The sequence below is a fragment of the Silene latifolia genome, chromosome 9 (genome assembly GCF_048544455.1).
Source record: "Silene latifolia isolate original U9 population chromosome 9, ASM4854445v1, whole genome shotgun sequence".
Classification (NCBI taxonomy): Eukaryota; Viridiplantae; Streptophyta; class Magnoliopsida; order Caryophyllales; family Caryophyllaceae; genus Silene; species Silene latifolia.
This window is the reverse complement of record NC_133534.1, coordinates 170,707,400-170,851,578: the sequence shown is the minus strand read 5'-3', so window position 1 is coordinate 170,851,578 and position 144,179 is coordinate 170,707,400. Positions and strand designations below refer to the sequence as shown.

The 144,179-nt window shown below is 39.0% G+C and overlaps 1 protein-coding gene and 1 non-coding gene across 2 annotated transcripts; one reads left to right on the top strand and one right to left on the bottom strand.

Moving 5' to 3' along the window:
- Positions 1 to 48,988: 48,988 nt before the first annotated feature.
- On the bottom strand, positions 48,989 to 134,764 carry LOC141601884 (uncharacterized). Its single transcript, XM_074422194.1, has 4 exons — positions 134,433 to 134,764; positions 131,433 to 132,351; positions 50,495 to 50,725; positions 48,989 to 49,002 (listed from the first exon to the last, which is right to left on the bottom strand). Exons 2-4 carry the CDS (start codon positions 132,349 to 132,351, stop codon positions 48,989 to 48,991), a joined length of 1,164 nt encoding a protein of 387 aa, XP_074278295.1. The 5' UTR covers positions 134,433 to 134,764.
- On the top strand, positions 101,859 to 101,965 carry LOC141602766 (small nucleolar RNA R71). The gene has a single exon (XR_012524676.1). It is a non-coding gene; the product is annotated as a small nucleolar RNA R71 (small nucleolar RNA).
- Positions 134,765 to 144,179: the final 9,415 nt, after the last annotated feature.

Genomic DNA, 144,179 nt, shown 5'->3' with positions numbered 1-144,179 from the left:
CTCCCTATACCAAATTTGAACCGGAAATCCCCAATACCCCGAATATTAATGACTTGATGGCACTCATGAATAGAGTGGACCTCGGGGTACATGAAGGGAGGGTCGACAGCTACTTGGCCCTTTATCCCCAATACTATAACATGGCTCAACAAGGGTATGTTGACCCTAATGGCCCTTTGCCCACTTGGGCACAACCGGAACTCTTGTTCCCTAATCAAGGGAACCAAGCTTGGGGTCGCGGCGACGGAGGGCATTCTAGCCAAGGTGGAGGGTACTCGGGTCAAGGAGGAGAATTTGACCAAGGAGGGTATTGGGGTCAAGCAAGAGGGTATGATCAAGCTGGGAGCTCTCATCATTATGGTTATGATCAAGATGAAGATGACGAGTGAAAGAGGCCTACCTCACCACCTCCATTTGTATGATCCCAACTTTCCCTCTCTCTTTTGTATATACATTGCATTTACTGTAGTTTTCGCATGCATTTGTATTATATTCCATATCGCATTTGCATTAGTTAAGTTCATATAATATAGTTGCATTGTAATATGATTCATGTAGTTAGTTGCATATAGACTAGAATTCATGCATTGTTACTAATGACCAATCCTATTCTTTTCCACACTAGAATCTATAAATACTATTAAAAGGCATCCTACAAAATGCCAACTAGACAAAGCCACGTAGGATTGGAAAAAGCCACGTAGAATGGGAAAAAGCCACATAGACATTCACATTGTCACCTTGCTTAAGATTGACACACGCCTACCCAACCATTCTCCACACAGACATCTATATCTAAAAAATATTATTAAAATGCTACCCTAAAATGACCAATTAAGTCCACGTAGACAATCACACGTAGGATAAAAAAAGCCACGCAGACATTTGAAGCTCACGTCAGCCGCATAACCCAAATGCATGCCACACACACATTCATACCCAATTACCCCGTCTCTTATCATCACTGTTCCTACCGACAACGACAATCCGACGTGACATATTTTTAATGTGACATGGCGATTAATGTGACATGGATTATCGATTTATTATTACATGTCACTAATTTAATTCATTTATCTATAAATTAATTTAAATCACGTATTTATAATATTATTGAATATTATCACTATTCTTAAATTAATTTTTTATATTTAATATATTATTTTCCAAAATTTATGTAACCTTTACAAATTTACATCAAAATTTCATAATTTATAATTAATATTGACATTTTAATTGAAATTTTTGTAATAAAAAATGTAATAAATTTTATAATTTATAATTAAAATTGCATTTTAATTGAAATTTTTGTTATAAATCATGTTAATAAATTAATTAAAACTCTTCATATTACTTAACACCCACCATTTTTTTTAACATTTTTTCCTATTTAATTCATTTTGTTAATTAAACATGGTAATAGATTCCAAAAAAAAAATCTTCATAATATTTAACGTCCACCAAATTAATTAAAACTTTTTCCTGTTTAATTAATTTTTGTAATATCTAATTTAATTTGCCTATTGAGTTTCTCTCCAATTATTAGATCTATAAATATATTAAAAGGCTGACCTAAAAATGCCACGTAGACAATGCCACATGGGATGAAAAAAAGCAAAATACACAATAACAATGTGACTTAGCAAACTAATATGACATGGATTATCCAATTTATTATTATATTGCATTAATTTAAAATACTTATTTCCTTTAAAAATCCATCCATATTCCATTAGCTTTTAATTTAATTAACTAAAAAAGCTACAATAAAAAAATACGCATTAATCTATAAAATATTATTAAAAGGCTAGCCTAAAAATGCCACGTAGACAATGCCACATGGGATAAAAAAAGCCACGTATACAATAACAATTTGACTTGGCAAACTAATATAACATGGATTACCAATTTATTATTATATTGCATTAATTTAATTCACTTATTTCCTTTAAAAATCTATCCATATTCCATTAATTTTAAACTTAATTAACTAAAAAAAATACAATAAAAAAAACGTATTAACTATAAGTTAATAATTTCAAGATATTTCATATGGAGTAGTATTATATGTATTCGAAATAAAAAAATTGAATACATAAGAAATTAAGAACGAAGAAGAATAAATGAAGTTAAAAACAAACAAAAAAACTGTATTGTCACTAATTCACTATTGTTGTTACTATAAAAAAATATATATTATAACTTTGTTGTATATAGAAGATGTTTTACAAAACTAATTAATCGACAAATAAGTATTAAAGATTATATAAAATATTTTCTTAGGAAAATATAAAATATATGGAAAATAAAATATTTATTAATTTAAGTAATTTACAAACAAATTCTGTAAATAGTTAAATGAAATAAAACAATAATAATAGAATTTTAAAAGGGTAGTAATATCATGTATTTAGTTCATGAAATTATTTCACGTAAAGGATAACGTTTTGTAAAAAAAAAAAATTGCATTGTTTAGCAATATATTTAGTAAGTATAACTAAAATAATTATATTTATAATTTTGTGTTCTTGGTGAATTTAAATGAGACCTTCTCCATTCCACTTTAATTATTTAATTTATACCATATTATTAAATGGCTACTTAAAGAATTTAACTTATATTAATTACTTGATTATTTAACTAGAAATAATCTCTAAATATCACGTGTTACTTATAAATACTAACAAAATAAAAAATATTAATTACAAACACAAAAAAACAAATTAATACGAACTCTTTATTTTCCTCTTATAAATTTGTATCAATCTACCTATTCATTTAACTTTTATTTATTTTTATTTAATAGATTGTCTTTTTGTTTTTCCTCACAATTATTATACTTTGTATTTATTTTACCATAATTTTTTTTATCTTCCTCTTAGTTCACAAAACATTCTTCTTCTCTCAAATAAATTCTTGAAATTAATTACAAAAATTTCCTTATATAAATATTACAACAATCCTATTTTTCATTTTTATCTAAAAAGTTGGTAGGTAAAGTATGCATATATAGATAACCAAATGAATTATTTAACTTTGGCATTAATTTATTATTACATGGCATAAAATTAATTCGTTTATCTATAAATTAATTTAACTCACTTATCTATAATATTAAAAGATATTATCTATATTCTTAAATGATTTTTGTATATTAAATATATTGTTTTCCAAAAAATTATGTAACCCTTAGAAATTTACATCAAAATTTCATAACTTATAATTAATATTAACATTTTAATTGAAAATTTTCTGATAAAACATGTTAATAAAATTTATAATTTATAATTACATTTGAAATTTTAATTGAAATTTTTGTAATAAAACATGCTAATAAATTAATTAAAACTCTTCATATTATTTAACACTCACCATTTTTATTAACATTTTTCCTATTTAATTCATTTTTTTTAATTAAACATGGTAATAAATTGATTAAAAATCTTCATAATACTTAACACCTACCAAATTAATTAAATGTTTTTCCTATTTAATTAATTTTTATAATATAATATGTTAATAAATTGATTAAAACTCTTTATGTTACTTAACAGTTAACACCTATAATTTTCATTAATATTTTTTCCTATTTCACCTCTTGAGTTTCTCGGCGATCAATTATCTAATTAAATAATATCACAAAATAAATTAAAAATAAAATTAAAATATTGGAATTTATGGTTGTATGATGGCTATAAAACCTATAATAATTTCTATCTATAAAATCTTATTAAAAGGCTAACTTAAAAAATGTGACATAACAAGTTTAATTGTGACGTCAAACTTTTAATGTGACATGGTAACAAAAAGTGATATGGATTACCAATTTATGAAAATTAAAAAATATAAGGTAGAAAAATTTAAAAAATATAAGGTATAAACACAAAAAAGAAAGAAAAAAAAATTGTAAACCATTGATCTCCTATCATAATTTTTGTTATTTATTTAACCATTATTTCCTTTATTTAATGAAATAACCTTTTAACTTTCCTTTCATCATTACTATATATACTCCGTATTTATGTACCATGTTTTTTATTTTTCTTTCATTCATAAAATTTTAAGAGAATTTGTAATAGAATTTTTCATATATATAACTATTATATTCACCCTAATTTTCAATTTTATTCAAAAAAATAGCACCTAAAGTATACATAAAAAAGTAAAGTAATTGTTTCTTTTTTTATTTTTCTTATGTTTTGTATTAATTTGTTATTATTTTTTGTGTTTGTATTAATATTGCAGGAGAATGAATTTCCAACTTTATTCAAAAAATTGGTAGGTGAGGTATAACTAAAGAACTAAATTAATTATTTCGCTTTTTATTTTTATTATGTTTTGAATTAATTGGAATCTTATTAGTTATTTTTTTTGTTTATATTAATATTGCAGGAGAATGAATTTTTAACTTTATTCAAAAAATTGGTAGGTAAACTATACATAGAGAACTAAATTAATTGTTTCACTTTTTATTTTTATATATTTTGAATTAATTAGAATTTTATTAGTTAGTTTTTTTTGTGTGTTTGTATTAATATTATAGGAGGATGACATACTCACATATCAATAACAATGCACGAGGTTCGAAATAATGGCTATGGATCTTCTTTACAGATTTTTTTCTTGGTTTGGATGACTCTTTCATTTTTGTCGGTTTTTCTTTTTTCGACAATGGTGTATTTGAAATATCGAATGGTAGCAAAAATCTTTAATAAGTTGTTGACATGTTGTTACATTATTGTCCTTCACTCTTTCCTACACTTTAGTCTCCTTTGTAATACTTATATTCTATTTTTATTTTGTCAAACAGGTTACAAATCAAATTGCTTAGCCAAATTGTTTTAGTACGATGCACATATGTCAATTTGATCTTATCATAGTGTTATAATATGCATAAATAGTAATTAGTTATAAACCGATTCTTATTCTCCAATTCATTGTTCCAATTCCTATGCTTTCAAGCCTTTAAATCAATTTTTTTTTTGTTTTCCATCAAATATACTATTCTGTAAGTCACAATATTTATTGGATAAATATTTTTTTTTGAATGATTTGTTTATATTTTATTTTCTCATGAATTAGGAAAGGCTAATATTTCGTATGAAGTATAATAGTATTGTTTTGATTATAATTTTTGATGAATGGTCGAATATGAAGAAGCTATGTTTAGAATCATATATGCATAAATCTCTATTTATTGCGTGATTCCGAGAAATGTGTAATTAGTTTTGCTCATATTATACTACTACTAATAATTATTAGAGTTCACCTATAAAGTTTTGATCCTTAATTTACTCTCTTACTTTTTGTCTCAAATCTAATCTTATATATACTACGGAGTATATTATTATAACAAAAAATTTGATATTTTAAATATATGTAACATTTTCTTAGAATTATTCGGAATAGTTGTTAAAGTTGCTCACATAAAAGTTCACGACCGTTTCTTTGCAAGATAAACATAGGGTCAAGTACTTTAAAATGCACCAAAACGACAATAAAAACAATATATCCATTCAAGCAATAAAGAGGCAAGTTGCAATAATGTTTGTTGGTGAAGAAAACCATTCATATTCTATAATCTTTAAGTCGGTCAAAGCAATGGTCAAATAATAAAGAGACAATTGAAGAATCACTAATTAAAGAGGCAATTGAAGAACCATTAATTAAACAGGCAATTTAAGAATTATTAGCAACTCAAACGAGAAAATTGAGAGTCATTGATTTTCTTTCTATAAAATCTCATCAAAATACCAATTCATATTGTCTTATTTGATACCAGGTTGTCCAAACCAACATTACCCGTCCTTACAAAAGTCAGTTTTTTTTGTTCTCTCTGTAATTTAGAGTATTTTAATGGAATTTTGTGTCTCCTTTTTCCTTTTCTTTTTGTTATTGTATTTATATTTAATAGTCTTAATTGGAGGTGTCAATTCAATTAGTTAACTTGATAATTTAATTAATGATGTTATTGTAGGAGGTATGTATATGTTAATGCGATCCTAACATGGATGTGCTTTGAACTTCGCGTAATTATTTTGCGTACCCAATAAGAAATATTTTTACGAGACTAGCATAATTATCCATATTGTACGAGTTTTAGGATTTTGACAGGAGTGTTTATTTAAATTATATATCTATATGTGTACTTACTATAAGTGAAGTAATAATAAGCTTATATTTTTGTAGAGAAAGAAATGATAATGAATGAAAAGTAATAATCACGCTATATATTTCGAAGTTAGGAGTTTTTAACTGCTTATGGAGTAGAAAATAAATTTTAATGCAATTTGTTCATATATGGAAGGGTGACTTCTTTTAATGTTTTGTTTTATTGGTAGCAACTTGTACTCATATTTTTAAATCCTTTGAAAATAGGGGACGACAATGGAGCACAAATACATGTTCCAATACTTCTAAGGCATCAAGATTGTCCATAAGACCAGAAGTACCCGAAAATTCAATTTGACGGATTGTGTCCTCGCTTCAAAACAACCAAGCTATTCACATTTTGGTTTGAGTATTATCCCGAATCAAAAATTTGGAGTGTGTTAAACTTTTGTTTTAAAATACCGCTCCCTCAGTCGTGTTCATTTATTTACCTTTTTTAAAAATTATTTGTGAGTGGTTTTTTAATTAAAATTAAACAAATGATTGAGTGAGGGGACTACTCCATATAAGTTATTCACAAATTGAACACTTAAACACTGTCAATTATTAACGATCCCGTGATATTCACGGGCTCCAAAACTAGTTAGTGTTTAAATCGGTTTGGGGAGGTTTGATCATAGGTGACCATAGTTTACTAGAAATCATGCATCACATAATATAGTTTAGATTGCATTCATTTGTTATATATGTCATATAAAATTGCATTTAGTTAGAGCATGCATTCATTCATATCATATCATTGCATTTGCACTTTAATTTCAAAAAAATCAAAAATTCCAAAAACATGTATTTCCTTTTTATTCCTACTCCTACATGTACATTGAGGACAATGTCCAAAATAAAGTGGGGGATGGGAATTTATATTCCAAAATGATAAAAATTGAAAAATTTCAAAAAAATCACGAAAATATGTCTCTTAATTTCATAAAAAAAAAAAAAAAAAAAACCATAAAAATTGAAAAATTTGAAAAAATCAAAAACAAGTTCATTTCCTTTATAGTGTAGTCTTGTATATATTCTTGTATATATTGTGTTTGTTCATCCTTATTCACATTGATCGACTATGCCACATCCGAGACATGAGGATATTGAAGACCGCATGGTATGATCTTTCCAATCTCCTTTTTCCTCTTTATGTTAATCACTGTGTGGCTTTATTTTGATTGATGCGGTATAACAATGTGAACTTAGGACTTGCATTTATTTTATATGTCATATTAGTTGATAGAATCACTTGCATTAGGATGTTTATATTAGTTACATCATAGCATGTAGTTGCATTTAGATGAAATGTTTTGAAAAACGCCTAATTAGGAACTTTGACAAGAGCAACTAAGCCATTACAAATACTTGTTCAACTTAAGACTTTGCCTACTAGAATGGTTGTAAAACACCCTAGATGGTGTCATACTAGTGTCTTTTGACCCATGACCCAAAGCCTAGTCAAGGGTTTGCATGTGAGTCACCTATCCAACCCCGTGATGCGATGTGGACATGGTTAACTTGTCTAGGTGACCTTGATTGATCTTGTGGTAAGGCAACCCAAAAATATTTTCTATCAATAAGTTTGAAGTGCTCATTTCTAAAGTTTTGTCATGTGGAAGTAATTTAATGCCAAGGAAACCTCAAGTGTTATGAATTGTTGAATGTTGAGAAATTTAAATTGTTTTGATGGAGGCGTACCACTTCGATGTGCTTTGGAGCGGGATCCATTGAATTGGGCCCCCACACGGTTGTGAATTCGGCCGCCCAGAGACAGAGTGACTATCACCCCGAAAAGCTATTGTCTAGAGGTTAACCGGTTGCCTAATAAGCGATTGGCGAAAGCAAAGGACACTAGCCCGGAAGGGACAAACCCCATCTTAAATTTTTGAAATGTGAAAGTCAAATGAGGTCAATTTTTGAATACTAGTCATATCCACCCGTTGTGTATAACGATTTGAGCATTTCATTCCCAAAAAGCCTTTTTGTCAAGCCACTTTGTCGAGCTTGGGACGATCCATGACCTTTACTTTTGTAGAGAATTCGAGACTTGTCATGTCATATGCTACTAGCATCATAGGTGTTGGTGTATGGGGGAGTATAAGAAGTAGAGTGGAGATTAGTTGTTTGTTTAGTTGATTAGTTGAAGGTTGATTAGTTGGAGTTTAGTTTAAAGGAATTAGTTTGTGTATTGATTTGTTGTGAATTTGTTGGATACATCAAAATGGGAGGGGAGGACCTCTATTTATAGTGCTCCTCCTCCTTCTCCTACATTCTTGGAATTCTCTAGAATAGAGCATTCTAGAGTGACCTAGACTTAGTACGTCTCTAGAGTTTTCTATACATACAAGACATCTCTAGAAGGTTCTAGACTTCTCTACACTCATCTAGACCATTCATGATCCTTCTAGAGTATTCTAGACTATTCTAGTAACTTCGACATTATTCTAGAACATTCTAGAAGTTTCTATATTATTCTAGAATATTCCGGAACCTTCTAGAACACTCCAGAAAAGTCTCACACTTCAACACTCCTCCTTGAGACTTTTGGAGTGACGCCCAGCTTTGATCTTAGAAACTCGAACCTTGTTGTCGGTAGAGCCTTGGTTAAAATGTCAGCTAGTTGGAACTCGGATGGGCAATGGATAAGTTCCACTTCCTTTTCTTGCTCGGCATCTCGAAGTGCATAGAACCTCACTTTCATGTGCTTTGTCTTGCTGAAGCACACTGGATTCTTCGCGATGGCGATTGCTGACTTGTTATCCACCATAACCTTGGTTGCTCCTTTTTGTTTGTAGCCTAAGTCCTGAAGTATCTTCCTTAGCCATATTACTTGATTGACTGCGGCTGAAGCTGCAACGTACTCGGCTTTTTGTTGATCGAGCTACGATATCTTGCTTCTTTGAATTCCATGAGAATGTTCCTGAGCCGAAAGTAAAGGCATAGCCTGAAGTACTTTTCATGTCATCTACCGATCCTGCCCAGTCACTGTCGGAGTACGCTATTAATCTTGGATTGTCGCAAGGCTGGTAAAATACTCCAAACTCTAGAGTACCCTTTAGATATCGAAGTACTCTCTTCATTTGTACCCATGTGAACCTCACTTGGTTTGCTCATAAATCTTGATAATAAGCTTGTGGCAAACATAAGATCGAGTCTTGTAGTTTGTGAGGTAAAGTAAGCTTCCAACCAAGCTTCGGTATTGCTTGAGATCAACTTCTTTTGACCCATCATTTTTGGATAGCTTCCCATTCAAGACCAAAGGAGTAGAAACCGCTTACGTTCTCCATCTTGAACCTTTTGAGGATTTCGAGCATACTTAGTTTGAGAAATGAAGATTCCATCTTCTGCTTGATGGACTTCCATGCCGAGGAAGAAATTCATTAAGCCCAAATCCGTCATTTCAAACCTTTTCTTCATCTCCTCCTTAAATGTAAGGATCATTTGGGCATTGTTTCTTGTGACAAGGAGATCATCAACATAGAGAGAAACGATGAGAAGATCACCTTGTTTTTTTCTTTACGTATAGTGTATGCTCATTTTTACTCCTCGTGAATCCTTGCTCAAGGAAGTAAGAATCAATCTTCTTTGTACCACGCCCTTGGAGCTTGTTTGAGGCCATATAGAGCCTTTTTCAGCTTGCACACCTTTTCTTCATTTCCTTGTGTGACAAAGCCTGCAGGTTGCTCGATGTATATCTCCTCCTCGAGTTCTCCATTAAGGAAGGCAGATTTGACATCAAGTTGATAAATTTTCCATCTTTCTTGAGCAGCTAGAGCAATAAGAGTCCTTACCGTATCATGACGAGCAACTGGAGCAAATGTGTCTCCGTAGTCTATTCCAGCTTGTTGGGAGTACCCTTTCACGACCAATCTTGCTTTGTACTTATTGATTGAGCCATCTGGATTCAACTTTGTTTTGTAGACCCATTTCACTCCAATCACCTTTCGATCCTTGGGTTTGTCCACTAATTCCCAGGTGTTATTCTTCTTTATCATGTTTATTTCTGTCTCCATTGCGTCTTGCCACTCTTTGTATTTGGAAGCCTCATCATAGTCTCTTGGCTCCTCAAAAGCGAAGTAGCATCTCTCACATTCCTCTTCATTCAGATTAATAACGGGACATTCCGCATAAATTTCGGAGAGATCTTTCTTACCTCGAGGTCCTGTAGCATTCTCCGAATTGTCGTTAGAGGATGGAGAGTGTACATGCATTGGAGTTGATGGAGGTGTAGGAGGATCATTATTGTTGATCATATCATCATCACCTTCTGGATGTGGATGTTGGTGATCAGGAACTAGGATCACATTTCTTTCCACTTTCTTTTCTTCCCAATTCCATATTGCATCTTCATCAAAATCCACGTCTCGGCTTATCATGATCTTCTCCGTATTGAGATTGAAAATTCGGTAAGCCTTTGATTTTGAGTCATAGCCAAGAAATATACCTTTCTCTGCCTTATCATCAAGCTTGCTCCTTTTTTGGGGTGGGACGTGAGCATAGCAGATCGAACCAAACTCCTTTAAATGTTTAGCTGTTGGCTTTTTACCACTCCAAGCCTCTACTGGAGTTTTTCCTTTAACCGCCTTTGTTGGTAGTCTATTTAGTAGATAAACCGCTGTGTAGACAGCTTCTGCCCAAAATTTCTTTGGCATCCTCTTTTCGGCCAACATGCATCTGGCCATCTCCATCACTGTTCTATTCTTTCTTTCGGATACCCCGTTTTGTTGTGGTGTATATCCTGCAGTGAGTTGATGTTCTACACCTTCATCTTCACAAAACTGGTCAAATTGTGAAGAAGTATATTCTTTCCCGCGGTCGGATCTAATCATCTTCAATTTGCACCCGCTTTGATTTTCAGCGAGAGCTTTGAATTTTTGAAAGACTTGGAATACTTCTGATTTTTGTTTCATAAAATATACCCAAGTCATTCGAGTAAAATCATCAATAAACAGGATAAAGTACCTGTTTCCAAGATGAGATAAGGTTCTTTGAGGACCGCATACGTCTGTGTGAACAAGCTCTAGCTTTTTACTTGCCCTCCATGCTTGGCTCTTTGGAAATGGCAGGCGGTGTTGCTTTCCAAGTTGACAAGGCTCGCATAGTTCTTTAGTTGCTTGAATCATTGGAAAATCCCGCACAACATTCTGCTTGTGTAAGTCGGCTAGTGCACGTAAGTTGAAGTGTCCGTACCTTCTATGCCATATCCAGGTCTCCGCGGCGTGAGCTCGATATGATGACTCTAGGCCATACTTCCATTTCAAGGAGAAGCTTTTATTTTCCATGGCAACTTTAGCAATCTCCTTATTTCCGGGGTCATATATGGTGCAATGATTATTCGCAAAGACTAGTGAATAACCATTCTTGATCATTTGTGCCACACTTAGCAAATTTTCAGCAAGATCCGGGACAAGCAGCACATCTTTAATGTATTTTGTACCCCGCTTAGTTGGAACAATGATCGTACCTTTGCCCTTTGATGTCAGAACTTCGCCATTCCCCATTCGTACTGGAGTTTGGACAGAAGTATCCAACTCGCTAAAGATGCTTGAATCATTCGTCATGTGACTTGTACAACCACTGTCAATTAGCCACCTACTTTCTTTGCTTGAACTCTTTGCTTGGCCGGCATAGAAGAGGTGCTCATTATTAACGCTACTTGAATAATGAGCTTGGTCCTCGGACTCCATTTGTTTTTGTCTACAATCTTTTTTAATGTGCCCATACTTATTACAAAGGTGACACTGGGGCTTGCCTTTGAAATAGCAATTCTTTTCTGCATGATTATTCTTTCCACAAATGCCACAAGGAGAAAACTTTCCCTTTGATTGTGACACTTGTTTATTGCCACCATCGTCACTTTTCTTCTTCCACCCTCCGGACCGCTTTTCTTTATGTGATGACTTGAACGCATCCTCGGAAGAAGATTCTTCAGTCTTGAATTTTTGATCATAGGCGAGTAAGGATCCATGTAGCTCGGTTACTTTGAGCTTTGAAAGATCCCTTGATTCTTCAATAAGAGTGACAATCATGTCGAACTTTTTGGTTAAAGTCGCGAGAATTTTTTGCACGATTCTCGTGTCGGTAATATCTTCGCCATATATTTTCATTTGGTTAACTATCTCCGTTACTCTCGAAGTATAGGTTTGTATGTCTTCATTCTCCCTCATCTTCAAATTTTCGAAATATTTTCTTAGGGTATTGAGACGTATTGTTCTTATCCTTTCATCACCATGGAATTCCTTTTGGAGTAAATCCCATGCTTCTTTTGCGGTAGAAGCCCGCATTATTTTTGGAAAGATGGTCTCCGAAACAGCATTAAAGATGAAAGACAAGGCTTTGGCGTCCTTTATCTCATCCTCATTTATTTTCTTTAAGGATGCTTCGGTGGGTTGAACACCTTCTTGTTGCTTTTTGGGACCATTTTCCACAATCTCCCATAGTGCATTTGATTTTAAGAGAGCCTTCATTTTAATGCACCAATAGTCGTAATTTTCTCCTCCAAAAATTGGAAGGGTAGACGATAGAGTATTTGATGCGGAAGCCATAGTTTTATTTTGTTGCCCTAAGATCTTTAGAGCTCTTGATACCACTTGTTGGTGTATGGGGGAGTATAAGAAGTAGAGTAGAGATTAGTTGTTTGTTTAGTTGATTAGTTGAAGGTTGATTAGTTGGAGTTTAGTTTAAAGGAATTAGTTTGTGTATTGATTTGTTGTGAATTTGTTGGATACATCAAAATGGGAGGGGAGGACCTATATTTATAGTGCTCCTCCTCCTTCTCCTACATTCTTGGAATTCTCTAGAATAGAGCATTCTAGAGTGACCTAGACTTAGTACGTCTCTAGAGTTTTCTATACATACAAGACATCTCTAGAAGGTTCTAGACTTCTCTACACTCATCTAGACCATTCATGATCCTTCTAGAGTATTCTAGACTATTCTAGTAACTTCGACATTATTCTAGAACATTCTAAAAGTTTCTACATTATTCTAGAATATTCCGGAACCTTCTAGAACACTCCAGAAAAGTCTCACACTTCAACAATAGGGAACATCATTCCACCACCATCCGATCGCTCTTGACGAAAGCATTTGGAAATTGAGGACGAAAGTAGTCTAGTTTAACACCATTTGGAGGTGATTTAGTGCCATCCTCTTAGCCTTAGTAATTTGTTGAACTAGTATTTGTGAAGGATTACATGCTCTTAAATTTGTTCCTCTTTAGTGCCTCCGCCACTTGATGAGGAAGTGGCTATTCCTTTTTGTAGATGCATCCATTATGTGATTTTGTGTGCTTAATGTTTGGATGTGTCGTCATTTTGGCAAGACCCACCTTGCCTTGCAAGAAGGCATCCTACCTCATGGTTGTCTTGTTGTAAGTTGAAGGGGCGGAGTGAGACCCGCTAATTGTCTCATATCGGTTATATTAGTAGGTTAGTTTAAATAAAGGTCTAGTTTTTGTCACCTCTTTACTCGGGACGAGTAAAGGTTCGGTTTGGGGATATTTGATGTGAACATTATTTGCGCACATTTAGTCCCCTAATTGAGCCTATTTTGCATACTATTATAACATTCTTTGGCCATTTTATCTGTCAAAACCTTCCTATTTGCTTTTCTATCGCATTTCATATGTTTTCTAGAAAAGGAGATAATAAGGCGGTAATTCCCGTCTTTCGTGCATACTTGGAAGCTTATTGACGATATTTGATGGACTAGTATGAGGAGGAAGCAAGAACTAAAGACCAAGAATAACATGGAGGTAGAGGAAAGGGAAGAATGGAGGAGAAAACGAAAACTGCAGACCAACCCGTGCGGATTCTCTGGAATCCGGCCGTCTACAATGCACGGAACCCGTGCGTCTTCACCCCAATCCGCCCGTCTTCCTCTTCACCAATCCGCCCGTCTTCACATCAATCCGCTCGGATTCCAGCCCGGCACATTTTCGTCTTCTTCAAGCTTCAAAGAAAGAAGCCCTTCCTTCGAAAAATACCGGCTCCTCCCTGCTCAATCTAAAAAGTGTAATTACTAGTTTAACCCTTAGTTAACCCTAATGCATCCACCTAATTTCCACTATAAATACCCCATTTGTAATAAATCATCTCAAGAAGTTTGATTAGGGGATCTCTTGGCTAGAACAAACCTTTCCTTAGATTAGATTAGGAGTAGATTAGAATAGATTACTCTTGAATCTTTCCACAAAATTACACATTAATCTCTCCTTAATTATTGTTCAAATTTATTATTCAAGTTTATTATTGGGTAATTGAAGATTATTGGGTTTATTGGGAGACTGACAACCTTCCACCAATCATCAAGTTCTTCTATTATTCTTTGCTTTATTGTTTGGATCATCTTAAGTTGGTATAATTCCTTTACTCTTTACTCTTTATTGTTCATTCCTTCATTCCATTATCATGTTTATACTTGTTGTGATGATTGACACCATTAATGACATGTTTTCCATGATAATGAGTGAGTAGTTATTTAGCTAGGATTAATGGGTAATTAGGGGAAACCAAAATGGGATTGATTAATGCTTAATCTAATATGTTCACATGATTAAATTGCTTGCTTGGTGTGATGTCAACTTTATGCACATGTTATGTTTGATGAAATGCTAAGCCTATGAATCCTTGCATTTACAACCATCTCTTATCTACTCAACAAGACTTGTAAGACATAAATCAACTCGAGTCTTGTTAGACCATGCATAGAAGTTGATTAGGAGGAAAGTAAGTTGACTTGTAGGTGTTGTACAATCTAATCGATTCGGCTCCGGGACCCAACTCTTCCTATGAACCGTAAGACATAAACCAACTCGGTTCCTTTACAACATTAATTGCTTGCAACTTTGTAAACATGTTTGTATGATCAAAACCATGAACCCCCTATGATCCCATGACATCCTAGTACTTTTAGTCAATTGTTTACATTTCTTAGTTCATTGTTTGCTCTACTTTGTTACTTTCATTAGTTTAGAATACAACTACAAACCCCATCAATTGTGACACTAGCATAAATTGAGATAGATAGACTTAGAACCCAAAGCACACTGTCCCATGGATCGACCTTGACTTACCGCTAACTAGTTGTTTCTTGAGTATTATAAATGTGTTTTGATTGGGTGTACAACGACGCTAGGGATGGCAATGGGTAGGATCTGGATAGGATCCTATAAGATCCAGATCCGATCCATATTTATAGGATCTGAAATTCCCATATCCATATCCGGATCCGCAGGATCTGGATTGGATCAGGATATATTCATATCCTTTTGATAATAAAAGAAAAGTCCCTCTTAAAATATGAAAATATTATTTTTTGTATTTTACTACGACGTAACATACTATTTTCCTTTATTAAATACTAATAATAAAGCTAAAGTTCTAAAAACATAAAAATAAAGTCTTGTGAAATTACAATAGCACTAAAAAAGTATCTTTTTTTAACCAAAAAATGTTAATCAGAAAAATCATGGTTTGATTTATGAAAAAAAATAAAAGAACAAAGCATATAATTTTACTATTTGTTTAGCTGAACTTATTTTTTAAGAAAATGAAATAAAAATGGATCTAAGGGTAGGATCTGGATCTCGGCCATACGATCCATATCCATATCCTTATCCACTGGATCTTAAATATCGCAATCCATATCCGCTCCGTAGGATCTGGATCTCAGGATCTGGGCAGGATCTGGATTCTGTTGCCATCCCTAAACGACGCGCCTATATCAAGGGGCTCAGACTAAAGTTGACTGGAATCCTTTGATATGGAATAGACTCAATATTCCTAAACATTCGTTTATTGCTTGGATGTGTGTTAAACAGAGGCTGTTAACGAAGGATAGGCTGATGAACTTTGGGGTTATCATTGATGGACGATGTGATTTATGTAGTTCAGCTGATGAGACTCATGTACACCTGTTCTATCAGTGTCCTTTCAGTGTGAGATGCTGGTGCCTACTGCAACAATGGCTAGGTATCCAACTCCCTGGGCAAGATATTATTAGAGGTGTGTCAAATGGAGGTGCAAATCCTTATTGAAGAAGCAGATTTTATTTGTTACTGTGGTTGCTATTTTGTACCTAATTTGGCAAAGCAGGAACTTATGCAGGTTATAACATTGGGTGAGAACTCCTCCAGATGTAATCAAGGAGGTCCAAATGCTCATCAAACAGAGGTTGCAGTTCAGAAGATGGCCATCAAAATTTCAGTTGCTTGTTCAAGGATTATGATTGTAATAGTCTAAATGTTTATGTTGGGTTTGATTAGTCCTCAAAAACATTGAGCTGTAAGTTGGGTGTGCCCTATTATTATTAATATATTTCACATTCCACCAAAAAAAATAAATTAAAAATTACTCCGGGAAAATCCGGATCTTGCCATTCCGGGACCTCTTCCATTTGCACATCCTCCGCAGCCCGGGAGGATTCCGCATTATTTCTTCTCCTCTTAGAAGCACCTTGGGTAGGAGGTCTTCTTGATGCCATTTTTCTGAAATCTAAGACAAAAATTCATCTTAAGGCAAACCAAAATCCATCTAAATAGACATAATAGAACAAATTAGTTACCTAATTCATCCTATAAACATGAATAGAGCAATATACAATCAATGTCTAGTACAAATAAGCACAAAATCAATTTTCACCAATTTGAGTTAGGGTTTGATAAACATGATGAAATTGATTAGAATGGATGAAATTAAAGAGAAAAGGGAAGAAAACTTACTTGATGATGTTAAAGGATGAATGAATCTTGGAAAATGATGAAGGAATTGATGTTCCCTTGTGATTTTAGTGAAGAAAGTGAAGAAAAACAATGGAGAAAATAGGAATAGTAGTACCGTCGGGCAATGAAGGTAGTTGATAGAATGATTTTTTTGTTTACCCGTATAAACAAAATAGACGCCACAAAAAATGAGAACCACGTCCCCGATCGGGGCTGGCAACCCCGATCGGGATTGACCCTCTCTTGAATTCTTACGTTATGCCCCTATTTTCTTATAAATAGGGGCCTTAATCCGTCATTCGGGATATCCTTCCTTACGCATTTCATACACTATTTCACTCTCTTGCCTTAAGCAAAATTCTCTCTTAGTTTTCATCTTTAGTTTCAATATTGTTAAGCTTTTAGTTGATGTTAAACATTTGGTTCTAAGTTATTCAAGCATTTAGTTCTCCTTTATTCTTCTTTGCAATTCAAGTTCTAATTTCTTATTTCGGTAATTCTAATTCTTGTTTATCTAGTTTACATTTCCACTTAGTTATCACATAGTTTCATCATTAGTACTTTTATTATATCACATAGTTTAATCTTATATTTTATGTTTTATCATTTAGTTTATATCATTTCTATAATCATGTTTAGCATTTCATTCAGCATAGTTTATAGTTTACAATTCAATATGAGTAGCTAAATTCCCTTAGTCTAGGGGCTAGGGAAGACATGCAAAATAAAATATGTAAAATGATAAATTAGGTTGATACAATATTGTCTAATTGTTTCTATCACATGTTTGCGCCATAACGTTTAGTCTTTGGCAACGGCGCCAAAATTTGATAGGCTACCGCACACCTATGCAAAGATAATTACCCTAGACACAAATTAATGTAGTAGTAGGGGTCGAACACAAGGAGACGGGAATTGTGTTATGAAATGCTATAGAAAGATTTCTATCAAGGTCGATTACGTTTGGTTTAGTTTGTTGGTTGGTTTGATGATTAGTAAATATAAAGGTGTAAACTATATGATAAAAGGAGTCTAGGGGAGTCGGGTCACACATGCAAAGGTAAATATATGTTCATGTTAAACTCGGTAAAAATAACATTGTCAATTGTTTAGGCTTAGAGACACCCATCTTACGATATTAGTGTCAACCATAGACCGGGTCCTAGAGAAACTCTCGTTTATGACTAGGTCGTCCTACTACACATGCTTAGTCTAATCCGATTCCATGCCTCTCGACTTATGAACGAATTAACAAACTTAATCTACGATTATGGCCAATAACCAAAGATTAAACGTTGTGGCGCAAACATGTGATAGAAACAATTAGACAATATTGTATCAACCTAATTTATCATTTTACATATTTGATTTTTCATGTGTAACACCCCCATACTCCAAGCGCCTTACCAGGACCACTTAAGGTATGAGAATTCTACCATCTCGGTTACCCGAGGCAATGATAATCAAATGGACAATAACGAAACATACTTAAATAGTAACAAAGTTTAAGTGATACAAACCAAAACCAAAACTGTTAAAAGAAATACAAAGGTTCTCAAAACTGTCAACTACTAAGTAACTAAAGAGTGTTCGACACAGCGGAAGACTTCTAAAAAAACAGCAACGTGGTGACTCATCCCAGCTTACCCATGCGCATCGTCTCATACCTGCTCAATAACTGCTTACCATCCCTGAATGGATCACCACAGTTTTTAAAACAATTAACGGGGTCAGTACTGATTACACAAAACAACAGATGCATTGAAACAATGTTACAAATAACTCAACTCAACCAGCACAACTCAATCATCACAACTCCATCCCATCTCCACATGTCTGGCTACACACTGAAGTGTGTAGCCCTGCCAGAGTACCCATTGCAACAAGTACTCCTCGCCTCCAGTGGGGGACCGCAACCATTCCTACTTAAGCCTCGCTCATCTCCATCGAGCGATAAACCCATGTTCATTAATGTGCACATCCCTTCTGTGGCGGGTTCCACAGAAGGCGAATCAAGGGCGTGAAGCCACTCCTGCAAGTGACTCCACTCAGCAAGGGACGCACCCCGAAGATCACAGACAGTTATGCAACCAACAATACAATCAACAATCACAAAAACAATATCGATATGATAAACAATCAACAACAACAACAATCACCAACAATACTATTTAACCAATACTGAGAAGGGAAACCCTATCTGGAATGCAAACACTACAGAAGGTGTAGCAGCTAATCAGAATCTTTCCTCAACGAATCCTCCTCCTATAACATGCATACATTCAATTACCACCACAGCCATACAAATCACCCCAAAACCCCCAACAATACCCGATTAGAGTTTTAAAGAAACTAAACGAAACACAACATAAATTATATAAAAAACTTACCCTCGACACAACGATCACAACGGCGTAAAGAACGAGGCAATCCGACACTCCTAGCCTTGGGATTTGTTAACAATGCGAAGAACACGAACTACATAACTTCTCTTTTTCTCAAAAAGGTTTTTTGAAAGGTTAACAGTGATTAAGAATAGTGACGGCCACCCTTTTATATTCACTTCGCATCATTAACAAAACCCAGCTAATCAACCCGTAAAACACACTTACGCGATCAAGTCCCCAACTTACTCGATCGAGTACCCTACAGGCAATCTATTATTTTGCGCAGAAAACTACTTACTCGACAGAGTAAGCCCCACTCGATAGAGTACCCATAGACACATAGAACCGTAGTATTACAGTCTTCCCTCCTTAAAAAGAACTTCGTCCCCGACGTTCAACCCATACACAAAAACAAAACATACTACCTCCACTCGGACACAACAACATAACACAACAACATAACCAAAACTCAAAACAAAACTCCCAACCAACACCCAAACCGACTCAAAGCAACTACTAATTATACTAAAACCAACATAAGACATATAAAAACTCTATGCGACCATCTCTTACCCCCTAAAAGAAACATGGTTACGTCCCCGTAACCACACATACCTGATGAAAAAGAGGCGGATACCGCTCCCTCATAGCCTCCTCCACCTCCCAAGTAGCCTCCTCAACCTCATGGTTTGACCAAAGAACCTTAAGCAACACTGTTTCCCCATGTCTAGTTTTCCTAACCTTGCGATCAAGAATCTGTTTTGGCACCTCAAGGTAAGACAAGGACTCATCCAGCTCGATGTTCTCTACATCTAACACATGTGAAGGATCACTCACATACTTCCGCAGCTGAGATACATGAAACACATTATGCACCTTATCCAAAGCAGCTGGTAAAGCTAACCGGTAAGCAACCTCACCCACACGATCCAAAATCTCATATGGTCCGATAAACTTCTGGCTCAGCTTCCCTTTGTTCCCAAATCTCATGACCCCATGCATAGGAGACACTTTCAAAAGAACCTTGTCCCCAACCTGAAACTCTATGTCACGACGATGTAAATCGGCATAACTCTTTTGTCGATCCTGGGCCGCTCTCATCGTTTGTCTAATCAGCTTAACCTGTTCAACCATTTCCTGTACCATCTGTGGTCCCAAAACCACTGCCTCAGCTCTATCATCCCAGCAAATCGGACTCCTACATCTCCTCCCATATAAAGCCTCAAACGGTGCCATGCCTATACTCGTGTGATAACTGTTGTTATAAGAAAACTCAATCAAATCCAACCTCTCCTCCCAGCTACCACCAAAATCCATAACACAAGCTCGCAACATGTCTTCTAAAGTCTTGATGGTCCTCTATGTCTGGCCATCTGTCGCAGGATGAAATGCAGTACTCATCTTTAAAGTAGTCCCCATCATCTCCTGTAACTCTTTCCAAAACCGTGATATGAACCTCGCATCTCTATCGGACACTATATCTTTAGGCATCCCATACAAACGAACCACATGCTTCCTATAAGCCAAAGCTAACTGTATCTTGGTCCAAGTATCTTTCATCGGCATAAAGTGAGCTGACTTGGTCAATCGATCAACTATAACCCATATCATGTTATTACCCTATTGACTCCTCGGTAAACCCACTATAAAATCCATAGAAATGGACTCCCATTTCCAATCAGGTACCTCAAGAGACTGAATCTTACCTTGTGGGCGTCGCTGCTCCCCTTTAACTCTTTGGCATGTCAAACAACGAGCCACAAACTCAGCTGTTTCCTTCTTCATCCCAGGCCACCAGAAAGTCTTCTTCAAATGTTTATATAACTTATCACCGCCTGGATGTACCGAATATGGTGTGAAATAAGCCCCTGTCATGATTATCTTTTTCAACTCCTCATCACTAGGAACACACCATCTCCCATCAAATCTCACACTGCCATCTATATGAATAGAGAATCTAGACGCCGTCCCTTTCTCTACTCCAGCTCTCCACTCCTCAATCTTGGGATCCAAAGCCTGTTTCCTGCGAATATCATCATAAAGGTCTGGCTCTACTGTCAAATCTCCTCTAGCATCCCCTTTCTGTATCATATGTATCCCCATCTTTCCCACCGCCTCTCTCAACCTCATCAAAGACATAGTTGTGTATAGAGAATGAACACTCTTCCTACTCAAGGCATTTGCAACCACATTAGCTTTCCCTTCATGGTATATAATATCCATGTCATAATCCCCAATCAGCTCCATCCACCTCCTCTGTCTCATGTTCAACTCCTTTTGAGTGAAGATGTACTTGAGACTCTTGTGATCTAAAAACACCTTAAAGGTCGCCCCATAAAGGTATTGCCTCCAAATCTTGAGAGCAAACATAACTTCACCCAACTCCAGGTCATGTGTCGGATAGTTTTACTCATAAGGCTTCAATTGACTAGAAGCATAGGCAATTACTTTCCCGTTCTGCATCAACACACATCCCAACCCATTCTTTGAAGCATCTGTGTACACTTCAAAGTTCTCACTCCCTTCAGGTAATGCCAAGATTGGAGCTGCGGTCAAAGGCTCCTTTAATGTTTGGAACGCCGTTTCACAACTTTCATCCCAACGAAACTTGTTCTCTTTCCTCATCAAAGCTGTCATCAGTCTGGCTATCTTGGAAAAGTCTTTCATGAACCTTCGATAGTATCCTGCCAAACCAAAGAAACTCCTTATCTCTGCCACATTCTTTGGTGCTTCCCATCGAGTAACTGCCTCTATCTTTGCAGGATCCACAACAACACCCTTCTTTGAAATCACATGCACCAGAAAAGCAACCTCCTCTAACCAGAACTCACACTTAGACAACTTTGCATACAGCTGATTGTCTCGCAAAGTCTGCAACACTATCCGCAAATACTCCTCATGCTCCTCCTTAGTCTTAGAGTAGACTAACATATCATCGATAAATACCACAACAAACCGATCCAAAAAATGACTGAAGACCCGGTTCATCAAATCCATAAACACTGCTGGTGCATTAGACAACCCAAACGGCATCACAACATACTCATAGTGACCATACCTCGATATAAAAGCTGTCTTCGGTATGTCCTCTTCCCGAATCTTCACCTGATGGTAACCCGATCTCAAATCGATCTTAGAAAAGACCGCAGCACCGTTCAACGGATCAAACAAATCATCTATCTTGGCAAAGGATACTTGTTCTTCACTGTAACTCTGTTCAGCTCCCTATAATCGATGCTTAACCTCAAACTCTCATCTTTCTTTTTCACAAACAAGACCGGTGCTCCCCACGGTGACATAATAGGTCTAATGTATCCCTTCTCAATCAGATCATCCAGCTGTTTCTTCAGCTCCTCCAACTCCTTAGGACCCATGCGGTACAATGCCTTAAAGATTGGCCCCGTCCCCGGTTTCAACTCAACACTGAAATCTATCTCCCTCTTCGGTGGCAAACCCGGTATCTCATCTGGAAAGACATCTGGAAACTCTCCCACCACTGGTATCTGCTCAACTGTCGGACTCTCCATACTATGGTCTCTCACATGGCATAAGATCAACGGACACCCCTTCCTCAGATAAGACTTCAAGGTCACTGCTGCAATCAACTTGACTTTGGGTTTGACAACAAACCCACGATAAGACACACTAATCCCCTTAGGATCTCTCAAAGAAACACTCTTTTAATGACAATATATCTTAGCCTTATACTTATCCAACCAGTCCATACCAACTATCATCTCAAAACCCTCCAAAGGAAACTCTAACAAGTCCACTGGTAAGTCAACCAGCCCAACTATCATAGACACACCTCTATACAACCGCCCACAAGATACAGACTCACCCGACGGTATAAAAACTTCCTCTTTTACAGACTCATACTCACTCAAACCCAAAAGCCTAGCATGACTCGATGATACAAACGATTGCGACGCTCCCGAATCAAACAAAACAAAGGTAAAGACTCCATTAACAAGAAAAGTACCCGTGATAACGTGAGCATCATCCTCAGCTCCTTTCTTCTCCATCATAAACAGCTTACCACTGGTCTTCTGTCTACCTCCCTGGACAGTACTAGCTGAAGTAGACGGCTTAGCAGCCGACCCCTGGTTGTTGTTGTTCGTCATCGGTTTCTGATATGAATTACCGCCATTGCGGTTAGCCCCACCATTGTTGTTACTATGACCACCCCGGTTATTCCACGACCCAGCCGGCCTGTTACTAGCATAACTCTGAGATGGACCCTGAGAGAAACTCCCCTATGATGGTCTCTGGAAACCCCCACTCTTAGCACTAGTACAATCATGCCTCTTGTGGCCCATACCGCCACAGTTGAAGCAAGACAAACCCCAATTGCTGCCACCACCACCACTGCCACGCCCATAAGAAGCTCCACCACCGAACCCCGACCCCAAAGATTAAGCTCTCACCTGGTTATGGCCGCCCCTCTTATGACTAGACTGACCACCACCCTCACTCTCAGCCTTCCTCTTCTCAGAAGCTCTCTCTTGGCTCTCCTTAGCCATCTCAACTAACCTCTCAGCTCTCCCGGCACGCTCATACACCTCCTTAACATCAGTAAGGACCCGTACCGGCAACTTCTCCATGATCTTGGGTGTCAACCCCTTCTCAAATCTCAAGGCTAAGTTTTCTTGGTTCAGTCCCATGTCCTTTGCGTACCTAGATTTCTCGTTGAACTTATGGTAGTACTCCGCAACTGTCATGTCAGAAGTCATCTTAAAGTCGTCAAACTCCTCTCTCAGCTTGCTACGCACATGCTCCGGTACAAACTCTCGCCTCATAGCCCTCTTAAACTCATCCCATGGTATAGCAGGTAGCCCTTGTTTTACATATAAGTCCTTAGCACTCACCTTAACCTTATCCCACCACTCACCAGCTGCTTCCCTCAAGTAGAACGCAACTTGTTCCACTTGAAGTTCCTCTGGGCAATGAACCAAATTAAGTATGTTCTCCATCTCTCTATGCCAATTATCCAGCAGAATTGGCGCCCCAGTTCCTATGTACTCCTTAGGATTAAACCTCGCTATATGTATACTTATCTTGGAGTGATCTGGCCCCGCCTCTTTATCTTTCCCAACTTTCTTTAAAGCCTCTGTAAGAGCATCTTGGTGCTCCAACATCTTAACAATTTCATCTATACTCATGTTCTCTGCCCTAGCATACAACGCGGTTCTCTTTGGCGGCATCTTGAAACTATATAAGAAAAGGTAAACATGAACACATATCCCATATCTCAAAACACGAAAATGACATGTACAGCACCTACTCGATCGAGTGCCACAACCCACTCGATCACGTTGAGGCCACTCGATCGAGTTGCCCACTTACTCGATCGAGTGCCTCGACTCCAGAACCTGACCAGAAAGCACCCAAAAATGTACTCGATCGAGCCAACCTCCCACTCGATCGAGTTGACCCCACTCGATCGAGTGCCCTATCTTACTCGATCGAGTGCCCAAAAATAAGCTACTGCCCAGAAACGAAAAACTACCTACTCGATCCAGCTACACCCACTCGATCGAGTCACTCACCTACTCGATCGAGTCACTCACCACTCGATCGAGTGCCCCCCACTCGATCGAGTTATGCTTACTCGTATACTACCCGCATGTTTAACTTAACTCTCCCAACCATGTATACTTTTATGCAAAACGACAAACAAACGTATATATACGATATCTCCTTATATACACAAACAACAATAACTTCCTTTTCATGTTTCTAATAAGCCATGTTATAAATCAACTATCATGCAATTCATATATTCAATCAACGACATATATAATCATATCATGTGTAGATACCTCGTTTCTGCACCTCCCGCAAACCACCCGGTGATGATTGGGCCGCATGTTTGATACGCGGAACGATTTGTGACAGTTCGTAAGATTATCGTCAAGTGATTGCTCAAATATTAATGTCAACCTCTTAGTTGTCATCTACGTCCTGATACGGTCGTTTTGGCAGTAATTAGAGTACATTCGGAGTCCGGGTCAAAAACCGTCTCCATTTTCTGATAACTGTTAAATCCCGAGTCGGAATATTCTGGAATGTTCCGGATATTTCTATTCCATATTTCACAAATTATATCTTTTGGCAAATAATATCCCGTAATATTCATAGGATAATCGAATTATTTCCGTCCTACCATAACTCAAACGCGGAAATCTTTCTTGACGGGAGGAAACCTCACGGGAATAGACGCAGCAGTCTTTGCGCCTCTTCCAAGGGACGCGATGGCTCGCTGCGCCTTTTCCCAGGCCCTTCTTTGCATGTTTTACGTATCTTTTTCATATCTTTCCGAGATTCACTTCCAAAGAGTCTCCGAAACCCTACTCCTTCACGTGATTAGTATAAATAGGAGACTTCGCTCCTCATATTTCTCACGCGAGTGTCCGCCCTTCTCTTCTCCCTTTGCATTCTAGACTTTGTTCTTACTAATTTGCGCCTACGTGCTTGAACATTCGACCACGTAAGCTCGGATCTTTCCGGGTACTAGCCTCTCCGTTGCATGACCGACCAATTTGACCAACTCCACAATAATCAATCTAATTAATCAATTTGTTTCAATCGTTTTCCTCTTACGAGGGCACTCTCTTTGCATTCGCGTCGAGCATTCACTAGTCGATATCTTAGTTCATCTCGTTCCGTCAACATGTAAGTCTGAGGGTGTATAAATCTCTCTTTTATTTATTGTATTTTATTTATCGTATCACCAATGTAAGATTTATGTCGAAAACACCATTGAAACCGATTTCTAAAACCGTGCTTTAAAACTCTGTTTTTGCGGATTTCCAGCAGACAGACGTCGAGAAAAGACGCAGCAACTGCTGCGCCTCTTCGAAGGAGCGCAGTTCCTGCTACGCCTCTTTGTGAGGCTACCGCAGTTCCTGCTTCTTTTCTTCTTCCTCGTCCTCTATAATTCGCGTTCTTTTTATTTGTTATTTGTTCGTCTGTTAATTCCTTGATATAATCGTTACTAACATTCACATGTATATTGTATATTATAATTCATCATTCATTAATATGTTCTAATTATCACAAATCCGACTTAAATCCCAAATAATCCAATATTTGCGGGTTTTCGTCATTAAATTCAAACCCGGGTTTTAGAGGTTCAATTTGTTCATATTGAGTTTCTGGAATTCGTCTTTGATATAGTCTTCATCCGTTTATTCACATGTTCATCGCATATTCGTCATTAATCATCATGTTTAATCTAATAATTTGTTTAGTTAGTTTGTTTAATTCACTAATTAATCATTATTTCATGTAATTAATTCATCTTAACTCCGTCTCATCCATGTTTATCGCTTTTATGGCCATCATTCGTATGTAATTAACCTATTAATCACTTTCATCCGAGTACATAATTTAATCGATCCATAAAATTACCAATTAAACGTTAACGATTTGCAGTTCCGGCTTCACAGCCAGAACTCACCCTTGGAACAGACGCAGCAACTGCTGCGCCTCTTCCAGAGGGCGCAGTCCTGCTGCGCCTGTTCTAGGATGAGTTCTGTCCCTGAACTCCGTTTCTGCCTTGACCTAGTTTAATTAGTTTACGCATTAATCTACTAATATCCGTAATATCACGCTAATTCCTGTTCGTTAATTTATTTGATTCTTTGATTTTATCCTTTTATTCTTTTCCTCAAATTATCCGTTTTAAAGGTATTTTCGACATAAATCACCTATTCCAATGTAATTAATGTAATTTTCATTATTGTAATTTTCATAGTTATTGTATTTCTTTCATTGCTTGTATGCTTTCACATGTAAATGAGCATTAAATTCCAACTTCGACCCAATTGTATGCTAATTATGTGTCAACCGACTTAGTTAATCTTCACATGTTAGGATTAATCTATGGATGTTGCATTGCATGCATATAGCCGACGATATATCAAGTGCGAATAACTTCCCTAATCATTAGTAGAGGCCGCTATCGAGGCGGGCGGGATTAGGTGTTCGATCAAAAGAGCTTCCTAATACGTACCCTCACCCCTTACTCCAGATCTCCGTGAGCACCCGTGTTCATTGGCATCCACGAGAGTCATTCTAGACATAGAATGCTAAGGGTAACGATTGCTTAGTGTTCATGTCACTACTTTGTGTCTTGACATGACACGAGGTATTCGAACGGTTCCAATTTCCCATAAAAATTGGTGGCGACTCCATACAAAATGCAAACGCTTGTTTTCCGACCTTCACCAAGCGCCCCCGTTGGCGGCCCGCTGTCCACAGTTTGGCGACTCCGCTGGGGATAATACACTTACGTGTAGCTAGGGTGAAACTCGAACAAGGTTAGGGAATAGTTTGTACAAGACAATTGTCGGTTTTCATAACTCGGTCTTCCCAGACCGTTTTATTCGGCCTTCCTAGGCCCAACCCAACCCATTCGACCAATCGTCCAGTCTAAACGGTCCTAATTCTTATTTGGGCCTAAGGATGGATAGCGATTGACGTCATCCATACCATGATGCTTACTCTTGTTTGTATAAAGGGCCTTCACTACTTGAGGAAATGGACTAGGAATCGACCTTACTCTTGTTTGGCACGAGCCTCTCCACAGACTTCGGGTTTGATGGTTCGGTATGGCAACCTACCCTTTAAACCAAAACCCTTCTAAATGCACTTAGCATCCCGTTATAATGCCTGTATAAATATGTGTAAACCCTACGTGATCACCATTTCTAAACAAACCATGACGAATTTTCAAAAAAATCAAAATCCTTATTTTCAAACAAGAATTTCGAAATAGGACCTTTAATTAGCGCAAAATCCGGTCAAAACTCCGTCCGTTTGTCGCGTCAAAATTCGGGCCACAAGCCCATTTCAAAACCTCACTTCGAGTCCACTCCTACAACTACACTACAGTTGACTAGGACACACATTTTCAAAGACCTTGTCTTTCTTCAAAACTCACTCAACACAAGTGGCACACACCCACTTCACGAGTCAAAACTTTTCCTCTTTTAGCAAGTGTGATAGAATGGTCGATCGTGTATTGATTCGTCGCCGATCTCTTATCCAGTTTCCAAGATGCCCGGATCAAGTGATGAAACAAACCTCCAGCAAATTCAAGAGAGTAATGATCGAATCCTAGCCGCGCTAGCCCAAATGCAAATCACTCAAGAACAAACCTATGACCGCCTTGAACTTATCGAAGGCCGTATCTTTGATGTAGAGGGAAGGTTGCCTCCCCTTAAAGGTGAAGTACTACGATTTTCCGATGATGAGTCTAAAGATGAGAATCCTATCATAGGAACAACTGCAGCCGAGAAGAGACTCCAATACCTAGAGGAGCAATTGATGTACCTTAAGGGGGATGACATCTATAGGGAAAACAATCGCAAGTATGAAGCCGTCAATTCCAAATTGCCAACTAACTTTAGCATGACGGATATCCCTAAGTTTAAAGGACATGAGAACCCTTTGAACCACATCCGCGCCTTCAAGGATTACATGTCTATCAAAGGCATCAAACCCGAGATGTTCTTAAGGATCTTTCCTTCATCTCTTGACACCATTCCGAAGCAATGGTTCTACACTTTAGATCACAAAAAGGTCGCTACTTGGGAAGACGCCGCAATCGAGTTCTCGAAACAATACGCGGATAATGCCGAGATCCAAGTCAACATGCGTACTCTAGAGGTCCTTACCCAAAATGACAAAGAAGGATTCACCGACTTCCTAAGTAGGTGGAGGAAGACTAGTACCCAATTAGTTGAACGCCCGGATGAGGCCACTCTTGTGGAAAAGTTTGTGGATAATCTCAAGCCCATATATGCCAACCATTTGAGATATCAAAACATCAAGACTTTCAAAGACTTAACTGTACTAGGGACGCGAATTGAAGATGACATCCGTAAAGGACTCTTGTACAAAACGGTAGGTAGAGGATATCAAGGGTCCACAAGTCGTTCATACGGCTCTACTAGCAAGACCGATGAGGTTAACCTTCTCGAGCCATCCAAGAAAACTACCCCACCAAGGAAGTTCACAAACATTGGGGATACGTACTCCAACGCTCTAAAAAGGCTAATGAAGCAAGGTAAACTCCAACCCATTGGACCTACTCCCGAACCCGAAAAGAAGTCCAAATTCTGGGATGAAAACTCCTACTGTGAATACCATAGGGGCAAAGGGCACGACACGGAAAAATGCTATAAGTTGAAACACGTGCTTCAAGATATGATTGAAGATGGTCGACTTCCAATTCCACCAGGAGGTAAGCCCAACAACACTCAGAATCCTCTTGGAGTTCTAGTGATTACAAGTGATGAATCTACCTTAGATTGCTCACACCTCATTTCTCCCACTGAAAATGAAATTCATACAATTGAGAAAGAAAGGCTCTATTCTGCTATCTCCCCTACCATTTCCGACTTCATCACATGGGCAAGGAGTATAGATAGACAAGTGTGGGAGCTAGAAAACATGGTAACGGCCTTGCGCCATCCCAATGCAATACCTAAAGAACGCGTACCATTGATCCTCTCTCAAAATGCCACTAAGCAAGAAGTAGTCACCGTGGTCGATAAACTAGTCGATCAAATCATACGACTAGAAAGTGACATCAAGAGAATGAAGGAACTAGCTGCAGTCAATGGGGTTTGGGCCGATGATGATGAAGACGAATACCTCATTGAAAACTCCTTAGTCAAGGAAATAGTCCAAAATGGTGAAGACCAAGATGTGGATCACCTAACTCGTTCGGGTCGCCCATATCAAAACACTACTCAAAACGGTCCAACCAACGTCATCACACCAAATGACAACGAAGATGACCCCACTGATCATTTGCTCAAGCAATTACAGAAGACCAAGGCTGATCTTTCAGTCTGGCAACTAGTGGCAAGCTCATTTCCGCATCGCCAAGCTCTTCTGCAAGCTTTGGCCAAATTGAATGTAGCACATAACTCCACTCCTGAAGATGTAGTCAACTTGGTCTTCCAAGAATCACCGAGGCTAAGTAATCCTATTACTTTCTCAGATGAAGACTTGCCACCTTTTGGCGCTAGTCACAACCTTGCTCTATACATCACTGTCATTTGTCTAAAGAAGAAAGTGCCAATGACTTTGGTAGATGATGGCTCCGCGGTCAACGTCATACCCCTCAAAACGGCATACAAGCTAGGCATGAAAGAGTCGGATTGGACTCCCACCAATCAAGGTGTACGTGCATATGACGGTACACGACGAAAAGTGGTTGGACTTGCTAGCCTAACCATAGCCACGGGACCAATCGAACGAAAAGTTAACTTCCAAATAGTGGACATCGAAGCTTCATGCTTCCAAAGCGGTAACATCCACCCTTCATCAAAAGATCAAGATCCCACTAAATGGCAAAGTTGTGACGATCACTTCGTCACCCATCAAGGCAATAATCGAGAAGCAATCAAACAATCAAGTCCTTGCGGATCCCATATACGAACTTGGGGGCTTCCAAAGTGTGAATGTCATAGAAAGTGAGTTGGCACCCTTATACTATAATCCCTACTCCAACTTGGTGGTCAACCACATACTCAAATCTCAGGGATACTTCCCTGGAATGCCTTTAAACCCAATTCGGAAGAACACCTTCGCACCATACAAGGAAGGCAACTCGACAAGGATACCACTTGGACTAGGGTACAAACCCAAAAAAGAAGAAGTTCTCGAAATGCTCGCTCAAGTCCAAAATCGCAAGCACGTGGGAGTCCAAATGAGACCATATCTCCCCACTCTAAATGGGTACTTCGTTCAAGAAGGGAGTTCAGAACTCTTCCACGGATTTCCCGAACCTTGGCATTATCTTGAGAGGAAGTTAGCCGGAATCGAGATCTTTCACGATTGCTACTTCATTCCTTCCGAAACGGTTCATACCGTCAAAACCCGTCAAGCACCTTGCTTCGACGAACAAGCTGTTAGCCTATTGTTTGGAGAAGACCGATTCATTAGGGCCGCGCAGGATGAGATCATTACTATGATACTTCAGGACGATCGCTTCAACCCCACCGCGTTGATCACAGAAATCGACACAAAGCAGCAGAAAGGATGGAGAAAATCTATCAAATGGACCAACAACCAAGGAAGACTCTTCAAGCTCACTACTGGAGAAGGAGAGATGTTCAAAGGAGAACCACAAGACGACGAGTTCGAGTCGGAGTCGGAGTCGGAGTCGGAGTCAGAGTCGGAGTCTAGAGAAGTCATTAGAGAGTCTACTCCTGTTGTCATCCCCACTCCCTTCGTTTCTCCTAGCTTAGCCTCGAGTAGTCACGGTAGTTCGGGAAATGTCCCAACTACTGTTCCTTTGCCACCACTGACCATGGATCAGTTGGCTTCTTTGTTTCAACTTTACTCAAATCTTAATATGAATAAATCAGGTTCTGCTTACTCTCTGTGTTCTTTCGAGTGCAATTCTGTTTATGATGATGCGAGGATGACCAAGACCCGGACTTGACCGAAATACCTCCCTACGTAGCCAAAGAAATATTACAGGAAGGGGAAAGGGGACCAGTAATAGAAGATACCGAACCCATCAACGTAGGAACCGAATTAGAACCCAAAGAACTTAGGATAGGGACTACCTTGAGCTCTACCGAAAGGGCCGATTTCATAGACCTCCTAAATAAATTCAAAGACGTTTTCGCTTGGTCCTACAAAGACATGCCAGGGATCGACGGGGATATCGCCGAACATAGGATTCCGATTAAGCCAGGTTTCAAAACAGAAAACGAAGCTTCGACGAATGAGGACAGAATGGGCTCTAAAGATTAAGGAAGAAGTTGATAAACAATTCAAAGCCGGATTCATCAAAGTTTCCGAGTATTCTCGATTTGGGTAGCTAACATAGTACCCGTACCCAAAAAGGATGGGAGAATCCGTGTTTGTGTTGACTTTAGGGACTTAAACAAAGCGAGTCCAAAAGATGACTTTCCTCTACCTCACATTGACATATTGGTAGACAACAACACCGAGACCACGCATTACTATCCTTCATGGATGGATATGCGGGTTATAACCAAATCAAGATGGCCATGGAAGATATGCACAAGACCGCATTCGTCACCCAATGGGGAACATATTGCTATACAGTAATGCCATTCGGATTGATCAACGCCGGAGCTACATACCAACACACCGCAACTACACTCCTACATGACATGATGCACAAAGAAGTTGAGGTATATGTAGATGACATGATCGTCAAATCCAAGGAAAGAGAGGGACATATTGCGAACCTTCGCAAATTCTTCGCAAGGCTACGAAAGTACAACATGAGGCTCAATCCCCAGAAATGCACGTTTGGGGTAACATCTGGCAAACTCCTGGGATACGTCGTTAGTCAAAGAGGTATAGAAATAGATCCTTCTAAAATCAAAGCTCTGATCGAAATGCCACAACCTCAAACAGAAAAAGAAGTCAGAGGATTCCTGGGAAAGGTACAATATATAAGTCGATTCATATCGAAACTTACAATGATTTGCGAGCCTATCTTCAAGAAACTCAAGAAAACAGACCATACCATGTGGGATGATGATTGTCAAAAGGCGTTCGACCGAATCAAAGAGATATTGGCTAAACCACCAGTGCTCATGCCGCCACAACGAGATCAACCTCTTGGTTTATATCTCACAATAACTGAAACTGCCATGGGTGCTATGCTGGCTCAAACTGTAGGAAGTGAAGAAAGAGCTATTTACTATCTAAGTAAGAAGTTCTTGGAATATGAGTGCAAATACTCGCAACTCGAAAAGACATACCTCGCTCTTGTGTGGGCAACGAAGAAGCTACGTCACTACATGCTTAGCTACTCCGTCAAAATATATTCCAAAATGGATCCAGTCAAATACCTCTTCGAGAAACCCGTCCTCAACGGACGTCTTGCAAGGTGGACTCTGATGCTCTCAGAATTCGACCTCAAGTATGTGCCACTGAAAGTCATAAAAGGTCGCGCCATCGCCGAATTCTTCGCAGAAAATCCTATCAACGACGCACAAACCATAGATACTTGGTCATTTCCCGACGAGGATATACTTCAAACAGATGTAGACTCCTGGGACCTATACTTTGACGGAGCATCCAACTTAAGAGGATTCGGAATAGGAGTGTTGCTCATTTCTCCTGAAGGTGAGCATACACCGATTGCTGTCAAACTCGACTTCGAGGTGACAAACAACGCTACAGAGTATGAAGCTTGTCTTATTGGACTACAAGCGGCAGTAAGCTTAGGCATCAAAAACCTCCGAGTACATGGGGACTCATCACTGATCATCAACCAAGTTACAGGATCCTGGAAAATCCGAAGTGAAAGCCTCGCACCCTATCAGGCTAGGATAGACCAAGTGGCTCAATTCTTTGATCACGTAACCTACTTACACCTACCTCGAGAGGAAAATCAATTTGCAGACGCTCTTGCGAAACTTGCATCTTTGATAAATATGCCAGACCACATGATGGAAATGCCTTTGTGTATCGAACGACGGTCAGAACCGGCTTATGTCCACCAAATCACCGATGAAGAGGAAATCGCACAGGAACCCTGGTTCCAAGCAATCCTGAATTTCAAGCTTAATAGTACCTATCCACCGGATATGGACAAAAGGGGACAACGTGCTATACGCCTATTAGCTTCCCAATACATTCTGATGCAAGGAGAGTTATACAAAAGAACACCTCTTGGTGTAGTCCTACGTTGCCTTGATCATTCACAGGCACGAAAGGTGATGGAAGAAGTCCACGACGGAGAATGCGGTCCCCACATGAGTGGGCCTATGATGGCAAAGAAAATCACACGTTTAGGGTATTATTGGACCACAATGGAATCCGATTGCATCGAATACGTGAGACATTGCCACAATTGCCAAATCTTCGGGAATGTACAACATGTCCCTCCTTCGTTGCTATACACGATGACATCTCCTTGGCCATTTTCCGCATGGGGAATTGACATAATCGGAAAGATAACCCCAGTAGGAACAGGGAGGTCACTTTGTTTCATTCTAGTAGCAATTGACTACTTCACCAAATGGGTAGAAGCAGCTTCCTACACTGGTCTTACGGCCAAAAATGTGGCAAAATTCATACAAAACAACATCATCTGTCGATATGGTTGCCCACATGAGATCATTAGTGATAATGGGTCACACTTCCAAGCTGAAACCGAGCAATTGCTAGCCAAATATAAGATTAAGCATCACCACTCTTCGCCCTATAGACCACAGACTAACGGCGCAGTAGAGGCGGCAAACAAGAACGTTGTCACAATTCTCAAGAAAATGACTGACAACTACAGAGATTGGCCAAGCAAGATACCTTTTGCCCTATGGGGGTACCGTACATCAGTTAGGACGCCCACTGGGGCTACTCCTTTCTATTTGACCTACGGCATGGAGGCCGTACAACCAGTCGAACTAGAAATACCATCCTTGCGTATTCTACTCGAAAGCCAAATCCCTGAAGCCGATTGGAAGAGGGATAGATACGAAGAACTCATCCTCCTGGATGAACGTAGGCTACGCGCCTTACATAATGTCCAAACCTATCAAGCACGTATCAAACGAGCTTTCAACAAAAGGGTTAGGCCAAGAAACATCAAAGAAGGAGACCTAGTACTCAAATCGGTTAGAGCTCTTTTACCTGTCGACCCAAGGGGAAAATTCAAACCTAATTGGGCCGGACCATATCTAGTCAAATCCATACTCCCAGGGGGTGCGGTTAGAATCACAGACCTAGATGGGAATGAGTTTTCAAACCCCACAAACCTTGACCAACTGAAACGATACTATGCCTAGAATAGGGCAAAAACGCGCCTCGCGTAAACCCATGTGTCGCTCTTGTGGCACTAAATAAACGGCCCCTAGCCAAGCTGAAATAAGCTAAGTGTCACTATGCTCTTGCATTTTGACAAATTTGTCATCCTCATATCATCAAATAAACTAAATTCGCACCTTGAGAACAAGCAAAAGCTCATGCTTATTTTCTACGTTCATTACAAGCTCTTGCTTCGGACAATTATTCTTTTACATTTACTCGAACTACGCGCAAGGGTTTGATTTCGCTTTTTTTAAGTGAATACGTAGGCAATCCTTCACAGGATTCAACCCATTATACCTAAAATGTAAATAGAAGGACATTTGCGTTGCATTTGAAATTCGACAAGAATAATAAAAGAAAATCACAGCGGTTTCATAACCATTCAACCTTTTTTATTCCTTTCGCTTTCTAATAATAATAGTACGTTACATAATAAAAATAGAATAGGCTAGGATTCTAAAAATCCCTCCTTTTTTATGACAACAATAATAATAATAATCAAATAATAAATAGGGACTCGGGCTATTCCTCCATCTTCCCCTTGCCCTTGTCACTCTTGTCATACTTTCTGTCACGACCTCGAGCCGGGCGCTCTTGCACCACTTCAGACCTAATCACCAACGGTCTTTCTCGAGGCCTGACTCTGCCATTCTTGCTAACCACCATTTCCGCAACAGGAGTAGTCTTTGATTTCTTTGAAGGGTGAATGACCTGAAAACCGGCTTCTTCTTCTCCTTCTGTCAGATGCTTCTCCTTCTCTTTCTCGCCCTCGCGCACCTTGTAGTCAACAGGTTCGCGTTTCCTTAGTCTCTCGCGCTCTTCCGAAGTCGCAGCCTTTTTCCACCTCAGATAGGAATCCGACACCCACAAAGCATTGGCGGAGAAACACAAGAACCACATGTTCCTTTGGGCCCATTTGATAGCCCACTCTCTTCGGCTCTCTGTAGTAAGCGCCATAGCAGTCTGCGGGACGGTATCAAGCCTCGGGATCGTCTGCTTCAGCCCAACTTGCCTCATCAATCTTTCCGGAAAGATGCATACCATGAACTCCAGTCCCGGAATGCGCACGGACCTAGTGGGATCCAAAGAAGACACTCCAGTGACGGACTTGAGGTGCCACCACGGTACAACCCACCTAATCAGCGGGCCATCATCATTCTTCAGCTTGTTCTTCCAATAGTCACAGACCCGGGTGAAGTCCACCATGTACAACCGCGTCCTCATCGCAATCATACGGGAATGATAGGAAAGTGCATGAACTGGGGGCTCGAGCAGTCGGAGCCGTTCCATAAGCCAAACCTACCAAAAGCAGGTATTAGACACCAAACAACAAAAAAAAAACGAAAAGAAAAAGAAAAAAAAAAAAAAAAAAAAAAAAAAAAAAATGAAAAAAAAAGGGTGTCTTTACCTGTAGGATGACGGGACTCCCCGAAAATGGCAGATCACGGTTGGATTTCCTATTATCCAAGCCCAAAATAATCTCTCCTAAGCATAAGCAAGCTGGGCTCCTGCGCAGCTCCATTTGCTCAATAAGACCCAAAAGACGGGGATCACCTCTCAAATCTTCATCGACATGCCCTTGGAAGACATACACATGCAACAAACAAAAGCCAAATGCTCTCCTCCTAGCAACATGAGAGACTGTAGGGTCAACCCTGTTGATGAATCGATCAATAAAATCCAACATTTTCACGCCTTTCGGAGTAACTAGACGATCCACCTCAAGTCTGGTCAGTCCAAGCAAGTCTCTGAATTTGCTCTTATACCCTTGTGAAGTGGAAGGAATGGCAGGTAAATGTTCAGGATCCCATCCACCAATAGCAGCTATTTCTTCAGGAAATGGGCAAATGTCGCCTCCCGGGAACGCGAAAACATGATAATTCGGGTCCCAATAGTCAAGGCAAGCATCCAAGAACGGTTTTACTACCTTAATGAGTTTCAAGCTCAACAAAGACCCGAGGTTATAAGCACCCATGTCGTGCTTCTCCATATTCGAAAACTCGTCGGTCCATTCCTTCAGGCGGATCTCCAAAGTATTCATGATGACAATTTTCTCTTGAAGATTTATTTTGAGATTTTTATGTGAATAAGACGAGGAAGAGACGGAAGAATTGTATGAATTAACGCCTCGTCGACGCCTCTATTAATACTAATTGCTGTTTCCAAAAATCCGCCTGAACGGACAAGCTTGGGAACAGGCGCAGCACCTGCTGCGCCTCTTCAAAGGAACGCAGCTCATGCTGCGCCTCTTCCCCAGCCTCACTTCTGTGATTTCCGCGTTTGGATCTTTCCTAATTCTATAAACGAATAATTTCCTATTCCTACGGGATTTTACTTTGGTAAACACGAGCAGTTTACCATGTTTCAAGTTTCCTATTTTCGCGGGCACACATTTCGAGGCGACATCGACACCTTCGCCATTTCATGACACTCAAACTTTTTATTCTTAGGAAATAAATTTCATTTTTTTATTTAGGAAGTAAATTTCATTTTTCTTTTTGGGAAACAATTTCCTTTTGTTTTCATTTCAACATTTCACTTCTACACTTACAGATTTCTCTTTTTTCTTTTTTTTTAGGGGGTAACCCTCCCTACCGTCCGGTCATTTCCGACAAAATTTTTGCATTTTTGCATTTTTCGTGCTCTTTCGAGTCTCATTTTGCGCTGGTCAAAGGCCATATGTATAAAATGTATGTTTTGCGTGATTTCTATGTAAATTTCGGCAGCATGACGGCGTAAACCGTTGTCTACCAAACCTGTTCAAGAACTAACCTGCAGATACAAGCAACACAACCCAGCAACAAAGGCACTCAGGCCGTCGTATATACACCAAATGAAACAAACGTACAAGCAAACTGGGGGCTTGCGCCCCAAATAAAGTCCAAAGTCCAAGCAAACTGGGGGCTTGCGCCCCAAGCAAAGTCCAAAAATGTTCAAAATCAGATGTCCAAATGTACAAAACTACACAAAACTACTGCTGGGCACCCTCCAACTCAGCAACCCTCGCCGTAAGAGCAGCAATCTCGGCATCCCGAAACTCGAGCTCCTCGACAAGCGAGTGTCTCCTCCCGAGATCGGGTCAACTCTCGCTCCGACTCACGACCAGCCTATAAACAGAAATAAATTGGCTCATGTCAATCAATTCAAACAAAACTGAAAATCAAAAATCAAAAGAAATCAAACGAGGTTCATACCTGACGACCTCGACCACCGACGAGTGCCTCGATGGCGGTAGCTCGTAGCCGGTTGGCCACCCTCCATAGTGCCACGAACCGAGATGGCGCGACCTGCATTTCAAAAGAAATTCCCAGTAAGGTGAACAAGTTCAATCAAATGTGTTCTTACACGAAAGGTATATAAGCTGGAGGCTCACCCTCCGAATCGATCTTGCCCGATCGTCTAGGCCAGCATCCGTCACAGCTACGTCAAAGTCACGCAACTCGGAGATCGTCGTCCTCCCAGTCGCGTCAGTGTACTCAAGGGTCTCGGGGTACACTGGGGGCTCGATGCCCGCCGCCTCGACCTCCTTCAAGGACAAACAGCTCTCGTTAATCGACAATCTTTCGTCGTAATTCTCAAAATCAAATCAAGGAAAAGTAAAAGATACTCACCACTACCGGCCAGTACGCCAACCTCCCGTAAAGGAACACCGAGTAGTCCTCGCCAGGCAGAAGAAGGTCGTCGCCACTGGCGCCAGCCAAGTCCGCCTCCCTCTCAGCCTCAGTAGGCTCCCTGAACATCGTCCTCGGAGGATCGATGGGAACCGTCAACGCGTCCCGAGAGCACTGACGAGCCAAACGCTCACCCAAGTACCACACAGGACCCATCGACGTCCACAACAGCAGCCGACTCGGGCTCCTAGGTCGAAGGACCTCAGCGACAAAAGGAGGCGCTCCAGCGTACTCCGCCCAAGGTCTGGGCACCCCTTTGCGACAAGATAAGGCAAAGATCATTCCTATGATCAAGTGAAGGCAAAGGATAAGAAATATAAATGAATACGAGGGGGATACTCACGCTGCTCAGCTGAAGGGCGTTCACATCCCGCCGGTAGACATTGTGCGAAGAGCGCTTGCTCTTCGTCCGGCACATGACCCAATCCCTCACCACGGGATAGGCCTTCTCCAACGGCTCCGTCCTCTTGGGCGCGAGACTCGGGAAGTAAGAGTACACCCACGCCTGTAAAACAAGAATAATCAATGACGATCTTTCGTGATTCAATAAAGAAAGGAATTTACTTTGGTCTAAAGGAAGGTTCATACCTCCAACAGTAGTCCAGGTCCGACAGCGCCAGGAGAAGTCCCCTTCTCCATCAACTCCGGACGAACCATGGCCCTCATGAAGCGGATGAGGACCGCAAAACCAGATGATGACCCGGTCCCAGTGTCCTAGGGAACTCGGGTCGAAAGAAAGGGAAGAAGCTTCGTCGATAGCCTCTCGCCCTTGTCTTCGAGGTAAAACGAAGACAAGAACCACCAAAGCCACGACGAGCCCTCTCCTCACCATTTGACAAGGAGGAGGAGGAGTCTCCCTCCCATCGATCGTCACGGGCGCCGGGGTCTTCCCCGCAAAGTAGTCTCGAACGTAGGTACTGGGTACCAAACCCAAGATCGCAACAGACCTTCGGCGACAAGTTCCAGCCGATTAATCTCCTCGCCTCGGCCGAATCCGCCCTCATAGCGGTCTCCGCCACATCATCTCCTCGGTCCCACACACTGGACAGAAATCATGCGAGTAGTCCTCCGAGTGACTCCCACCTCACCAAAAGGCAAGTGAAACGTGGAAGTCGTATCCCGGAATCGATCCAAGAAAGCGCGGACCAGGCTAAGGTTAGCCCGCAACTTCCTCTTCACGATATCCCTCCGGACCGAACCCGGAGGACCAAACGCTCCACGCTCGATCATGGCCCTCTCCTCCGCCGACAGCCGCTCATAGTGCTCCATCGCTGTCGTGTAACCCGAGAACGACCTGATGTTCCCGGCCTCCTATAATGATTTGAAACAAAGCTATCTTTAGTTTTGAATGAAATTTGCAAGAAGTTTGGACAAAAAGAATGAAAGAGAATAGGTAATGAGTAGTGAATTCTTATTTACCAAGCTCTTCACCGTCCTGTAGGACAGGTGACCCTCTGCAGCCCACACAAGGTGCCTACTCTCCCAGGTCTCAGCCCACGCAGGAGCTCCCCTCAGCTGACGACCTCCTCGCCTGACGTTGGCCCGTCTCGGGGCCTTCTCCTCCTCGACGGCCTCCTCCTCGCGAGCCTCGTCTCCAGTAGCCATCACCGCAGCGGTGAAGGCCTGCTCTAAAGCCTCCTCAATAGTACTGGCGTCTATCTCCATGGGAGTCCTCCCAGAAGTAGAAGCCTCATCACCTGCAACGTTGAAGTAAATTCAGGCCGCGTCACATGACGATAAGCCTTTGTTAAGGAGCTTTCGAGCCCTCGGAGCCCTGAAAACTGCCCTTTCCATGCCATCTTTGGCCATATTCCCGCCAACCCAATCACTCATGTGATAAATTGGGTCAAGTCAAGTCCAGTTCAAAGCCTAGTTCCAGGTTCAAGTCGAAAATTCGGCAGCATTTCGTTATAACGGCGATTATGCCCTAGAAAGGTGCCCTGAAAAAGTTGTCACAAACCAAAATTTCGAGATGGTAGAAAGTTTACCCATCATTCAAGGATCCCAAATATCAAATTTCATCGCCAATGGACAATCCTAAGGCTATTTTCGAAGCAATCTACGGTTCAGCTGTAAAACCGTCTCAAAATTCATTCAAGGGCTCAAAACTCGATGAAAATTCGAAGCAAATACATGGTTATGTTCCTAACATTGCCTACTATCCGTTTCTAACATCAATTTGGCATAGAAAATTCATTTGGGGGAAAAGCCCCAAATTTTCGATCAAAAGGTTCGAAAACCCTAGTTTTCGCGGCTCAAAATTCAACAAATGTAGAAGATTAATGCAAGATTGGAACACATACCTCGATTAGTCATGTTTAGTGCAAGCTTTTGGATCAAACCTCGGCGGAAATGGTGAAGATTTGAGAGAGAAATTGAAAGAATTGTGTTTCGAAATAATGAAATACAATCCTTCTGAATTCGCGTTTTTACGCGGAAATAGCCAATTTGGGGAAAAGACGCAGCAGGCGCTGCGCCTCTTCCAAGAGACGCAGCTCTTGCTGCGCCTCTTCCTCGTGTTCCCTCCATACGGATTTTCAAAAATTCGTTATGAGTTCGTTATTTATGGGCCCATCTTTGGTGCGCCTCTTCTTCAATGCTATTATATTCTTTTGGTCCGTTTCGATGATTTTCTTTCGTTCCGGCCCGCATTTTATCCAGCGCAGCAGTATTTTGCAGTATTGCTCAAGATCATTTTATCCAGCGCAGCAGTATTTTGCAGTATTGCTCAAAGATCATTATATCCAGCGCAGTAGTATTTTGCAGTACTGCTCACTCAAGATTCCTTCCATGACGATCAAGATGTTCTTAGTCGTCTGTCCCCAGCGCAGTAGTATTTTGCAGTACTGCTCACACAAGATTTCTCTCACGACGATCTAAATGTTCCTAGTCGTCAAAATATTCCCCCAGCAAGAGTTTCTTTGAGACCGACGCAAGCAGATTCAACCTCAAGTTTTGCCAGAGTTCGCTTGAGACTAACGCAAGCGGATTCCCCAGCAGTTTCTACCGACGTCCTGCTGCTTTCAATATTCCTTGTTTCCCCGCGAAGTTCGATTAAGTCTCGGTATGATCTCTTCTTATGGTGGCGAGCTTCCTTACGTAGTCTAATGGACTTTAAACGACCCTCCCGATAGTCGACAGACTCTAAAATGTTCCCGACGACAGGTCCTTGGTTGAGACCCCTTGAGCGTCTCGCGTCGCCATAGTCGTCGGTTGTAATCTTCGATTGACTGATGGCTATACTTTGACTTTCGCCTTGTCCAAGCCTCGGTCAAAGTGGGGGCTCAGAGATACCTCGTTTCGCACCTCCCGCAAACCACCCGGTGATGATTGGGCCGCATGTTTGATACGCGGAACGATTTGTGACAGTTCGTAAGATTATCGTCAAGTGATTGCTCAAATATTAATGTCGTCCTCTTAGTTGTCATCTACGTCCTGATACGGTCATTTTGGCAGTAATTAGAGTACATTCGGAGTCCGGGTCAAAAACCGTCTCCATTTTTCGATAATAAGCTGTTAAATCCCGAGTCGGAATATTTCGGAATGTTAGGATATTTCTATTCCATATTTCACAAATTCTATCTTTTGGCAAATAATATCCCGTAATATTCATAGGATAATCGAATTATTTCCGTCCTACCATAACTCAAACGCGGAAATCTTTCTTGACGGAGGAAACCTCACGGGAATAGACGCAAACAGTCTTGCGCCTCTTCCAAGGGACGCAGTGGCTGCTGCGCCTTTTCCTAGGCCCTTCTTTGCATGTTTTACGTATCTTTTTCATATCTTTCCGAGATTCACTTCCAAAGAGTCTCCGAAACCCTACTCCTTCACGTGATTAGTATAAATAGGAGACTTCGCTCCTCATATTTCTCACGCGAGTGTCCGCCCTTCTCTTCTCCCTTTGCATTCTAGACTTTGTTCTTACTAATTTGCGCCTACGTGCTTGAACATTCGACCACGTAAGCTCGGATCTTTCCGGGTACCAGCCTCTCCGTTGCATGACCGACCAATTTGACCAACTCCACAATAATCAATCTAATTAATCAATTTGTTTCAATCGTTTTCCTCTTACGAGGGCACTCTCTTTGCATTCGCGTCGAGCATTCACTAGTCGATATCTTAGTTCATCTCGTTCCGTCAACATGTAAGTCTGAGGGTGTATAAATCTCTCTTTTATTTATTGTATTTTATTTATCGTATCACCATTGTAAGATTTATGTCGAAAACACCATTGAAACCGATTTCTAAAACCGTGCTTTAAAACTCTGTTTTTGCGGATTTCCAGTAGACAGACGTCGAGAAAAGACGCAGCAACTGCTGCGCCTCTTCGTGAGGCTGCCGCAGTTCCTGCTTCTTTTCTTCTTCCTCGTCCTCTGTAATTCGCTTTCTTTTTATTTGTTATTTGTTCGTCTGTTAATTCCTTGATATAATCGTTACTAACATTCACATGTATATTGTATATTATAATTCATCATTCATTAATATGTTCTAATTATCACAAATCCGACTTAAATCCCAAATAATCCAATATTTGCGGGTTTTCGTCATTAAATTCAAACCCGGGTTTTAGAGGTTCAATTTGTTCATATTGAGTTTCTGGAATTCGTCTTTGATATAGTCTTCATCTGTTTATTCACATGTTCATCGCATATTCGTCATTAATCATCATGTTTAATCTAATAATTTGTTTAGTTAGTTTGTTTAATTCACTAATTAATCATTATTTCATGTAATTAATTCATCTTAATTCCGTCTCATCCATGTTTATCGCTTTTATGGCCATCATTCGTATGTAATTAACCTACTAATCACTTTCATCCGAGTACATAATTTAATCGATCCATAAAATTACCAATTAAACGTTAACGATTTGCAGTTCCGGCTTCACAGCCAGAACTCACCCTTGGAAACAGACGAAGAATCTGCTGCGCTCTTCCAGGGCGATCTCTTGTGCTGTTCCAGGATGAGTTCTGTCCCTGAACTCCGTTTCTGCCTTGACCTAGTTTAATTAGTTTACGCATTAATCTACTAATATCCGTAATATCACGCTAATTCCTGTTCGTTAATTTATTTGATTCTTTGATTTTATCCTTTTATTCTTTTCCTCAAATTATCCGTTTTAAAGGTATTTTCGACATAAATCACCTATTCCAATGTAATTAATGTAATTTTCATTATTGTAATTTTCATAGTTATTGTATTTCTTTCATTGCTTGTATGCTTTCACATGTAAATGAGCATTAAATTCCAACTTCGACCCAATTGTATGCTAATTATGTGTCAACCGACTTAGTTAATCTTCACATGTTAGGATTAATCTATGGATGTTGCATTGCATGCATATAGCCGACGATATATCAAGTACGAATAACTTCCCTAATCATTAGTAGAGGCCGCTATCGAGGCGGGCGGGATTAGGTGTTCGATCAAAAGAGCTTCCTAATACGTACCCTCACCCCTTACTCCAGATCTCCGTGAGCACCCGTGTTCATTGGCATCCACGAGAGTCATTCTAGACATAGAATGCTAAGGGTAACGATTGCTTAGTGTTCATGTCACTACTTTGTGTCTTGACATGACACGAGGTATTCGAACGGTTCCAATTTCCCATAAAAATTGGTGGCGACTCCATACAAAATGCAAACGCTTGTTTTCCGACCTTCACCAAGCGCCCCCGTGGGCGGCCCGCTGTCCACATCATGTAACACCCCTATTTATTTAAGGGCCTGGACTAGGACTCCTCAGATAAAGAAGGGTGTTACCATCTCAGAAACCCGAGGCAGTAGATAACAAAGGAAAAATAAACAGTACTTTAAATTGAAAGTTATAAATGTTTACAACTCAAATGGAACATGTCCCAAAACTGAAAATAAAGTCTGATAGCTAAACCGAAATAAAAGTGGGCTAGCTCTAAGTCGGGTGATCCATGCTCTCTCCCCCGCTTGACTCCATATGTCTCAACAACTGTCAATCTGCTCCCGAAGAATGGATCATCACAGCGTACACGAATACGGGGGTCAACCGCGAGGTTGAGTAGGTAATACGATATCATAAAGAATGCAATGATATGATCCTCCAATCTCAACTCCATCACACACATCCCCGGAACGCCCAGCCATACCGATCCCCGGCAGACTATATCAATCGACCGTCGTCGATATACCACCTAAAGGCCGAGGACACCAGGGCAAGTCTGCAGAACCGCCTGGGCCTTAATCGCAATAATCTCATCTCCTCTAACTCCAACTCCGATGCAAATGCAATGTATGAAACGTATGAAACAATAATGCTCAACAAGATAAATAAGATAATCAGATAGGTCATATAATCACTGAACATGCCAACTCTTTATAATCGTAAGAACTCAATCAGTGTATTCCCTACCTCGAGATCGCAGTCAAATAGTCGGGTGCTCAGTAATATTCCACAACAAATTCGCCCTCTGAAAGATAAATAAATGATAAACAATTACTTAAACTATTCCCGTTCCCAAAATAGAAAGTTACTAAAAATAGAAACTTCTTTAAATGGAAAGTTTTCTTAAATGGAAACTTTCCCGATATATGACTTAGTTTTGGTCATGGCGTGGAAACACAGACACGTAAAAATAAAAATTAACAGAGAGAATAATAAAAGCACTCCCCATGACTAATCTGAAACTCAAACTTAGACACTCTCATCCCAATAATTAATTCAATCTCACCTCTCTACTCCATCTCACTCATTACTCCATCTCATAATATAATATCCCATAGTAACCAGATATCGTATTCTCATCGTCGCTCCTAAGCCAAGAACAAGGGGTGAGTGAACTGGCGGATAAGACCGCGAAACAATATTTCCATCTCAATGTCAATTCCAATCTCAGAACAAAACTCAATAACCATGGTCACTCTGGACCGTAAACTCAATATGGCACAAAGGCCCCATAACTCAATACCAGTAACCAATCTCAATCTCAATATCAATATCGTCAAGGTCCAATAATGGACGTGCTCAACACTTAGAGTAAAACTCTAAGCTACTCACCCGCAAGTCAAAGGTTAAAGAAAGCGACAACTTAAATACAATACTAAAACTTACTAAGGCCAAGCACGAATAAATAACTATCAAGATCTCGTCCAAAAAGGCCATAACAAAAGCACTAGCTCCTTTTCCTTTAAAACCCATATGTACACAATTTATAATCTTCTTCGTTCAGCTACGCAGAAATCAATCAATGGTCCATTAACACCATTAAAAGGTCAACAATAACATCACCCTCTAATATTAATTTGAAGCACCAAAACAACAACTTTTGATTTAGCCTCTGCATATCATAAACCAACTCAAATATTTATCACTAACCCATCTCCCAAATAAAGAAATTTACTTATCAATAATAAAATATAATCATTAATATAATAACCAATCAATAATAAATCAAGAAGGATAAATCCTAGCACATAGAAACCGCAATAGTCTAATAATATCAGTTAATAAGTAATTCATACAACCTCGAACAATAATAATAATATTAGGATCGGTAAAATCGTGTTACCTCTCAATAAATATCGGGTCGGAGAAATTAAAGTCTGGGGTCAACTTTTAATATAAACCAGATAATTGATAGAAAGAAGAGGCTCAATTGGCTAAAGATGACCCATAATAACACAGGCGAGAGATTAAGAAGAGACTGAAATCAAGTAGTAGGCGTAAGGAATAACTCTTTGGTAATCATGATGGATGTTGAGAACAGCGGCGAGAAACAACTGAAAAACGATATTTTGAAAACAAGGGTTTACAAGTTCTATTTAAAAGAATTACGGAGTATGAAACATGGGTTTTATCCACTAGCATAAAAAAACAACTTGGGCTCCTAAAATAAAGAAAGACCAACACTTATACGATTACAAAGGAAAAGTGTTGGTTATATTATTGTAAGATTTCAAACATAAATTATCACACTTCTACTTTGACCATTTTAGTATTATGAATAAATTTTTCAAATGTTATAAAATTTTGATATATTACATATCATCACTATCTTCCACCACACATCTCCTATCCTCCACATGAATGCATCCACCAATTCACACAACGCATTACTATATAGATACACAACACAAGATAAACACATAGCGATCCCGACACAACCCCATAGTGACCGGTTCAAAGTTGTAAGGCGAGTTCGCGACTTTAGGACGTCTCCAAAGTCTTTGCATTAGCTCCTACAACTCCTACCCGGGTTCATTTTAGTTTGACTCCCTATGTTCATTAGATTCATTGGTTACAGGTTTCAAGATCGTCGCTCTGATACCACTTTGTAATACCCCCATACTCCAAGCGCCTTACCAGGACCACTTAAGGTATGAGAATGCTACCATCTCGTTTACCCAAGGCAATGATAAACAAATGGACAATAACGAAACGTACTTAAATAGTAACAAAGTTTAAGTGATACAAACCAAAACCAAAACTGTTAAAAGAAATACAAAGGTTCTCAAAACTGTCAACTACTAAGTAATTAAAGAGTGTTCGACACAGCGGAAGACTTCTAAAAAACAGCAACGTGGTGACTCATCCCAGCTAACCCATACGCATCGTCTCATACCTGCTTAATAACTGCTCACCATCCCCGAATGGATCACCACAGTTTTTAAAACAATTAACGGGGTCAGTACTGATTACACAAAATAACAGATGCATTGAAACAATGTTACAAACAACTCAACCAGCACAACTCAATCACCACAACTCTATCCCATCTCCACATGTCTGGCTACACACTGAAGTGTATAGCCCTGCCAGAGTACCCATCGCAACAAGTACTCCTCGCCGCCAGTGGGGGACCGCAACCGTTCCCACCTAAGCCCGCTCATCTCCATCGAGCGACAAACCCATGTTCATTAATGTGCACATCCCTTCTGTGGCGGGTACCACAGAAGGCGAATCAAGGGCATGAAGCCACTCCCGCAAGTGACTCCACTCAGCCAGGGACGCACCCCGAAGATCACAGACAGTTATGCAACCAACAATACAATCAACAATCACCAAACCAATACCGATATGATAAACAATCAACAACAACAACAATCACCAACAATACTATGTAACCAATACTGAGTAGGGAAACCCTACCTGGAATGCAAACACCACATACGGTCTAGCAGCTAATCATAATCTTTCGTCAACAAATCCTCTTCCTATAACATGCATACATTCAATTACCACCACAACCATACAAATCACCCAAAAACCCCCAACAATACCCGATTAGGGTTTTAAAGAAACTTAACGAAACATAACACAAATTATATAAAAAGCTTACCATCGACACAACGATCACAACGGCGTAAAGAACGAGGCAATCCGACACTCCTAGCCTTGGGATTTGTTAACAATGCGAAGAACACGAACTACGTAACTTCTCTTTTTGTCAAAAAGGTTTTTAGAAAGGTTAACAGTTATTAAGAATAGTGACGGCCACCCTTTTATATTAACTTTGCATCATTAACAAAACCCGGCTAATCAACCCGTAAAACACACTTGCTCGATCGAGTGACCCTTACTCGATTGAGTCCCCAACTTACTCGATCGAGTACCCTATAGGCAGTGTACTATTTTGCGCAAAAAACTACTTACTCGACAGAGTAAGCCCCACTCGATAGAGTACCCATAGACACATAAAACCGTAGTATTACAGCATAGCTTCCCTAGCCCCTAGACTAAGGGAATTTAGCTACTCATATTAAATTGTAAACTATAAACTATGTTGAATTAAATGCTAAACATGATTATAGAAATGATATAAACTAAATGATAAAACATAAAATATGAGATTAAACTATGTGGTATAATAAAAGTACTAATGATAAAACTATGTGATAACTAAATGGAAATGTAAACGAGATAAACAAGAATTAGAATTACCGAAATAAGGAATTAGAACTTGAATTGAAAAGAAGAATAAAGAGAACCAAATGCTTGAATAACTTAGAACCAAATGTTTAACATCAACTAAAAGCTAAACAATATTGAAATTAAAGATGAAAACTAAGAGAGAATTTTGCTTAAGGCTAGAGAGTGAAATAGTGTATGAAATGCGTAAGGAAGGATATCCCTAATGACGGATTTAGGCCCCTATTTATAAGAAAATAGGGGCATAACGTATGAATACAAGAGAGAGTCAACCCTGATCGGGGTTGTCAGCCCTTGCTTGTCCCCAAGCACGAAACCATATCCCATCAATTGCAATATCCTAAAATAAGTTAAGCATAATGATTCAAAACTCGAAACAAAATGGGCATAAGGAATAATGCAAAAACATGGATGAGATTTACACGACGGCGTAGCATGGAAGACTTTGAATGAAGCTTTAAGCTCTTGCATGATCTTTTGACTAATGGACTCTCGCGATACACTCAAACTCATTTATATGTGAAAGGACATTTCGTGTGAAATAACTCACCTATTATCGACTCATGAGAATGTACCCACAATCTAATATGGTAAACATTTCAAAATTACAAGCCAAAAGCAATCATATGCAAGCATGAAAAAGAAGCCAAAAGGGTAAGAAGAAGGCAATATGTAATGGGTAAGAAAGGGGAACAAATGAATTATGGATTGTGGAGCTAATGTCAAGCTAGCAACAACCAAATGTAATGATGCTCAATCCCAATTCTAATCCCAAATTATAATACAAATCATAAGTAAACTCTCCAAAATATGTGAATAATGCATGAGAGTTTCTCACATCAACCTCTTCTTCTCTTTTCTTTTCAAATCATACTTCTTCTTTTTTTCTTTCATGCTTTTCCATTTCTTTTTTCATTTTTTCCTTTCTTATTTTTTTTTTCATTTCAATTCTTCATTTTTCCTTCATTGTTTTCTTTTTCTTTCTCATTTCTTTTTTGAGCATTAAGACCAAGCTCACATGATATTCCAAACTTTGAACCAAATCCCAAATGAGCACCCAAACAAAACTAAACAAAGCTACTAGCTCAACAAGGTAGGCAAATTATAATGTAGCTAGGGATGAATGATTGTAAAGCGGTCAAAAAGGCAAATTTAATCATGTGAATGGCTCCAAAATGCTATAACATATGAATGCATGCTTATAAAGAGATGAAATGAAGACCATACTTGTTCGTTTTGATGAAACACACATCATAAGGAGACACTTACACTCACCTAAGAGAGACCAGATATGGATGCGTCGGTCTAACGAGGTTCTACCTTACCTATTTTGTAGCTCGCCAATAGTCAAGATCAAGCCTATTTGGTTCATTTTCCATCTCCCACCTACTATGTCAAGACATCCCCATGTAGCAATTATCCCATCATAAAAGAGTAAATCATTAGCTATAAGCTATCATTAGGATAAGCAAGAGGGAAAGTAGGCCAAAAGCAAGAAAAAACACACAAATTTCTCTCAAATTTTTCTACATGCAAACTACACTACAATGCAAATGCAATCTCCCCCTAAGCTAAACACAACATTGTCCTCAATGTGCCAACAATTAAATTACCCAACTAAACCATAAAAATGGCTCAAAGCACATAAACAATAAGGACAAGAGGTCATATTTAATGGGTTGCGAAAAATAAACTAAAATACAAAGCAAATAAAACTTACTAGACTAGCTAGCCTCCCCCCAAGCTAGTATATATACGGGGGACTCTTCATTCATCATTCATCTAAGAAAAGGGCCAAAAGTTGAACCCCTTCCTTCCTTTATTCTTCTTACCACTTCCACTTCCGGATGCTTCACCTTGTTGATCACTTTCACTAGAATCATCCTCTTGGAGAGGAGTGACATACTCACCAATGTTTTGGCCACTACCAAGACCATCACCATAGCTACTATAACCACCATACCCACCATAGCCACCATTCCCTCCATTTCCTCCATGTAATGCCTCAACTCCATAGTCCGAACCACAAAAATCCGGACCGGGAGCATATGTAGTAAAAGTACCTACATCATTGTTAGGATGGGAAGAGGAGGAGGAAATCCACCCGGGGGATAAGTATAAAATGAAGGGTGTGACCCCTCGGGTTGGATTACTCCTTGCCTAGCAAAATGATCATATATGGGATAATGGAATGCAAGCCTAATTTATCATTTTGGGATACTACACAAATTAAGACTTTCTAGCACTTTCAACTTGTACGGGAGAAGAGGCTTCTTTCCAAAAACGTCGTCTTCTCCTAAAGGTTTTCTCGGGCTCGAAATCCAGTGAAAGCAAATCTCCACTACGAGATGACTTGGGCATAAGACAACAATCTCTAAAAAATGATAAGTAACGGTATCAAGGAACAAGTGTTCCTTAAGACAAAATAAAACAAGATAAAAGTAAACAAATCAATACGCAATAAAACCGTGCTCCCTGGCAACGACGCCAAAATTTGATAGGCTATCGCACACCTATGCAAAGATAATTACCCTAGACACAAATTAATTAATTAATGTAGTAGTAGGGGTCGAACACAAAGAGACGGGAATTGCGTTATGAACTACTATGGAAAGATTTCTATCAAGGTCGATTACGTTTGGTTTGGTTTGTTGGTTGGTTTGATGATTAGTAAATATAAAGGTGTAAACTATATGATAAAAGGAGTCTAGGGGAGTCGGGTCACACATGCAAAGGTAAATATATGTTCATGTTAAACTCGGTAAAAATAACATTGTCAATTGTTTAGGCTTAGAGACACCCATCTTACGATATTAGTGTCAACCATAGACCGGGTCCTAGAGAAACTCTCGTTTATGACTAGGTCATCCTACTACAAATGCTTAGTCTAATCCGATTCCGTGCCTCTCGACTTATAGAAGGAATTAACAAACTTAATCTACGATTACGGCCAATAACCAAAGATTAAACGTTGTAGTGCAAACATGTGATAGAAATAATTAGACAATATTGTATCAACCTAATTTATCATTTTACATATTTGATTTTGCATGGCTTCCCTAGCCTCTAGACTAAGGGAATTTAGCTACTCATATTGAATTGTAAACTATAAACTATGTTGAATGAAATGCTAAACATGATTATAGAAATGATATAAACTAAATGATAAAACATAAAATATAAGATTAAACTATGTAATATAATAATGTACTAATGATGAAACTATGTGATAACTAGGTGGAAATGTAAACTAGATAAAAAAGAATTAGAATTACCGAAATAAGGAATTAGAACTTAAATTGCAAAGAAGAATAAAGGAGAACCAAATGCTTGAATAACTTAGAACCAAATGTTTAACATCAACTAAAAGCTTAACAATATTGAAACTAAAGATGAAAACTAAGAGAGAATTTTGCTTAAGGCTAGAGAGTGAAATAGTGTATGAAATGCGTAGGGAAGGATATCCCTAATGATAGATTAAGGCCCCTATTTTCCTATTTATAAGAAAATAGGGGCATAACGTAAGAATTCAAGAGAGGGTCAACCCCGATCGGGGTTGCCAGCCCCGATCGGGGTTGCCAGCCCCGATCGGGGACGTGGTTCTCATTTTTTGTGGCGTCTATTTTGTTTATACGGGTAAACAAAAAAATCATTCTATCAACTACCTTCATTGCCTGACGGTACTACTACTCCTCTTTTTTCCATTGTTTTTCTTCACTTTCTTCACTAAAATCACAAGGGAACATCAATTCCTTCATCATTTTGCAAGATTCATTCATCCTTTAACATCATCAAGTAAGTTTTCTTCCCTTTTCTCTTTAATTTCATCCATTCTAATCAATTTCATCATATTTATCAAGCCCTAACTCAAATTGTGGTAAATTGATTTTGTGCTTATTTGTACAAGAAATTGATAGTTGATTGCTCTATTCATGTTTATAGGATAAATTAGGTAACTAATTTGTTCTATTATGCCTATTTGGATGGATTTTGGTTTGCTTTAAGATTAATTTTTGTCTTAGATTTCAGAAAAATGGCACCAAGAAGACCTCCTACCCAAGGTTCTTCTAAGAGGAGAAGAAATGATGCGGAATCCTCCCGGGCTGCGGAGGATGTGCAAATGGAAGAGGTCTCAGAATGGCAAGATCCGGATTTTCCCGGAGTAATTTTTAATTGTCAAAAGCAATATGACAATTGGGTCATCCTAAGAAGCAAAGGTACTTTTACTACATATGCTCCCGGTCCGGATTTTTGTGGTTCGGATATGGAGTTGAGGCATTACATGGAGGGTATGGTGGTTATAGTAGCTATGGTGATGGTCTTGGTAGTGACCAAAACATTGGTGAGTATGTCACTCCTCTCCAAGAGGATGATTCTAGTGGAAGTGGTCAACAAGGTGAAGCATCCGGAATTGGAAGTGGTAAGAAGAAGAAAGGAAGGAAGGGGTTCAACTTTTGGCCCTTTTCTTAGATGAATGATGAAGGAAGAGTCCCCCGTATACATACTAGCTTGGGGGGAGGCTAGCTAGTCTAGTAAGTTTTATTTGCTTTGCATTTTAGTTTATTTTTTGCAACCCATTAAATATGACCTCTTGTCCTTCTTGTTTATGTGCTTTGAGCCATTTTTATGGTTTAGTTGGGTAATTTAATTGTTGGCACATTGAGGGCAATGTTGTGTTTAGTTTGGGGGGAGATTGCATTTGCATGTAGTGTAGTTTGCATATAGAAAATTTAAAAATTTTGAGAGAAATTTGTGTGTTTTTGCTTGCTTTTGGCCTACTTTTCCTCTTGCTTATCCTAATGATAGCTTATAGCTAATGATTTACTCTTTTATGATGGGATAATTGATACATGGGGATGTCTGGATATAGTAGGTGGGAGATGGAAAATGAACTGAATAGGCTTGATCTTGACTATTAGCGAGCTACAAAATAGGTAAGGTAGAACCTCCTTAGACCGACGCATCCATATCCGGTCTCTCTTAGGTGACTGTAGGTGTCTCCTTATGATGTGTGTTACATCAAAACGCATAAGTATGGTCTTCATTTCATCTCTTTATAAGCATGTATTCATATGTTATAGCATTTTGGAGCCATTCACATGATTAAATTTGCCTTTTCAACCACTTCACAAACATTTATCCCTAGCTACATTATAATTTGCCTACCTTGTTGAGCTAGTAGCTTTATTTAGTTTTGTTTGGGTGCTCATTTGGGATTTGGTTCAAAGTTTGGAATATCATGTGAGCTTGGTCTTAATGCTCAAGAAACAAATGAAAAAGAAAAAGAAAAAATGAAAGCAAAAAATTGAAGAATTGAAATGAAAAAAAAAAATAAGAAAGGAAAAAATGGAAAAAGAAATGGAAAAGCATGAAAGAAAAAAAAAAGAAGTATGATTTGAAAAGAAAAGAGAAGAGGAGGTTGATGTGAGAAACTCTCATGCATTATTCACATATTTTGGAGAGTTTACTTATGATTTGTATTGTAATTTGGGATTAGAATGGGGATTGAGCATCCTTACTGTAACACCCTCATTTATTCAGAAGTCTTTAGCAAGACATTCCCAAATAAATAGGAGTGTTGCCATCTCGGTTTCCCGAGGTAGTGAATAACAAAGTAGAACAAATCAGAGTACTTTAGATAAAATTTAGCGAATTACATGTTTATTACAAATTAACCAAACTAAACTCAATATAAAATTAATTACAACTTACAGCGGAAATAAATAAAGTGATTAATAAACTAAATGATCTAGACTTCTAGGTAGACTGGCTGAGTCCTCACGCATCCCCATGAGCTTCCAAGTTAGCTAATCTTAAGTACATGTCAAGTCTGCTCCCCAGTTACAGTTCATCACAGGTGTTCACGAATACACTGTCAACCACGAGGTTGAGTAGGGACTAAACAAACAACATGATTAACAGCATAACTAAAGACAACAGTGTTAACACAATAATAATAAATCCAGCTCAGTCAATATAATCACAGATTATGGTTACACCCATAACATTCTTCCATCCATATTATACTCCAATCACATCCACTTCTCCCAAACTCCGTCTTAACGCTTCCTCAGCTCCGAATGTGCACATCTTCCTAGTAGTGAGCCTACTAGAGAAGAGACTCTGAGGGGCGGCCGGTGATCAACTGACACCACAAGGACTATCGGTTTCTCAGACCGGTCCTTTCGAATAATAACCAAGGACTAGCGGTGTATCGGTCCCTTCAAATAATAACCAAGGACTAGCGGTATATCGGTCCCTTCAAATAATAACCAAGGACTAGCGGTATATCGGTCCCTTCAAATAAATAACTCACAAGGACTAGGAGTTCGGTCCCTTCAATCAAAATACAATAATCACCAGTACTCATAAACAATCCAACTCCATGTCCTTAATTCCACATCCGTAATCTCAATCACATTATATAATTCAACCACATATGTAAAACAATTAACAATCACATAAATATAAGCTGAGTAGGATAATCCCTACCTGAGACGGTCGCAAATCCAATTAGTAAAGCGGAATCAAATAACACCCTTTAACCAAATCAGAGCCTACTGTAATATCGGTCCTTTTAGGGACCCGTTGACTGACGTTGTCCGACCTTAGTGACATGTATTAGTCTTTAAGGAAACCTTACGAGCGATGACTTGAGACGTAGCAAGCTTTGGGCGTGTGGTACTCGATCTAGTCGAGGTCACTCGATCTAGTAGCCTTGAGGCTCGATCGAGTAAGTTAGTTACTCGATCGAGTAGCGTCTTTACAGCGAGGATTTATATATCGTGTTTTGAGAAACCGCAAATCATTTCCGCCTCCTTCCTCCAAACCTAGATGTCGCCTCTTCTCTTTCCCTTCACCATAACCTCTTCCATTGGAGCCTTTGAGGATGCTTGTGCCTTGGGGATAGATTGCTTGAGTTGGGTAGCGATCTTGACATCGATATGCTATGCGTAGGTATGTCATCGTCGTCATCTTTGTCGTTGTTGTTTCTTGTAGTGTTGTGGTGATAGTAATAGGTGTTTGTACTATTTGTATAGCGGTATTGCTTGCTTGGTTGATGTCATGTGATTGAACGAGGATCTCTGCGGTTGGCTAAAGGTAGGTTCGCCTACTCAGTTTCTGTCGGTTGTCTAGTGTGTCGTTTGTTATGTTGATTGTGGCGTCAGTATGATTGGATTGATTGTGGTATTAGTTGGTGTGATTGTGATTATTGTATAGCTGTCTGTGGTCTTCGGGGCGAGTCACTTGCGGGAGTGGCATCACGCCCTTGATTCGCCCTCTTTGGAACCCGCCACAGGAGGGGGTATGCACATTAATGGTCATGGGTTTATCGCTCGGTATGACGAGCGGGGATTTGGTGGGTACGGCTGTGGTCCCCCACTGGCAGGGCTGGTCTAGTGGACAGTCAGTGACGGTAATTGGTTGGAGTAGTTGTGGCTGGTGTGTGTGCTTGGTTGCGTCTGTAGTATGTTGGTTGTTGATGTTTTGTCTTACTTTAGTTACTGACCTTGTGTGGTTTGTCTTCTTGTTGTTTCTGTTGTGTCTGCCGTGATCCTTTATGGTGAGTAGTCGGTCTTACAGGTGATGTCTTGGAAGTTAGCTGGAGTCTTGGCAGGGATGGGTCTTTCACAAGTTACGTCAAAGATAGTTCACATAAGGATGTTGAGTTGTACCTTTTGTATCAGTAGTTTTGGTTTAATGACTTGTAATAAATTATAAATGTCCTTTTATCGACTTTTGATAATTGTTTTCCTCGGGGAACCGAGATGGTAACGCCTTTATATGCTAGGGAAGGTCTTGTTAAAGCTCCTTGGTATATGGGGGTGTTACAAAGTGGTATCAGAGCGACGATTTTGGAACCTTTAACAAATGAGCCTAATGAATGTAGTAAGTCTAATAAAATGAACCTGGTATATGTATTTTGGGAGCCCCAGCTGATGCTAGATTTTGGATGAGTAGGCGCCCTCATTTCAAAATCATGGCCCCATTATGCTTAAGCCAGTCACTAGTTAAGGGGATATCGAGTCGGGAATTATGTGCTTAGAGTGTGTATGATAGAGATGTTGTAGCGGAGTCTTTATGGATGCTAAATGTGTATGGATGTTATTGGAACTGTGAAAATATATAGCTGGGTAGTAATGGAAGTGGTGACGTGTTTGCAATATGAGATGATGTACATGGTGTGGTGATGGCAATGTTCGCTCCAAATAGCTGGTGTTAGTGGTTAATATAAAGAACTTGCGAGTCTTGTGTGTGGTAATAATAATAATTAGCAAGTTTCGAGTTGTCGTAATGTGTATCAAAATAGTAATTGTACTGGATGTGATAGGTGTATGAATGAATGCTTCCGCAGTATGACGATTGTATTAAGTAAACTGTTTAATAATTGTTGTATTAAGGTTAGGTTATTAATATGCTTGGCTGATAGAGAATAGTGGAATGTTAGCTGTATGATTAGAGTGATGTGCTTAAAAGTTATTTTGTTATGGTTGTAATTGTATGCTTATAAACAAAAGGAACATGTTTAGAATATGCATGAGAAAGCTGAAAGTTTAATCATATGGTTGCGAAGTGGTCGTCATGGAATAAAAATGAAGAGTTGAATGAAGTAATGTATTGGTTAGATTGATACGTTATACTTATGTAGTAGTGATATGATGTGAATAAATACATTAACCAGTGCCGATATTCGAATTCATTTTTAGAATCGACACGCGTTGCCGTTTTGCAGGAATCTCTAGTTAATCTTATATATATTTCCGACCATGTATCTAGCCTTGCTTGACCGAGTACTAGTGCCTACTAGACCGAGTAGACCTCATTCGATCTAGTTAGAAAGCTATTACGTCGAGAAAGTTAGAATTTCCTGCGAAAACTCGACCGAGTAGCTCCAACTCGATCGAGTGGAGGCCACTCGATCGAGTAAGTGCTACAGTACCCGGGGAATTGCGGGTTCATATACCCTTTTCTTTTGTTCTTTCTTCTTATTCTTTCTTCTATTTCGCAAACCCTAATTCATAATCTCTCTCAAAACCCTTTGATTCTTGTTGGTTTGGTGCTTGGATTTGGTGATTTCTTTGCTTAATTCGTTCCTTCTTACTTGCTAATCAGTTAAGGTATGAATGTTTATCCTATTTTGGTGTTTTTAATTAGTTAGAAACATATAGGATGTTGGAAATTGTTGGAAAATCGATTTATATGAATTAAATCTTGCCTTTAATTGTTGCAATATGATCTAGATGCCTTCCTTTGATGATTATTGTTGATAGTTATGCAAAAATCGAATCAAAATAGGGGTTTATATGACTCGAATTTTCTAGGGTTTGGAAATTTGGATTGATTTTTGGTTGTCTTTTGTGTGTAAAAGGATGAAAATTGGGTAATCTATGTCATATATATCATGTTTAGGGTTGATTTTTGTGATTTTCACTTAAAAATTTGTCTTGAAACTCCGTCTTAAAAGTGCCCCAAACTGAAATTCGTCTCATGTTGTTGTGAAATTGGTTTATATATGAAGATGTTTTGAAGGTTTGAGTCCTAAAAGTAGTAGTGGTTATGTTAATGCATGCTAGATATGTCAAAATTTTTACAGTTGTAGACACCGTCTGATGACTAGAATTGAGAATTTTACTTGTAATTTTGGATTGTTGGTGATGGTGTGTACCTAGTTGCTTCTTTCTATGATCATACATGAGTTGCCTTGTATGTTTTTCATATATATGTGGTTGTATATTTAAGTTATATATTGAAACATATGCCGAGACCAACAGTGGGAACCCGACAGAGCAAGAGAGGGAGGGCTTCTGAACCCGAGGTAGGAGAGGGGAGTGGACCGGTAGTTCCGGCTGTACCCGAATACCCGTCTGTAGTCTTTGTGGATTTCGCACAGAGGAAGAGGTTTGTGGCTTTGCAGAGCCGAAAGATGAGACCCACCCGTTGTATAGACACGACCCTTCTGACTGACTTGGGGATTGAGACCGACGTTAGGCATATTTTCGAGACCTTGGGGATGACTGGGTTGTATCACCTCCGTAAGCACTCATATGCCTTTTTTACTCTTGAGTTCATGAGCTCGTTTAAATACGAGGCGGTGGAACAAACTGTGGAGTTCCGCCTCATGAACACCAGCTTTGTCTTGACCATGGACCTATTTGCTTCTCACCTTGGCCTTGCTAAACCCGCCAAGGGAGCTCTTCGGGACATACCATCGGAGTGTGGGGTTAGTAGTCTTATGCCTTGTCACTGGGAAACCAGCTCCTACTTCAAGTAACATGTTGATTAATGATGTCAAACATGTCACTTTGAAGATCTTCCTTCGTGCTTTGACATGTCTTCTTTACGAGAGAAACGATGTGAGTACGTTTAACTCACATGCGTTGATGTTGTTGATGGTGTACCTTAACCCCGAGCGGTCTCAGAGAGTAACCTTTAGTGCCCCTGCCATGGTGTGTGCCAGTTTAGCGCTCAGGGCTTCTTCCGACACCCGCTTCCTGAGTTGTGCGGCTATTGCCACTCGGTTGGCAGAGAGACTGACATCCTTTGAGGCTTCCTCGGCCTATACTCCTTTGACCCCCACAGTGCCTACCTTGGACCGCGACTATTTCCTCGACCAGAAATAGTTGAGAACCTTGGGGGATGGTAGTTTGGCATTGAGGGTGTGGGGTATGAGTTGGATGCGGATACCAGCCCCGGAGCACCTCCCAGTGACAGAGCCTTTACCCGCGGCAGTGGTATCTGCCGAATCTGACGAGGATGAGGAGGGGGAGGGGCGTCCTGCGAGGCAGACGTACCTCATTGACCCAAAGATTCTTCAGGTTATGCCCGAGCCAAGGAAAGGGGAGAATGTGGGAGCGGAGGAGGACCGACCTAGAGTGGGGAGGGGGCCACGTCGAGTGCGGGAGAGGATGGCTGAGACTCAGCCAGAGCAGCCAGAGCAGCCAGCGCCACCACAGTATCAGTTCCCTGGTTACCCTCCCTTTTATAGCCCGGAGATGCGTGAGAGCTACCTTGCCAAGAGAGTGTCTTCCACTTTGACACTCCGGAACCTATATGAGATGACTCATGTTCAGGGTATAGGGACCACGGGACCTCAGCCGGTTTGGTGGAGGGGAGTCGGGGACATCAGTGGGGTTTTCCACTCTTTCGGTGTGGACATATCAACTTGGGGAGAGTCTCAGTCGTACCCCTATGGTGGTTTGACCACTTGATACGTGAGAGCAGATGCTGGAGCTGGTGGTGATGCGGGTCTTGGTGCGTCGGGAGCAAGCACTTCGGGTGGCGGTGGTGATGAGGATGCAGTGATGGATGAGTAGCAGCAGGAGTGATGATGCTCCATTTCCTTCTTTTATGTTCGTAGTTTATGATGGATATTACTTTGTTTTGGTTGATACTCTTTAGAACTTGGTTTGTATCGGTGGCCATAAGGCAGTACTTGCGTATTTCTGGACTTGTTTTACAGGATTTGTGGGTCGGGTTAGCGTCCCGACTTGTATTCATGTGATTATATATCTTGTGTTTGGAGTTCTGGGCACCTATTTGACTTGTGGCAACTCGATCGAGTGCCCCTCACTCGATTGAGTAGCTGCAGGTGTGTCAATTGGAGGGGTATTCTGATCTCGGGCTACTCGATCGAGTAGTTAATGGACTCGATCGAGTAGAGCCAACTCGATTGAGTGCCTGACCAACTCGATCGAGTGTCACTATTACAGGCACATTTCAAGATTTAAATTGTTTGAATGCTCATATTTTTGGATGTTTCTATATTACTCATGGTTGTTGGTGGGTAGTAACATGTTGTAGCTTCACGGTTGGTCATGTTTTAGCTTGTGGTTGAGTTATGAGTGAAATTTTGTGCGATATAGGTGCGTCGGGACAATAAGACATATTGTTGCGGGAACTTGGCATGCAAGTGATGTTTTTTAAGTTTATATTTGCATATATATCTCTATGTTTTGCGAGTAATGGTTACGTAATGTCAAGAGAGTGTTGTTTCTGTCATGGGTCGGATATGGATTTTGATCACTTTACGCAGTTTTAACGGTATTTGTGTTACCTTGTAATCTTCATGCGGGTACCATCTGTCGTGGTTTAATCGAATACTATGTTTATAATATTCTCACTCGTTCAGTATGGTTGTATAATATAATTATTGGGCTGCTGCTAGTTTGTCACAATGTATAAAACCGTGATGTCGTCCGTAATTTCAGTGGTTTACATTTGTATGAGTTGTAATCACGTAATGTCCGTTAGTAAGTAATGATCATGTAAATCAATGTTGTTTTGGTGGCTTATGCGTAATGTCAAGTAGTGTCGTTTGTGTCAGTCTGAGGGACAGGGAAGTGGCTTGATGGTGAACTTCAGGGATGAAGTTCCTTTTAAGAGGGGAAGTGTAATGTCGCAAAAGAAAAATGATGTAATTATAACAATGTTAAGGTATTTTGTGGTATTTTAAAGTATGTGAATAATTGCTTCAATAGTTTCATATATGTGTTTTGGTAGCTCCATAGTGGTTGTAGTACATTTGAGTAAGGATTTATAATAATAGTTAAATGATATAGCATGTTGTATACTTTATTTCGGTAATATTCGCTATGATGACTTGAGACTTCAATGATTTTAGCGGAATGGTATGGTAAGGTTAGGATAATCGAGTATAATGAAATGTGTATTATGGTGAACTTGTGAGAAATCTGTTGGGTTATGTGTTTTGTAAGTGGCAATTGTTGACCGGTGATGAATGAGAGTATGGTCTCGTAGTTGTGTCGATGCATGTCTGAGTAATTCAATATAGCAGTATAAGTGATAGTTGAGTTGAGCGTGTCGGTGCATGGTATGCGTTCAGTAATTCAAAAAGGAAGTTAGTAGTTCGTTGAGGTCTGAGTGTGTGACGTGTGTCAGGTGGTTGACGATGATGATGTTTGATAGAAATACGTAGTGGGATAATATTTCTAAACGATTTTGTTGACCTGTGTCGGGTAGACAGTGGTGTCGACCTTGGTTTCTTGCCGTGTGGTTCGGGGGAGGATGAGTCGAACTTCGGGGACGAAGTTCTTTTTAAGGAGGGAAGACTATAATACCCGTCCTTTTAGGGGACCCGTTGACTAACGTTGACCGACCTTAGTGACATGTATTAGTCTTTAAGGAAACCTTACGAGCGATGACTTGAGACGTAGCAAGATTTGGGTGTGTGGTACTCGATCTAGTCGAGGTCACTCGATCAAGTAGCCTTGAGGCTCGATAGAGTAGGGGCCACTCGATCGAGTAAGTTAGTTACTCGATCGAGTAGCGTCTTTACAGCGAGGATTTATATATCGTGTTTTGAGAAACCGCAAATCATTTCCGCTTCCTTCCTTCAAACCAAGATGTCGCCTCTTTTCTTTCCCTTCACCATAACCTCTTCCTTTGGAGCCTTTGAGGATGCTTGTGCCTTGGGGATAGGTTGCTTGAGTTGGGTAGCGGTCTTGACGTCGATATGCTATGCGTAGGTATGTCATCATCGTCATCTTTGTCGTTGTTGTTTCTTGTAGTGTTGTGGTGGTAGTAATAGATGTTTGTACTGTTTTTATAGGGGTATTGCTTGCTTGGTTGATTTCATGTGATTGAACGAGGAATCACTGCGGTTGGCTAAAGGTAGGTTCGCCTACTCAGTTTCTGTCGGGTGTCTAGTGTGCCGTTTGTTATGTTGATTGTGGCGTCAGTATGATTGGATTGATTGTGGTATTGGTTGGTGTGATTGTGATTATTGTATAGCTGTCTGTGGTCTTCGGGGCGCGTCCCTGGCTGAGTGGAGTCACTTGCGGGAGTGGCTTCACGCCCTTGATTCACCCTCTGTGGAACCCGCCACAGGAGGGGATGTGCACATTAATGGTCATGGGTTTATCGCTCGGTATGATGAGCGGGGATTTGGTGGGTACGGCTGCGGTCCCCCACTAGCAGGGCTGGTCCAGTGGACAGTCGGTGACGATGATTGGTTAGAGTAGTTGTGGCTGGTGTGTGTGCTTGGATGCGTCTGTAGTATGTTGGTTGTTGATGTTGTGTCTTACTTCAGTTACTGACCTTGTGTGGTTTGTCTTCTTGTTGTTTCTATTGTGTCTGCCGTGATCCCTTATGGTGAGCAGTCGGTCTTACAGGTGATGTCTTGGAAGTTAGCTGGAGTCTTGACAGGGATGGGTCTTTCACAAATTACGTCAAAGATAGTTCACATAAAGATGTTGAGTTGTACCTTTTGTATCAGTAGTTTTGGTTTAATCAGTTGTAATAAATTATAAATGCTCTTTTATCGACTTTTGATAATTGCTTTCCTCGGGCAACTGAGATGGTAGCGGCTTTTTATGCTAGGGAAGGTCTTGTTAAGGCTCCTTGGTATATGGGTGTGTTACATGTACACAATATTAAATATTACATACAATTAAAAACGATTCTATTCGTAAAATATTCTACCCTAAAAGTAGTCTTAGTAATAACTAAATCATTAACCAACAATTGCCTTTACTAACTAAATAAAATACGTGCTAATACGAGACTCGAATGACACCTTAGCATATGTATTGTTAATACTAATTGCCACAATATTGTTAAACGTCCAACCCACATGCACAAGTTGTAATCCCTTGACAACATTACCATTAATTATTAAATATTGTTAATGGTTAGTAATCTAGTACGTATCCAACGTACTTAACTACTAAACCAGCATCCACAACCAATCATGCACATTAAGCTTTAACATACTGACATATAACCAACAAGATAATCATGAATTGAGACACCCGTCAAAACTCAACCCAAAACACAATCACCCAAAACCGAGACCATGATTACATTCACCCCCACGGCCAGCCAGAACAACGTAACCCGATATCCATGAAGACTTATACCCATCCTTCAGCCATAACACATGACCTCTTATACCCCTTACCTACAACACTCAACCCAAACCTACCACCACGACCAACTACCTGCTACGACAAGCACACTACAGCTCACGCATAACACCAGACCCGAACCGCCTTCCACTCGACCACCCACGACCAGAACGTCAATGTCCCAAAGACGACAACTCCATAGCAAAACAGAGAGACCATTCGCCGTCACCGAAACAATAACCAACTGACCTGCAACCATTATAACTACGTGACTCGACAACAACCCTGACTCATTGCATCAACCTCGTGTACCAACTCGACCAACCCAAAACACACAACCTCCATATCAACGGTAACCCAGAACACCACCGCCATCCCCACGTCTAATTTGGTGGAGTCACCATTAGCCCAGCCGAGTACAACACACACAGCCGAGAACAAAACAACCGAGTACAACAAGTCGGGTTGTCGCGCATCACAAATGTAAATAAATCGCTAATAATAAGCTAATCCCAAAATTCCCAATTCGTCTTAAACATATTTTAATCGGTAATAAAGGGTTTAACATGGTTTCACTTCTAATTACTACCCTAATAAAAGCAATTAAACTTAATTACAAAGGTTATATTAGACTTACGATGAAGCGGAATGAATAAAGGTTGAAACTTGTCTCACAAAACCCGTCTCCTTCGTCTTCGTCTTCGTCGCCCCTCTTCGCTCTCTGTTTTTTTTATCAAACTCTCTCTGCCTCTCCTTTTCTTTATGTGGTGTTTTTGTGAATAAAGGTATCAAGTTGGATATAAATTGGTATGGGTATATGTATGTTAGGTAAAGACAATTAGGAAAATTTAGGGTTTGTTTACCCCGGTTCTTCACTTCTATAAACCAACCTTTTTGTTTTTATTTTATTTTCTTTTCTTTGTCTTTTTTTTTGTTTTCTTTTTCTTTTTTTATTATTATTATTATTATTATTATTATTATTATTATTATTATTATTATTATTATTATTATTATTATTATTATTATTATTATTATTATTATTATTGTTATTATTATTATTATTATTACCCAGCAATTGGATTTTACTCGTTTGCGATTCAGATTTGACATATGACTAGTTTTTACTTGACAAAAAATATGGGGTATTACAGTCTTCCCCCTTTAAATGAACTTCGTCCCAAAGTTCGCTTACACTTAAAACCACTCAACACAATACAATGCTCACACGTTTTCAATATGCTAAATAACGAACCAACTAACACGTCTTATAAGAAATGACAACGATTAAAAGATAGTATTACATTCTATCCCCCTTAAAGGAATTTCGTCGCCGAAGTTCACCCAGAAATGCTATGAAAGCCTCTATAAACATCCATACAACTGAGTACCATTCCAACTTACGATCATTGCACCACAATTAACCATTTATTATTATCAAGTTATATCAACTTATCAAAATGCATCACAAAATAAAGTCAAAACACAGAAATGTATTTCAAAATAAACTCAAAACATGAGGTGTCACATTCTACCCCCTAAAAATAAACTTCGTCCCGAAGTTTCGGAACTACTACTACTCGAGGAAAGATGGCCTAGCATTTTTAAACAATCTATATCTAGAATCAAAACAAGGTGTAGTCAACTGTATCCTATCTTACCCCTCCTTTTGTCCCCTTATCGTCACTCCTACCTCTCAACTATCCAGAAAATATAGGGAGTTTTCGTAACATGAGAAGAAGAATCGAATTCAAATCTCGAACAATCGTTTTATAAAGATTTTTACAATCCAGTTGGTCCAAAAAGAAACTGATCAGCAATTTGTCAAAAACTTGGGTCAACTTGGAAAAATCACTATTAAATGTCACCACATTATCTTACAATGTGGCTTATCAATTTGAAAATATATATGAATCTTCTAAACAGTAGAGTTGGAATTAGGAAAAAATCTTAAGTACAAATTAAATGAGAAATTTTACAAAATCGTTTGTCGAAAACATAGCTGTACAGGAACATTCTGACCACTATCCACTAAAATATTTATTTCTCCCAAACCATATAACTTTTAAACGTGATACCAAGGACATTGGAAAGCTAACTCACTGGGTTATCACTCATAAAACTTTCGACCTTATACGTTAAACAGAGATCAAACGGCAACTAGATCAAATAGAGGTAAAAATCTGGGAAAATAAGGTTAAGCCCAAGGTTCCTTTTTACTAGGTCATAAGCCCTCATCAACACCCTTCTACACATGTATCAACCCAACTTGGTCATTATACTTCACACTCGACTAGCATCTACTCTAAAGCATCCCTATCACAAGTTAATCATTTCATAATATTATAAATATTATGGTTTCGGGATTCACATAGCCGCATATCACTAGACATGATACTACTATCACATTTACAATTACGTGCATGCTCATGATCAAAACAATTCAACATCAAATCCTCCTTTCATCCATTAACAATATCAATTTTAATCTTATGGCCAAGCCAACAATCATTCACAATACTTACCGTAAACTCTCCCTGCAGCAATGTTAGTAACTTCATATAAAATATTCCTCAAAAATATAATGTACCTCATCATAACTACCCCATACTCTCAAATATTCTCTTAGGATTCCCGTTTCAAAACTGAGAAGGCCAATGGTTCGAAGTGAGGGGCTCTACTCATCCCAAGCCTAAGATGGGCATCCTAACAGTTTCTATCCGGGTTCATTTTATTAGACACATCCTAAATTCATTATTAAATTCATTGGTTAGGCCTGATGATCGTTTTGCTCTAATACCAATTTTTAACACCCTCATTTATTCAAAAACCTTTAGCAAGACATTCCCAAATAAATAGGAGTGTTACCATCTCGGTTTCCCGAGGTAGTAAATAACAAAGTAGAACAAACCAGAGTACTTTAGATAAAATTTAGCGAATTACATGTTTATTACGAATTAACCAAACTAAACTCAATATAAAATTAGTTACAACTCGCAGCGGAAATAAATAAAGTGATTAATAAACTAAATGATCTAGACTTCTAGGCAAACTGGCTGAGTCCTAACGCATCCCCATGAGCTTCCAAGTCAGCTAATCTTAAGTACCTGTCAAGTCTGCTCCCCAGTTACGGTTCATCACAGGTGTTCACGAATATACTGTCAAGCACGAGGTTGAGTAGGGACTAAACAAACAACATGATTAACGGCATAACTAAAGACAACAGTGTTAACACAATAATAATAAATCCAGCTCAGTCAATATAATCACAGATTATGGTTACACCCATAACATTCTTCCATCCATATTATACTCCAATCACATCCACTTCTCCCAAACTCCGTCTTAACGCTTCCTCAGCTCCGAATGTGCACATCTTCCTAGTAGTGAGCCTACTAGAGAAGAGACTCTGAGGGGCGGCCAGTCATCAACTGATGCCACAAGGACTATCGGTTTCTCAGACCGGTCCCTTTGAATAATAACCAAGGACTAGGGGTGTATCGGTCCCTTCAAATAATAACCAAGGACTAGCGGTATATTGGTCCCTTCAAATAATAACCAAGGACAAGTGGTATATCGGTCCCTTCAAATAAATAACTCACAAGGACTAGAAGTTCGGTCCCTTCAATCAAAATACAATAATCACCAGTACTCATAAAAAACCCAACTCCATGTCCTTAATTCCACATCCGTAATCTCAATCACAATATATAATTCAACCACATATGTAAAACAATTAACAATCACATAAATATAAGCTGAGTAGGATAATCCCTACCTGAGACGGTCGCAAATCCAATTAGTAAAGCGGAATCAAATAACACCCTTTAACCAAATCAGAGCCTACACAATATTAATATTACATACAATTAAAAACGATTCTATTCCTAAAATATTCTACCCTAAAAGTCGTCTTAGTAATAACTAAATCATTAACCAACAATTGCCTTTACTAACTAAATAAAATACGTGCTAATACGAGACTCGAATGACACCTTAGAATATATATTGTTAATACTAATTGCCACAACATTGTTAAACGTCCTACCCACATGCACAAGTTGTAATCCCCTGACAACATTACCATTAATTATTAAATATTTTTAATGGTTAGTAATCAAGTACGTATCCAACTTACTTAACTACTAAACCATGCATCCACAACCAATCATGCACATTAAGCTTTAACATACTGACATACAACCAACAAGCTAATCATGAATTGAGACACCCGTCACAACTCAACCCAAAACACAATCACCCAAAACCGAGACCATGATTACATTCACCCCCACGGCCAGCCAGAACAACGTAACCCGATATCCATGAAGACTCATACCCATCCTTCAGCCATAACACATGACCTCTTATACCCCTTACCTACGACAGTCAACCCAAACCTACCACCACGACCAACTACCTGCTACGACAAGCACACTACAGCTCACGCATAACACCAGACCCGAACCGCCTTCCACTCGACCACCCACGACCAGAACGTCAATGTCCCAAAGAAGATAACTCCACAGCAAAACTGAGAGACCATTCGCCGTCACCGCAATAATAACCAACTGACCTGCAACCATTATAACTACGTGACTCGACAACAACCCTGACTCATTGCATCAACCTCGTGTACCAACTCGACCAACCCAAAACACACAGCCTCCATATCAATGGTAACCCGCAACACCGCCGCCATCCCCATGTCTAATTTGGTGGAGTCACCATTAGCCCAGCCAAGTACATCACACACACAGCCGAGAACAAAACAACGGAGTACAACAACTCGGGTTTTCGCGCATCAAAAATGTAAATAAATCGCTAATAATAACCTAATCCCGAAATTCCCAATTCGTCTTAAACATATTTTAATCGGTAATAAAAGGTTTAACATGGTTTCACTTCTAATTACTCCCCTAATAAAAGCAATTAAACTTAATTACAAAGGTTAGATTAGACTTACGATGAAGCGGAATAAATAAAGGTCAAAACTTGTCTCACAAAACCCGTCTCCTTCTTCTTCGTCTTCGTCTTCATCGCCCCTCTTCGCTCTCTGCTTTTTTTTTTATCAAACTCTCTGTGCCTCTCCTTTTCTTTATATGGTATTTTTGTGAATAAAGGTATCAAGTTGGATATAAATTGGTATGGGTATATGTATGTTAGGTTAAGACAATTAGGAAAATTTAGGGTTTGTTTACCTCGGTTCTTCACTTCTATAAACCAACCTTTTTGTTTTTATTTTATTTTCTTTTCTTTGTCTTTTTTTTGTTTTCTTTTTCTTTTTCTCTTTTCTTTTTATTATTATTATTATTATTATTATTATTATTATTATTATTATTATTATTATTATTATTATTATTATTATTATTATTATTTTATTTTATTATTTTTTTTTTTATTTTTATTATTTTTATTTTATTATTATTATTATTATTATTATTATTATTATTATTATTATTATTATTATTATTATTATTATTATTATTATTACCCAACAATTGGATTTTACTCATTTCCGATTCAGATTTGACATATGACTAATTTTTACTTGACTAAAAATACGGGGTATTACAGTCTTTCCCCCTTAAAATGAACTTCGTCCTGATGTTCGCTTACACTTAAAACCACTCAACACAATACAATGCTCACACGTTTTCAACATGCTAAATAACGAACCAACTGACACTTCTCATAAGAAATGACAACGACTAAAAGATAGTATTACACTTACATTTGGTTGTTGCTAGCTTGACATTAGCTCCACAATCCATAATTCATTTTTTCCCCTTTCTTACCCATTACATATCGTCTTCTTTTTACCCATTTGGCGTCTTTATCATGATTGCATATGATTGCTTTTGGCTTGTAGTTTTGAAATGTTTACCATATTAGATTGCGGGGACACTCTCATGAGTCGAGGATACATGAGTGTTTTTCACACAAATGTCCTTTCACATACAAATGAGAGTGAGTGCATCGTGAGAGTCCATTAGTCAAAAGATCATGCAAGAGCTTAAAGGTTCATTCAAAGTCTTGCGTGCTATGCCATCATGTAAATCTCATCCATGTTCTTGCTTTATTCCTTTGCCCATGTTGTTTCGGGTTTTTAAATCATTATGCTTAGCTTGTTTTAGGATATTGCAATTGATGGGATATGGTTTCTTGCTTAGGGACAAGCAAGATTTTAGCTTGGGAGAGTTTGATGTGTTCATTTTATATATACTTTTACCCCTCATTTTAGCTCGGTTTTTATTGTATATCATACTTTAATTAATATATTTGTGAGCTAATCTTGTGTTCTAGGTGTATTGTTTGTATTTGTTACATTTTGTAGGAATCTAAGCATTTAGAGGCTTTTTCCTATCACATTAGCAAGCACCAAGTTCACTAAGCTAAGTGGAAACAAGATGGACCAAGTATGACAATGTAATGTGTGTTTCCAAGCCCCAGCCAAAGTGTATGAGATAATGCAAAATGAGCTTACAAAAGAGACCAAAAGAACCAAATTTATGAAGAGAATTCCAAGCTTAGGATGCTCCTTTGGATGCTCTTAGGAAGATTTATGAAGCATTAACCGGAGGTATTAAGAGGCATTTATCGCACACTTAGGATTCCCATTGCATTTAAGAAAGGAATTAAGGGGAATTAGCCGGATAACCACACCTCTGATCGGGGCTGGCAACCCCGATCGGGGTTGACCCTCTCCTGAATTCTTACGTTCTGCCCCTATTTTCTTATAAATAGGGGCCTTAATCCGTCATTAGGGATATCCTTCCTTACGCATTTCATACACTATTTCACTCTCTAGCCTTAAGCAAAATTCTCTCTTAGTTTTCATCTTTAGTTTCAATATTGTTAAGCTTTTAGTTGATGTTAAACATTTGGTTCTAAGTTATTTAAGCATTTGGTTCTCCTTTATTCTTCTTTGCAATTCAAGTTCTAATTCCTTATTTCGGTAATTCTAATTCTTGTTTATCTAGTTTACATTTCCACCTAGTTATCACATAGTTTCATCATTAGTACTTTTATTATATCACATAGTTTAATCTTATATTTTAGGTTTTATCATTTAGTTTAGGTATTATTTCTATAATCATGTTTAGCATTTCATTCAACATAGTTTATTGTTTACAATTCAATATGAGTAGCTAAATTCCCTTAGTCTAGGGGCTAGGGAAGCCATGCAAAATCAAATATGTAAAATGATAAATTAGGTTGATACAATATTGTCTAATTGTTTCTATCACATGTTTGCGCTACAACATTTAATCTTTGGTTATTGGCCGTAATCGTAGATTAAGTTTGTTAATTCGTTCTATAAGTCGAGAGGCATGGAATCGAATTAGATTAAGCATGTGTAGTAGGACGACCTAGTCATAAACGAGAGTTTCTCTAGGACCCGGTCTATGGTTGATACTAATATCGTAAGATGGGTGTCTCTAAGCCTAAACAATTGACAATGTTATTTTTACCAAGTTTAACATGAACATATATTTACCTTTGCATGTGTGACCCGACTTCCTTAGACTCCTTTTATCATATAGTTTACACATTTATATTTACTAATCATCAAACCAACCAACAAACCAAAACAAACGTAATCGACCTTGATAGAAATCTTTCCATAGTGTTTCATAACGCAATTCACATCTTCTTGTGTTCGTTCCCTACTACTACATTAAATTGTGTCTAGGGTAATTATCCTTCCTTTCGCATTTCATACACTATTTCACTCTCTAGCCTTAAGCAAAATTTTCTCTTAGTTTTCATCTTTAGTTTCAATATTGTTAAGCTTTTAGTTGATGTTAAACATTTGGTTCTAAGTTATTCAAGCATTTGGTTCTCTTTATTCTTCTTTGCAATTCAAGTTCTAATTCCTTATTTCGGTAATTCTAATTCTTGTTTATATAGTTTACATTTCCATTTAGTTATCACATAGTTTTATCATTAGTACTTTTATTATACCACATAGTTTAATCTCATATTTTATGTTTTATCATTTAGTTTATATCATTTCTATAATCATGTTTAGCATTTTATTCAACATAGTTTATAGTTTACATTTTAATATGAGTAGCTAAATTCCTTAGTCTAGGGGCTAGGGAAGCCATGCAAAATCAAATATGTAAAATGATAAATTAGGTTTATATAATATTGTCTAATTGTTTCTATCACATGTTTGCGCTATAACGTTTAATCTTTGGTTATTGGCCATAATCGTAGATTAAGTTTGTTAATTCATTCTATAAGTCGGGAGGCACGGAGTCGGATTAGACTAAGCATGTGTAGTAGGACGACCTAGTCATAAACGAGAGTTACTGTAGGACCCGGTCTATAGTTGACACTAATATCGTGAGGTGGGTGTCTTTAAGCCTAAACAATTGACAATGTTTTTATTACCGAATTTAACATGAATCTATATTTACATTTGCATGTGTGACCCGACTCCCTTAGACTCCTTTTATCATATAGTTTACATCTTTATAATTGTTAATCATCAAACCAACCAACAAACCAAACCAAACGTAATCGACCTTGATAAGAATCTTTCCATAGCATTTCATAATGCAATATTCGTGTCCTTGTGTTCGACCCCTATTACTACATTAATTTGTGTCTAGGGTAATTATCTTTGCATAGGTGTGTGATAGCCTATCAAATTTTGGCGCTGTTGCCGGGCAGCACGGTTTTATTGCGTATTGATTTGTCGATTTTATCTTGTTTTCTTTTGACTTAAGGAACACTTGTTCCTTGAGAGCGTTACTTATCATTTTCTAGAGATTGTTGTCTTATGCCCAGATCTTCTCGTAGTGGATATTTGATTTCACCTGATTCCGAGCCCGAGAAAACCTATAGGAGAAGACGACGTTTTTGGAAAGAAGCGAAAGAAGTCGCTTCTCCCGTACAAGTTGAAAGTGCTAGAAAGTCTTACCTAGACGATCTAAAAGCTCTTGAAGAAGAGGAGGTTTCAAGTTCATCATCTCCACCACCATAATCTCTAACTAAAAGGATGGTGAAACTTTCCGATCACTCAAAGCCCACCGCGGCCATGCTTGTAATACCCGTCCTTTTAGGGACCCGTTGACCGACCTTAGTGACATGTCTTAACCTTTGGGAACCTTACGAGCTTTGATTTGTGACGTGTAAGCTTAGGGTGTGTGGTACTCGATCTAGTCGAGGCTACTCGATCGAGTAGTTTGGAAGCTCAATCGAGTAGGGGTCACTCGATCGAGTAAGTTGGTTCCTCGATCGAGTAGTGTGTTTACAGCGAGGATTTATAAATTGTGTTTCATGAAACCGCAAATTATTTCCGCCTCTCTTCTCTAAACCTAAATGTCGTCTCTTCTCCTTCCCTTCACCATAGTTCCTTCCATTGGAGCCCTTGAGGATGTTTGTGCCATGGGGATGGGTTATTTGAGTCGGGTAGCGGTCTTGACGCCGGATAGCTATGCGTAGGTATGTCATCGTCATCGTCTTTGTCATTTTTGTTTCAGTTAGGGTTGTAGTGGTTGTGATAGATGATTGTATGGTATGTGTAGGTGTGTTGATTGGTTGTTTGATATCATGTGGTCGGACGTGGAATCGCTGCGATGCGCTAAAGGTAGGTTCACCTACTCAGTACTGTTGGTTATTTAGAGTGTCTTTTGATGTGGTCTTATTGTTGTTGTGTCGATATGGCTGATTGGTTGTGGTAATTGATTGGTGTTGTGTTGTGCTGGTTATCGTTGTTGTGGTACAGTTGATTGTGGTTGTTGTCTCTGGTTCTCGAGGTGCGTCCTCGGCTGAGTGGAGTCACTTGCGTGAGTGGCTTCACGCCCTAGTTTCGCCCTCCGTGGAACCCGCCATGGGAGGGGATGTGCACATTAATGGGACGGGGTTATCGCTCGGTATGATGAGCTAGGATTTGGTGGGTACGGCTGCGGTCCCCCACTGGCAGGGCTGGTCCAGTGGACAGTCGGTGACGGAGTTTGGTTGGAGGAGATGTGATGTATATATGTTCTGTTGTTCCTGTGTTGTATCTGTGGTGGTTGGTGTGTTTCTTCAGTTACTGACCTTGTGTGGTTGTCTTGTTGTTTGTTTCTGTTGTGTCTGTCATGATCCCTTATGGTGAGCAGTCAGTCTTAGCAGGTTGTGATCGGGATGTTAGCTGGGTGTTTTGCGGGATGAGTCCTTCACGAGTACGATAGAAGTAGTTCACCTAGTGGTCTTGAGTTGTATCTTTTATATATCAGTAGTTTTGTTAATCACTTGTAATGTAACCTAAATGTTCTTTTATCGACATTTGATTATTACTGTCCTCGGGCAACCGAGATGGTGACGCCCTTATATGCTAGGGAAGGTCTTGTTAAGGCTCCTTAGTATATGGGGGTGTCACAAAGTGGTATCAGAGCGACGGTTTTGGAACCTGTAACAAATGAGCCTAATGAACGTAGCGAGTCTAAGAAAATGATCCTGGTGTATGTATATTGGGAGCCCCAGTTGATGCTAGATTTTGGGTGAGTAGGCGCCCTCATTTCAAGATCATGGACCCATTATGCTTAAGCCAGTCACCGAGTATGGGAATGTTGAGTCGGAAAATTTGGTGCCTAGTGTGTATAATGGTTGTGTTAGAAATGTTTGTGATGGAGTTTATATGGATGTTAACATGCATAAATATGATTAGACTGTGAATGTCTACGGTTGAATGGATTTGTGAATGCAAGTAATGGAAGTGGTAATATATTTATAATACGTGACAGTGTGGTGAGATGTGATGGTAGTGCTCTTAGGTTTATTTACCTCTTATTAGACTCCTCTAATAGTGAGCTAATTAACATCTTAATTATTTGTTCTTTAGATCTAGTGCATGCATAACAAAATAAGAGATTTATAGGAAAAACAATGTCCCTTACATTGTTGGTTGGTTCGAAAATATGGGCACAAGTAAGGTCACCGTCTTTCACTTGTTCTTGATCTTAATAAGTTGGATGATCCTCCAAAATCCCAAAGTAGAGATCCTCCTTAGATTGCACCCAAGACTTATCCCTTAAACTAGTATACTAATTAACTCGATTAATAAACTAGTATCCTTAAAATTAATTCTAATATTAGCACTATTACTACACTAGTAATCTTTATTCGATATTAGAATGGAAGAACAAATTCTTGTATTTCTAAAAACTTGTTTTTAGAGAGATGTAGAGATAATGGAGCAAGTATGCATGTAGGTTATTGAATGAATGAATAAAAATATGAATAAGAGAACAATTCTCTTAACTAAGAGGAGGGAGGACCGGTGGGGGTCAAGGGGAAGGTGCCAAAATATGGCATCTACTTTTCTTTTTACTCTTCTCAACATTATAGATGTGTAAGACATGTAAGAGTAGGTGGGTAAGAATTTTAGTGTAGGTATAATTAGCTTATTTTATCAAATAAAATAAAACAACCACAATTCATCACTACTCCTCCATATTTCGGTCCATATCACATAAAATGGACTACCATTTTATTTTGTCAATTTGTCATTTGTCACACAATATATCACATGTAGTATGTTACATGTTATTAATTAATTTAATGCATATTTATCACATAAATATCATTTTATAAATTAATTAAATTACATACAACAAATTGACTAGTGATACTTGATCACATAAATAAAATGGGTCATATAATTATAATTCACAACATCTTGTAATTATAATTAACCATTCATTCTTATCTCTATTGTTTCTCAAACAATAAACAATTTTAAAAATAAAGCATTTTTATTACTAAAATAAATCATATTTAATCTCATTACAATAAGATATCAATATTCTCTCTCACAAATGAATTGTTCAATTTTAAGGAATTGATCATCTTGTATCGTCATACAATTAATCAATTTATATATTAAGGGAGTTGTCCTTTAGGTGTGACCTTAAGGGATCAACTGACCACCACTGTCATACGACAGTAATGTCAAACTCTAGTCAGCCAATCATTACCGATTAATGATGATCAGTTGATTATATAATAAATTATCCCTTACGTATTCTTAATATGAGATTTAATTATGATATTAAATCATGTGATCGCACTATTGTTGAGAACACATATTCCAACAATCTCCCACTTGTCCGAGACAAGTGTGCGTCACCAATTCTCTTGTCCTATTACAATCTCCCACTCAATGCAAGGTGTCTCGCAGGTCGTACTTGTATTTGATCATATCTTGAGTGGTTTACTCGATCTGGAGTGTAACTGTCTGCCCGGAATTATCTACCGTAGATACCTTCCGAGCGTGGCCACGCATTTCCAGTTCACTACTCCTCGAGTGGCCTTGAGATTTCAAACGACCCTGGCAAGGGGTGGACAATTCCTATCGCACTATTTCCTTCGTTTAGCCACAATTCATCTTAACCCAAAATATACCCATTTGACCTCATTTACGACAGTCGTAGAGCATAAATCAAAGCTAATCAGAAATTTGTGCCAACTTGGGCGAATAGTCTCTTGTCAAAAGAATTGACTCATAAGAATACTATAGTAGCTCTTGCCACGACCAGGCTTTATGAATTACCAGAACTCTATAAGCGGTCACTGCCCGACAGAGTGTCTCCTACAGTCTGCCTATGTGATCGACTAGTCATCCCGTATGACTCTATGGCACTTGAACTTGCCATCAATCACATCACACTCTAGTCACTTCGAGACGTCACCTCATATAAGTAACTGGGGGCGAATACCATGTCAATACAGTTCACTTTAATGGGGTTCAATTTTTCTCTACAACCCATTTGGATTTAACAAAGTATTGGATGAGTTTAATAAAACTCAAACGATAAATGCGATTATCACATATGAATAGTCAATACACTATTACTACTTCATATCTTATAATCTTTAGTGTACTTTTTACACTAGTCGAGATGCAATAAAAGCTTGGCAAGTGGATATACCCTATATCCATATATTCCAACTTTATCAATTGCTATTTCCTTCTATTCAATGTTATTTCCAATAACTTGAATTTATCTCTAAGTATTTGTCTAGTCTTCTTACTAGACTTGGACTCTTTAACTTGAAAGATGCTCCCACTGTTATCGCATAACATGTGATAAAGTCATTTGTAGAGGGATTCACCCTTAATCCCTACGTTTATCATTTTATCACAATTTACGTAGATTCCTTTTGTAGAATTTGCAATGCGCGAAACTAAAACACTTTTCTAGTTTCTTACTCCTTCGTCAATAAAATCGGCCTAGGATTTCAACAAATTCTTCTCGATTTGGAAACTAAAGTTTGTGCAACCCTTCAACACATAACTTAGTTTATCATCCAAACAATCGAACAAATCCTCTATTGTTCTTTAAGGCTTTCACAAGACCATCTTATGAATTATCTTGTTATTGACTTATTATGCTCCTAGCATATGATACATCATGGCATATGCGTCTGTTGGCATACATGATCATTCTAATGGCGGAAACATTAGCAAACGATTTCATGTAATCAACAACTTAATAGGTTTAGTGAACGACTATGACTCCATCATAGTAATTCCACTTTCATCAACATGAATAACCCATTCAACCTTGTTGATGTTAAATAGATACGAAAGATCTTATCCTCATAAGACTCTCAACTCTATGCCAATATTCTCTCACATAGATTCAAAAATCTAGAATACTTTGCACCCTTTCCAAGTCCCCAATCACTCTTTCACAGAAGAGAGCATTGGTACATTATTCTCAATAAGTAATATGTCATCAACATATTAGACATGGAAAAACAATTCTAGCTCCCACTTAACTTCATGTATAATCATGATTCTTCAATCATGTGAATGAAACCATTCTCAATTATCACATGAACGAAAAGTATAATCCTTTAATGCTTGCTTAAGACCATTCTAGGATCACTTTAGAAAGCTACGCATAATATGTTAGGATTCTTAGATCTTCATCTAAGGTTTTGTGTTCCAAACACATCCTTCTCTAAATTCCCATTTTAGAAAAGCGAAATTTTAATATCATTTGCCATCCTTCATTAAAATGAAATGTGGCGATTCCTAACATAATTTATCTTGATTAACATCTTCATGTCAATCTATGCATTTAAGTACTCTAAAGCTCTATTTACTTTTGAGGAGACCCTCGCCTTAAAGTAAATCTACTCTTGAGTAACAATTTTTGGATTGTAATGCTATGTCTCGTATGTAACAAGGTCATAATACTATCACTTTCACAAAGTAATATTTTAACCAATAAGACATGTGCACTAAACTCCCACTGAACTATACTCCCACTCTATCTTTATAGATTATAGTTCAACTGTACTCCCACTCTATCTTTATAGATTATAGTTCCATTACTTTCACAAAGTAACACTATAAGACATGTTTGTGACGATCCAATCTACTCCCACTCTATCTCTCAGAAATATATCTATCTTCTTGAGAGATAGTTTTGTGAGTTACAAACATATATATGGAGGAGTATTAGGAGTTTTTCTAGACTATGCATTAGCTCACAAAAGGCCATCCCTATCATGGCAGTTTGGTCTTATCCATGTCATTTGTTTAATAGACTCTCTATTTTAGGTATTTCCTGGTTGAGCATCCGTTTAGAATTACGTGTCCGTTTTGGATTGCAAACTCCCAAAATTGAGTTCAGTGACTCAAACCGACTCATATTAGTTTGATCTTATGGGTAGTGATACTAGGTCATAATCCATATTTAACAAATCAAATTTATTACTTAGATCTTTGCCACTACGATCGAATCGTAATGCTTTATTACTTTGTTCAATTGGTTCTCTACGTCATTTAGAAATTTCTCAAATGCTTCACTTTACATTTGATTAAGTAAATATACCCATATCTACTTAAATCATCGGTAAAAGTGATGAAGTAGTCATAAATTCCCCTTGCGGTGATGCTCATTAGAACACATACATCGGCATGTATTAGTTCCAACAAATCACTTGCTCGTGTCCCTTTACCACTAAAGGAAGTACAAATCATTTTGCGAAGGAGACAAGATTCGCATATTCCATATGATTGAAAATCAAATGGTCCAATAATTCTAGTCGACACTAATGTTTAATGCGTTTCTCATTTATGTGACCTAATCGAAAAAGCCAAATGTACAAATCATTTGGATTACTAGTTATGATCTTTTGGATCGTATTATGAAGATATCATTGCTTGAGTTGGAAGTGTCTAAAACTTGTATATCATAAAGATAAGTGACATGGCTGACAGCCATGTCTATTTTCAACAAAATAAATCCTTTCATGTCTAACATAGAAACGGAAATAATGTTTTAGACAAGGTGGGTACATAATAACTCTTATGTAGATTAGAACTCAAAGCTATTAGCAAAAACAAGTACATAATTCCCTCTCGAAGTGGCGGCTACCCTAGCTCCATTTCCTTGTCGGAGATTTACATCACTCTTGTTTAGCTTTTCCACATTTCCAAGTCCCACTTGAAGTAACAAGTCCAACTTTGATATCTCCCAAATACTTGGAGCAATTTCGCTTCCAATGGCCCATGACATTACAATAATGACATTCTTCATAAGATTGGGCACCCTTCTTGGTCTTGGTTGTGGTAGTCTCACTATCCATTTCCAATTCATTATCAGGTTTGGGTTTCTCACCCATCTTTGCCTTCCCTTTAATAATACCAATACTCCTTTCATTTGCAAGGACACTCTTGCTAGAACTCCCACTGAATTTAATATTTCTCCTTGTTTCTTCAAACAAGGATGCCTTTGGTTTAGTGAGATTTTCTTCATAAGATTTTCTTACCAAAGTGGTGGGTAATAATATTGGAGTGGGTGGTGTGGAGGTGGTACAGAAGCAAAGATTTCCATCCTGACCAATGCCACAGCGTAATTCTCTAATCGTATCATTGTCATACTTGGAGCACTTTTCATCGAATGATTGGAGCCATGAATTAATGGTGATTGGTGTAGGAGTATTATATGAATTCATTGCATATAATTAACTACAAAAACGGAAATAAAGGAAATAATTAACATCTATCGTTTTAATCAAACTTGTAAACACTTTAAACAAGTTTTAGCATTTATATAGTGACCTCTACCCAACTATTATAGATGATTCCGAGATCCAAATTCATATTAACTCGGGCACGGTGAGCCGATTCATCTCTTATCAATATAACTCGGTGGATTAACCTCTTAATCGATTCTACTTCTAGAACTCTCGGTCGATAAAAATTACTTTAATATTTATCTTTAGCCCGGAACACATGCGACTACGGTCACGAATACTTCCGTTGAGCTCAATCCAAATTTCGATGTAATAACATTTTATTACCCACTTACCCAACGTAACAAGTTTAGTACCCCGGTGAGCCGAGCCTACTTCCTTATGAAATTGGGACTCATGGTCTCTACTATTTGGTAAGGCTAATTCTCAATTATTAAGTAGTGAGAGGTCTTGTCAATTTATTATGTATCACGTTTTAAGTGAACTAAAGCGGTGAACTACGATAATTATAATTGACACGGTCGATGACTCGATATGATATGCATGTGTTGTTATGGCGATTTGGCAATACATGTAACATATTAAAAGAAATAAAAAGCAATAATAAAAACTTCCTAGTATGGCGTTCCTAAAAAAATAGAAAATCGAATAATCTATTACATATTCGGAAACCAACTCCTTTGGTCCCTTGAATCTTCAAGTGGCACGCTTTCCAAGAACTCCGTCTTCGTCGGAACACCTTTCCGAATGGCACCGTCTTGAAGCAATTCCATAATTACAAATAATAATAAAAATACAAAACTATTCCTATTATAAATTTGTAAAATGGAAAGACTATTAAAAAATAAAAGTGATACGAGATCACATTAAATTACAACGGAATCAATATTCCCTTTCATTACGGATAATATCGATTAAAACTAAGGTCATACTAAGATAAAATTACATAATTCAAAATCATATAAATAAAAGACATTAAACAATTGAAATATGCAGCATTATAATATGTATCTATCATGCCAAATTATGTCCCAAATCGCCCTATTTAACTTATATCGTATATATAACCCGGTTTTATGGAAATGCGTGATAATAACTTCTTAAAATCACAAATTAACACTTAAATCACATCTAAGCTCAAGTTAATTATCCTAACACTCTTAGGACTCAAAAATTAGTCATCACTCAATTTTTGACAATAATTCAACTTGATTTAATTTTTATGCTCATTTTTTACCTTAAAATCATAATATTTATGAAATAAATCCAAATTAAATTATAATAATTTCAAAATTTGAATTTTAAATTTTTGAACATTATAGAATATTTCCATGACACTCATAATGTCAAAAATCATGGTTAAAATTTCCGAATTAATTTTGAGAAAATATAGTTGTATTTTATCGGTTTTATCCCATAAAACATCTAAAGTATCCAAAAATTAATCCAATCAATTTTACAACCTTATATATTATTATTGGGATATTTATGCAACCTAAAATAAATTTCTCATACAATGTAATTCGTTTTGCTATTTATGCTAAAATAGTCACTATTTATGCCATGTTTACTCTAAAAATTCATAAATCATGCTAAATGAGATCATTTCATCTCAAAATTTACATACACTCTGTAAATCATGCATGTGACATCATATTAAAGTTTCATATCCTAATTCGAAATTTAACTATTTTTAACCATTTACCTCTCTTAATCCATTTTTATCTCATAAAAATCGTAAATCATGCAATATTAATCCAATTAATACGAGATTTTACACACAACTTGTAAAATATTCATGTGAGGTCATATAAAATTTTCGAGATTAGAGAGTAAGTTTAACCATTTTTAGTCATTTAACCTCCATTTATGTCATTTTTATACTAAAAATTCATAAATCATGAAATATTAATCACATTAATATGATATTTTACATGCAATACATAAAATATTCATGTGAGGTCATACTAAAATACCACGGCCAGTAGTGAAGGTTAACTTATTCTAGTGAATAAAAGTTCATTTTACTCATAAAAATGTAATAAAATCACTAAAAATCATTATAATGAGCTATAAATTTCCATAAATCATAAAAATGACCTAAATACATTTTAGGACCAGAATATATAACATGCATAATTATTTCGTGATCTACTCTTATAAATCACAAATTTTTAGTTTTATATGTTAACATTTTAACTCGGAAAAACAATAACCGATTATGCATGCAACATCCTATACTTTGATACCACTTGTTAGGTTTATTTACCTCTTATTAGACTTCTCTAATAGTGAACTAATTAAATTCTTAATTATTTATTCTTTAGATCTAGTGCATGCATAACAAAATAAGAGATTTATAAGAAAAACAATGTCCCTTACATTGTTGGTTGGTTCGAAAATATGGGCACAAGTAAGGTCACCTTCCTTCACTTGTTCTTAAGCTTAATATGTTGGATGATCCTCCAAAATCCCAAAGTAGAGATTCCCCTTATATTGCACCCAAGACTTATCCCTTAAACTAATATACTAATTAACTAGATTAATAAACTAGTATCCTTAAAATTAATTCTAATATTATCACTATTACTACACTAGTAATCTTTATTAGATATTAGAATGGAAGAACAAATTCTTGTATTTCTAAAAACTTGTTTTTAGAGAGATGTAGAGAGAATGGAGCAAGTATGCATGTAGGTTATTGAATGAATGAATAAAAATATGAATAAGAGAACAATTCTCTTAACTAAGAGGAGGGAGGACCGGTGGGGGTCAAGGGGAAGGTGCCAAAATATGGCATCTACTTTTCTTTTTACTCTTCTCAACATTATAGATGTGTAAGACATGTAAGAGTAGGTGTGTAAGAATTGTAGTGTAGGTATGATTAGCTTATTTTATCAAATAAAATAAAACAACCACAATTCATCACTACTCCCTCCATATTTCGGTCCATATCACATAAAATGGACTACCATTTTATTTTGTCAATTTGTCATTTGTCACACAATATGTCACATGTAGTATGTTACATGTTATTAATTAATTTAATGCATATTTATCACATAAATATCATTTTATAAATTAATTAAATTACATACAACAAATTGACTAGTGATACTTGATCACATAAATAAAATGGGTCATATAATTATAATTCACAACATCTTGTAATTATAATTAACCATTCATTCTTATCTCTATTGTTTCTCAAACAATAAACAATTTTAGTAATAAAGCATTTTTATTACTAAAATAAATCTTATTTAATCTCATTACAATAAGATATCAATATTCTCTCTGTAGATACCTCATTTCTGCACCTCCCGCAAACCACCCGGTGATGATTGGGCCGCATGTTTGGTACGCGGAACGATTTGTGACAGTTCAAAAGTTTATCGTCAAGTGATCGCTCAAACACTTGTGTCTACCTCTTAATTGTCATCTACGTGCCGATACGGTCGTTTTGGCAGTAATTAGAGTACATTTGAAGTCCGGGTCATAAAACCGTCTTCCTTTTCTAAAATCGAGTCAGAATGTTCTGGAATGTTCCGGATATTTCTATTCCATATTTTACAATCTTTTAATCTTTGGCAAATAATTTCCCGTAATATTCACACAAAATATTAAGGAAAACAAGATAAATCCGTTATTCCATAACCAAAACACGGAAATCTTTCTTCCGCAGGAGGAAACCACTTAGGAAAGGACGCAGCGGGTGCTGCGCCTCTTCTAAGAGACGCAGTGTCTGCTGCGCCTCTTCCCAAGTCCTTTTCTGCGTATTTTTCGTATCTTTTCATATCTTTTCGAGATTCACTTCCAAAGTTTCTCCGAAAACCCTACTTCCTCCGTGTGATTAGTATAAATAGAGACCTTCGGTCTCACATATTTCTCACGCGAGTTTCCGCCCTTCTCTTCTCCCTTTGCATTCTAGACCACGGTCTTACTTTTTGGCGTCTATGTGCTTGAAATTTCGACCACGTAAGCTCGGATCTTTCTGAGTACCAGCCTCGTTTTGCATGACCGACCAATTTGACCAACTCCACCATAATCAACTTTAATCAATCTTATTCGTTTTTCTCTTACGAGAGCACTTTCATCTACATTCGAGTCGAGCATCACTAAACGTATACTTAGTTCATCTCGTTTCGTCAAACATGTAAGTCTGAGGGTGTATAATCCCTATTTTATTATTGTTATTTACTTTTGTAATCATATTGTAAGGTTTATGTCGAAAGTATTTCTAAAAGCGATTTATAAAACTAAGCTTTAAACCCTTTTTACGGATTATCAGAGGACAGATGTCGAGAAAGGACGCAACAACTGTTGCGCCTCTTCGTGAGGCTGCCGCAGTTCCTGCTTCCTTTCTTCTTCCTTCGTCTTTTGTTGATTCGTTTCTTTTTCTTTCAATTGTTCTTTGATTCTTTAATGTAACGATTTGAACATAGTAATTCTAACATATATTATTCATCATCATTAGTATTTAATTCATTATTAAATTTCGACTTAAATCCCTTATAATTCATATTTGCGGGTTTTCGTCATTAAAATCAAACTCGGGTTTTAGAGGTTCGATTTGTTCATATTGAGTCTCTGGGATTCGATCGTTGATATATTTTCCCACCTTTTGTTCATCATATCCATCATTAGTTCGTCATTAATAACCTGTTTAATCTAATTAATTAGTTAGTTCCTTAATTTGTTAATTAACCCTTATTAATCTTGTAATTAATCTGTTCTAATTAGTTTTCGTCTGTGTTTATCGCTTTTATGACCATTAATCATATGTAAATAACCTATTAATCACTTTCATCCGAGTCAAATATTATTAAGCAAGCATTAAAATCATCAACGAATATTAACGACTCGCAATTCCGGCTTCACAGCCAGAACTCAACCAATGAACAGACGCAGCAACTGCTGCGCCTCTTCCAAGGGACGCAGCTCTGCTGCGCCTGTTCCTGGTTTATTTTTGTCTCTAAACTCTCGTGTTGCTTTGACTTAGTTTATTAGTTTACGTATATAATTAACTATTATTCGTATTATCACCTTAATTCCTGTTCGTTAATTCATTCATTTATTCTTTCCCAAATTATCCGTTTTAAAAGTATTTTCGATATAAATCAATTAATCCAATGTAATTATTGTAATTTTCTTTATTGTATTTATTATTGTATTCCTTTTATCGTATTGCTTGTATGTTTTCACATGTAATCAATCTTAATTCCAACTTCGACCCAATTGTATGATTAAATTACGTGTCAACTGACTTAGTCTAATTTTTCACATGTTAGGATCAAAACAATGGATGTTGCATTGCATGCATATAAATCGACAATATATCGAGTATAGATGATTTCCCTAATCATTAGTAGAGGCCGCTATCGAGGCGGGCGGGATTAGGTGTTCGATCAAAAGAGCTTCCTAATACGTACCCTCACCCCTTACTCCAGATCTCTGTGAACATCTGTGTTCAATGGCATCCACGAGAGTCATTCAAGACATAGAATGCTAAGGGTAACGAGTGCTTAGTGTTCATGTCATTAATTTGTGTCTTGACATGACATGAGGTATTCGAACGGTTTCCAATTTTCCACAATAAATTGGTGGCGACTCCACAAATGCAAACGCTTGTTCTCCCCCAAGTGCCCCCGTGGGCCGCGTCCACAGTTTGGCGACTCCGCTGGGGATTAATACACTTACGTGTTGCCAAGGGTGAAACTTGAACAAGGTTAGGGAATAGTTTATATGAGACAGTTGTCGGTTTTCATAACTCGGCCTTCCTAGATCGTTTATTCGGCCTTCCTAGGCCCAACCCAACCCATTCGACCAATCGTTCCGTCTAAATGATCCTAATTCTTATTTGGGCCTAAGGATGGATAGCGATTGACGTCATCCATACCATGGTACTTACTCTTGTTTGTATCAAGGACTTTCACTACTTGAGGAAATGGACTAGGAATCGGCCTTACTCTTGTTTGGTACGAGCCTCTCCACAGACTTCGGGTTTGATTGTTCGGTATGGCAACCCACCCTTTAAACCAAAACCCATTTAAATGCACTCAGCATCCCGTTATAATGCTTGTATATTGTTTGTACCATACGTGATCACCATTTTCTAAACAAAGTCATGGCGATTTTTGTAAATTCAAAATCCCTTTTAAAATGTAAAATTTCGAAATATAGGCCTAATATTAGCACAAAACAAGTCGAAACTCTGTCCAATTATCGAGTCAAAATCCGGGTCTCAAAACCCATTTCAAAACCTCACTTCGATTCCACTCCTACAACTACACTAAAGTTGACTAGGACCAACATTTTTCAAACTTTGCCATTTTCTCCAAACTCACTTGACACAAGTGGCACACTCCCACTTCACGAGTCAGAACATTTCTTTTCGAGTAAGTGTGCTAGAATGATCGATCGTGTTTTGATTCGTCGTCGATCTCTTATCCAGTTTCCAAGATGCCCGAAACAAGCGACGCGAACTTCAACCAACTCCAGAATGGTAATGATCAAATCCTAACCGCGCTAGCTCGCCTCCAAGTTACTCAAGACCAAGTGTATGATCGCCTTGACACCATTGAGGGCCGAATATATGCCGTGGAAACGAGGATGCCTCCTCGAGAAAGTGAAGTGGCTGATGGATTTGTCAACGACTTCGAGGACGAAAACCCTCCCATAGGTATGGCTGCAGCTGAGAAACGACTCCAATACTTAGAGGAGCAATTGATGTATCTCAAAGGGGATGACATTTATAGGGAGAATAACCGCAAATATGAGGCTGTGAGTTCCAAGTTGCCAACCAACTTCAACATGACGGATATCCCGAAATTCAAGGGGCATGAAAACCCTTTGAACCATATCCGTGCCTTCAAGGATTACATGTCTATCAAAGGCATTAAACCCGAGATGTTCTTAAGGATCTTTCCTTCATCTCTTGACACCATCCCAAAACAATGGTTCTATTCGCTAGAACACAAGAAAATCGCTACCTGGGACGATGCCGCAATCGAGTTTGCAAAACAATATGCGAATAATGCTGAAATCCAAGTCAACATGCGCACTTTAGAGGTTCTTACCCAAAATGACAAAGAAGGTTTCACCGACTTCCTAAGTCGGTGGAGGAAGACTAGTACTCAACTTGTTGAACGTCCGGATGAAGCCACCCTGTTAGAGAAATTCGTGGACAACCTAAAGCCCATTTATGCAAACCATTTGAGGTATCAAAACATCAAGACTTTCAAAGATTTGACCGTACTAGGGACAAGGATCGAAGACGACATTAGTAAAGGGCTCTTATTCAAAACGATAGGTCGTGGATATCAAGGCTCAACAAGTCGTTCTTACGGCTCTACTAGCAAGACTGATGAAGTCAACCTTCTCGAGCCATCTAAGAAGAGTACCCCTCCAAGGAAATTCACAAATCTAGGGGACACATATTCCAATGCTCTGAAAAGGTTGATGAAACAGAGTAAACTTCAACCCATAGGCCCTACACCCGAACCAGAAAAGAAATCCAAGTTCTGGGATGAGAACTCGTACTGCGAATACCATAGAGGTAAGGGACATGATACAGAAAAATGCTACAAATTGAAAAATGTACTTCAAGATATGATTGAAGACGATCGCCTACCAATACCACCTGGAGGTAAGCCTAACAATACTCAGAATCCTCTTGGAGTTCTGATGATTACAAGTGACGAATCTACCTTAGATTGCTCACATCTTATCTCCCCAAAAGAAGAGGTGATCAATGGAATATGGACAGATAGTGAGGAAGATGTCTACCTCCAGGATCTTTCCTTAATCAAGAGCGCCAAAAGCATCATAGATGAGATCATTGCCACACTGGACACAGAAACCAACATCAATCAGCAGAAAGGATGGAGAAAATCGATCAAATGGACAAACAATCAAGGAAGACTCTTCAAGCTCACTACTGGAGAAAGAGAGGTGTTCAAAGGAGAACCAGAAGACGATGAATTCGAGTCAGAGTCAGAGTCAGAGTCGGAGTCTAGAGAAGTTCCTAGAGAGTCTCCTCCTGTTGTCATTCCCACTCCCCTCGTTTCTCCTAGCTTAATGTCAAATAGCAACAGTAGTTCGGGAAATATCCCAACCGCTGTCCCTTTACCGCCACTGACCACAGATCAGATGGCTTCTTTGTTTCAACTTTTCTCAAATCTTAATATGAATAAATCAGGTTCTGCTTACTCTTCGTGTTATCTTGAATGCAATTCTGTTTACGATGATAATGAGAATGACCCAGACCCTGACACAATTGAAATACCTCCCTACATAGCTAAAGAAATATTACAAGAGGGGGAAGGGGACCAGTGATAGAGAATACTGAACCCATCAACGTAGGAACTGAACTAGAACCCCAAGAACTTAGGATAGGGACAACCCTGAGCCCCACCGAAAGGGCCAATTTCATAAACCTCCTACACGAGTTCAAAGACATTTTTGCTTGGTCCTACAAAGATATGCCAGGGATCGACAGGGACATTGCAGAGCATAGAATCCCAATCAAACCAGGTTTCAAACCCGTGAAACAGAAGCTTCGTCGAATGAGGACAGAATGGGCTCTCAAGATCAAAGAAGAAGTCGATAAACAATTCAAAGCCGGGTTCATCAAAGTTTCCGAGTACTCAGACTGGGTAGCTAACATAGTACCCGTACCCAAAAAGGATGGGAGAATCCGTGTTTGTGTTGACTTTAGAGACTTAAACAAAGCAAGTCCTAAGGATGACTTTCCTCTACCACATATCGACATATTAGTGGATAATACGACGGATCACGCGTTAATATCCTTCATAGATGGATACGCAGGATATAAGCAAATCAAGATGGCCTTAGAGGACATGCATAAGACCGCCTTCGTCACTCAGTGGGGACCCTATTGCTATACGGTTATGCCGTTTGGGTTAATCAACGTCGGAGCTACATACCAACGCACCGCAACTACGCTATTACATGACATGATGCATAAAGAAGTTGAGGTATACGTAGATGACATGATTGTCAAGTCCAAGGAAAGAGAGGGACATATTGCGAACCTTCGCAAATTCTTCTCGAGGCTACGGAAGTACAACATGAGGCTCAATCCTCAGAAATGCGCATTCGGAGTGACATCTGGCAAACTCCTGGGATACGTGGTTAGCCAACGAGGTATAGAAATAGACCCTTCAAAGATCAAAGCTCTAATCGAAATGCCACAACCTCAAACATAGAAAGAAATTAGGGGATTCCTAGGCAACGTACAATACATAAGTCGATTCATATCGAAACTCACCATGATCTGCGAACCCATATTCAAGAAGTTAAAGAAAACAGATCACACCATGTGGGATGATGACTGTCAAAAGGCTTTCGACCGAATCAAGGAAATACTAGCCAAACCGCCACTGCTCATGCCACCTCAACGAGATCAACCTCTTGGTTTATATCTCACGGTAACTGAAACGGCCATGGGCGCCATGCTAGATCAAACCGTAGGTAAAGAAGAAAGAGCCGTCTACTACCTTAGTAATAAGTTCTTGGAGTACGAGTGCAAATACACACCACTCGAGAAGACATGCCTCGCTCTTGTGTGGGCAACGAAGAAGCTACGCCACTACATGGTTAGCTAATCCGTCAAAATATTCTCCAAAATGGATCATGTCAAATATCTCTTCGAGAAACCCGTTCTCAATGAACGTCTAGCGAGATGGACTTTGATGCTCTCTGAGTTCGATCTCAAATATGTGCGTTTGAAAGTCATAAAGGGGCGCGCCGTTGCCGAATTCTTGGCAGAAAATCCCATCAATGATACACAAACGATAAACACCTGGTCATTTCCGGATGAGGATATACTCCAAACAGTTGTAGACTCCTGGGACCTCTATTTTGATGGAGCATCGAACTTAAGAGGATTTGGAATAGGAGTGTTGCTCATTTCTCCTGAAGGCGAGCATACACCAATCTCTATCAAACTCGACTTCGAGGTGACAAATATTGCTGCAGAATACGAAGCTGTCTTATTGGATTGCAAGCGGCAGTAAGTTTAGGCATCAAAAATCTTCGAGTACATGGGGATTCCTCTTTGATCATCAATCAAGTTACGGGATCTTGGAAAATCCGAAGCGAAAGCTTGGCACCTTATCAAGCCAGAATAGACCAAGTAGCCCAATTCTTCGATCAAGTAACCTACTTACATCTACCTCGAGAAGAAAATCAATTTGCGGATGCTCTTGCAAAACTTGCATCTTTGATTAATATGCCGGATAGCATGGTAGAAATGCCTTTATACATCGAACGACGATCAGAGCCAGCTTATGTGCACCAAATCACCGATGAAGAGGAAATTACGGAGGAACCTTGGTTCCAAGCAATCCTAAACTTCAAACTCAATGGCACATATCCACCAGAAATGGACAAAAGGGGACAACACGCTATCCGCTTGCTAGCTTCCCAATACGCCCTCATGCAAGGAGAGCTATACAAAAGAACACCTCTTGGTGTAATCCTACGTTGTCTTGATCATTCACAGGCACGAAAAGTGATGGAAGAAGTCCATGATGGAGAATGTGGCCCTCACATGAGTGGACCCATGATGGCAAAGAAGATCACACGCTTAGGGTATTATTGGACCACGATGGAATCGGATTGCATCAAATATGTAAGACATTGCCATAATTGCCAAATCTTTGGAAATGTGCAACATGTTCCTCCTTCATTGCTTTACACTATGACATCCACATGGCCATGTTCTGCTTGGGGAATTGACATCATCGGCAAGATCACTCCAGCCGGAACAGGAGGTCACTGTTTCATCCTAGTAGCAATCGATTATTTCATCAAATGGGTAGAAGTGGCTTCCTACACCAGTCTTACGGCCAAGAACGTGGCAAAATTCATACAAACCAATATGATCTGTCGATATGGTTGCCCACATGAGATCATCAGTGACAATGGGTCACATTTCCAAGCTGAGACTGAACAATTGCTAGCCAAGTACAAAATCAAGCATCACCACTCCTCGCCATATAGACCACAAACCAATGGCGCGGTAGAGGCAGCAAACAAAAACGTTGTCACGATTCTCAAGAAAATGATTGACAACAATAGAGATTGGCCAAGCAAGATACCCTTTGCTTTATGGGGATATCGTACATCTATTAGGACGCCCACTGGGGATACTCCTTTCTGTTTAACCTACGGCATGGAAGTCGTACAACCAATCGAGCTAGAAATACCATCCTTGCGTATTTTACTCGAAAGTCAAATACCCGCAGCCGAGTGGATGAGGGATAGATATGAAGAACTCATCCTCCTGGATGAACGAAGGTTACGTGTACTACATAATGTGCAAACATATCAGGCGCGTATCAAACGAGCCTTCAACAAAAGGGTTAAGCCAAGGAATATCAAAGAAGGAGACTTGGTCCTCAAATCAATTAGAGCTCTTTTACCTGTCGATCCACGAAGAAAATTCAAACCCAATTGGGCCGGGCCATTCCTAGTCAAGTCCATACTTCCAGGGGGTGCGGTTAGGATCATAAACCTAGACGGGAACGAATTTGCCAACCCAACAAACCTTGACCAATTGAAACGTTATTATGCCTAGAATAGGAGCAAAAAAACGCGCCTCGCGTAACCTCACGTGTCGCTCTTGCGGCACGAAATAAACGGCCCCTGGCCAAGCTGAATCAAGCTACTGTCATCTTGCTCTTGCATTTTGACAATTTGTCATTCTCATATCATCAAATAAACTAAATTGCATTTTCGGAGTAAGAAAAGCACATGCTTATTTTCTAAAGTTCATTACAAGCTCTTGCTTAGAACAATTATTCTTTTACATTTACTCGAACTACGCGCAAGGGTTTGATTTCATTTTTTTAATGAATACGTAGGCAATCCTTCACGGGAGACAACCCATCTAATCACTTTAAATGTAAATAGAAGGACATTTGCAAATGCATTTGAAATTCGATAAGAATGATGAAAAGAAAATCACGACGGTTTCATAACCAATCAACCTCTTTTATTTCATTTCTAATAATAATACGTTACGTAATAAAATCATAATAAAAATAAATAGGCTAGGATTCTAAAAATCCCACCTTCTTATTACAATAATAATAATAATAAAGACTTAGACTACTCTTCCATTTTCCCTTTGCCTTTGTCATTTCTATCATACTTCTTATCACGTCCTCGAGCCGGACGCTCTTGCGCCACTTCCGACCTAATCACCAATGGTCTCTCTCGTGGTCTTGCTTTGCTATTCTTGTCAACCACCATCTCGACGGCATGAGAAGTCTTCGGTTTCTTCGAAGGATGAATAACTCGAAACCCGGCTTCTTCCTCTCCCTCAGTCAGATGCTTCTCCTTCTCCTTTTCCACCTCGCGAACCTTGTAATCCACAGGTTCACATTTCCTCAATCTCTCACGCTCCTCCGGAGTAGTAGCTTTCCTCCATCGCAAATAGGAATCCGACACCCATAGAGCACTGAAAGAAGAATTCAAGAACCAAATGTTCCTCTGAGCCCATTTGATGGCCCATTCTCTTCGACTCTCGGTAGTAAGCACCACGGCAGTCTGCAGGACAGTGTCAAGCTTCGGGATCCTCTGCTTCAATCTAACCTGCCTCATCAGCCTCTCCGGAAAAATGCATATCATAAACTCCAATCCGGGAATGCGAACAGATCGGGTAGGATCCAGGGAAGATACTCCAGTGACATATTTGAGATGCCACCATGGTACGATCCATCTAATTAAGGGGCCATCTTCACTCTTCAATTTGTTTTCCCAGTAATTGGACACTCGAGTGAAGTCCACCATGTAAAGCCTGGTCCTCATTGCAATTGAGCGAGCATGATAAGCAGGAACATTAACTGGGGCTCGATCAATCGCAGACGCTCCATAAGCCAGGCCTACCAAAAGCAGGTATTAAAAAAATAAATAAATAAATAAATAAAAAAGAGTTCTTTTACCTGCAAAATAATGGGACTTCCCAAGTAAGGTAGGTCGCGATTGGCTTTGCTGTTATCTAAGCCCAATAGGATCTCTCCTAAACACAGACAAGTTGGGCTCCTGCGCAGCTTCATTTGCTCAATCAAGCTCAAAAGACGAGGGACACCCTTCATGTCCTCATCAACATGCCCTTGAAGGACATATACATGTAATAGGCAAAATCCGAATGCCCTTCGCCTCGCAACATAAGAGACAGTGGGATCAGCCCTATTGATGAAGCGATCGATGAAATCCAACATTCGCACTCCTTTAGAAGTCACAAGACGGTCAACATTAAGTCTGGCCAATCCAAGCAAGTCTCTAAACTTGTTCTTATACCCTTGAGAAGTGGAAGGAATAGCAGGCAAATGTTCTGGGTCCCAACCACCAATCACAGCATTTTCCTCGGGAACTGGGTAAATGTCGCCTCCAGGAAAGGCAAATATGTGATAATTCGGGTCCCAATAGTCAAGACAAGCATCTAGGAAGACTACCTTGATCAATTTCAAGCTCAAAAGCGATCCAAAATTATAAGCAGCCATGTCGTGTTTCTCCACATTGGAAAACTCATTTGTCCATTCTCTTAGACGAATTTCAAGAGTATTCATGATGTAGGCTTATTTTGGGAGTTTTGTGTAATAAGACGAAGAAAGACGGAAGAATTGTGTGAATAAGACCTCCCTCGACGTCTCTATTTATACTAAAAGCTATTTCCTAAAATCCGTCATAACAGACGCACTGGGGAACAGGCGCAGCAGGTGCTGCGCCTCTTCGAAGGGACGCAGCTCTTGCTGCGCCTCTTCCTCAACCTTCTTTCTGTGATTTTCCGCGTTGGGTCTGGTCGAGCCCTCTTGAGAGGTTTAGTTTTCGGTACTTGTCGTTAGGAGCACCTAGACCAAAACAATATTTATAACTCCACAAACAACTCTACTATTAGTAAAGAGGCAAGTAAAGGTCGGATCCCAAGGGACGGGTATTGAAGTGAGATTTTCAATTGCAAGTAGCGGTGTCTAGGGGTGTCACAATTTGGGGTTTGAATAGAAGATCACTAAACTAAATAGCAATGAAAGTAAACAAGCAATATGATTAAAAAGGGGTGTAAACAATTGATAAAAGGCACTAGGGTGTCATGGGGTCATAGGGGATTCATGGGAATTGATCATACAAACATATTCTCAAATTATAAGCAAGCAATTATTGTTGTGATGGATCGAGTTGGTTTATATCTTACAATCCTAGGAAAGTTTGGGTCCCGGAGCCGAATCGATTAGATTGTACAACACATACAAATCGACTTAATCTTCCCTACTCAACTATATGCATGGTCTAATGAGACTCGAGTTGGTTTATGTCTTACAAGTCTCATTGAAAAGATAGGTGATGGGTAAAAAATGCAAGGATTCATAGGCTCGCATTTCATCAAACATAACATGTGCATAAGTTGAGATCACAACAAGAAAGCAAATAAACTATGAAAACATATTAATTTAAGCATGAATCATCCCCCATGTTGGTTTCCCCTAATTACCCATTAACCCTAGCTAAAAAAACTACTCACTCATTATCATGTTGAACATGCTAGCAAGGTTGTCAATCATACCAACAAAGTAAAACATGATGAATAAATAAAGATGATTAACAATAATGAAAAAGGGATTAAGAGAATTATACCTACTAATGATTCCAATAATAAAGCAAAGAATAATAGAAGTACTTGATGATTGATTGGAAGATTGTCAATCTCCCAATAATAACCCAAATAATCTTCAATTACCCAAAATGAAAGATGAACAAAAGAGAGATTAGAGAAATGAGATTTGTATTAAGACTTGATTAAAAGTTGATTACAAGATTAAAGAGAGATTAGAATGATATAAACTACACTAAAGATTGATAAGAAGAACATGATAATCTAATTAGACTAATGGGGTATTTATAGTGGGGATTAGGTACACAAATTAGGGTTTACTAAGGGCTTAAATGACGATTAAGTCCTTGAGGAATCGCTCCTCTCAGAAAAATATGCGAGTCTCCTTTTTGCTAGTCTTTCCCGAGGTATGCGCATCCTTCATGAAGACGGAATAACTGTCACACAATCCGAGCGTCCAGGGCACGAGACGAGCGGATTGTCTTCCTGTTGGACGAGCGGATTCGTGGGGTGGACGGGCGGATTGTGACGGTTTTGGACGAGCGTCCCTCTGAGGAAGACGCTCGGATTGCTGGTCTTGGACGGGCGGATTGTGGGCAATCCGCTCGGATTCTGAGTCAGCTTCCTCCTTTCTTCTTTTCTTCCTTTTTCTTCATACAATCCTTGAGGATTTCGTCGGAGATGCAAGGATTTTTTCTCATCATTGCCCAACTACTATAATATGTACAAAGGCCTTCTAGTCTTGTCTTCTCTTTGATGCTTGGTCATTGAATTTAATCAATTTAGCTCCATTTTGCCATGAAAATGCAAGGTTTGCACTCCTTTCCTACCAAGGGATCAAAACCTCAAAGAATATGTAAAACAAAGGACTAAAGACAATAAATGACCCAAATATGCACTAAAAAGCATTGGAACAAGGCTAATTCGGGGACTAAATATGCTCAAATAATGGTCACATCAAATATCCCCAAACCGAACCTTTGCTCGTCCCGAGTAAAGAGGTGACAAAAACTAGGACCGTTATTTAAACTAACCTAATAGCATAGCCAATATGAGACAATTAGCGGGTCTCACTCGGCCCCTTCAACTCAAAACAAGACAACCATGAGGTAGGATGCCTTCTTGCAAGGCAAGGTGGGTCTTGCCAAAATGGCGACACATCCAAGCATTAAAGCACAAAAAATCAAGTAATGGATGCATCTACAAAAGAATAGCCACTTTCCTCATCTAAGTGGCGGAAATTATCTATAAGGGAAGCAATTCAAGGGTACACACTCCTTCATAGATGCAATTTCTTCAAACTACTAAGCCTAGAAGGATACCAATAAATCACCTCCAAGCTGTGTCAAGCTAGAGTACCTTTGTCCTCAATCGTTAAATGCTTTTGTCAAGAGTAGACTCTCTATGGTGTTAGAAACACTGGAGGATCGCGGAATTCCCCCTCTTGCCTAGACAAGAAGAAGGGTCGTCCCCTCTCTACCATGCACAAAAATGGATATGATGGATAAAGGGATCGATAGTATTTGAGTTTTATTTGGGAGTTTGCTTTTGTTGTTGTTTTTCCCCCCAATTTCTTGTGGCATTTTGACATTTGAGAACACTTTCTTTTTGCCATTTGTTTTGATTTTTGGCAATTCAACACTTGACAACTTTCAACTTTTTGCATTTTCTTTTGAACATTTTCAAAGTCACCCCAATTAGTAACGAGGGTGCCTTATATTTGAAGCATAGGAGTCTATTTTTTCTCCTCTTTTCATTTGATGCAATTTGCAAACTTTCTTTCACTTTTCATTTATTTTCATTTCTTGAACTCAAATTTGAACAATTTCTTTTTGTGCCCATTCCCTTTGATGACAAAATGTATGGTAGAACATGGATGAATGATGGTTGCATGGTTTTAAAGGTCACCTTGGAATAAACGGTAGCCAAGGAGTTATCACATCACAAGGTACTCTTGACTAGGCCTTAATCCATGGGTCAAAGGATACTAGCATGACACATCCTAGGGTGTTTTATAAGTATTCTAACAAGCAAAGTCTTAAGAAGAAAAAGCATCTACTAGGGCCTATATACACTTATCAAGCTTCCCAAGTAAATGGTTTCGCAAAATTTTTCTAACATGCAAACTACATGTCATGATGCAACTAACATATATACATCCTAATGCATATGATTCTACCAACTAATATGCCAAATAATCTAAATACAAGTCCTAAATTCACATTGTTTATACCGCATCAATCAAAATAAAGCCACATAGTCATTAACATAAAGAGGAAAAAGGAGATTGGAAAGATCATACCATGCGGTCTTCAATATCCTCATGTCTCGGATGTGGCATAGTCAATCAATGTGAACAAGGATGAACAAATACAATATATACAAAATAATATATACAAGACTACACTACAAAGGAAATGAACATGTTTTTGGATTTTCAATTTTTCAATTTTTTTGATTTTTTCGAAATTTTTTGATTTTTTGAATAAAAGTTAAGTTAGAATTTCCCATCCCCACACTAATATGGGCATTGTCCTCAATGGCCAATATGATAGGAAATTATGCAAGTATGATGCATGTTTTCTATACTAAATGCAAGCTATAGTAAGCTACACTACATGATGCATGGGTTTTTGTTTATGACGGAGAGCGTAATTTAGATTACCTCCCGTTGCGTATGCATGTAGTTCCCCAAACCGAGATGGACATTATTTCTAATGTCTTAAATTCCGGGGTAGTTCATGCACACAAGATGCAATGCATGAAACTATATGTTGTCATTTTGGATTTTTCAAATGGGAACAATAAAAAGAACACCTCAATGGAGCCAAGGTGTTAGTCCTCGGTTTTGCTAGGACTCTCCAAACTATGATCAAGATAAAATAAAGAAAACAAAGAAAGAAGTAGACAAACCTCAAGAGGGTAGGAGCCTCCAAAGTTTGCTAGTCCTCCATCATATCATCATTGTCATCATTTTCCTCCATAGAAGTGGACTCATCTCCACTATCATCTTCACTTTCTTGATCTTGCTCACTTCCTTCGTCATCTTCATTAGCCTCTTCTTATTCATCTACCTCTTCATCAACACCCTTATCATCAATAACCTCATCATCGACATTCTCATCTTCACCCGGTCTTTCACCCCTAGATGTGCTTGGAAAGAAGACTTCCCTATCCGCCCAACTAGGCAAAGGACATGATGGATCAAGTAGTCCTTGCCTAGCTAAATGAAGGAGGGGTGGATATTGGGCCAAGTATACATCTACTCGATCATTATAAGCTTGTTTGTGCATCTCTCTCATGAGGAGAGTCATGTAGTCATTGCCCACTTCAACATCTTTGGGTTTGAACTCTTGATATTTGAATGGGTAGGGTGGTGTGACAATGGAGGAGGAGGGCTCTTCAATATCGCCCCTTTGTTGACGGATGATGTACTCGGCGTCCTTTTAGAGTGGAAGAAGGTAGTTTTTTCGATGAGCACTTAACCGGCAAATCTTGGAAGGCAAAGTGAAAGATCTAGCATCATTGGTTAGCCACCCATAGTTGGTGTCAAGAGAATTATGCTTAACCCACTTGTACTTGTAAATCATGGCGTCTATGTCAATGAGATGACCCCCTTTGATCGCCACATAGGTGTTATCCTTGTTGAAATTTGCGTCAAAGTGCTTGGCCAAGAGAGTAACTAGACCTCCATTTACAATATGAGCGGTGCCTTCCTTACCACAATCAACATTAATCCATCTTTCCATCAAAAGCCTTAGAGCATTGTAGGGCTTAGTGAAGTCCCTTCCGACATTTAAGGCCGACTCAAGTAGAACACAATCGAGCTTTGTAAAGTGATTAGTGCCTTTTCTTGCAATTATAGTATTCCCGATGACCTTGTGCCACACTCTAATGCCCGGATGGTGGACTAATAGAGCGCGACAAGCATGAAAGCTCACAAATTTCTTCCCGGAAATCGCCTCCCAAAAAGGAGCGGGGTCATACTTTTCGGGCATCTTGTGATAATATGGTGTATCACTAAGGCCTAATACCTTACTCAAAACATCAAAGATGATGCGCCTATTCACATTCGCAAGACGAAACTCGATGTATTCTCTAGTCTCTACCTTAGTCACTTTCAATGAACTTAAGAATTCCAAGGTAAAGGAGGGGTATGTCAATTCTCTTGTAGTAAACAATTTACCCAACCCCATGGCTTCAAAGAAGGCTTTTGTTTGTTCAAGGACACCCAATTTGTTCAAGGCATCTTCACAAATGAATTTGTGGGCAAAATGGCTTTCTTAGCATACTTGGCAAATGTATCCCTATGGTAGTTGGAAATGAAAATTACCTCCGGATAGTTTGATAATTGAGCGATTTCCGGAGTTGTTGATGTTGTTGCTTCCAAGGGAGGATCTTGTTGTTGTTGAACTTCCAAGTTTGCATTAGAAACCACCATAGCCATTGAAGCTTTCTTTGTTTGAAGGCTTTGTTGCCTTTTCGAAAGTGTCTTTGCCTTGAGTGCCTTTGTTGCTCCTTTTGTTCTTGCCATTGTTGTTTACACCAAGAAAAGATTGAAAATCTTCAATTTCTAATTATACCCAAATCGATTTAAGCTGAAAGGATTTGTCTTTGTATTTCAAAAATCGACTCAAAGGTTGAAGATTTTGGTGCTTGGATTGATTATTATTATAAAAGGAGTGATTAATTGTTGTTGTAAGGAAGTTTGGATTTGATTTTGTTGAATTTGGTTGAGGAAATATTGTTTTTGGTGATGGAGAGGATGAGGGTTTTAGGGTTTTGGGGTTTATGGGTAGTGTTTGAATGAATGAATGAATGAAATGAATGTGGGAAGGGGTATTAAAACACCCGAAAATTTCAAAACTGCAGAGGGAAGACGAGCGGATTCCTGTCGGGACGCTCGGATTCTGCTCAATTTGGCTTCAAGAAAACTCGCCTAAAGACGAGCGTCTTTCAGAGAAGACGAGCGGATTCGGCAATTCAGGACGAGCGGATTTCCTTAAAGACGAGCGGATTCTCTTACAGCAACTTTTCTTAATCTGCACTGGCAAAAAGACGAGCGTCTTTCTGCAAAGACGAGCGGCCGGTTTCAGACGAGCGTCTTCTCAGCTGTGACGCTCGAATTCTCTAACAGACCAAATTTTTCAATTTTGCAGCTCAAAAGGACGGACGGATTCCTCCACAGACGCTCGGATTCCTATAAGACGAGCGGATTACCCGTAAGCCGCTCGGATTCCACCTGGTCTACCCGGATTCAGATCCATCCGTGCACTTGTATAACCCGTGTCATTTTCATTCTTCAAATCCCGTGTTCTTCATTGTAGGGGCACTACAATGGCATGAATAGCCTAGGCAATTGCTATCCCCACACTAAGTTAAAGCACTACACATCAATAAAATCACTAGTCCCTCCCTCACTTCTCTCAAAAATGATGAATATCTTGATCAAGGCATAAAAATCCAAAATTGACAAAAATGCAATCTAAGAATTAGAATGCAAGTTAGGGAGTTAGAAATAATTACAAATGGTGGTTTGGAGAGGACTCCACCAAACTCTCATCCTTAGTGAGATGTCATGGGGGCATGTCTAAGGTGTTGTTGATGTTACTCAACACCTTGAAGAAGTAGTCAAAAGCTTGTTCATTGTCATGATAAAGATCTTCAATAGATCTTTGCACTTGTTGTCCTTCATGTTGGTCTTGATTGATAGCATTACCAATGTAGGGATTGAAAACCCCTTCAAACTCATCGTCCCAAAGACCGCAAACTTCATCTACTTGGTCACTAAAGATCTCTTGAGTTGATAGAGACAACTCTCCCACTTTCTTGTTTTGGCCAACAAGGCCATCCTCTTCACTTGTCATGGGTGAGCTTTTCAAGCTCTCTTTGTTACAATTCCCTTGCTCTTTTGATGGAGCATCATCAACTTTCTTTTTCCATTGGAATTCCGACTTCTTCCTCTCATCCTTCCGGCTATAATGATCAACCATAAAACATGGTTCATGCAAACGGGGAGCTCTCATGGTCTTGTCAAGATTGAAAGTTATGCTCTCATCTCTCACCTCTAGAGTGAGCTCTCCATGCTTCACATCTATCACCGCACCCGCGGTGTGCAAGAAAGGTCTACCTAGAATGATTGGAATATTGGAGTCTTCTTCCATGTCAATAATGACAAAGTCCACCGGGATGAAAAATTTCCCAACTCTTACGGGAACATCTTCCCATATCCCTAATGGTGTCTTCGTCGATCTATCGGCCATTTGGAGTGTGATGTTGGTACATTTAAGCTCTCCCATCCCTAACCTTTTACTCACCGAATACGGCATAACACTCACACTAGCCCCTAGATCACATAGGGCTTTGTTGATCGTGGTGTCGCCAATGGTACACGGTATTGAGAAGCTTCCCGGATTTTTAAGTTTTGGAGGTGAACTCCCTTGAAGGATTGCACTACTCACCTTAGTAAAGGCGATAGTCTCAAGCTTCCGGATTGACTTCTTTTTCGTAAGGATGTCCTTCATATACTTTGCATAGGCCGGCACGTGATTGATTAGTTCCGTGAAAGGAATCGAGACTTCCAAATTCTTCAAAATTTCCATGAATTTTCCAAGTTGGTCATCAAATTTGGGCTTGGCTTGACGACTAGGAAAAGGAAGTCTAATCACAATGGGTTCCTTCTCCTTGGCCTTGTCTTCACTTTTCTTTGAAAATTCCCCTTTTGTTGGTTCTCCATCCTTGGAGTTTTGCACAACTTCTTCTTTGTCACTAGCTTCCACCACTTTATCTTCAACTTGCTTCTTCGGTGCTTCATATCTCGTACCACTCCTCAAGTGAATGACACTAACCGTTTCATGTCTCGGGGGATTACTTTGAGGTGGTAATTTCCCCTTTTGTCTTTGTGAGCTTGAAGATGCTAGTTGAGTCAATTGGGTTTCCAACATTTTGGTGTGGGCTAGGATGTTGTTGATGGTGATTTCCTTTGCTTGACTATCCTTTTGCATTTGAGTGAAAAACTCTTGTTGATTCTTTTGCATTTGGAGGACCGCTTTTTGAACATCAAAACCTTGGTCATTTTGTTGATTGTATGGAGTTTGATTTTGGTAACCTTGGTTTTGGTTGTAAAAGGGTCTTTGATTTTGGTTTCTCATGGGAGGTGGGGTGTATGTTGGTTGAGGGTTTTGAACATTTTGGCTTTTGTATGAGAGATTTGGGTGGAATTTGGTGTTTTCATTGTAATAATTTGAATAAGGGGTACCACTCTTGTATGCTTGAAAAGCATTCACTTGTTCATTTGTTCCCCTACATTCACTTTGGTCATGTCCCAAAGTTCCACAATTCTCACATATCCCACTTGGGATTGATGAAGATGCCGTCATGGCATTGACATGATGCTTTGGTGATTTTGAGGCTTCTTCAAGTCTAGCCATAGCTTTTTCGAACTTCAAGTTGATGGTATCAATGTGAGCACTAAGTTGAGCACCCAATTGAGTAATAGAGTCCACTTCATACTTTCCTCCTCTAGTAGCCTTGCGAGGTCTACTATATTGTGAATTATGGACCGCCATTTCCTCAATCTTGTTCCAAGTTTGATTATCGTCAACTTCGGTGAACATACCATTTGATCCCATGTTGAGAATGTTTCTTGAGTATTCATAAAGACCATTCCAAAATTGTTGAACCAAGAACCACTCGCTAAGTCCATGATGAGGACATGAGCGACAAATTCCCTTGAATCGCTCCCAAGCTTCATACAAGGATTCTTCATCTCTTTGCTTAAAGCCCATAATTTGAGCTCTTAGCATGTTAGTCTTTTCCGGTGGGCAGAACTTTTTGTAGAAAGCTAGAGCCAACTTCTTCCAAGAGTCAATTCCGAGAGTAGCCTTATCAAGGCCTTTCAGCCATTGTTTTGCGGTGCCAATTAGAGAAAAAGGAAATAAGACCCATCGAATTTGGTCTTGAGTTACACCGGTTTGTGAGATCGCATCATAATAGTCACAAAAAGTCTCCATGTGAGAGTGAGGGTCTTCACTAGGCATCCCCCCAAATTGGATTCTTTCGACTAATTGGATAAATGCGGATTTGGCAATAAAATTTCCGGTTAAGTGTTGTGGTGTGGGAGTACCATTGGGTAGGTTCTCCTCGGTTGGTACGGAATGTGATGAAAATTTAGGCATTGTGGGTTGATTTTGTGTTGGATTTTGTGTTAGGTTCTCCTCACCTTCTCTTGCAAAAGGGTTGACGAACTCAATAGCATTTGGTTGAATATCTACAACCTCACCAATACCTCTCAAAGTTCTTCTAGCAAGTCTTCTATTGTTTGTCAAAGTCCTTTCAGTTTCGTGATCAAAGGGTAACAAGTTACCTTGTGATCTTCTAGACATGCAAAATATCAAACAACTTGAAAATAATTAGAACAAACCTTGAGGAGTTTTACTTCCCCAAGGCAAAGAAAGACACAACTAATAACAATCTAAGAAAATCTAAATCATTAACACCGTCCCCGGCAACGGCGCCATTTTTGGTCGAGCCCTCTTGAGAGGTTTAGTTTTCGGTACTTGTCGTTAGGAGCACCTAGACCAAAACAATATTTATAACTCCACAAACAACTCTACTATTAGTAAAGAGGCAAGTAAAGGTCGGATCCCAAGGGACGGGTATTGAAGTGAGATTTTCAATTGCAAGTAGCGGTGTCTAGGGGTGTCACAATTTGGGGTTTGAGTAGAAGATCACTAAACTAAATAGCAATGAAAGTAAACAAGCAAGATGATTAAAAAGGGGTGTAAACAATTGATAAAAGGCACTAGGGTGTCATGGGGTCATAGGGGATTCATGGGAATTGATCATACAAACATATTCTCAAATTATAAGCAAGCAATTATTGTTGTGATGGATCGAGTTGGTTTATATCTTACAATCCTAGGAAAGTTTGGGTCCCGGAGCCGAATCGATTAGATTGTACAACACCTACAAGTCGACTTAATCTTCCCTACTCAACTATATGCATGGTCTAATGAGACTCGAGTTGGTTTATGTCTTACAAGTCTCATTGAAAAGATAGGTGATGGGTAAAAAATGCCAGGATTCATAGGCTCGCATTTCATCAAACATAACATGTGCATAAGTTGAGATCACAACAAGCAAGCAAATAAACTATGAAAACATATTAATTTAAGCATGAATCATCCCCCATGTTGGTTTCCCCTAATTACCCATTAACCCTAGCTAAGGAAACTACTCACTCATTATCATGTTGAACATGCTAGCAAGGTTGTCAATCATACCAACAAAGTAAAACGTGATGAATTAATGAAGATGATTAACAATAATTAAAAAGGGATTAAGAGAATTATACCTACTAATGATTCCAATAATAAAGCAAAGAATAATAGAATTACTTGATGATTGATTGGAAGGTTGTCAATCTCCCAATAATAACCCAAATAATCTTCAATTACCCAAAATGAAAGATGAACAAAAGAGAGATTAGAGAAATGAGATTTGTATTAAGACTTGATTAAAAGTTGATTACAAGATTAAAGAGAGATTAGAATGATATAAACTACACTAAAGATTGATAAGAAGAACATGATAATCTAATTAGACTAATGGGGTATTTATAGTGGGGATTAGTTACACAAATTAGGGTTTACTAAGGGCTTAAATGACGATTAAGTCCTTGAGGAATCGCTCCTCTCAGAAAAATATGCGAGTCTCCTTTTTGCTAGTCTTTCCCGAGGTATGCGTATCCTTCATAGAACAAGTAGAAGATGGAATAGCTGTCACACAATCTGAGCGTCCAGGGCAAGGGATGAGCGGATTGTCTTCCTGTTGGACGAGCGGATTCGTGGGGTGGACGGGCGGATTGTGGCGGTTTCGGACGAGCGTCCCTCTGAGGAAGACGCTCGGATTGCTGGTCTTGGACGGGCGGATTGTGGGCAATTCGCTCGGATTCTGAGTCAGCTTCCTCCTTTCTTCTTTTCTTCCTTTTTCTTCATACAATCCTTGAGGATTTCGTCGGAGATGCAAGGATCTTTTCTCATCATTGCCCAACTATTATAATATGTACAAAGGCCTTCTAGTCTTGTCTTCTCTTTGATGCTTGGTCATTGAATTTAATCAATTTAGCTCCATTTTTCCATGAAAATGCAAGGTTTGCGCTCCTTTCCTACCAAGGGATCAAAACCTCAAAGAATATGCAAAACAAAGGACTAAAGACAATAAATGACCCAAATATGCACTAAAAAGCATGGGAACAAGGCTAATTCGGGGACTAAATATGCTCAAATAATGGTCACATCAGGGTCTTTCCTAAATTCCTCAACGAATAATTTCCTATTCATACGGGTTATTATTTTGGTAAATACGTCAAGTTGCCATATTTCGTGTTTCCTAATTTCACAGACACGCATTTCGAGACGATATCGACATTTTCGTCATTTTAGCACACTTGTACATTTCTTTTTAATTTTCTTTTTTGGCGAATCATTTCACCAATTTAATTCAATTTATTCATTTTTCAAATCTATACTTTTTGTATTTAATTTAATTATATCATTTTTCAAACTTATACATTTCTTTTTTACTTTTTCTTTTTGGGGAATCATTTCACTCTCCATTTCCAACTTATATGTTTCTATTTTTTCTTCTTTTAGGGGGTAACCCTCCCTACCGTCCGGTCATTTCCGACCAAATTTTTGCATTTTCATTTCTGGTCATATTTTTGCATTTTCGAGTCATTGTTTCGCGCTATTTTAGGCCATGTGTACAAATATATATTCTATGAGATTTCTGTGTAAATTTCGGCAGCATGACGGCGTAAACTGTCATCTACCAAACCTGTTCAAAGGTAACCTGCAGGTACAAACAAAGCAACCCAGCAGCAAAGGCACGCAGGCCATCATATATACAACCAAAAAAGGGATATGTACACCAAACTGGGGGCTCGAGCCCCAAAACAAAGTCTAAATGTCCAAAAGCGGGTCCTAAAGTGTATAAATGTACAAAAATACAATCAAAAAACGAAAAGCAGCACGGAAGCTACTGTTGGTCGTCGTCTAGCTCAGCAACTCTCGCCTCGAGAGCAGCAACCTCGGCGTCGCGGACCTCGAGCTCCCTCAGTAGGCGAGCCGTCTCCTCTCGAGACTGGGCAAGCTCTCGCTCCAGCTCGCGCTCCCTCTGCAAACAATAAAAAATGGCTCATGTCAATCATTTCAAGCGTAAAGGAAATTTAGAAAATTCAAAAATGAAGTAAACGGAAGGTTCATACCTGACGTCCTCGGCCACCAGCAAGTGCCTCGACGGTAGTAGCCCGCAGCCGGTTGGCTACCCTCCACAAAGCCACGAACAGGGATGGCACAACCTGTATTTCAATAGGAAAATTATTAGCAATTGGACAAACTCGAGCAAATGTGTTCTTACACGAAAACTATATAAGTTAGAAGACTCACCCTCCGAATCAGATGCTGCCACTCGTCCAGGCCAGCATCTCTCACCGCCACGTCAAAGTCACGTAGCTCGGGGTACTCTGGGGGCTCGATGCCCGCCGCCTCGACTTCCTGCAAGATCAGGTGATTTCCGTTAACCGATGATCTTTCGTCATATTCTCAAATAATTAAAAATGAAAGAGGATAAAGCACTTACCACAACCGGCCAGTATGCCAACCTCCCGTAGAGGAACGCTGAGTAGTCCTCACCAGGAAGAAGGAGGACGTCGCCACCGACGCCAGCCAGGTCAGCCTCCCTCTCAGCCTCAGAAAGCTCCCTAAACATCGTCCGAGGAGGATCGATGGGAACCGTCAAGACGTCCCGAGAGCACTGACGAGCCAGGCGCTCACCCAAGTACCACACAGGACCCATCAACGTCCTCAGCAACAGCCGGCTCGAGCTCCTAGGTCGAAGGACCTCAGCCACGAAAAGAGGAGCGTCGGCGTACTCCTCCCAAGGCCTGGGCACCCACTAGAAAAGCAAACGAAGGGTCATTCTTATGATCAGTTCTAAAGTAGGAGAAAGTAAGACAGGCAAATGTAAGGTGAAATACTCACGCCGTCCAGTTGAAGAGCGTTCACCTCCCGCCGATAGACGTCGTTGAAGGAACGCCGACTCCTCGTGCGGCACATCACCCAATCCCTCACAACGGGATAGGCCTTCTCCACCGGCTCCGTCCTCTTGGACGCGAGGCCCGGAAAGTAGGAGTACACCCACGCCTGTAAAACAAGATAATCAACAACGATCTTTCGTGATTCGATAAGGAAAGGAAATGATCTTTCATGAAATGAAGTGAAGGTTCATACCTCCAACAGCAGTCCAGGGCCGACAGCAGCAGGAGAAGTCCCCTTCTCCATCAACTCCGGACGAACCATGGCCCTCATGAAGCGGATGAGGACCGCAAAACCAGCAGTGACCCGGTCTCAACGGTTTAGGGAGCTCAGGTCAGAAAGAAAGGGAAGAAGCTTCATCGAAAGCCTCTCTCCCTTGTCTCCGAGGTAAATCAGAGACAAGAACCACCAGAGCCACAAGCGGACTCTCTGCTCTGCAGTGCATGGAAGAGGAGCCGTCTCCCTCCCCTCGATCACCACTGACGTCGGGGTCTTCCCCACGAAGTAGTCTCGAACGTAGGAACTAGGCACCAAGCCAGGTACCGCAGCCGCCTTCGGCGCCAAGTTCCAGTCGATCAGCCTCCTAGCCTCCGCCGAGTCAACCCTCATGGCCGTCTCCAGCCACTCCACCACCTCAGTCCCACATGGCAGACCAGAAATCTTGCCGTAGTCCTCCAACGTGACCCCCACCTCACCTAAAGGCATGTGAAACGTGGAGGTCGTGTCCCAAAACCGGTCCAAGAAAGCTCGAACGAGACTGAGATTGGCCCGAAGCTTCCTCCTCGCAATATCCCTCCAAGCCTGCACCAAGGCGCCGAACGCTCCCCGCTCGATCATGGCTCGCTCCTCAGCCGACAGCTTCTCGTAGCACCCCATCGCCGTCGTGTAGCCCGAGAACGACCTGATGTTCCCGGCCTCCTATGTTGATTTGAAACAAAAGCTATCTTTAGCTCAGATGAAGAAGAAAAGGAATGACAAACAGAAATGAAAGAAGATGAATGAAGAGTGATGAATTCTATTTACCGAGCTCTTCACCGTCCTGTAGGACAGGTGACCCTCCGCAGCCCAAAGCAGGTGTCTACTGTCCCAAGTCTCAACCCACGCAGGTGCTCCCCTCAGCTGGCGACCACCCCGTCCCACATTGGCCGGTCTCGGGGCCTCCTCCTCCTTAGCAACCTCCTCCTCCTGGATCTCCTCCTCAGCAGCCGTCACCGCGGCAGTGAAAGCCTCCTCCAACGCCTCCTCAAGCACCTAAGAAGGGTCAATAACTGGGTCCACATCCATGGGATCCCTCCCAGACGTAGAAGCCTCGTCACCTGTAAAATTAAGGTAAATTTAGGCCGCGTCAAGTAACAACAAGCCTTGATTAGGGGATTTTCGAGTTTCCGAAGCTCCGAAATCGCTCTTTTCTCGCCATCTTTGGCAATTTTCCCACAAACCCATCCACTCATGTGATAATTTGGGTCAAGTCAAACCTAAGTTGAAGCCTAGTCATGGGTTCGAGTCGGAATTTCGGCAGCATTTCGTTATAACGGCGATTATGCCCTAGAAAAGTGTCCTGAAAAAGCCGTCACAAACCAAAATTCCGAGATGGTAGGAAGTTTACCCATAACACAAGGATTCCAAATATCAAGATTCGTCACAAATGGGCAATCCTAAGGCTATTTTCGAAGCGATTTACGGTTTAGCTGTGAAACCGTCTTAATTTCACTCAAATGCTCAAAACTCAAGGAAAATTCGAAACAAATACATGGTTATGTTCCTAACATTTCCAATTAGTCATTTACAAAGTCAATTTTGCAAAGCAAAATCATTTGGGGGAAAAGCCCCAAATTTTCGACTAATTAGGGTCGAAAACCCTAATTTTGTCGACCTCATTTGATCAAATACAGAAGATAAATGCAAGATTGATACACATACCTCGGTTAGTCATGGCAAATGCAAGCTTTTAGATCAAATTTCGACGGAAATGGTTGGAATTTGAGAGAGAAATTAAGGGATTATGTTTCGAAATAAATGACACAAACCCTCTATTTCATCGGGTTTTTACGCAGAAATGACACGCCCAGGAATAGACGCAGCAGGTGCTGCGCTGCTGCGTCTATTCCAAGGGACGCAGCTCTTGCTGCGCCTCTTCCTCAGCCTCCCTTCATACGAATTTTCAAAAATTCGTTATGAGTTCGTTATTTTGTAAGCCCATCTTTGGTGCGCCTCTTCCTTAATGCTATATCGCGTATTTGATCCGTTTGACGTATATTCTTCACCCGGATCCGCATCTTCCAAGCCAACAGCAAATTATCGCCCTATTTTTTATCCAAGACCTAGCTTGTCACAACGAGCGTTTCTTCTTTGACAGGTGTTTCGACACACCTTTATTCTGTTCCCCCGGTGAGAGTACACGGACAGACATTCCCTCTCGAGACATGGAGATCAGTCCCCGATTATGTTCCCCCGGCGAGAGTACACGGATAGACATTCCCCCTCAAGACATGGAGATCAGTTCCCGATTATGTTCCCTCAACGAGAGTTCACGACCGACAGTCATTCCCTCTCGAGACATGGAGATCAACATCGACCCCAAACCCTTCCGAAGTTTGTTTGAAGCTGAACACAAGCAGATTTCTCCCAGCAGTTCCAGACTGTGTCCTGCTGTCTTTTCCCAATATCGCGTTTTACTTCCCCTATATTTTCAAAGAATTTCAGGTATGGTCTCTGTTAGAAATCTATATCTCATTATACAATATATTCATATATGTTACAATTTAATTTAGTCATAAAATTAATTTAGATCTTATGCATGCAAACATAAATAAATATAGAGAAGAAATCGTTTTCCTTACTATAATATTTCGGATCAAAGGGCACAAGTAAGATCTCCTTCTTACTTGTTCTTGAGCTCTCCTAATATGGATGAACAAAGATTCAAGGATAGAATCTCTCCCAAAGATGAATACCCAAAGTAACCCCTTAATAGATTAATATTATTATTACTAGAACAATACTAATCTTAATAAAATTGACCCAAAATATTGTTGGTACTCTTGTTTATTCGGCCAAGAGTAAGGAGGAATTTTGGAGTTTTTCTCTCTTTTGTTTTTCTAAAGATGTGTTAAGAGAAAGGCTATTTCTTACACTAGAAATTAGAAGAGTGTGAATGAATAATAAAAACAACCCATTTGATTCTCATAGAGGGGGAAAACCGGTGGGTGTGGGAAGGGTGCCCTATGCATGGGCTTGATTCTCTAACCAAGAATTTAGGCATGCAAGGCTAGGTGTAGGTTTCATAATTATGTTTTCCACTTATAAATAATCAACATAATTTTTAACCTAATACACTCTCCATTTCGGTATACACACATAAAATGGATGAGTCCATTTTATTTGTGATTTTGTCAATATGTCACATGTGACACATTACATGATATCTTATAATTAAAATGCATTTTTAACAATTAAAAATCAACATATTAATAAAATATGTCATTTATAAAAATAACATTGTAATTCACAATTACTTGTACCAAAATGGTTTACCAATTTATAAATCACAACATCTTGTATTTATAATAAATTATTCATTCAGTTTCAATTGTTTCCGTAAACAATAATTTCATCTAAGTAATAAAACAATTCGATCACTTAGACCGTATCTTATTTAATCAAATTATAATGAGACACGTAAATATTACTTCCAAAATCGTCCGTCAATTTTAAGTAATTTAATTAACTCGTATCGTCATACGATCAATTAAATATTCAATTAAGAGTGTTACCCTTTAGGTATGACCTAAGGGTATCAACTGATCACCACCGTCGCACGACAGTAATGTCAAACTCTAGTCAGCCAATCATTACCGATATGTGTGGACCAGTTGACTGTAAAATATTACATCCCACATGTATTCTTAAAACGAGATTTAAACATGTGATCATCATGATCAACAGTTATGATCGCATTGTTGTCGGAAGACACATATTCCAACAATCTCCCACTTGTCCTCGACAAGTGTGCGTCACCAATTCTCTTGTCCTATTACCATCTCCCACTCAATGCAAGGTGTCTTTCAGGTCGTACTTGCAAGTGATCATATCGAGAGTGGTTTCCTTGATCTAGAGAATAACTGATTAACCGGAATTATCTACCATAGATACCTTCCGAGCGTGGCCACGCATTTCCAGTTCATTACTCCTCGAGTGGCCCTGAGATATTGTTATAACCCTGACAAGGGGTGGACAATTCCTATTGCACTTATTCCCTTCGACTAGCCACAGCCATCATAACCCAAAATATGCCCATTTGACCCCATTTACGAAGGTCGTAGTAACACAAATCAAAGTTAATCTGAAACTGTGCCATCTTAGGCGAACAGTCTTTAGTCAAAAGAATCGATTCATTAGAATACTATAGTAGCTCTCGCCACGACCAGGCTATATAAATTTGCCAGAACTCTATAAGCGGTCATAAGGCCCGACAAAGTGTTCCTAACAGTCTGCCTATGTGATCGACTAGTCATCTCACATGACTTCTTGGCACTTGAACTCGCCATAAATCGCATCACACTCTAGTCACTTCGAGATGTCACCTCATACAAGTGACTATGGATGAATACTATGTTAATCCGTGTTTACTTTAACGGGGTTTAATTTGTCATTACAACCCGTTTGGATGTAACAATGTATAAAGAAAAGATAATAGACAAATGCGATTATGAACATGAACAAAAACAACACTTTTATTTTATTTCAAAATCTAACACAAACTTGGTACACGTTTAAGTCCCATGGACGCAACATGTCCATCATGTTTAGCCTGCGATAAAGGCTTGGTGAGCGGATCAGCTATGTTATCATCCGTCCCAACCTTACATATCGCAATTTCCTTTCTTTCAATGAAATCTCTAATTACATGATATTTTCTAAGTACATGTCTAGATCTATTACTAGACTTTGGCTCTTTAGCTTGGAAGATTGTCCCACTATTATCACAATAGAGAGTGATGGGATCATTGGCGGTAGGTACTACTCTTAGACCTTCCGTGAATTGCCTGATCCATACAGCTTCCTTGCCATCTTCTGATGCTGCAATGTACTCAGCCTCCGTTGATGAATCCGCAGTCACAGCTTCCTTGAAGTTTCTCCAGTTAACGGCACCACCATTGAGCATGAAAACGAAACCAGCTTGTGATTTCATGTCATCTCTATCCGTTTGGAAACTTGAGTCCGTGTAACCATTAACACGGAGCTCGGTGTCTCCTCCAAACACTAAGATAGAATCCTTAGTCCTTCTCAAGTACTTAAGGATGTTCTTGACGGTTATCCAGTGACTCTCACCTTGATTTCCTTGATATCTACTCGTCATGCTCAAGGCATACGAGACATCAGGACGTGTGCATATCATGGCGTACATGATTAATCCAACAGCGGAAGCATAAGGGATCATCTTCATGCGTTCAACATCATGAGGTTCGGAGGGAGATTGAGACTTGCTCAATATTGTCCCAGTTACCATAGGTACCAATCCCCTTTTTTATTTATCCATGCTGAAACGTCGAAGAATCTTATCAACATAAGACTCTTGACTTAGTGCCAATATCCTCTTAGATCTATCTCTATGTATCCGGATACCTAATATGCATTGTGCCTCTCCTAAATCCTTCATTTGGAAGTGGTTACCTAACCACTTCTAAACAGAAGACAACATCGGAATATCATTTCCAATGAGTAGTATGTCATCGACATACAAGATTAGGAACACAACATTGCTCCCACTAAATTTCATGTATAAACATGATTCCTCAACACTTCGAACGAAACCATTCTCTTTTATCACATGATCGAATCGATGATTCCAACTTCTAGATGCTTGCTTAAGACCATAAATGGATCTCTTAAGCTTGCACACTTTGTTAGGATTCTTAGAATCAACAAAACCTTCGGGTTGTATCATGTACACCTCCTCTTCTAAATGCCCATTTAGAAAAGCGGTTTTGACATCCATTTGCCATATTTCATAATCATGAAATGCGGCAATCGCTAACAAAATCCGTATGGATCTTAGCATGGCTACGGGGGCGAAGGTTTCATCATAATAGAGACCTTGGACTTGGGTAAATCCTTTTGCCACTAGCCTAGCTTTGTAGACATCATCATGTCCTTCTATGCCATTCTTGACTTTGAAAATCCATTTGCATTGAAGAGGTCTTGCCCCTTTAGGCAAATCCACCAAGTTCCAAACTTGGTTTTCATGCATAGAATCCATTTCGGACTTCATGGCTTCAAGCCATAAGGAGGAATTTGGACTAGAGATTGCGGCCTTGTAGGTGGCGGGCTCGTCACTTTCTAAAAGCAACACATCGAGTGTTCAATGTTCTTTGATAAGTCCCACATATCGATCGGGATGGCGAATAACACGGCCCGTTCTTCTAAGTGGAGGAGAGACAACCACGTTAGATGACGAAGGAACATCTTCTTGCGTCTCTACATCGGTTTGTGTCTCTTGAACTTCATCAAGTTCAAAATTTCTCCCACTCTGTCTCTTAGAAATAAATTGACTTTCTAAGAAGACAGCCTCGCAAGACACAAACACTTTGTTCTCTTGAGGTTTGTAGAAGTAGTATCCTCGAGAGGTCAAGGGGTAACCTAAAAAGATGCATTTTTCGGATTTTGTGGCAAGCTTGTTGTTGGCCTTTGCCTTGACGTAAGCGTCACATCCCCAAAATTTTCATGTAGGATATATTAGGAACTCTTCCCTTCCACGTCTCATATGGAGTCTTTTCGGTTGTCTTTGTGGGACTATTATTCAAGGATCTAATTGCGGTTTTAATCGCAAATCCCCAAAACGTGTTTGGTAGCTCGGTTTGACTCATCATTGATCGAACCATATCAAGTAGGGTTCGATTTCTCCTTTCGGCAACACCATTGAGTTGTGGTGTTTCGGGTGGAGTAAGTTGTGATATAATACCACAACCTTTCAAGTGTGAATCGAATTCAAGGCTAAGATATTCTCCACCACGATCGGATCGTAGTGCTTTAATCCTTTTGTTCAATTGGTTCTCTACTTCGTTTTGAAATTCCTTGAATTTCTCAAAAGCTTCACTTTTATGCTTCATTAAATAGATATACCCATATCTACTCAGTCATCGGTGAAGGTTATGAAGTAGTCATAATTTCCTCGAGCGGTGATACTCATTGGTCCACACATATCGGTATGTATGAGTCTCAATAGTTCAGTTGCTCGTGTCCCTTTACCACTAAAAGGATTTCAAGTCATTTTGCCAAGAAGGCAATATTCGCATGTTCCATATGATTGAAAATCAAATGGTGTAATCACATTAGTTGAAATTAATCTTTTGATGCAATTCTCGTTTATGTGACCTAATCGACAATGCCAAATGAACGATTCATTTGGATCACTTGATTTGAGTTTCTTTGAATGAATGTTTTAGATGTCATTAGTCGGATTCGAGGTTTCTAAAATGTAAATGCCATTAATGGAAGGAGCTTGGCCTATAACCAAGTCGTTCCTTGAAATAGTACAACGATTGTTCTTAATGACAAAACAAAAACCGTCCATGTCTAACATAGCGATTGAAATAATGTTTTTAGAAAGTGTAGGCAGATAAAAACTATTATGTAAATACAACTCAAACCCATTAGGCAAAGGTAATACATAAGTTCCCTTGGATTCGGCCGCTACTCGAGCTCCATTTCCAAGGCTTAGATCCACATCTCCTTTGCTAAGCCTTTTCACGTCTCTTAACCCCTGTAAATGATTACAAAGGTGAGAACCACAACCGGTATCCAGTACCCATGTTGTAGTGGAAGTATAATTTACATCAATAACATAAATTTCCTTAGGAATTTTACCTTTTGGAACGATGATTCCTTCCCTTATATTTCGCAAATATACGGGACAATTCCTAAGCCAATGTCCCATGCCATAGCAATAATGGCACTCATCTTCAACTTGCTTGAAGTTTTTCCCTTTCTTTCCCTTCTTCTTAAACTTTTTTCCCTTTGAAGCAAGAACTTGATTGCTTGAGCTCCCACTAGTTTTGGCATCTTTCTCTTCCAAAGACAAAGACCCTATAGATTTTATGAGGCGGTCTTCCTGAGACCGGCTCACAAGAGATCTTGTAGGAGGTTTAGAAGAAGTGATGAATTTTATGTTTCCATCAGAACCAATCCCAAAATGAAGTTCTCTAGTAGTGTCGAAATCATTGTTGAAGCAAACGTCGTCAAAAACATTGTGGCAAGACTCAATAGTTATCGGTGTAGTAGCATTTGATGGATTCATTGTAATGAACTAGAAGTATGGAGGAAAAGGAAATATTAACATTTGTCTTTTTAATATCATACTTGTAAATAAATTAACAAGATATGAGCATTTATATAGTGACCTCTACCCAACTATTATAAATGATTCCAAGATCCAAATTCATATCAACTTGGGCACGGTGTGGCCGATGAAACCCTTATCAATATAACTCGGTGGATTAACTCTTTAATCGATTCTACTTTTAGAACTCTTGGTCGATAAAATTACTCTAATATTTATCTATAGCCCGGAACACATGCGACTACGGTCACGAATACTTCCGTTGAGCTCAATCCAAATTTCGAATAAATGTGTCCATGATCCAAACCCACATTAACTTGGGCACGGTGTGGCCGATAAAACCCTCATCAACATGAATTCGGTGGATATACATTTATCACCCACTTCCCCTACGTAACAAGGTTTGTACCCCGGTGTGGCCGAGTGCACTCCCTCACGAAATAGGTTTTCATGGTTTCTACTTTTTGGTAAGGCTAAGTCTCAATTGTTTATTTTTAGCGAGAGGTCATGTCAATTTATTATCTATCACATTTTAAGTGAACTAAAACGGTGAACTACGATAATTGTAATTGACACGGTCGATAAACTCGATAAGATGATAATGCATGTTTTAATTATGGCGATTTAGCGATGCATGCAACATATAAATAAAATGCAAAGCATAAAATAAATCCTAGTATGGCCTTTCTAAAATAGTAAATCTAATTTAACTATTACAAATTCGGAAACCAACTCCTTTGGTCCCTTGAACTTCGGTCTTGGCACGCATTTCGAGGTAACACCGTCTTTAATGGATCGCCTTCTCAAGTGGCACCGTCTTCAAGGATCTCCGGAATAAATAAATTACATAACAAATTACATAATTTTCTATTATACATTTGTAATTAAAATAAAATAAATCTATTAAATTACAAAACGGTGATACGAGATCACAATAAAGTACAACCGAATCGATATTCCCATACATTTCGGGTAATATCAATTAAAACTAAGGCCATACTAAGTAAAATTACATAATTCAAAAATTACATAAAATAAAATTATGACAATCATAAATAAAATGCAGCATTATAATATGTATGAACATGCCCAATTTTATGCTAAATCGCCTTTAAGGAGCCAATATCGTATATTAATCGGTTTTTACGGATTTGCGTGATTCAACCTTTTAAAATCACAATAAATTACATAAAATCATATTTATGCACTAGTTAATTACCCTAACCATCTTAGGACTCAAAATTAGTCTCCACTAACATATTGACAATAATTAACTTATATTTCTTAATATTGTTCATAAAAGGACTTAAAATTACAATATAAAGCGATAAACTTCAAATAAATCATAAAAAATTCAAATAAATTTGAAATTTGAAATTTTAAACTCATGAACATTCTGGAAAAATACCATGACACTCATAATGTTCAAAAACTTAGGTTAAAATTTCGAAATTTATCGAGAAAAACAATGTTGCGGTTTATCGGATATATCAATTATAACCATAAAAATATGAGAAAAATTATTTTTATCAACTTTTCAATTTTAGATCTGAAATATGAGATAAAATGCAATATGTGACGTTTTTCCTTAGTCATGAAGTATGTTTTAGCAATTTATACTAATTAAAGTCACTATTTATGTGATTTTTCATCAAAAATTCATAAATCATGCATAAAGACTTCATTATAGCCAATTATTTTAAACACATCTTTTAAAATTGCATGTGGCAACATACTAAATTTTTATGACCAGATTCGAAATATAACTCATATTAACCTATTTTTCATTTAAATTCGATTTTATCTTGAAAAATCCATATTTCGAGCATAAGAACTCATAAAATTATGAAAATTTACAGGTCATCAAAAGATAATATATTTGAAAACATATCCAAAAACCACTGGAAAAATCGAAGTTTAGCTAATTTTAGTCCAAAAATGACATTTTTATCATAAAATCACATTTTAATGCCATTATTATACAAAATGAACAATAAAAATCCATAAATTAACCAAAATATCCTAAATACATTTTAGGACCAGAAAATTTATCATGCATAATTGATTTCGTGATATATCATAATAAACACAAATTTATAAGTTTTATTTGTTAATCGTATAACTCGGAAAAACTATAACCGATTTGCATGCACACAACCTAAGGCTCATGATACCGCTTGTTAGAAATCTATATCTTATTATACAACATATTCATATATGTTACAATTTAATTTAGTCATAAAATTAATTTAGATCTTATACATGCAAACATAAATAAATATAGAGAAGAAATCGTTTTCCTTACTATAATATTTCGGATCAAAGGGCACAAGTAAGATCTCCTTCTTACTTGTTTTTGAGCTCTCCTAATATGGATGAACAAAGATTCAAGGATAGAATCTCTCCCAAAGATGAATACCCAAAGTAACCCCTTAATAGATTAATATTATTATTACTAGTACAATACTAATCTTAATAAAATTGACCCAAAATATTGTTGGTACTCTTGTTTATTCGGCCAAGAGTAAGGAGGAATTTTGGAGTTTTTCTCTCTTTTGTTTTTCTTAAGATGTGTTAAGAGAAAGGCTATTTCTTACACTAGAAATTAGAAGAGTATGAATGAATAATAAAAACAACCCATTTGATTCTCATAGAGGGGGAAAACCGGTGGGTGTGGGAAGGGTGCCCTATGCATGGGCTTGATTCTCTAACCAAGAATATAGGCATGCAAGGCTAGGTGTAGATTTCGTAATTATGTTTTCCACTTATAAATAATCAACATAATTTTTAACCTAATACACTCTCCATTTCGGTATACACACATAAAATGGATGAGTCCATTTTATTTGTGATTTTGTAAATATATCACATGTGACACATTACATGATATCTTATAATTAAAATGTATTTTTAACAATTAAAAATCAACATATTAATAAAATATGTCATTTATAAAAATAACATTGTAATTCACAATTACTTGTACCAAAATGGTTTACCAGTTTATAAATCACAACATCTTGTATTTATAATAAATTATTCATTCAGTTTCAATTGTTTCCGTAAACAATAATTTCATCTAATAAAACAATTCGATCACTTAGACCGTATCTTATTTAATCAAATTATAATGAGACACGTAAATATTACTTCCAAAATCGTCCGTCAATTTTAAGTAATTTAATTAACTCGTATCGTCATACGATCAATTAAATATTCAATTAAGAGTGTTACCCTTTAGGTATGACCAAAGGGGATCAACTGATCACCACCGTCGCACGACAGTAATGTCAAACTCTAGTCAGCCAATCATTACCGATATGTGTTGTAATACCCCGTAGTTTAGTGAAATTATATAACTAATTTACGTAATTCGAATAATTGATTATGACGGTTATAATTAATAATTGTGAATAAGATGGAATGATATAATAAAATAATAAAATAATAGAGTAATGGGTCGGAATGGTAATTGGGTAATAATAATATACGATAATTTATATGGTAATAGTGAATGATTATTATGTTATAATAATAATAGTAATACGATAATAATAATAACAATAGTAATAATAATAATAATAATAATAATAATAATAATAATAATAATAATAATAATAATAATAATAATAATAGTAATTGTATTTATAATAATAATAATAATAATATTTGTTGTGAGACGGTAATTAAATAAATAAAATAATAAAGAAAGACGGGATTGGAGTTGGGTCATGTGCTATAGGGCTTGGGTCGACTATATATGTTGCGTAAATTGGTTGATTAATTGTCGGGATCGGATAATTACTAATAATAATAATAAGTATATTTTATATTTCCTAATTGGTTCCTTATAACCTTAGCCTACCAATATAAATAGATGAAACCTCAAACAATGGTCCTTATTATTCATCAAATCTGGAAAAAAATAATTTATAAAGAGAGAGGGAGAATAAGAAAGGGGATTAGCAAGGAATTTATCGTCTTTTATCGTCTCAAGGTAATATTCTCAGACCGTCTTATGTATATACTTTGCGATATTATAACTTGTAATCTAGACCATCTTAGATCAGGCCGTAAGTACCGTTGTGACCGTGGATGACCAAGGATCACCGTTGACTTAACTTAACCTCTGTTGACCGACGGGAAAGGGGTGTTTGAATGGTGTTTTCGAGAGTGGTTTAAAGGGGGTTGTAGTATGGGTTTACTCGGGTTTAAACCCTTGTTTGTGACTGGTATTGAGTCGGACCTGGGTTGGTTGGTCATGGGGGGAAGAGTCGACCATCGTGGTGGTGTCGTGGTGGTCTGATATGGTGGTTGTGGTGGTAGTTGTCGGGAAAACGCGAAACAGGGGAGGGTAATTGTCGTGGTTGTTGCGGGTTAAAGCAGGCCTGATTCGAACCACCAATTGGACCCAACTTGACCTGGGCATGGTTGAGATGGTTGATGGTGGCCAGGCCGACCCTTAGGGTGGTGTTGTGGTGGCCGGAGATGGAGGTTCGTGGTTCGGTGGCTCGTAAAGCGCGAAACAGAGGAGGAGGGTACTGTTAGTGCTGTTGTCGGTTTTGGGAGGAGGTGGTGGTGTTATGTAAGGGGCGAGTGGAAGGTGGGACAACCCCTGGAACCAATGTGGGTCAATGGTGGAGATGGTGGTGGCCGTAGGTGGTGTAGTGTTGTATAGAGGATGGTGTCGGGTTTTCGGTATTAGTTGTGTCATGGTAGTGTTAGGGCGTGAGTTTTTGGAGTGCTTGTGGTGTTTTAGCTGGTGGTAGGTGGTTGTCGGGATTGTCAGTGGTGCAGGCTAGGGTTTAGCAGGTCTGGGTGGTACTGGTGGTGGCTAGGAGTGTCATGGGATGCGGGTTTTGGTGAGGCGTTGATCACGGTTTAAAACCGTGAATGAATGGGTGTGGGGATGGTTCACATGTTACATGGAGGTTTTTGGGTTGTTGGGTTTTACGAGCTATATGGGTTGGTTATGGGTTTGGGTCTTATTTATTTAAGTCGGGTTTTTAAGTTGGGTTTGACTCGGGTTTTCGTATACCGTAATAATAATAAGTTATGAATAAAATATTATAATAAATAATTAATTTGAGTAATTAATATAATAAAAGGAATAAACAAATGAATAATTGAATTGAATTGAATTATAATATTTTGATTAGGTGACGGTTCTGAAGAATTATAATCGGATCGGATTTGCTTTATTTATTGGATTGCTTGGGCTGCTTAATTGGAATTGCTTATCAGGTAGGGATAAATCCTACTCAACTTTTACTCGATAATGTTTGTTGGATGATTTATATTAAAGTGAATTGATCATATGAGAATTGTGTTGGTTGATATCATTGGAATTGTTGGAAGGGAGAAGTTATATTGTATATGTTGGTTGGATTAATTATGATGGAGTTACTGTTATTGCATTGGTTATTCAGTTTAATACTGGCAGACATCCCTTCGTGGTGATGTAGATTATTATTGAGGTTATATTGGCAGACGTCGTGTAAGAGCCTTCGGGTGACGTATTTGATTTATTCGCGAGACGATATTTTATCGTATTTACTCGAGGCAGCCCCAGATTGGTCCGCAGGCCATCCGTGGATATTTAATCAACTATATGTTGAGGCGACATTACCTTTGGTAATGTAGTTTGTGTTTACTCACCTTCGGGTTGAGGTCGCATTTCCGCCAGGGATTGGCGGGATGATTAGTGTAATGAGTAAGTAAAAGAAAGGAGCACGTTGTCAGGGGGTTGTGCAATGAAAAAGGAAATTGGATTATTTATTGTATGTTTTTGTTGTTAGTATTTATTCCTACTCAACCTCGCGGTTGATAGTGTATTCGTGAACACCTGCGGTGAACAGTTTTATGGGGAGCAGTTTTGGTACTAAAGATTAGCCGACTTGGGAGCATTGGGATGAGAGCTTGACTTGGACCATAGTGGAAGTCTAGATCACATAGAATAATTATATCACTTTATTTATTTCATTGCGAGATGTATTGTAATTTATATTAAGTTTTACTTGGTTAAAGTTGTAATAAACATGTATTCACTAAAGTTTTAATTTAAAGTACTTTGGTTTGTTGTACTTTGTTATTCACTACCTTGGGAAACCGAGATGGTAACAGTCCTATTTATTTGGAAATGTCTAGCTAAAGGCTCCTAAATAAATGGGGGTGTTACAAAGTGGTATCAGAGCAAAACGATCCTCAGGCCTAACCAATGAACATAATAATGAATTTAGGTTGTGTCTAAATAAAATGAACCCGGGAAGAAACTGATAGGAGTCCACTTAAAGATTGGGATGAGTTAGGGGCCCCCTCACACCAAACTTCTGGCCCTTCCAGTTTCGAACCGGATACCTTGAGAGATGTTACAGTATGGGGAAATTTAAAATGAACGTTGTTATTTTGTCTTAGGAGTTTTTGGTTGCTTTGGTCGACTATTGGTTTTGTTGATGATGGCGGTTACGGGAACGTAACCTTGCTTTTAAGGTGATAGAATGTGATATGATTTTAAGCGTTGTTTTAAGCATGTTGATATGAAGAAGTATGTGGACATGCATGTGGAAGGAGTGAATATGGTTAAGTATGTGAAATATTAATTGTTGTGTGGAATTGTGAAGAATGTGATTTTGGTTGATTTCACAAGATTTTTACCCTTGATTGTTTTGGCTGCCATTTACTGTTTGTTTAAAATTCGTCTTTGATATTTTTATGTGTGATAGCCTTGTGAGTTAACTTTCATATGCCACTGGTCTCATATTCAAATAATATACGGTTTAGGAGAAATAAATATTTTAGTGGACAGTAGTCGAAATATTCCTGTACAGTGATGTTTTCGCGCCATGTTTTCGTAAAAATTATCATTTAAAAACTACATAATAATTTGTTATAATTCTAACTTTGCTGTTTAATAGACTCATGTATGTTTCTAGGTTGGTAAGCCACGTTGTAAGGAAATATTTTGACAATTTATGATGATTTTTACAAGTTGACCTAAGTTTCTTACAAGTTGCTGTAAAAATTTTGTTTCGACCAAGTAGTTTGTAAAATGCATTATAAATCGATCTTATGAGTTTTTGACTTGATTCTTTTTCTCATGATTTACTAATTCTCTGTATTTTATAAAACGTATAAGTGCTTAAGGAGTAATTATGTGATTATTTATTAATGATTTTTGGAAGTTGTAACATGTGTTTCCTTATTCTTGAAAATGCAAATTGTACTAAAATTTCTAAGAGAATTGTTTCTTATCTCTTGCACATTGATATTTTAATGTTGTAAATTATGTGAATTATAATTACATATCTAATGATATGTGGAATGTGTCGCCCTAAACCAAAATATTATATTAGTTACACCCATGTTTAAGTCAGATGTTGTTGGTGAGAATAAACATACAAGTAATAAATCTAACTTAATTTAAAGGTTTTAGTTATTTAATTTCCGTTTAGTAACTTTTATTATATCATCAATGATTATGGTGTTAAAAATAATAGTTGTCTTGTGTTACAATGTGTATTACATGTTTTGTGATGTTACAACAAATGTTTTGTTTATTCCTGTTGTTTGATATCCCGAACTTCGAGGACGAAGTTTATTTTTAGGGGGAAGGGATGTGATACTACAAATGTTCCGAGTTATTATTGTGACATATTGTGATAAGATTGATGTAGTTGATAATCGTAAATGATCGTAAACGGATAATTATGTTAATATAAGTTGGATGGTGCTCAGTTGTGTAGATGTTTATACGTGTTGTTGTAATAGTTATGGGCGAACTTCGGGACGAAGTTCATTTTAAGGGGGGAAGACTGTAATACCCCGTAGTTTAGTGAAATTATATAACTAATTTACGTAATTCGAATAATTGATTATGACGGCCAGGGATTGGCGGGATGATTAGTGTAATGTAGTTTGTGTTTACTCACCTTCGGGTTGAGGCTGCCCCGGCCAGGGATTGGCGGGATGATTAGTGTAATGAGTAAGTAAAAGAAAGGAGCACGTTGTCAGGGGGTTGTGCAATGAAAAAGGAAATTGGATTATTTATTGTATGTTTTTGTTGTTAGTATTTATTCCTACTCAACCTCGCGGTTGACTGTGTATTCGTGAACACCTGCGGTGAACCGTTTTATGGGGAGCAGATTTGACTGGTACTAAAGATTAGCTGACTTGGGAGCATTGGGATGAGAGCTTGACTTGGACTATAGCTGAAGTCTAGATCACATAGAATAATTACATCACTTTATTTATTTCCGCTGCGAGATGTATTGTAATTTATATTAAGTTTTACTTGGTTAAAGTTGTAATAAACATGTATTCACTAAAGTTTTAATTTAAAGTACTTTGGTTTGTTGTACTTTGTTATTCACTACCTCGGGAAATCGAGATGGTAACAGTCCTATTTATTTGGAAATGTCTAGCTAAAGGCTCCTAAATAAATGGGGGTGTTACATGTGTGGACCAGTTGACTGTAAAATATTACATCCCACAAGTATTCTTAAAACAAGATTTAAACATGTGATCGTCATGATCAACAGTTGTGATCGCATTATTGTCGGAGGACACATATTCCAACAGTCTCTTCTTATGACTGGCGAGCCTCCTTACGTAGTCTAATGGACTTTAAATGACCCTCCCCGATAGTCGACAAACTCTAAAATGTTCCCGACGACAGGTCCTTGGCTCAGACCCCTTGAGCCGCCTCGCGTCGCCATAGTCGTCAGGTTGTAATCTTCGATTAACCTGATGGCTATACTTTGACTTTCGCCTTGTCCAAGCCTCAGTCAAAGTGGGGGCTCTGTAGATACCTCATTTCTGCACCTCCCGCAAACCACCCGGTGATGATTGGGCCGCATGTTTGGTACGCGGAACGATTTGTGACAGTTCGTAAGTTTATCATCAAGTGATCGCTCAAACACTTGTGTCTACCTCTTAATTGTCGTCTACGTGCCGATACGGTCGTTTTGGCAGTAATTAGAGTACATTTGGAGTCCGGGTCATAAAACCGTCTTCATTTTCTATAACCGAGTCAGAATGTTCTGGAATATTCCGGATATTTCTATTCTATATTTTACAATCTTTTAATCTTTGGCAAATAATTTCCCGTAATATTCACACAAAATATTAAGGAAAACAAGATAAATCCGTTATTCCATAACCAAAACACAGAAATCTTTCTTCCGCAGGAGGAAACCACTTGGGCAAGGACGCAGCGAGTGCTGCGCCTCTTCTAAGAGACGCAGTGTCTGCTGCGCCTCTTCCCAAGTCCTTTTCTGCGTATTTTTCATGTCTTTTCATATCTTTTCGAGATTCACTTCCAAAGTTTCTCCGAAAACCTTACTTCCTCCGTGTGATTAGAATAAATAGAGACCTTCGGTCTCACATATTTCTCACGCGAGTTTCCGCCCTTCTCTTCTCCCTTTGCATTCTAGACCACGTTCTTACTTTTTGGCGTCTACGTGCTTGAACTTTCGACCACGTAAGCTCGGATCTTTCTGAGTACCAGCCTCGTTTTGCATGACCGACCAATTTGACCAACTCCACCATAATCAACTTTAATCAATCTTATTCGTTTTCATCTTACGAGGCCACTTTCGTCTACATTCGAGTCGAGCATCACTAAATGTATACTTAGTTCATCTCGTTTCGTCAAACATGTAAGTCTGAGGGTGTATAATCCCTATTTTATTATTGTTATTTACTTTTGTAATCATATTGTAAGGTTTATGTCGAAAGTATTTCTAAAACCGATTTCTAAAACTAAGCTTTAAACCCTTTTTACGGATTATCAGAGGACAGACGTCGAGAAAGGACGCAGCAACTGCTGCGCCTCTTCGTGAGGCTGCCGCAGTTCCTGCTTCCTTTCTTCTTCCTTCGTCTTTTGTTGATTCGTTTCTTTTTCTTTCAATTGTTCTTTGATTCTTTAATGTAACGATTTGAACATAGTAATTCTAACATATATTATTCATCATCATTAGTATTTAATTTATTATTAAATCCCGACTTAAATCCCTTATAATTCATATTTGCGGGTTTTCGTCATTAAAATCAAACTCGGGTTTTAGAGGTTCGATTTTTTCATATTGAGTCTCTGGGATTCGATCGTTGACATATTTTCCCACCTTTTGTTCATCATATCCATCAGTAGTTCGTCATTAATAACCTGTTTAATCTAATTAATTAGTTAGTTCCTTAATTTGTTAATTAACTCTTATTAATCTTGTAATTAATCTGTTCTAATTAGTTTTCGTCCGTGTTTATCGCTTTTATGACCATTAATCATATGTAAATAACCTATTAATTACTTTCATCCGAGTCAAATATTATTAAGCAAGCATTAAAATCATCAACGAATATTAACGACTCGCAATTCCGGCTTCACAGCCAGAACTGAGCCAAGGAACAGACGCAGCAACTGTTGTGCCTCTTTCAAGGGACGCAGCTCTGCTGCGCCTGTTCCTGGTTGATTTCTGTCTCTGAACTCCCGTGTTGCTTTGACTTAGTTTATTAGTTTACGTATTTAATTAACTATTATTCGTATTATCACCTTAATTCATGTTCGTTAATTCATTCATTTATTCTTTCCCAAATTATCCGTTTTAAAAGTATTTTCGACATAAATCAATTAATCCAATGTAATTATTGTAATTTTCTTTATTGTATTTATTATTGTATTCCTTTTATTGTATTGCTTGTATGTTTTCACATGTAATCAATCTTAATTCCAACTTCGACCCAATTGTATGATTAAATTACGTGTCTGTGACACCCCTCGTTGAGGCAACTAAATATAACTAGTAAATCGTGGCGGAAACACGAGATTTTTAAAACTTTTAAGACTTCTAATGAAGTCCAACGCGAGGTATCACCAACACGATAAAAGATAGTTAGCTTTAAGTTTACAATACAAGTCTATTTATTGGGGAAAAGATATCCCACGAATTAACATAGATTCGAAAAGTAGGTGAGTCTATTATGTGATAACTAAATAAGGTCCAAGGTAAGAACTCGCTAGCTCACACGGTCTTGCCCACTTAAGCTTCATCACCAACCTGTCATTCATAATAAATATGAAAGCCACAGTCAGTGGGGAGTAACTCAGGGTTCTCCCAGCCACAATATGTCAAAATACAAGTAATTAGGAATGTAATTAAACAAACAAGTATAAGAATAAATACTTACGGTAACAAGGGAATCATGATTAGTATGCAAAATGCAATAAGAGTAGTTATGCATAAATGTGAGAAGAATAATTAGGTCCAACGGTCAAATATTGACTCAACTCAAATGTAAGACAAATTACAAAGTATAGACTCAAACAAGACAACCCTCTAGACTCCAACCTCTTGGTAGGACGACGATCATAATACGGTCCTAGTCTAAACCTGGCCAGACTCTCGGGATGGACGACACCCGATTCGACAAACGATACCAAATCGTATCCAAGACTCGAAATATGGTACACCTAACCGTGCCCGAAAGTCGAGTAACCTCAAGCGGAACCTTGTCACCTAACCGTGACCCCTGGTCCGAAAAAGGCGGAAGGAAAAATAGCCCAACTCGGAACAATGGCACCTAACCGTGACCCAATGTCCGAGGGCAAATAAATAAGGTATGTCGAGTAGTCTCACAATGTAAAAGTCACACTTGGTTCACAATTACGAGCAACAAAGGTTACCCAAACATAACGTAAACAATTCATGTGAAGCATGCATAAAGCATAGGAGTAAAACAATATTAGGTGCACTCTGCCGGTGTGGGCACCCGCCGCCCACCGCAAAGGATACCGCCTGCAAGGTGAAACAAGATAAAAATGCTGATATGTGTGTTTTGCCGGTAGACCGGCTGCCGGCCCACCGGCAGGGAACACCTGCTATGGATGAAACAAGGCAAAAATACCAGTACGTGTGTTCTGCCGGTAGACCGGCTGCCGGCCCACCGGCAGGGAACACCAGCTAGAGTCCCTTTTTGTTCAAGAAGGCTCATTGTGTGTTCTCTGCCGGTTGACCGGCTGCCGGCCCACCGGCAGGGAACACACCCAGCTATAAAAGACACTAAATTGCATTTGTCCTCGCTGCCGGTTGGTAGACCGGCTGCCGGTCCACCGGCAGGGACACACATTGAACTTAATAAAACACAAGGGGCGCTTTGCCGGTTGGTAGACCGGCTGCCGGTCCACCGGCAAAGTCATGCAATACTAAATTTTCCTAATTTTTCAACTCGGGGAGGCATGGTCTCGCTGCCGGTTGGTAGGCCGGCTGCCGGCCCACCGGCAGGGACACCCTGTACACGAAAACAACAATGAACAACATCCAAAGTCCTCCAAATTCAACTATCTTTCATTTAATCATCTCATGCACCTCTAATATGATGAATACTCAGAAAATTTCCACTTTCAAGATGTAATTAGCATATGGGGTTGTTTATCAATCATTAAAATAAAGTTTAACCATGTAATTATGAGAGAAATTCTTTAAGACAAGTCTCATATTTCAACAAGGCACAAAACTACTCCTTAAGCATGTGAGGATTACCATACAAGCATTCTACTCAACATCAAATCACCAAAGGGCATGAAAGACATCAAATTTGACATTCATGTGAGTCTAATACTACACAATTCATACAATTTTAACATAAAAGTCGAGTAACCCATCACCGTTACCTTTTTGCACTTCAATCTTCTAAAGACTCGTCAATGATGTAGCTATCCTCCTCCGGGTTGTCCAAGTTCTCCCCTAAACACAAAAATAAAGGTATTAAGTCAAGAATCCACATCCTTGTAAGATGAGAATTTCGAAATAGAGGAAAAGATGGCAACTTTCTTACTTAGAAAGAAGGGAAATGAGAAAAGGAAAAGAATGGCGCGAAAAGGAACGAGATTGGTGAAGAATTGAGTGAGATATGGTGATTTTAGGGTTAGTAAGGGAAGGTTCAACAATGGTGGGGTGGTTGTTGGGAAATTTCAGAAATTACAAGTGAGGGAGATGAAGTTGTGAGGGTTTAGGTGAGGTTTTGTGTAGAGAAAGGAGGGGAAAAAGGCCCATGAGTTAAGTTAAGCCCAATAACTCAAAATGAGTCGGTATCCACTAGAATTTTCGTCCCAAGTCTACTATAACTCGAGTCGGAGAATAATATTATTAAAATCTACACTATTATTACCGTTACACGGCTACTACGGCTATATTTTATGAAAATAAGCTTTAAAATAATAATTATTTAATAAAAATTACTTAAAAGTTTATTTAAAAATATTAAGAAAGTGCGGGGTGTTACAATCACCCCACCTTTTAAAAAGTTTCGCCCTCGAAACTTGAAACGAAAAGGTATTACCTTAAGAAAACAAACTAGGGTACTTGACACGCATGGAAGCCTCCGGCTCCCAAGTCTCTTCTTCCACATCACCACACTTCCACAAAACCTTCACCAAGGGCACCACTTTGCTCCTTAGCTTCTTCTCCTTTTTATCCAAGATACGAATCGGTCTCTCCTCGAAAGAGAGACTAGGCTCAAGCTCGGGAATCTCATTTTGCAACACATGACTAGGGTCGTTAATGTACTTCCTAAGTTGAGAAACATGAAAGACATCATGAACTTTACCCAAACTCGGGGGCAAATCTAATCTATAAGCCACGGTACCAATCCTTTTTATCACTTCATACGGTCCAATGTACTTCGGACTCAACTTCCCTTTAACTCCAAATCTCTTTACTCCTTTCATCGGGGACACTTTCAAGAACACCTTATCTCCAACTTCAAACTCCAAGGGTCGACGGCGAACATCGGCATAAGATTTCTGTCGATCTTGGGCGGCTTTCATTCTTTCACGGATGAGCTTCACTTGATCAATCGTCTCGGCTAACTTGTCGGGTCCTAGATCACGAACATCACTTGCTTGGTCCCAACAAATTGGACTACGGCATTTCCTTCCATAAAGGGCTTCATAAGGGGCCATCTTGATAGAAGCATGATAACTATTGTTGTAAGAAAATTCCACCAAAGGTAAGCTCTTCTCCCAACTAGAATGAAAATCAAGGGCACAAGCACGCAACAAGTCTTCTAGAGTTTGAATTGTCCTCTCGGATTGTCCATCGGTAGCGGCATGAAAAGCGGTACTCATCAACAACTTACTACCCATAGCATCTTGCAAAGCTTTCCAAAATCTTGAACAAAACCTCGGGTCACGATCCGAAACGATCTCCTTAGGAACACCATGGTAACGAACGATCTCTTCAACATAAGCACTAGCAAGACGGTCTAAACTCCAAGTTTCTTTGATGGGGATGAACCTAGCACACTTGGTCAATCTATCCACAACAACCCATACGGCATCCTTTCCACCAACGTCTTAGGCAAGGCCATCACAAAATCCATGGAAATGGACTCCCACTTCCATAAAGGAACATCCAATGGTTGTAGCAAACCACCGGGTCTCTTATGCTCAATCTTCACTTGTTGACAAGTAAGACATCTTCCAACATATGACACAATGTCATTCTTCATGTTAGGCCACCAAAACTGAAGCTTCAAATCTTTATACATCTTGTCTCCTCCGGGGTGAATCGAATAAGGGGATAGATGAGCTTCATCTAGAACTCTCTTCCTAAAATCAACGGCATCGGGCACATACATGCGTCCTCGGTAACGGAGGTAACCTCTAGCGTCAATCTCACAATCCTTTGCTTTCCCTTCAAGAAGCTTGGCTTGAAAACTTTTAAATGTAGCATCGTCCACAAGGCTATCTAGAATCTCACGGTGAAGAACGGGCTCGGCAACCATAGCACTAAGATAATCAAAACCACTCTCCACAAGTTGCAAACTTAGCTTACGAAACTCGGCACAAAGGTCGTCGGGGAGCACACGAATGACACTCAAGGAATGAGTCGACTTCCTACTAAGGGCATCGGCAACCACATTTGCCTTTCCTTCATGATACAACAACTCCATGTCGTAATCATTCACCAATTCCAACCATCGTCGTTGTCTCATATTCAAATCCTTTTGGGTGAAGATGTACCTCAAACTCTTATGGTCGGAGTAGATACGGCAATGGACTCCAATGAGGTAGTGTCTCCACATCTTCAAGGCATGAACAATGGCGGCTAACTCCAAATCATGAGTGGGATAGTTCACCTCATGAACTCTCAATTGTCGCGAAGCATAGGCAACAACTCTTCTATTTTGCATAAGAACACAACCCAAACCCATCTTAGAAGCATCACAAAACACATCAAAATCAACTCCATCCTCGGGCAAGGTCAACACGGGAGCGGTAGTCAACCTCTTCTTCAACTCTTGGAATGCACCTTCACAAGCTTCGGTCCACACAAACTTGGTCTCTTTCTTCAAAAGTTGAGTCATCGGTCTAGCAAGCTTGGAAAAATCCTTCACAAAGCGACGGTAGTAACCCGCCAAACCCAAGAAACTACGGATCTCACCAACATCGGTTGGACTCTTCCACTCAATCACGGCTTCAATCTTCGAAGGGTCTACCATGACACCATCCTTAGATATAACATGGCCTAGAAAAGACACCTTAGACAACCAAAATTCACATTTGGAGAATTTGGCAAACCACTTTTGACAACGAAGGATTCCCAAAATGATACGGAGGTGATCGGCATGCTCTTCTTCGGACTTGGAAAAGATGAGGATATCGTCGATGAAGACCACAACACACTTGTCTAAGAACTCACAGAAAGTCCGGTTCATTTGGTCCATGAAGATAGAAGGGGCATTGGTTAAACCAAAGGGCATCACCTTAAACTCGAAATGTCCATATCTCGTGCTAAAGGCGGTCTTAGGGATATCGGACTCACGAACGGGAATTTGGTGATAACCGGATCTCAAATCAATCTTGGAGAAAGTAGAAGCACCTTTGAGTTGATCAAACAAATCTTCAATTCTTGGTAGAGGATACTTGTTCTTGATGGTAACACGGTTAAGCTCACGGTAGTCAATGCAAAGTCTCATGGATCCATCTTTCTTCTTCACAAAGAGAACGGGAGCACCCCAAGGCGAGGCACTAGGTCTAATGAATCCCTTCTCAATCATCTCATCAAGTTGCTTCCTCAACTCCTTCAACTCGGTTGGCGCCATACGGTACGGGGCTTTAGCAATCGGTCCGGTTCCGGGTACAAGGTCGATAGAAAACTCAACATCTCGCTCGGGAGGAATTAGGGCAATTCTTGGGAAAGACGTCGACAAACTCACGAACCACGGGCACTTCTTCGATCTTCGGTAAGGAAGGGGAGGTCGAAGTCACCACACAAAGAAAGATTTGGTAACCTTTCCTCCTCATACTCATCAACTTCAAAGCGGAAATCAACTTCACACCTTCTTGGGAACGGACTCCTCTATAGGACACACGAGTGCCTAACGGACTCTTGAGGCGAATCTTTTGGTCTCTACACTCGAATCTTGCATCATACTTTGACAACCAATCCATACCCAAAATTACATCGAATTCCTCAAGGGGAAAACGAAGTAGGTTAGCGGGGAATAAGGTTCCCGAAATAGAGATAGGAATGTCGGAGAAAGTGAGGGAACAAGAGAACATTTCTCCGGAAGGTAAGGATATAGAAGTTTCCTCACTAGGAATAGGCTCAATGGCTAGTTTTTCCGAGAACTTGGAAGATATAAAAGATAAAGATGCGCCGGTATCAAATAAAATGAGGCAAGGTTGATCAAAAATTGAGAACATACCCGTAATGATATCGGGATGAGCGGCGGCTTCGGCTCGACTCATGACAAAGATAGTTCCTCTTGGCCTAGCATTTGAAGTAGGAGCATTCTTCTTCTCGGGGCAATCGGCAACACGATGTCTGGGCTTCTTACAATGAAAGCAAGTCAAGGGCTTGCCATAGCATCCAACTCCGGGGTGTAGAGCTTGTCTACAATGGTAGCACTTACGGTCCTTCTCAAGTTCATTAGTTGGTGAGGGAACTTGTCCTCTAGGTTCTTGAACTCTTGGTCCTTGTCCTCCATGGTCTTGCATCCTTGGTACAAACCTCCTCTTGTTGGCATAGTTTGGAGTAGAAGGCACAAATGGTCTCTTGCCATGAAAGTTAGAACGGTAAGAATGAGAAGAGGAGTGGATTTTGGAATCTTCTTCAATGGCCTTCAAAGAGCTTTCGGCCCAAATGGCATCATCATAAACTTCCACAAAGGTAGTTGAGCTTCTTCTCACCATGCTTTCCACCTTAGGATTCAACTTGTTCTTGTAGAAGTAGACACGATCCTCTTCATCTTTCACGAACTTGGAGGCATAATGAGCAAGTTCATTAAACTTGTCGGTGTAGGCTTGAATTGATAGCTTTCCTTGCTTGAAGTCCATGAATTCCTTCAATCTTTGTTGCTTGAGCTCCTTAGGGTAGAAGCGAGTCTCCACAAGTGACTTGAAGCGGTTCCAATCAAAGTTGGGGTCTTGTGTAGCGGTAGGACCGGTCAAAGTCCACCACCTATCGGCTTCCTTCACAAGAAAATGAGAGGCTAATTTCACCTTGTCCTCCTCTCGGGCATCAAAGAGAGAGAAGTTCTTCTCCATATCACGAAACCACTCCGAGAGAGCAACGGGATCCACTTCACCACCATAGGTCTTAGCCTTGTTCCTTGCTAGTTGACTTGCAATCCAAGCATAACTTCCTTGACGGTTAGCTTCGGGTGCAATGGGAGCGGGTTGAGCATTTTGTTGATTAGCAAGTACTTGAGTGAGGGCTTGCATGATAGCATTTTCCACTTGGGTTGGTCGTGCCATCTTGCACAAGAGCAAACAAGTTAGAACCTAACACAAAACATACACAAAAAGGCTACCAACTTAGGTCCTTAATTCTACCCATCTCTCATTCGTTATTCAAGGTCAAGTGAGAATCTTAAGTTGGGGTACACGTGTGTGCGTCGGGAGCAATATTGCTCTGATACCAACTGTGACACCCCTCGTTGAGGCAACTAAATATAACTAGTAAATCGTGGCGGAAACACGAGTATTTTAAAACTTTTAAGACTTCTAATGAAGTCCAACGCGAGGTATCACCAACACGATAAAAAGTTTAGATAGTTAGCTTTAAGTTTACAATACAAGTCTATTTATTGGGGAAAAGATATCCCACGAATTAACATAGATTCGAAAAGTAGGTGAGTCTATTATGTGATAACTAAATAAGGTCCAAGGTAAGAACTCGCTAGCTCACACGGTCTTGCCCACTTAAGCTTCATCACCAACCTGTCATTCATAATAAATATGAAAGCCACAGTCAGTGGGGAGTAACTCAGGGTTCTCCCAGCCACAATATGTCAAAATACAAGTAATTAGGAATGTAATTAAACAAACAAGTATAAGAATAAATACTTACGGTAACAAGGGAATCATGATTAGTATGCAAAATGCAATAAGAGTAGTTATGCATAAATGTGAGAAGAATAATTAGGTCCAACGGTCAAATATTGACTCAACTCAAATGTAAGACAAATTACAAAGTATAGACTCAAACAAGACAACCCTCTAGACTCCAACCTCTTGGTAGGACGACGATCATAATACGGTCCTAGTCTAAACCTGGCCAGACTCTCGGGATGGACGACACCCGATTCGACAAACGATACCAAATCGTATCCAAGACTCGAAATATGGTACACCTAACCGTGCCCGAAAGTCGAGTAACCTCAAGCGGAACCTTGTCACCTAACCGTGACCCCTGGTCCGAAAAAGGCGGAAGGAAAAATAGCCCAACTCGGAACAATGGCACCTAACCGTGACCCAATGTCCGAGGGCAAATAAATAAGGTATGTCGAGTAGTCTCACAATGTAAAAGTCACACTTGGTTCACAATTACGAGCAACAAAGGTTACCCAAACATAACGTAAACAATTCATGTGAAGCATGCATAAAGCATAGGAGTAAAACAATATTAGGTGCACTCTGCGGTGTGGGCACACTGCCGCCCACCGGCAAAGGATACCGCTGCAAGGTGAAACAAGATAAAAATGCTTTGATATGTGTGTTTTGCCGGAGACCGTCGCCCCCACCGGCAGGGAACACCGCTATGGATGAAACAAGGCAAAAATACCAAGACGTGTGTTCGTAGGTAGAGACCGCCGCCGCCCACCGGCAGGGAACACCACTAGAGTCCCTTTTTGTTCAAGAAGGCTCATTGTGTGTTCTCTGCGGTTGTTGACCGCCGCGCCCACCGGCAGGGAACACACCAGCTATAAAAGACACTAAATTGCATTTGTCCTCGCTGCCGGTTGGTAGACCAGGCACCACGGTCCCACCGGCAGGGACACACATTGAACTTAATAAAACACAGGGCGCTTTGCACGGTTGGTAGACCGGCTCACGGTCCACCAAGCAAAGTCATGCAATACTAAATTTTCCTAATTTTTCAACTCGGGGAGGCATGGTCTCGCTGCCGGTTGGTAGGCCGGCATTTGCTGCGCCGCCCACCGGCAGGGACACCCGTACACGAAAAACAACAATGAACAACATCCAAAGTCCTCCAAATTCAACTATCTTTCATTTAATCATCTCATGCACCTCTAATATGATGAATACTCAGAAAATTTCCACTTTCAAGATGTAATTAGCATATGGGGTTGTTTATCAATCATTAAAATAAAGTTTAACCATGTAATTATGAGAGAAATTCTTTAAGACAAGTCTCATATTTCAACAAGGCACAAAACTACTCCTTAAGCATGTGAGGATTACCATACAAGCATTCTACTCAACATCAAATCACCAAAGGGCATGAAAGACATCAAATTTGACATTCATGTGAGTCTAATACTACACAATTCATACAATTTTAACATAAAAGTCGAGTAACCCATCACCGTTACCTTTTTGCACTTCAATCTTCTAAAGACTCGTCAATGATGTAGCTATCCTCCTCCGGGTTGTCCAAGTTCTCCCCTAAACACAAAAATAAAGGTATTAAGTCAAGAATCCACATCCTTGTAAGATGAGAATTTCGAAATAGAGGAAAAGATGGCAACTTTCTTACTTAGAAAGAAGGGAAATGAGAAAAGGAAGAGAATGGCGCGAAAAGGAACGAGATTGGTGAAGAATTGAGTGAGATATGGTGATTTTAGGGTTAGTAAGGGAAGGTTCAACAATGGTGGGGTGGTTGTTGGGAAATTTCAGAAATTACAAGTGAGGGAGATGAAGTTGTGAGGGTTTAGGTGAGGTTTTGTGTAGAGAAAGGAGGGGAAAAAGGCCCATGAGTTAAGTTAAGCCCAATAACTCAAAATGAGTCGGTATCCACTAGAATTTTCGTCCCAAGTCTACTATAACTCGAGTCGGAGAATAATATTATTAAAATCTACACTATTATTACCGTTACACGGCTACGGCTATATTTTATGAAAATAAGCTTTAAAATAATAATTATTTAATAAAAATTACTTAAAAGTTTATTTAAAAATATTAAGAAAGTGCGGGGTGTTACAGTGTCAACCGACTTAGTCTAATTCTTCACATGTTAGGATCAAAATAATGGATGTTGCATTGCATGCATATAAATCGACAATATATCGAGTATAAATGATTTCCCTAATCATTAGTAGAGGCCGCTATCGAGGCGGGCGGGATTAGGTGTTCGATCAAAAGAGCTTCCTAATACGTACCCTCACCCCTTACTCCAGATCTCTGTGAACATCCGTGTTCATTGGCATCCACGAGAGTCATTCTAGACATAGAATGCTAAGGGTAACGAGTGCTTAGTGTTCATGTCATTACTTTGTGTCTTGACATGACACGAGGTATTCGAACGGTTTCCAATTTTCCACAATAAATTGGTGGCGACTCCACAAATGCAAACGCTTGTTCTCCCCCAAGCGCCCCCGTGGGCCCGCGTCCACACTCTCTCACAAATGAATTGTTCAATTTTAAGGAATTGATCACCTTGTATCGTCATACAATTAATCAATTTATCTATTAAGGGAGTTGTCCTTTAGGTGTGACCTTAAGGGATCAACTGACCACCACCGACATACGACAGTAATGTCAAACTCTAGTCAGCCAATCATTACCGATTAATGATGATCAGTTGATTATATAATAAATCATCCCTTACGTATTCTTAATATGAGATTTAATTATGATATTAAATCATGTGATCGCACTATTGTTGAGGACACATATTCCAACAAGTGTTGCTTTCTAAAATCATTCTGTGTGCAATAGTATAAAGAAGTTGTGAGTCTTATATGTGGTAATAATGATAATTAGTAAGTTTTGATTTTGTTGTAATGGTTACCAAAATAATCTGTGGTGAATGTGATAGATGAATGGTTGAATGCTTCCGCGATAAGGTATAATTAAGTTGAGTAAGCTAGTTGATAATTGTTGTGACATGGTTAGATTATTAGTGAGCTTGGGTGATAAATAATGGTATGATGTCAGATGAATGTTTAGCGTAATATAACTGTTAGTTGTATTGTTGAAATTGCAAATGCATGATTGGAAGTGAAATAAAATGTTGGATGTATGCATGAGAAAGCTAATAGTGAGGTCAATTGGTTGCGTAATGTTTGTTATAGAATGAGGAGAAATATGTTGAACGAAGTGATATGTTTGTTAGGTCGATACATTGCATTAGTATAGTGGTAATATGATAAGAATAAATGTAATAATCTGTGACGATTTCCGAATTTACTTTGGAATCGACACGAGTTGTTGTTTTGCAGGAACCGTTACTTGAATCCGTAACTTTTGACCTCGTTCTTAATCTTGCCCAACCAAGTAGGAGTGCTTAATCCATCGAGTAGACCTCATTCAATCTAGTTAGGAAGTTATAACGTCGAAAAAGTTGGATCTGCCAGCAAAAACTCGACCGAGTAGCTCCAACTCGATCGAGTAGAGGCCACTCGATCGAGTAACCTACTTACTCGATCGAGTAAGTGAACAGTACCCGGGATATCGCGTGACTCGTAACCCTTCTTTTCTTTCTTTGTTCTTCATTCTTCATTCAATCAAAACCCTAACATTCTATATCTCTCTCAAAGTGCTCTTACTTTGTGATTTTGTGCTTAAATCTTGGTATCTTATTTGCATAATTCGTTCTCTTTGCTTGACAATCAATCAAGAAATGAATGTTTATCCTATTTTGATGTTTTAATTAATTAGAAGCATGTAGGATGATGGTGATTGCTGGAAAAATTGATTTATATGGGCCAAAACGTGTTACTAACTGTTGTATATGATCTAATTGTTTCAATTTGTTGGTTATTGTTGTGGTCGTGTCGGAACTATATTCTATTTTTCGGAACAATTGTCGTTGGAAGCACCTAGACCAAAACACAATTTATAACTTCACAAACAACTCTACAATTAGTAAAGAGGCAAATAAAGGTCGGATCCCAAGGGACGGGAATTGAGATGAGATTTATATTGAAACTAGTGGTGTCTTAGGGGTGTCACAATTTGGGTTGATGTAGAAGGTCACTAAACTAAATAGCAATGAAAGTAAACAAGCAAGATAAATTAAAAGAGTTGTAAATAATTGATAAAAAGCACTAGGGTGTCATGGGGTCATAGGGGAATCATGGGAATTGATCATACAAACATGTTCTCAAATTATAAGCAAGCAATTATTGTTGTGATGGATTGAGTTGGGTTATATCTTACAATCCTAGGAAAGTTTGGGTCCCGGAGCCGAATCGATTAGATTGTACAACACCTACCAGTCGACTTAATCTTCCCTACTCAACAATATGCATGGTCTAATGAGACTCGAGTTGTTTTATGTCTTACAAGTCTCATTGAAAAGATAGGTGATGGGTAAAAAATGCAAGGATTCATAGGCTCGCATTTCATCAAACATAACATGTGCATGAATTGAGATCAAAACAAGCAAGCAAATAAACCATGAAAGCATATTAATTTAAGCATGAATCATTCCCCATGTTGGTTTCCCCTAATTACCCATTAACCCTAGCTAGGTGACTACTCACTCATTATCATGTTGATCATGCTAGCAAGGTTGTCAATCATACCAACAAAGTAAAACATGATGAATAAATGAAAGTAATTAACAATAATTAAAAAGGGATTAAGAGGATTATACCTACTAATGATTCCAATAATAAAGCAAGAATAAAAGAAGTACTTGATGCTTGATTGAGAGGTTGTCAATCTCCCAATAATAATCCAAATAATCTTCAATTACCCAAAATAAAGGATGAAAAAAAAGAGAGATTAAGGAAATAAAACTTGTATCAAAACTTGATTAATTGTTGATTACAAAACTAAAGAGAGATTTGATTGATATTAACTACTCTAAGAATTGATAAGAAGAACATGCTCTTCTAATAATTAGACTAATGGGGTATTTATAGTGGAAATTAGGTGGATGCATTAGGGTTAACTAAGGGCTAAACTAGTAATTACACTTTTTAGAATTGAGCAGGGAAACGCCGGTATTTTTCGAAGGAAGGGCATCTTTCTTTGAAGCTTGAAGAAGACGAAATTGTGCTGGACTGGAATCCGTGCGTCTTAGGGTCGGGACGGGCGGATTCGTGAGGCTCTGCCCGGGCGTCTTCGGGAGAATCCGGGCGTCTTCTGGACTTGCTGCCCGGGCATCTTTGGGAGAAGACGGTCAGATTGTGGAGGTGGAGGATGGGCATCTTCCAGTCAATCCGCACGGATTGCTGGACAGCTTCATTTCTTTCTTCTTTTCTTCCTTTCCTTCATAAAATCCTTGGGGATTTCCTCGGGGATGCAAGGATCCTTTCGCGTCATTGCCCAACTACTATAATATGTACAAAGGCCTTCTAATCTTGTCTCTCCTTGATGCTTGGTCATTGAATTCAATCAATTTAGTCTCATTTTGCCATGAAAATGCAAAGTTTGCACTCCTTTCCTACCAAGGACACAAAACCTCAAAGAATATGCAAAACAAAGAACTAAAGACAATAAATGACCCAAATATGCACTAAAAAGCATGGGAACAAGGCTAATTCGGGGACTAAATATGCGCTAATTATGGTAACATCAAATATCCCCAAACCGAACCTTTGCTCGTCCCGAGTAAAGAGGTGACAAAGACTAGGACCATTATTTAAACTAACCTAATAACATAGCCGATATGAGACAATTAGCGGGTCTCACTCCGCCCCTTCAACTCACAACAAGACAACCATGAGGTAGGATGCCTTCTTGCAAGGCAAGGTGGGTCTTGCCAAAATGGCGACACATCCAAACATTAAGCACACAAAATCAAATAATGGATGCATCTACAAAAGGAATAGCCACTTCCTCATCAAGTGGCGGAGGCACTAAAGAGGAACAAATTTAAGAGCATATAATCCTTCACAAATACTAGTTCAACAAATTACTAAGGCTAAGAGGATGGCGCTAAATCACCTCCAAATGGTGTTAAGCTAGACTACTTTCGTCCTCAATTTCCAAATGCTTTCGTCAAGGGCGATCGGATGGTTATGGAATGATGATCCCTATGATGCTAGTAGCATATGACATGACAAGTCTCGAATTCTCTACAAAAGTAAAGGTCATGGATCGTCCCAAGCTCGACAAAGTGGCTTGACAAAAAGGCTTTTTGGGAATGAAATGCTCAAATCGTTATAAACAAAGGGTGGATATGACTAGTATTCAAAAATTGACCTCATTCAACTTTCACATTTCAAAAATTTAAGATGGGGTTTGTCCCTTCCGGGCTAATGTCCTTTGCTTTCGCCAATCGCTTATTAAGCAACCGGTTAACCTCGAGACAATAGCTTTTCGGGGTGATAGTCACTCTGTCTCTGGGCGGTCGAATTCACAACCGTGTGGGGGCCCAATTCAATGGATCCCTCTCCAAAGCACATCGAAGTGGTACGCCTTCATCAAAACAACTAAATTTCTCAATATTTCAACATTTCATAACAATTGAGGTTTCCTTGGCATTAAATTACTTCCACATAACAAAATTTTCGAAATGAGCACTTCAAACTTATTGATAGAAAGTATTTTTGGGTTGCCTTACCACAAGGTCAATCAAGGTCACCTAGACAAGTTAACCATGTCCACATCGCATCACGGGGTTGGATAGGTGACTCACATGCAAACCCTTGACTAGGCTTTGGGTCATGGGTCAAAAGACACTAGTATGACACAATCTAGGGTGTTTTACAACCATTCTAGTAGGCAAAGTCTTAAGTTGAAAAAGTATTTGTAATGGCTTAGTTGCTCTTGTCAAAGTTCTCAATTAGGCATTTTTCAAAACATTTTCATCTAAATGCAACTATATGCCATGATGCAACTATTATATACATCCTAATGCAAGTGATTCTACCAACTAATATGACATATAAACTAAATGTAAGTCCTAAGTTCACATTGTTATACCGCATCAATCAAAATAAAGCCACGTAGTCATTAACATAAAGAGGAAAAAGGAGATTGAAAAGATCATACCATGCGGTCTTCATGATCCTCATGTCTCGGATGTGGCGTAGTCGATCAATGTGAACAAGGATAGAACAAACACAATATATACAATATATATACAAGACTACACTACAAAGGAAAAGAACTTGTTTTTGGTTTTTCAATTTTCAAATTTTTATGATTTTTCGAAATTTTTCAATTTTTTTTTTTTTGGATTTTTGAATAAAAGTTAAGTTAGAATTCCCCATCCCCATACTAATATGGGCATTGTCCTCAATGGCCAAAATGATGGGAAATTATGCAAGCATGATGCATGATTTCTACACTAAATGCAAGCTACACTAATCTACACTACATGATGCATGGTTTTTTTGTTTATGACGTAGAGGATAATTTAGATTACCTCCCGTTGTGTATGCATTGACTTCCTCAAACCGAGTTAGACATTATTGCTAATGTCCTAAGGATGGGTGTAGTTCATGCATACACTATGCAATGCATGAAACTAATTTGTCATTTTGGATTTTGAAAGGTGGGAACAATAAAATGAGAACACCTCAATGGGACCGAGGTGTGAGTCCTCTATGGTGCTAGGACTACTCCAACAATGATCAAGATAAATAATTAAAAAAAAAGAAAGAAGTAGAACATACCTCGAGAGGGTAGGAGCCTCCAAAGCTTGCTAATCTTCCATCATATCATCACTATCATCATTTTCCTCATTAGAAGTGATCTCATTGCCACTTTCCTCTTCACTTTCTTCTTCACCTTGCTCATCATCCTCTTCTCCTTCTTCACTAGCTTCCTCATCAATGTTATCATCAACCTCTTCATTACCGACAACCTCATTATCACCCGGAACAACCCTAGATGCACTCGGAAAGAGGACTTCCCTATCCGCCCAACTAGGCAAAGGACATGAAGGATCAAGTAGTCCTTGCCTAGCTGAGTGTAGGAGGGGTGGATATTGAGCTAAGTAAGCATCTTTCCGGTCCTCGAAGGCTTGCTTGTGCATCTCTCGCATAAGAAGAGTCAAATAATCATTTCTTACTTCAACACCTTCGGGCTTGAACTCATGGTACTCGAAAGGATAGGGTGGTGTGACAATGGAAGAGGAGGGCATTTCAAGTTCACCCTTTTGTTATCGGATAATGTACTCGGCCTCTTTTAATAGGGGAAGTAGATAATCGGTCCGGTGGACACTTAAACGACAAATCTTCGAAGGCAAGGTAAAAGATATAGCCTCACTTGTGAGCCATACATACTTGGTGTCAAGAGGGTTATGAGAGACCCACTTGTACTTGTTCATCATAGTATCAATATCAATGAGATGACCACCCTTCTTTGCTACATACTTGTTATCTTTGTTGAAGTTCGGATCAAAGTATTTAGCTAGAATAGTGACTAGACCGCCATTCACAATAACGGTAGTGCCTTGCTTCCCACAATCAATGTTTAGCCATCTATCCACCAAAAGCCTTAGAGAGTTGAAAGGCTTGGTGTGTTCCCTTCCAATGTTCAAAGCCGACTCAAGAAGAACAAAATCGAGTTTGGTGAAATGGTTGGTGTCTTTTCTTGCAATGATGGTGTTTCCTATGACCTTGTGCCATACTCTAATGCCCGGATGGTGGACTAAAAGAGCACGACTAGCATGAAAGCTCTCAAATTTCCTTTCGGAAATCGCCTCCCAAAGAGGTTCGGGGTCATACTTGCCAACATTCTTAAAATAACTCGGTGAATCACTAAGACCCAAAGCTTCACCCATTTCCTTAAAGGAGATGCGCCTACTAACATTAGCTAGGCGGAACTCGATGCTTTCCATAGTCTCAACCTTGTTAACTTTCAAAGAACTCAAAAATTCTAAGGTAAGGGAGGGGTATGTCAATTCTTTTGATTCAAACAATTTCTCCAACCCCATGGCTTTAAAGAAGGCTCTAGTTTGCTCATCTTCATAAATAAACTTGGTGGATAGAAATGATTTACTAGCAAACTTGGCAAAAGTGTCCCTATGGGTTTTGGAAATGAAAATTACCTCCGGATAGTTCGAAAGTTGATCAATTTCCGGAGTAGTAGATGTTATTGCTCCCATGGGAGGTTGTTGTTGTTGCACTTCCAAATTTGGGCTAGCTACCACCATAGCCAATGCTTTCTTTGCTTGAAGACTCTTTTGCCTTGATGAAAGTGTCTTTGCCTTTGGTGCCTTTGCCTTTGGTGCCTTTGCCTTTGTTGCTTTTGTTGCTCCCTTAGTCCTTGCCATTGATGATTAAACCAAGAAAAGAGTGAAAAATCTTCAATTTGTGGTGTACCCAAATCGATTTAAAGGTGAAAGGCTTTGCCTTTATGAATTCAAAAATCGACTCAAAGGTTGAAGATTTTATGCTTGGTTTTGATTTTTATTGAAAAAGGAGTGATTGATTTGTTGTTAAAAGGATATTTTGATTTGATTTTGGTGAATGTTGTTGAGAAATCTTGTTTTTGTGATGGAGAGGATGAGGGTTTTGGAGTTATGGGGTTTATGGGTAGTGTTATGAATGAAGAAATGAAGAAATGAATGTGGGAGGGGGTTTATAATAAACCCGAAATATTTGAAATGCAGGGGGAAGACGGGCGGATTTCCTTCGGGACGCCCGGATTCTGCCTATTCTGGGTTTCAAAAATCTCGCCTAAAGACGGGCGGATTTGAACAAAGACGGGCGGATTTGAAAATGCGGGACGGGCGTCTTTCAGAGAAGACGGGCGGATTCCTTTACAGGGATTTTTCTTGTTTTCCTCAGCCAAAAAGACGGGCGTCTTTCAGTGAAGACGGGCGACTTTTTGAAGACGGGCGGATTTTAATTCAGGACGCCCGGATTTGCTGTCAGTCAGAAAATTTCAAAAGTTCAGCTCAGAGGGACGGGCGTCTTCTGCCCAATATGCCCGGATTGCCTGAAGACGGGCGGATTCTCCTGAATCCGCTCGGATTCTACCCCTTCTACCCGGATTCAGTTCCATCCGTGTACTTTGCATATCCCTTATCATTCTTCCATTCTTCTTCATATCTCGTGTTCTCCATTGTGGGGGCACTACTAAGGCATGGATAGCCTAGGCAATTGATATCCCCACACTAAGCTAAAGCACTACACATCAATTTAAATCATTAGTCCCTCCCTCACTTCTCTCAAACATGACAATTATCTTGATCAAAGTATAAAAATCCAAAAATAACAAAAATGCAATACAAGAATTGAAATGCGAGTTAGGGAGTTAGAAATATTTACAAATGGTGGTTTAGGGAGGACTCCACCAAACTCTCATTCTTGATGAGATGTCAAGGGGGCATGTCCAAGGTGTTGTTGATGTTGCTCAACACCTTGAAAAAGTAATCAAAAGCTTGTTCATTACCATGATAAAGTTCTTCAATAGACCTTGGCCCTTGTTATCGGTCTTGATCGATGGCATTACCAATGTAAGGATTAAAAATCCCTTCAAATTCGTCGTCCCAAAGACCACAAACTTCATTAAGTTGATCATTAGAAATCTCTTGATTTGATGGAGACAACTCTCCCAATTTCTTGTCTTGGCCAATGAGGCCATCCTCTTCTTCTTTGCTTGACTTTGATGAGCTTTGCAAGCTCTCTTTGTTACAATTCACTTGCTCTTTGAATGGAGCATCTTCAATTTTCATCTTCCATTGGAGTTCTGACTTCTTCCTATCATCCTTCCGGCTATAATGATCAATCATGAAACATGGTTCATGCAAACGGGGAGCTCTCATAGTCTTGTCAAGATTAAAAGTTATACTCTCATCTCCCACTTCTAGAGTGAGCTCTCCATGTTTCACATCAATTACCGCACCTGCGGTGTGTAAGAAAGGTCTTCCTAGGATGATTGGAATGTTGGAGTCTTCTTCCATATCAACAATGACAAAGTCCACCGGGATGAAAAACTTCCCAATTCGTACGGGAACATCTTCCCATATCCCTAATGGTGTCTTCGTCGATCTATCGGCCATTTGGAGTGTGATATTGGTGCATTTAAGCTCTCCCATCCCCAACCTTTTACTCACCGAGTACGGCATAACACTCACACTAGCCCCTAGATCACATAAGACTTTGTGGATCGTGGTGTCGCCAATGGTACACGGTATTGAGAAACTTCCCGGATCCTTTAGTTTTGGAGGTGAACTCCCTTGAAGTATTGCACTACTCACCTTAGTGAAG

Bases quoted from the DNA above. Each gene is read 5' to 3' on its own strand.
- LOC141601884 (XM_074422194.1), bottom strand. From the start codon at position 132,351: ATGGCACGACCAACCCAAGTGGAAAATGCTATCATGCAAGCCCTCACT. The intron at 50,726-131,432 runs GTAAGAAGCCCA...ACAATGATGTAG, and splicing joins GCCCTTGACTTGCTTTCATT to GTACTTTTACTACATATGCT.